The 131,379-nt window shown below is 45.4% G+C and overlaps 1 protein-coding gene across 1 annotated transcript; it reads right to left on the bottom strand.

The window, feature by feature from the left end:
• Positions 1-42,877: 42,877 nt before the first annotated feature.
• LOC138670792 (transmembrane protein 198) lies at positions 42,878-123,977 on the bottom strand. The gene is made up of 5 exons (XM_069758440.1): positions 123,721-123,977; positions 64,380-64,619; positions 57,966-58,541; positions 51,639-51,787; positions 42,878-46,780 (listed from the first exon to the last, which is right to left on the bottom strand). The coding sequence occupies exons 2-5, from the start codon at positions 64,567-64,569 to the stop codon at positions 46,631-46,633; spliced, it is 1,065 nt and encodes a 354-aa protein (XP_069614541.1). The 5' UTR covers positions 64,570-64,619; positions 123,721-123,977; the 3' UTR covers positions 42,878-46,630.
• Positions 123,978-131,379: the final 7,402 nt, after the last annotated feature.

The following is a 131,379-nucleotide window of genomic DNA, read 5'->3' as shown; positions in this document are numbered from 1 at the left end:
CTGTATTGAGTCTGGCCGTCAAAATAGATGTGTATATTTTAAGGTCTACATTCAATAAGGAAATGGGCCTATAATTTTTAGGGTAGAGATGGTCTTTTTTAGGTTTAGGGATTATTGTCACATGTGCAGTGTAAAATTCGGGTGGCATTTGGTGTCCGTTGAGGAGAGAATTGCAAAATTGTTGGATGTAGGGAGTAAGTATGTCTCCAAATTTTTTATAGTAAAGTGCCGTGAGGCCATCAGGACCAGGGGCTTTGCTTTTTTTAAGATTCTTAATTGTTGACATTATCTCTTCGGTAGTAATGGGCGTTTGGAGGTGATCGATTGCGGAGGCAGACATCCTAGGGAGATTCAGCCTTTCCAAAAAGGTCTGAAGGCGCTGCGGGGGTGGGGGGGGGGGGGAGGCTGGGGGGTGGCGTAGAGTGATTGGTAATATTTGTGGAATGTGCTATAGATAGCCTCCGGGTTAGCTGTAGTTTGACCTGTTGGGTCTCTAATGGATGAGACATTGTTTAATAGCTCTTTATGTCTAAGTTTACGGGCTAGCATAGAACTAGGTTTGTTGGCGTGTTTGTAGAAGGATGATTTGGTCCATGTTAGTGCTTTTTCGGCTTTGTTTGTGAGGAGTGCATCTAATTTTAGTTTAGTATCATGGATCTGTTTGGTTAAATAGAGAGATGTAGTTGATTGATTTGCCTGCTCTAACCTAAGCAATTTGCTTTCTAGTTGCAACTGCTGCTCCGATCTTTGCCTCTTTTTGGTGGAGGCTATTTTAATCAGTGTTCCAGTTATGAATTTTTTATGTGCCATCCATACTGACCCAGGTGATATATCACCTGTCGAGTTAGCTTCGAAGTATACGTTTAGATCTTTTTTAACATCGATTAGGGTGGAGGGGTCAGTGAGTAAGGATTCGTTTATTCTCCATTTGAATAATCTAGAAGAGACAGTATTAAATTTGAATAGTGATAAGACTACATCATGGTCTGACCATGGAGATGGGATATGTCGGGAATAGAGGACTGATGGGAGTGTTGAGGCAGAGGTTAAGTGAAGGTCTATTCTCGAGTAGGATTTTTGTGCTGGGGAGTAATATGTGTACCCTCTAATGCCTCCGTTCATCTCTCTCCACACGTCCGCAATGTGACTCTCTTTCATCAGCTGGAGTATTTTCTTCCTGTCAGTTTTTGTTATGTCTGTCCTTTTCAGTGAGCTACTATCAATTGATGGATTCATAGTGAAGTTAAAGTCTCCACACCACACAAGGTGGTGGTATTTAAGTGGAATCAACTTAGTTAGGATTAGTTGGAAGGTGCGGGTCTGGGCAGTTGCGGGGGAATAACTATTGACGATGCAGATGTCTAAGCCCTGCAAAGAACCAAGTAGTATGATGAATCTACCCTCGGGGTCCAGATATGTGCTGGAGTGGTGGAATGGGAAATTATTTTTAATAAAGATGGCTACTCCTCTTCTCTTACGGTCCCAAGATGAAAGGAAGTGTTGTGAGTAGTGAGAGTTAAAACATTTAGGATATGAAGAGGTGGTAAAGTGGGTCTCCTGTAGACAGATTATGTCAGGCTTATGTTTTTGGTAGTCAAGGAAGGCCTTTCTGCGCCTTGATGGTGAATTGAATCCCCGGACATTGTGAGACAGAACTTTACACATAGTTATGCATGATATTATTGCTTATATTTGTGAGGCTAAGTGTTGTGGTCAATACTAAGTTCACTCTATCTTTGCATTTGGTTAACTTGAGGACATAGTATCTGTTGCTGTGTGGAGACAGTGGGTGAGGGTCAAACATGGGGAAGACAACGACAAACAAATCCAATAACAATTTCAAAAGGACTATAAGTCCAACAAGTATGGCGATCTGGGTTCCCATATTAGTTAGTAAACCAGGGGTCGCCAGTTTTGGGCAGCATGCCATAATCCCAGTAGGTCCAACCCTTAATGTATTAGGAAAAATAATAATAAAAAAAAAAAAAAAAAAAAAAAGGGGGGGGTTGGATGAAATATAGGAAAAGGGAGGTGAGAGGTAAAAGAATGAGAAAGATGGGGGAGGGTGGGAAGGGATAGGTGGGGGTCAGATGGGTTTAGTAAACCTGATAGAGGTAGGTCAGGCACAACATGGCTAATTACTCGTCCAAGTTCGGGGTATTTTTCATATGGAGGAGAGTTCAACCAAGATGGAGGTTCCCATTCTCAGTAGAGGTGGCCTTTAGAAGATTCAGTTCTCTTTCTTTCACGTGACTGCAAGTCCACATCAGGAGATCCGTGAGTTTTGACTCCTCGTTCTGGGGGAGTCTTTCCACTCTCTTGCTAGTCTGGATTTTTGCTGAGGAAGCGAGGGTGCGTCTATGCTGATCGGTATTCCTGCTTTAACCAAGGCTTGTTTTCCTTCCTCCAGAGATTTGCAGATAAATGATTGGGAGTTGGCTGTGAAGTTCAGGGTGAAGGGGAATCCCCAGCGGTATTTAATTTGGGCCTTCTGAAGGGAGGCCGTAATGGGTTTGAGGGATCTTCTCCTGGCCAATGTAGCCGTGGCTATATCCGCATATATATGCACAGTATTTGGTAAATTAGGCAAGGAAGAGCGGTCTCTGGTTGCTATTAGGATCATATCTCTTGTTTCTTCGTAGTGCAATTTCAGAAAAACGTCTCTAGGCATGTCAGGCGAACGAGGCTTGCCCAGTGCCCTGTGGATCCTGGTAATATGTAGGAGGGATGGGTCTATATCAGGCAGGAGCACAGCAAAAAGTGTGGTCATTGTTTCTTTAAGGGCAGTAATATGTTCCGGGAGGCCTCTTATTCTCAAATTACTCCTGCGGGACCTGTTTTCATAATCCTCGCAGCGAAGTTCCAGCTCATTAATGCGGTCTGTGTGATTTTTGGATGTCTCATGATCCTCCTCCAGGGCATCTATCATAGACTCCATTTTTTCCTCTAAGTTATTTGTACGTTGCATAATGTCCTGTAATTGAGACGCAATGCCCTGCATGGCTGCAGAGAGTTCTGCTCTAAAAGTCTCCTGCAGCGATTTTGTGAGCGCTGCTGTGGAGATTATAGTCTCCATGCCTGGGGCAGTTCCCCCCTGGTCTGTGTTCTCCTCTACCTGCGGTGCTGTGGCCGGGGACGGAGCTGCTGCGGCGGCCATCTTGGATGTGTTGCCGCTCAGGAGAAGGTCCGTAATGAGGCGGCCTGTGGGTTGTGCCACGCTCCCCTTCTTCGGCATTACCGGTGGTGCCGATCCCGGGGGTGTAGGTGCCTCGGCTCCGGTGAGTTAGATGTGCTCTGACGGCTAATTAGGGCTGCGTTGGATCAGTTTGGGAGCGGAGCTCAGCACGACATGACCGTCGGCATCAAGGTCCGCGCATGCGCCCGGATTTTGTAGTTTTTTATACTGACCGCACAGTATCCTTTTCTCTCTGTCTATCTAGTTTAGTATTGGCCTCCTTTGCTGAATTCTGATTTCATTTCTGAGTACGTCATTTCCCTCTCCATTCACAGTCAATATTTGTGGGGGGCTATCTTTCCTTTTGGGGGTTCTCTCTGAGGCAAGATAGCTTTCTATTTCCTTCTTTAGGGGTAGTTATTTCTTAGGCTGTGAAGAGGTGTCTAGGGAGAGTCAGGAACATCCCACGGCTATTTCTAGTGTTGTTGTTAGGATTAGGGACTGCGGTCAGTAGAGATACCACCTTCTCAGAGCTCGCTCCATGTTGCGTTTTAGCCACCAGGTCATATCAGTGTGGCCTCTTAACCACCAGGTCATAACAGTACAGCAGGCCAAAAATGAATTAAATGCATCTCAAAAGAAGGAAAAGAAAGTTCTGAACCATTTTTTTTCTGTGCTCTGTTCTGTCTTTTTTTCCCTCTTGATATCTGGGTGGTGCTGGATATATGCTCTGGTATGGAGGTTCAGAGTTTGTTTTCTCGTGTGGATCAACTTGTTGCAAGAGTCCAGAGTGTCCAAGATTATATTGTCCAGACTCCGGCTCTAGAGCCTAGAATTCCTACTCCTGATTTGTTTTTTTGGGGACAGATCCAAGTTTTTGAACTTTAAAAATAGCTGCAAATTGTTTTTTGCTTTGAAACCCTGTTCTTCTGGTGATCCCATTCAGCAAGTAAAAATCATCATATCCTTACTGCGTGGTGATCCTCAAGACTGGGCTTTTGCTCTTGAAACAGGGGATCCGGCATTGTTGAGTGTGGATGCATTTTTTCAAGGGCTCGGATTGTTGTATGACAAACCTAACTCAGTAGAGCATGCTGAGAAAACACTGTTGGCCCTATGTCAGGGTCAAGAAGCGGCAGAGTTATACTGCCAGAAATTTAGAAAATGGTCTGTGCTCACTAAGTGGAATGAAGAGGCTCTGGCTGCTATTTTCAGAAAAGGTCTTTCTGAAACCCTTAAAGATGTTATGGTGGGCTTTCCTACGCCTACCGGTTTGAGCGAATCTATGTCTCTAGCCTTTCAGATTGATTGGCGCTTGCGTGAGCGCAAGGTGGTGCACCATATGGCAGTGTCCTCTGAGCAAAGTCCTGACTCTATGCAATGTGATAGGATTTTGACTAGAGCAGAAAGACAGAAATGCAGACGTCAGAATGGCCTGTGTTTTTACTGTGGTGATTCTGCTCATGCTATTCCTGATTGCCCTAAGCGTACTAGGAGGGTTCCTGGGTCTGTTACCATTAGTACTGTACAGCCTAAATTTCTCTTGTCTGTTACCCTGATTTGCTCATTGTCGTCCTTCTCTGTTATGGCATTTGTGGATTCTGGCGCTGCCCTGAACTTAATGGTCTTAGAGTTTGCCAAGCGCTGTGGTTTTTCCTTGGAGCCTTTGCAGAGTCCTATTCCCTTAAGGGGGATTGATGCTACGCCATTGGCCAAGAATAAACCTCAGTATTGGACTCAGTTAACCATGTACATGGCTCCAGCACATCAGGAAAATATTTGCTTTTTGGTGTTGCATAATTTGCATGATGTTGTTGTGCTGGGTTTTCCATGGTTACAGGTACATAACCCAGTGCTGGATTGGAGATCTATGTCTGTAACTGGTTGGGGTTGTCAGGGGATACATAGTGATATTCCTTTGATGTCCATTTCCTCGTCCCCTTCTTCTGAAGTTCCTGAGTTTTTGTCGGATTTCCAGGATGTATTTGATGAGCCCAAGTCCAGTTCTCTGCCTCCTCATAGGGACTGCGATTGTGCCATTAATTTGATTCCTGGCTGTAAGTTCCCTAAGGGCCGACTTTTCAATCTGTCTGTGCCAGAGCATGCCGCTATGCGGAGTTATGTAAAGGATTCCTTGGAGAAGGGGCATATTCGCCCGCCTTCGTCACCGTTGGGAGCGGGATTTTTTTTTGTTGCCAAGAAGGATGGCTCCTTGAGACCCTGTATAGATTATCGCCTTCTCAATAAGATCACTGTCAAATTCCACTACCCTTTACCTTTACTTTCTGATTTGTTTGCTCGGATTAAGGGTGCCAGTTGGTTTACTAAAATCGACCTTCGAGGGGCGTATAATCTCGTGCGTATTAAACAAGGCGATGAATGGAAAACAGCATTTAATATGCCCGAAGGCCATTTTGAATATCTTGTGATGCCATTCGGGCTCTCTAATGCTCCATCGGTATTTCAGTCCTTTATGCATGATATCTTCCGGAATTATCTTGATAAATTCATGATTGTGTATTTGGATGATATTTTGGTTTTCTCCGATGATTGGGAGTCTCATGTAAAGCAGGTTAGGATAGTATTTCAGGTCCTTCGTGCTAATGCGTTGTTTGTGAAGGGGTCTAAGTGCCTCTTTGGAGTTCAGAAGGTTTCTTTTTTGGGTTTCATTTTTTCCCCCTCGGCTATTGAAATGGACCCTGTTAAAGTCCAGGCCATTCATGATTGGACTCAACCTACATCTGTAAAGAGCCTTCAAAAATTTTTGGGCTTTGCCAATTTTTATCGCCGCTTTATTGCTAATTTTTCTAGTGTGGTGAAGCCTCTGACCAATTTGACGAGGAAGGGCGCTGATGTGGTGAATTGGTCCTCTGCGGCTGTTGAGGCCTTTCAGGAGCTTAAACGTCGTTTTACTTCTGCCCCTGTGTTGCGTCAGCCAGATGTTTCTCTCCCTTTTCAGGTTGAGGTTGATGCTTCTGAGATTGGGGCAGGGGCCGTTTTGTCTCAGAGAAATTCTGATGGCTCTTTGATGAAACCGTGTGCTTTCTTCTCCAGAAAGTTTTCGCCTGCTGAGCGTAATTATGATGTCGGCAATCGGGAGTTGTTGGCTATGAAGTGGGCATTTGAGGAGTGGCGACATTGGCTTGAGGGAGCCAAGCATCGCGTGGTGGTCTTGACTGATCACAAGAATCTGATTTACCTCGAGTCTGCTAAGTGGTTGAATCCTAGACAGGCTCGGTGGTCTCTGTTTTTCTCACGTTTTGATTTTGTGGTCTCGTATATTCCGGGTTCTAAGAATGTGAAGGCTGATGCCCTTTCTAGGAGTTTTTTGCCTGATTCTCCGGGAGTTCTTGAGCCGCCTGGGATCCTCAAGGAGGGGGTGATTCTTTCTGCCATCTCCCCTGATTTGCGGCGGGTACTTCAGGAGTTTCAGGCTGATAAACCTGACCGCTGTCCTGTGGAGAAATTGTTTGTTCCTGATAGATGGACTAGTAGGGTAATTTCTGAGGTTCATTGTTCGGTGTTGGCTGGTCACCCTGGGATTTTCGGTACCAGAGATTTGGTGGCTAGGTCCTTTTGGTGGCCTTCCTTGTCGCGGGATGTGCGTTCGTTTGTGCAGTCCTGTGGGACCTGTGCTCGGGCTAAGCCTTGCTGTTCCCGTGCCAGCGGGTTGCTTTTGCCTTTGCCTATTCCTGAGAGGCCCTGGACGCATATTTCCATGGATTTTATTTCTGATCTTCCTGTCTCTCAGAAGATGTCTGTCATCTGGGTGGTTTGTGACCGGTTTTCTAAGATGCTCCATTTGGTGCCGTTGCCTAAGTTGCCTTCCTCCTCTGATTTGGTTCCATTATTTTTTCAGCATGTGGTTCATTTGCATGGTATTCCGGAGAATATTGTGTCTGACAGAGGTTCCCAGTTCGTTTCTAGGTTTTGGCGGTCCTTTTGTGCTAGAATGGGCATTGATTTGTCTTTTTCTTCAGCATTCCATCCTCAGACAAATGGCCGAACGGAGCGAACTAATTAGACCTTGGAGACCTATTTGAGATGCTTCGTGTCTGCTGATCAGGATGATTGGGTGACCTTTTTGCCGTTGGCCGAGTTTGCCCTTAATAATCGGGCTAGTTCTGCTACCTTGGTTTCGCCTTTCTTTTGTAACTTTGGTTTTCATCCTCGTTTTTCTTCAGGGCAGCTTGAGCCTTCTGACTGTCCTGGTGTGGATTCCGTGGTGGACAGGTTGCAGCAAATTTGGACTCATGTGGTGGACAATTTGACGTTGTCTCAGGAAAAGGCTCAGTGTTTTGCTAACCGTCATCGGTGTGTTGGTCCCCGGCTTTGTGTTGGTGATTTAGTCTGGTTGTCTTCTCGTCATGTTCCTATGAAGGTTTCCTCCCCTAAGTTCAAGCCTCGCTTTATTGGGCCTTATAAGATTTCTGAAATTATCAATCAAGTGTCTTTTCGTTTGGTCCTTCCAGCTTCCTTTTCCATTCATAATGTGTTCCATAGATCCTTGTTGCGGAGATATGTGGTACCTATGGTTCCCTCCGTTGATCCTCCTGCTCCGGTGTTGGTTGAGGGGGAATTGGAATATGTGGTGGAGAAGATTTTGGATTCTCGTTTTTCGAGGCGGAAGCTTCAGTATCTGGTCAAGTGGAAGGGTTATGGCCAGGAGGATAATTCTTGGGTTGTTGCCTCCAATGTTCATGCTGCCGATTTGGTTCGTGCTTTCCATTTGGCTCGTCCTGATCGGCCTGGGAGCTCTGGTGAGGGTTCGGTGACCCCTCCTCAAGGGGAGGTACTGTTGTGAATTCCGTTCTGGAGCTCCCTCCTGTGGTTGCTAATGGTATTTTTGTGAGTTCTGCCCTTGGGCTCCCTCTGGTGGTTTCGAGTGGAACTGCTGCTCCTTTAGGTAGCTGTAGCAGCTGCCTTCACTAATTGCCTTGCCTGGGTTTGTTATTTAAACCTGCTCTGGGCTTTAGTCCATGCCTGCTGTCAATGTTCTTGGTTGGATTTGGTTCTCTCCTTGGAATTTTCATATGGCCAGTCCTTGTCTGCAAAAGATAAGCTTTTGCTAGTTTTTGTTTGTCCATTTGTTTGGACTCTATTGCTTTGCAAATATGTCTCTTTTTGTCCAGCTTGTCACTATGTCTCATTCGGGCTAGCTGGAAGCTCTGGGAAAGCAGATTTGCCCCTCCACACCGTGAGTCGGTGTGGAGTTCATTTTTGTAAACTCTGCGTGGATTTTGTAGTTTTTTTATACTGGCCGCACAGTATCCTTTTCTCTCTGTCTATTTAGTTTAGTATTGGCCTCCTTTGCTGAATTCTGATTTCATTTCTGAGTACGTCATTTCCCTCTCCATTCACAGTCAATATTTGTGGGGGGCTATCTTTCCTTTTGGGGGTTCTCTCTGAGGCAAGATAGCTTTCGGTGGCTCAGTGGTTAGCACAGCAGCCTTGCAGCGCTGGAGTCCTGGGTTCTAATCCCACCCAGGACAACATCTGCAAAGAGTTTGTATGTTCTCTCCGTGTTTGCGTGGGTTTCCTCCGGGTACTCCGGTTTCCTCCCACATTCCAAAGACATACTGATAGGATATTTAGATTGTGAGCCCCATCGGGGACAGTGATGATAATGTGTGCAAACTGTAAAGCGCTGCGGAATATGTTAGCGCTATATAAAAATAAAGATTATTATTATTATTATTATTTCCTTCTTTAGGGGTAGTTAGGCTGTGAAGAGGTGTCTAGGGAGAGTCAGGAACATCCCACGGCTATTTCTAGTGTTGTTGTTAGGATTAGGGACTGCGGTCAGTAGAGATACCACCTTCTCAGAGCTCGCTCCATGTTGCGTTTTAGCCACCAGGTCATATCAGTGTGGCCTCTTAACCACCAAGTCATAACAGTGCTCCCTCCCTTCCGAGCCCTGACGTACGCCCAAACAGTGGTTTACCCCCACATATGGGGTGCCAGCATAATCAGGACAAACTGGGCAAGAACTATTGGGGTCCAATTTCTCCTGTTACCCTTGAAAAAATAAAAAATTGCTTGCTAAAACATAATTTTTGAGGAATGAAAAATTATTTTTTATTTTCACGGCTCTGTGTTATAAACTTCTGTGAAGCACTTGGGGGTTCAAAGTGCTCACCACACATCTAAATAAGTTACTTGGGGGGTCTAGTTTCCAAAATAGGGTCACTTGTGGGGGGTATCTACTGTTCAGGCACATCAGGGGCTCTGCAAACGCAACATGATGCCCGCAGACTATTCCATCAAAGTCTGTATTTCAAAACGTAACTACTTCCCTTCCTGTTATAAACTTCTGTGAAGCACTTCGGGGTTTAACCCCTTAGTGACAGAGCCAATTTGGTACTTAATGACCGAGCCAATTTTTGCAATTCTGACCACTGTCAGTTTATGAGGTTATAACTCTGGAACGCTTCAACGGATCCCGCTGATTCTGAGAATGTTTTTTCGTGACATATTGTACTTCATGTTAGTGGTAACATTTCTTCGATATTACTTGCGATTATTTATGAAAAAAACGGAAATATGGCGAAAATTTGTAAAATGTTGCAATTTTCAAACTTTTTATTTTTATGCCCTTAAATCAGAGAGATATGTCACGAAAAATAGTTAATAAATAACATTTCCCACATGTCTACTTTACATCAGCACAATTTTGGAAACAAAATTTTTTTTTCGTTAGGGAGTTATAAGGGTTAAAAGTTGACCAGCAATTTCTCATTTTTACAACACCATTTTTTTTTAGGGACCACATCACATTTGAAGTCATTTTGAGGGGTCTATATGATAGAAAATACCCAAGTGTGACACCATTCTAAAAACTGCAGCCCTCAAGGTGCTCAAAACCACATTCAAGAAGTTTATTAACCCTTTACGTGCTTCACAGGAACTGAAGCAATGTGGAAGGAAAAAATGAACATTTAACTTTTTTTTGCAAACATCTTAATTCAGAACCATTTTTTTTATTTTCACAAGTGTAAAAACAGAAATGTAACCATAAATTTTGTTATGCAATTTCTCCTGAATACGCCAATACCCCATATGTGGGGGTAAACCACTTTTTGGGCGCACCGCAGAACTTAGAAGTGAAGGAGCGCCGTTTGACTTTTTCAATGCAGAATTGGCTGGAATTGAGATCGGACGCCATGTCACGTTTAGAGAGCCCCTGATGTGCCTAAACAGTGGAAACCCCCCACAAGTGACACCATTTTGGAAACTAGACCCCTTAAGGAACTTATCTAGATGTGTGGTGAGCACTTTGAACCCCCAAGTGCTTCACAGAAGTTTATAACGTAGAGCCGTGAAAATAAAAAATCGCTTTTGTTTACACAAAAATGATCTTTTCGCCCACAAATTCTTATTTTCACAAGGGTAACAGGAGAAATTAGACCACAAAAATTATTGTGCAATTTCTCCTGAGTACGCTGATACTCAATATGTGGGGGTAAACCACTGTTTGGGCGCACCGCAGAGCTTGGAAGTAAAGGAACGCCGTTTTACTTTTTCAATGTAGAATTGGCTGGAATTGAGATTGGACGCCATGTCGCGTTTGGAGAGCCCCTGATGTGCCTAAACAGTGGAAACCCCCCACAAGTGACCCCATTTTGGAAACTAGACCCCGTAAGGAACTTATCTAGATGTGTGGAGAGCACTTTGAACCCCCATGTGCTTCACAGAAGTTTATAATGTAGAGCCGTGAAAAAAAAAATTGAATTTTTTCTACAAAAATGATTTTTTGCCCACAAATTTTTATTTTCCCAAGGGTAACAGGAGAAATTAGACCACTAAAGTCGTTGTGCAATTTCTCCTCAGTACGTCGATACCCAATATGTGGGGGTAAACCACTGTTTGGGCGCACCGCAGAGCTTGGAAGAGAAAGAGTGCCGTTTTACTTTTTCAAAGTAGAATTGGCTGGAATTGAGATCGGACGCCATGTCGCGTTTGGAGAGCCCCTGATGTACCTAAACAGTAGAAATCCCCCACAAGTGACCCCATTTTGGAAACTAGACCCCCCATGGAACTTATCTAGATGTGTGGTGAGAACTTTGAATGCCCAAGTGCTTCACAGAAGTTTAGAATGCAGAGTCGTGAAAATAAAAAATATTTTTTTTTCCACAAAAAAGATATTGTAGCCCCCAAGTTTTTATTTTCACAAGGGTAACAGGAGAAATTGGACTGCAATAGTTGTTGTCCAATTTATCCCGAGTACGCTGATGCGCCATATGTGGGGGTAAACCACTGTTTGGGCGCACGGCAGGGCTCGGAAGGGAAGGAGCGCCTTTTTGGAATGCAGACTTTGATAGAATGGTCTGTGGGCATTATGTTGCGATTGCAGAGCCCCTGATGTACCTAAACTGTAGTAACCCTCCACAAGTGACCCCATTTTGGAAACTAGACCCCCCAAGGAACTTATCTAGATGTGTGGTGAGAACTTTGAATGCCCAAGTGCTTCACAGAAGTTTAGAATGCAGAGTCGTGAAAATAAAAAATATTTTTTTTTTCACAAAAAAGATATTGTAGCCCCCAAGTTTTTATTTTCATAAGGGTAAGAGGAGAAATTGGACCACTAAAGTTGTTGTCCAATTTATCCTGCGTATGCTGATGCCCCATATGTGGGGGTAAACCACTGTTTGGGCGCACGGCAGAGCTCGGAAGGGAAGGAGCGCCGTTTTGGAATGCAGACTTAGATAGAATGGTCTGTGGGCGTTATGTTGCGTTTGCAGAGCTCCTGATGTACCTAAACAGTAGTAACCCCCCACAAGTGACCCCGTTTTGGAAACTAGACCCCCCAAGGAACTTATATAGATGTGTGGTGAGAACTTTGAATGCCCAAGTGCTTCACAGAAATTTATAATGCAGAGTCATAAAAAAAATATATATATATTTTTCCACAAAAAAGATTTTGTAGCCCCCAAGCTTTTATTTTCACAAGGGTAACGAGAGAAATTGGAGCGCAGAAGTTGTTGTCCAATTTATCCCGAGTACGCTGATGCCCCATATGTGGGGGTAACCCACTGTTTGGGCGCACGGCAGAGCTCAGAAGGGAGGGAGCACCATTTGACTTTTTGAGCGCAAAATTGGCTGTCGTGTTTGGAGACCCCCTGATGTAACTAAACAGTGGAAACCCCCCAATTCTAGCTCCAACCCTAACCCCAACACACCCCTAACCCTAATCCCAACCTGAGCCATAATCCTAATCACTAACCCTAACCATAATCACAACCCTTACCCCAAAACAACCCTAATGTCAACCCTAACCATAACCCTAATCAAAACCCTAAATCCAACACACCCCTAATCCTAATCTCAACCCTAACCTCACACCGAACCCTAATCCCAATACACCCCTAATCACAACCCTAACCACAACCCTAACCTTAACCCTAATCCCAAACCTAACTCTAATCCCAAGCGTAACCCTAATGCCAACCTTAACCCTAATACCAACCGTAATCCAAACCCTAACCCTAATCCCAACTCTAACCCTAACTTTAGCCCCAACCCTAGCCCTAACTTTAGCCCCAACCCTAACCCTAAGGCTACTTTCACACTTGCGTCGTTTGGCATCCGTCGCAATCCGTCGTTTTGGACAAGAAACGGATCCTGCAAATGTGCCCGCAGGATGCGTTTTTTGCCCATAGACTTGTATTGTCGACGGATCGTGACGGATGGCCACACGTCGCGTCCGTCGTGCACTGGATCAGTTGTGTTTTGGCGGACCGTCGGCACAAAAAAAGTTCAATGAAAGATTTTTTTGTACGTTGCATCCGCCATTTCTGACCGCACATGCGTGGCCGTAACTCCGCCCCCTCCTCCCCAGGACATAGATTGGGCAGCGGATGCGTTGAAAAACTACAGCCGCTGCCCACGTGCACAATTTTCACAACGTGCGTCGGTATGTTGGGCCGACACATTGCGACGGCCCCGTACCGACGTAAGTGTGAAAGAAGCCTAACCCTAAATTTAGCCCCAACCCTAACCCTAAATTTAGCCCCAACCCTAACCCTAAATTTGGCCCCAACCCTAGCCCTAACCCTAGCCCTATCCCTAACCCTACCCCTACCCCTAGCCCTAACTCTACCCCTACCCCCAACCCTAGCCCTAACCCTAGCCCTAACCCTAACCCTAGCCCTAACCCTACCCCTAACCCTAGCCCTAACCCTAGCCCTACCCCTAATTTTAGCCCCAACTGCTGTTCTCCTGCCGGCCAGCAGATGGAGACAGATGGTGGGCGCACTGCGCATGCGCCCGCCATTTTCTTTTGCCGGTGGCCAGGTGGAGCAGCAGGAGGATCCAGGGACGCAGGTGAGTATTGTAGGGTCCAAGAAACCCCCTATTTCTCTGTCCTCTGATGTGCGATCACATCAGAGGACAGAGAATTACACTTTACTTATTTTTTTTTTTTGCGGTCGCCGGTAAACAGTTAATTACCGGCGATCGCAAAACAGGGGTTGGTAAAACCGACCCCGATCATGCTCTTTGGGGTCTTGGCTACCCCCGGCAGCCAAGACCCCAAAGATTCTCGCGGGGCCGGCCGGCGGGCGCACTGCGCATGCGCCCGCCATTTTTAAGATGGCGGCGCCCACCGGGAGCCACGAGGAGCACCGGGGGAGATAGGTAAGTATTGGGGGGCCACCTGGGACCCCTTTTCTCTGTCCTCCGATGTGCGATCACATCGGAGGACAGAGAAATTAAAAAGAGATCGCTTTTTTTTTTTTTTTTTTTGCGATCGCCGGTAAACGGTTAATTACCGGCGATCGCAAATGCGGGGAGGGTAAAAAAAACCCCGAATCATGTTCTCTGGGGTCTCGGCTTCCCCCGGCAGCCGAGACCCCGGAGAAAATCCGACTCTGGGGGGCGCTATTTACTTTTTCCACAGCGCCGTTAATTAACGGCGCTGTGGTTTAAGTACCCTTAGCGGCCGCCGTTAAAAGGCATATCGGCGGTCGCTAAGGGGTTAAAGTGGTCACCGCACATCTAGATTAGTTCCATGGGAGGTCTAGTTTCCAAAATGGGGTCACATGTGGGGGAGCTCCAATGTTTAGGCACAGGAGCTCTCCAAACGTGACATGGTGTCCGCTAACGATTGGAGCTAATTTTTCATTCAAAAAGTCAAATGGCGCTCCTTCCCTTCTGAGCACTGCCGTGTGCCCAAACAGTGGTTTACCCCCACATGTGAGGTATCATTGTACTCAGGAGAAATTGCCCAATAAATTTTAGGATCCATTTTATCCTGTTGCCCATGTGGAAATGAACAAATTGAGGCTAAAATAATTTTTTTGTGAAAAAAAAGCACTTTTAATTTTTACGGCTCAATTTGTGAAGCACCTAGGGGTTCAAAGTGCTCACTATGCATCTAGATAAGTTCCTCGGGGGGGGGGGGGGTCTAGTTTCCAAAATGGGGTCACATGTGGGGGAGCTCCAATGTTTAGGCACACAGGGGCTCTCCAAACGCGACATGGTGTCCGCTAACGATTGGAGCTAATTTTTCATTCAAAAGTAAAATGGCGCTCCTTCCCTTCCGAGTCTTGCCGTGTGCACAAACAGTAGTTTGTGACCACATATGAGGTATCGGCGTACTCAGAATAAATTGCCCAACACATTTTAGGATCTATTTTATCCTGTTGCCCATGTGAAAATGAAAAAATTGAGGCTAAAATAATTTGTTTGTGAAAAAAAGTACTTTTTCATTTTTTTACAGATCAATTTGTGAAGCACCTGGGGGTTTAAAGTTCTCACTATGCATCTAGATAAGCTCCTTGGGGGTCTAGTTTCCAAAATGTGGTCACATGTGGGGGAGCTCTAATGTTTAGGCACACAGGGCCTCTCCAAACGCGACATGGTGCTCGCTAAAGATTGGAGCCAATTTTTCATTGAAAAAGTCAAATGGCACTCCTTCCCTTCCGAGCCCTGTCGTGCGCCCAAACAGTGGTTACCCCTCACATATGGGGTATCGGCGTACTCAGGACAAATTGTAAAAAAAGTTTTGGGGTCCAGTTTCTCTTTTTATCCTTGAGAAAAAAAAATTGTTGCTAAAAGATCATTTTTGTGACTAAAAAGTTAAATGTTCATTTTCTCCTTCAATGTTGCTTCTGCTGCTGTGAAGCACCTGAACATAGTAACATAGTAACATAGTTAGTAAGGCCGAAAAAAGACATTTGTCCATCCAGTTCAGCCTATATTCCATCATAATAAATCCCCAGATTTATGTCCTTCTACAGAACCTAATAATTGTATGATACAATATTGTTCTGCTCCAGGAAGACATCCAGGCCTCTCTTGAACCCCTCGACTGAGTTCGCCATCACCAGCTCCTCAGGCAAGCAATTCCAGATTCTCACTGCCCTAACAGTAAAGAATCCTCTTCTATGTTGGTGGAAAAACCTTTTCTCCTCCAGACGCAAAGAATGCCCCCTTGTGCCCGTCACCTTCCTTGGTATAAACAAATCCTCAGCGAGATATTTGTATTGTCCCCTTATATACTTATACATGGTTATTAGATCACCCCTCAGTCATCTTTTTTCTAGACTAAATAATCCTAATTTCACTAATCTATCTAGGTATTGTAGTTCTCCCATCCCCTTTATTAATTTTGTTGCCCTCCTTTGTACTCTCTCTAGTTCCATTATATCCTTCCTGAGCAGCGGTGCCCAAAACTGGACACAGTACTCCATGTGCGGTCTAACTAGGGATTTGTACAGAGGCAGTATAATGCTCTCATCATGTGTATCCAGACCTCTCTTAATGCACCCCATGATCCTGTTTGCCTTGGTAGCTGCTGCCTGGCACTGGCTGCTCCAGGTAAGTTTATCATTAACTAGGATCCCCAAGTCCTTCTCCCTGTCAGATTTACCCAGTGGTTTCCCATTCAGTGTGTAATGGTGACATTGATTCCTTCTTCCCATGTGTATAACCTTACATTTATCATTGTTAAACCTCATTTGCCACCTTTCAGCCCAAGTTTCCAACCTATCCAGATCCATCTGTAGCAGAATACTATCTTCTCTTGTATTAACTGCTTTACATAGTTTTGTATCATCTGCAAATATCGATATTTTACTGTGTAAACCTTCTACCAGATCATTAATGAATATGTTGAAGAGAACAGGTCCCAATACCGACCCCTGCGGTACCCCACTGGTCACAGCGACCCAGTTAGAGACTATACCATTTATAACCACCCTCTGCTTTCTATCACTAAGCCAGTTACTAACCCATTGTGATGAGGGAACAGCCGCCATCTTGGAACAGGCATGCTATCAGATTGGCGTGACTCCATTTTGTCTCCTGGACACAGGAGTGCTCCTGGCCCCCACCTTTGCTAATGAATAGAGTTCCTATTAATATGCTAACGGGCTGAGCTCAGTGTAAACTGTAGACGGTAGTTCAAAGCCCCATGAGGAAACCACGCCACCAGGGGGCTTGGAAATGCTTGGGGGCTTAATTAAAACACGCATGCCAAGTGGCCACTGGATACACATCTATTATGGCAGCCCAGCCAAACCGTCTCCAACATGGAATTGTGAATTATGGACGCATCGTCCGAGGTACAGGCTCATAAAAAATATTCTCCTTACCCTAAAGAAATTGTGCATCCAACAGTGTGACTCCCGTGACGGTGGAAGGTCTGAAACCCGAGATATAGGGATCAGCCTCCCACAGGGACCGAATGGGTCCAGGTTTGATCCCAGTACGACCGGCAGAACAAACCACAGGCGCTGGTACTGCCCGTGTGCTGATCCGATCATCCTGAGAGAAGTTATCCCATTTATTAGATATTGGAATAAATCTTGCAGGGAGACAGAGGGGGTGGAGATTGCTAAGCCCACCCAGCTGCAGGCAGGGGGGCTCAGCCAGGTATAAGAAGACGCTGAGGTCACTGGGAGGGACTCACTCCACAGAAGAAGATGATGATGATGACATCTTAAGGAACAGGGTATGCCAGCCAGAGGGGAGCAAGCACATGCTTTCTGGGGGCTGCCCGGCAACTAAGTTTTTGGACCTGCGGAATGCTATGCCCCCCGGCTTCCACAAGCGACCTTCGACCTGGTAAATTGACCTCCAGCTTTATACCTTTAAGCCTTGTATTATTGTTGTTATATTGTACTCTGACTGTAACTCTTGATATATTGTGATTGTATATTTCTTGTAATTATCTAGTGCGCCCTTAAGGCAATTAAATCATAAATTAATTTTGGGCTGATCCTTTTACTCTGATTGCGAATCTTAGAATACCCAGGGTGGGTAACAGGGCAGTCTCCCCGGCGGCCATTTGCTCTAGGTGCAGTCCCTTTACTGACCTGAGAGACAAAGGGGGCGCCAGAGAGCTGGACCTGTGTAGTGACGTCACGGATTGGTGACGTGGGAGGAAGGGGTAATCCTTCACAGTGGTGGCAGCGTACGTGGGATCAGAGTAATAGTGTGCGTGGGACCCCTACTCCCAGACACTAAAGACTACCAGTGGTAACTTTCACTGCTGGGGTCTTAAGGTCAGCCCAGCACTAGACGGTCAGAGTGTAGATATAATAAGTTGTGTGCAAGGTCAGGGGTACAGCTGTGTCAGTAACCAGAGGTTCCAAAGATGGCGGAGGGCACCAGGAGTGCAGTGAGGGCGCAGGCCAGTGCTATGGCTTATGAGGAGGTGGTGGTGGACGGTACTGTTCCAGGCGAGGGGGAGCTCAGCCCAGACTCCCCAAGGAGCCAGCCACCCGTGCTTAGTCCGGCAAGGGACTACCCACCACCTACCCGCCCCAGCCTGTCCACATCAGCGGCCCTTGTTGCAGCGGCAGTGGCACGTCTCGAGGCGGGTAATGAAGACGCCTATGTGAGACTCATGGCAGCTGCAGAGAAAGCAGCGGAGGCCGAGCGTGCAGAACGCCGTGAAGCAGAGGAGCGGGAGAGGGCAGAACGCCGTGAGGCGGCAGAGCGAGCAGAGAGAGCGGCAGAGCGAGAGCGTGCAGAACGCCGAGAGGCGGCAGAGCGGGCAGCGGAGCAAGCAGCGGCAGAGAGAGCAGCGGAGCGCCAGCACCGTCTGGAGATGGCTCAACACGGGCTCCCGCTGGACGCCCCAGCACCACCAGAGTCCAGGGCTTCCAAAGTCCGGGCCGAGGACTTCCCTCTGCTTGAGAAGGATGGAGACCTGGATTCCTTCTTGCTGGCTTTTGAAAGGACCTGCCTTCAACACCATCTGGCCCCGGATCAGTGGGCAAGATACCTGACCCCCCGTTTGAGGGGTAAGTCCCTGGAAGTTTTGGGGGACTTACCTGCCGGGGCGGAGCAGGACTACAGCAGCATCAAGCGGGCCCTGATCCAGCACTACAACCTCACCCCAGAGTCTTACCGCAAGAAGTTCCGGAGCCTGCAGTGGGGCCCAAAGGACACCTGGACCGACCACATGCGGGCGTTGCTGAGAGCTGCAGAGCACTGGACCTCGGGTCTAGCGCTCACCACCCGCCAGGAGGTCCAGGAACTGTTCGTCATGGAGCAGTTCTTGTGGAACTGCCCAGAGGACCTCCAGCAGTTCCTCCGTGACCGGAAACCGAAGGGGGCTTCTGCTACAGCCGCCCTGGCAGATGAGTATGCCAATAACAGGGCGCCTGAGCCGAAGAAGCCTGCCAGCAGCACCTGGAGAGGGGGTAAGCCCAATCCTGCCCCTGTTTCCCCAGCCCCCAGAGTGCAAGGGGTGTACCCCCCTGCTGCCCTCTCCAGGCCAGGCGCAGACCCCAGACGTTGTCATCACTGCAACCAGCTGGGGCACTTCAAGACAGCATGTCCCCAGCGTCTTAAGGCCCCATCCATGTCCCCGAAACCGTCCACTGTTTTATGTGTGGGAGGGGGTGGTGGGAGGTCCCTGGACAATTACCAACCCGTCACTATCGGCCGCTCAGCGGTCATGGGACTGCGGGACACAGGCGCTGAACGAACCCTAGTACGTCCTGAGGTGGTGTCCCCTCAAGACTTGGTGCCAGGGAGAACCCTGTCCGTCTCCGGAATTGGAGGCGTGGAACCGGCGCTGCCTGTCGCAAAGGTGTTTTTGGACTGGGGCGCCGGGAGGGGAATGCGGGAGGTGGGAGTAACGTCAAATATTCCTGCTAATGTATTACTTGGGACCGATTTGGGGCGGCTAGTGTCTCAGTATGTGGCCACTGAATCCCCAAGTTCGGCTCCCCAAGAATGTCATGACTCTACGGTGAATGTTGATGTGTTGAATGTGCCTCCAACAGTGGGGGAGGGAGTGAAACCTGAGGGTACTCCATACACTGACACCACACACACGGGGCTCACGGGGAGGACAGGTGAGGAGACTGTAGGGGAGAGCTCAGAGGTGGAGGGAGGGGCTGCTACGGGCAGTGTAGGGCCCCTAGGTGAATCCAGCCTGCTGAGTCTAGGGCCCCTGCAGGAAGAGGAACAGGCCATGGGGGGAGGAGGCGTCCCGGGAGAGGAGCCACCAGGTAAGACCCCAGGGCGGGAGTTCCCCACACCCGGGATGTCAGGAGGGCCGGGAAGTCTGCCTGACCCGGCGACTTGGTCAGGAGCCGGGGGGAAGCAGGCGCTACCCATGGACACAGTGGTCGTGGCCGCTGTCACCAGGAATGGGAGCGCCGGAGCCCAAGGAGCCTTGCAGAGGTCCGACGGCTTCCCCCTCTCTGACCAAGTGGCTGCCGAGTCAGACAGCGGCCAGGAGACAGATCCCGGGGAGCTGACGGTGGATGTGGCGGTGTTGTCCATTCTCGCCACATCGAGTCAGGGATGTCCGGAAGCGCTGGAAGCTGACGCTAGCCTGAAAGCTCTTAAGGAGCAGGCGGCACAGCCTCCCGGGGAGTCAGACCGCAAGCAGGTGGTCGGGGACCAGGGACGGCTGTACCGGGTATCGGTCCAGCAGGGTTCACCGGAGGCGTGGCCCAGGGACCGACAGTTAGAGGCAGCCTCTGAGAGAGAGAGAGAAGGAGGAGGAGGCAGAGGCAGCCTCAGAGAGAGAGGGGAGGGGGCAGAGACAGCCTCAGACAGAGAGAGGAGGAGGCAGAGACAGCCTCAGGAAGAGGAGGAGGGGGCAGAGACAGCCTCAGAGAGAGAGAGGAGGAGGCAGAAACAGCCTCAGAGAAAGAAGGAGGAGGGGGCAGAGACAGCCTCAGAGAGAGAGAGGAGGGGGCGGAGACAGCCTCAGAGAGAGACAGAGGAGGAGGCGGAGACAGCCTCAGGAAGAGAGGGGAGGAGGCAGAGACAGCCTCAGGAAGAGGAGGAGGGGGCAGAGACAGCCTCAGAGAGAGAGGGAGGAGGAGGCAGAGACAGCCTCAGAGAGAGAGAGGAGGGGGCAGAAACAGCCTCAGAGAAAGAAGGAGGAGGGGGCAGAGACAGCCTCAGAGAGAGAGAGGAGGGGGCGGAGACAGCCTCAGAGAGAGACAAAGGAGGAGGCGGAGACAGCCTCAGGAAGAGAGGGGAGGAGGCAGAGACAGCCTCAGGAAGAGGAGGAGGGGGCAGAGACAGCCTCAGAGAGAGAGAGGAGGAGGCAGAGACAGCCTCAGAGAGAGGAGGAGGGGGCAGAGACAGCCTCAGAGAGAGAAAGGATGAGGCAGAGACAGCCTCAGAGAGAGACAGGGGAGGAGACAGCCTCAGAGAGAGAAAGGAGGAGGCAGGGACAGCCTCAGAGAGAGAAGGAGGAGGGGGCAGAGACAGCCTCAGAGAGAGAAAGGATGAGGCAGAGACAGCCTCAGAGAGAGACAGAGGAGGAGGCGGAGACAGCCTCAGGAAGAGAGGGGAGGAGGCAGAGCCAGCCTCAGAGAGAGACAGGGGAGGAGACAGCCTCAGAGAGAGAAAGGAGGAGGCAGGGACAGCCTCAGAGAGAGAAGGAGGAGGGGGCAGAGACAGCCTCAGAGAGAGAGAGGAGGGGGCAGAGACAGCCTCAGAGAAAGAAGGAGGAGGGGACAGAGTCTGCCTCAGAGAGGAGGAGGCAGGGACAGGCTCAGGGAGAGAGAGGCCGAGACCCTAGTAATGCTGATGGGTTGCCCCGGCAAGGAGAAGGTCTGGAAGGGCGCATGGGGGAACACAGGAATGTGATGCCCCCTAGCGCCCTCTGAAGCAGGGAGATGTGATGAGGGAACAGCCGCCATCTTGGAACAGGCATGCTATCAGATTGGCGTGACTCCATTTTGTCTCCTGGACACAGGAGTGCTCCTGGCCCCCACCTTTGCTAATGAATAGAGTTCCTATTAGTATGCTAACGGGCTGAGCTCAGTGTAAACTGTAGACGGTAGTTCAAAGCCCCATGAGGAAACCACGCCACCAGGGGGCTTGGAAATGCTTGGGGGCTTAATTAAAACACGCATGCCAAGTGGCCACTGGATACACATCTATTATGGCAGCCCAGCCAAACCGTCTCCAACATGGAATTGTGAATTATGGACGCATCGTCCGAGGTACAGGCTCATAAAAAATATTCTCCTTACCCTAAAGAAATTGTGCATCCAACAGTGTGACTCCCATGACGGTGGAAGGTCTGAAACCCGAGATATAGGGATCAGCCTCCCACAGGGACCGAATGGGTCCAGGTTTGATCCCAGTACGACCGGCAGAACAAACCACAGGCGCTGGTACTGCCCGTGTGCTGATCCGATCATCCTGAGAGAAGTTATCCCATTTATTAGATATTGGAATAAATCTTGCAGGGAGACAGAGGGGGTGGAGATTGCTAAGCCCACCCAGCTGCAGGCAGGGGGGCTCAGCCAGGTATAAGAAGACGCTGAGGTCACTGGGAGGGACTCACTCCACAGAAGAAGATGATGATGATGACATCTTAAGGAACAGGGTATGCCAGCCAGAGGGGAGCAAGCACATGCTTTCTGGGGGCTGCCCGGCAACTAAGTTTTTGGACCTGCGGAATGCTATGCCCCCCGGCTTCCACAAGCGACCTTCGACCTGGTAAATTGACCTCCAGCTTTATACCTTTAAGCCTTGTATTATTGTTGTTATATTGTACTCTGACTGTAACTCTTGATATATTGTGATTGTATATTTCTTGTAATTATCTAGTGCGCCCTTAAGGCAATTAAATCATAAATTAATTTTGGGCTGATCCTTTTACTCTGATTGCGAATCTTAGAATACCCAGGGTGGGTAACAGGGCAGTCTCCCCGGCGGCCATTTGCTCTAGGTGCAGTCCCTTTACTGACCTGAGAGACAAAGGGGGCGCCAGAGAGCTGGACCTGTGTAGTGACGTCACGGATTGGTGACGTGGGAGGAAGGGGTAATCCTTCACACCCATTTACACACATTTTCCCCCAGGCCAAGCATTCTCATGTTGTGTACCAACCTCTTGTGCGGCACGGTATCAAACGCTTTGGAAAAATCGAGATATACCATGTCCAATGACTCACCGTGGTCCAGCCTACAGCTTACCTCTTCATAAAAACTGATTAGATTGGTTTGACAGGAGCGATTTCTCATAAACCCATGCTGATATGGAGTGAAACAGTTATTCTCATTGAGATAATCCAGAATAACATCCCTCAGAAACCCTTCAAATATTTTACCAACAACAGAGGTTAGACTTACTGGCCTATAATTTCCAGGTTCACTTTTAGAGCCCTTTTTGAATATTGGCACCACATTTGCTATGCGCCAGTCCTGCGGAACAGACCCCGTCGCTATAGAGTCCCTAAAAATAAGAAATAATGGTTTATCTATTACATTACTTAGTTCTCTTAGTACTCGTGGGTGTATGCCATCCGGACCCGGAGATTTATCTATTTTGATCTTATTTAGCTGGTTTCGCACCTCTTCTTGGGTTAGATTGGTGACCCTTAATATAGGGTTTTCATTGTTTCTTGGGATTTCACCTAGCATTTCATTTTCCACCGTGAATACCGTGGAGAAGAAGGTGTTTAATATGTTAGCTTTTTCCTCGTCATCTACAACCATTCTTTCCTCACTATTTTTTAAGGGGCCTACATTTTCAGTTTTTATTCTTTTACTATTGATATAGTTGAAGAACAGTTTGGGATTAGTTTTACTCTCCTTAGCAATGTGCTTCTCTGTTTCCTTTTTGGCAGCTTTAATTAATTTTTTAGATAAAGTATTTTTCTCCCTATAGTTTTTTAGAGCTTCAATGGTGCCATCCTGCTTTAGTAGTGCAAATGCTTTCTTTTTACTGTTAATTGCCTGAAGGGTTAATAAACTTCTTGAATGTGGTTTTGAGCATCTTGAGGGGTGCAGTTTTTAAAATGGTGTCACTTCTGGGTATTTTCAGCCATATAGACCCCTCAAACTGACTTCAAATGTGATGTGGTCCCTAAAAAAATGGTTTTGTAAATTATGTTGTAAAAATGAGAAATCGCTGGTCAAATTTTAACCCTCATAACTTCCTGGAAAAAAAATATTGTTTCTAAAATTGTGCTGATGTAAAGTGTGGTAATGTTATTTATTAACTATTTTGTGTCACATATTTTGTGTCATTTAACAGAATAAAAATTCAAAATTTGAAAATTGTGAAATTTTCAAAATTTTAGCCAAATTTCCATTTTTTTCACAAATAAACGCAAAAATTAGCAACCAAAATTTACCACTAACATGAAGCCCAATATGTCACGAAAAAACAATCTCAGAACCGCTGGGATCCGTTGAAGCGTTCCTGAGTTATTACCTCATAAAGGGACACTGGTCAGAATTGCATAAAACTGCCAGGTCGTTAAGGTCAAAATAGGCTGGGTCATGAAGGGGTTAATTAAAAAAAAAAGGATTTATATAGCGCCAACATATTCCGCAGCGCTTTAAAAATTATAGACGGGATTTGTACAGACAATAGACAGTACAGCATAACAAAAATCACAGTTCAAAATAGATACCAAGAGGAGTGAGGGCCCTGCTTGCAAGCTTACAAACTATGAGGAAAAAGGGGAGACACAAGAGGTGGATGGTAACAATTGCTTTTGTTGTTCAGACCAGCCATAGTATAAGGATCGAGTCTTCATGTAAAGCTGCATGAACCAGTTAACAGCCTAAGTATGTAGCAGAACAGACACAGAGGGCTATTAACTACATAAATTGTATGAGAACATGATGCGCCGAACCTGATTTTAGCTTAGTGGGCCACACAGGGATAATTAGGTTAATGTGTTGAGGCGGTAGGCCAGTCTGAACAAATGCATTTTTAGGGCACCCTTAAAACTGTGGGGATTGATTGTATTAACCTGGGTAGTGCATTCCAAAGAATTGGCGAAGCACGTGAAAAATCTTGGAGACGGGAGTGGGAGGTTCTGATTATTGAGGATGCTAACATAGTAACATAGTTAGTAAGGCCGAAAAAAGACATTTGTCCATCCAGTTCAGCCTATATTCCATCATAATTAATCCCCAGATCTACGTCCTTCTACAGAACCTAATAATTGTATGATACAATATTGTTCTGCTCCAGGAAGACATCCAGGCCTCTCTTGAACCCCTCGACTGAGTTCGCCATCACCACCTCCTCAGGCAAGCAATTCCAGATTCTCACTGCCCTAACAGTAAAGAATCCTCTTCTATGTTGGTGGAAAAACCTTTTCTCCTCCAGACGCAAAGAATGCTCCCTTGTGCCCGTCACCTTCCTTGGTATAAACAGATCCTCAGCGAGATATTTGTATTGTCCCCTTATATACTTATACATGGTTATTAGATCGACCCTCAGTCGTCTTTTTTCTAGACTAAATAATCCTAATTTCGCTAATCTATCTGGGTATTGTAGTTCTCCCATCCCCTTTATTAATTTTGTTGCCCTCCTTTGTACTCTCTCTAGTTCCATTGTATCCTTCCTGAGCACCGATGCCCAAAACTGGACACAGTACTCCATGTGCGGTCTAACTAGGGATTTGGACAGAGGCAGTATAATGCTCTCATCATGTGTATCCAGACCTCTTTTAATGCACCCCATGATCCGGTTTGCCTTGGCAGCTGCTGCCTGGCACTGGCTGCTCCAGGTAAGTTTATCATTAACTAGGATCCCCAAGTCCTTCTCCCTGTCAGATTTACCCAGTGGTTTCCCATTCAGTGCATAATGGTGATATTGATTCCTTCTTCCCATGTGTATAACCTTACATTTATCATTGTTAAACCTCATCTGCCACCTTTCAGCCCAAGTTTCCAACTTATCCAGATCCATCTGTAGCAGAATACTATCTTCTCTTGTATTAACTGCTTTACATAGTTTTGTATCATCTGCAAATATTGATATTTTACTGTGTAAACCTTCTACCAGATCATTAATGAATATGTTGAAGAGAACAGGTCCCAATACTGACCCCTGCGGTACCCCACTGGTCACAGCGACCCAGTTAGAGACTATACCATTTATAACCACCCTCTGCTTTCTATCACTAAGCCAGTTACTAACCCATTTACACACATTTTCCCCCAGACCAAGCATTCTCATTTTGTGTACCAACCTCTTGTGCGGCACGGTATCAAACGCTTTGGAAAAATCGAGATATACCATGTCCAGTGACTCACCGTGGTCCAGCCTATAGCTTACCTCTTCATAAAAACTGATTAGATTGGTTTGACAGGAGCGATTTCTCATAAACCCATGCTGATATGGAGTGAAACAGTTATTCTCATTGAGATAATCCAGAATAACATCCCTCAGAAACCCTTCAAATATTTTACCAACAACAGAGGTTAGACTTACTGGCCTATAATTTCCAGGTTCACTTTTAGAGCCCTTTTTGAATATTGGCACCACATTTGCTATGCGCCAGTCCTGCGGAACAGACCCCGTCGCTATAGAGTCCCTAAAAATAAGAAATAATGGTTTATCTATTACATTACTTAGTTCTCTTAGTACTCGTGGGTGTATGCCATCCGGACCCGGAGATTTATCTATTTTGATCTTATTTAGCTGGTTTCGCACCTCTTCTTGGGTTAGATTGGTGACCCTTAATATAGGGTTTTCATTGTTTCTTGGGATTTCACCTAGCATTTCATTTTCCACCGTGAATACCGTGGAGAAGAAGGTGTTTAATATGTTAGCTTTTTCCTCGTCATCTACAACCATTCTTTCCTCACTATTTTTTAAGGGGCCTACATTTTCAGTTTTTATTCTTTTACTATTGATATAGTTGAAGAACAGTTTGGGATTAGTTTTACTCTCCTTAGCAATGTGCTTCTCTGTTTCCTTTTTGGCAGCTTTAATTAATTTTTTAGATAAAGTATTTTTCTCCCTATAGTTTTTTAGAGCTTCAATGGTGCCATCCTGCTTTAGTAGTGCAAATGCTTTATTTTTACTGTTAATTGCCTGAAGGGTTAATAAACTTCTTGAATGTGGTTTTGAGCATCTTGAGGGGTGCAGTTTTTAAAATGGTGTCACTTCTGGGTATTTTCAGCCATATAGACCCCTCAAACTGACTTCAAATGTGATGTGGTCCCTAAAAAAATGGTTTTGTAAATTATGTTGTAAAAATGAGAAATCGCTGGTCAAATTTTAACCCTCATAACTTCCTGGAAAAAAAATATTGTTTCTAAAATTGTGCTGATGTAAAGTGTGGTAATGTTATTTATTAACTATTTTGTGTCACATATTTTGTGTCATTTAACAGAATAAAAATTCAAAATTTGAAAATTGTGAAATTTTCAAAATTTTAGCCAAATTTCCATTTTTTTTCACAAATAAACGCAAAAATTAGCAACCAAAATTTACCACTAACATGAAGCCCAATATGTCACGAAAAAACAATCTCAGAACCGCTGGGATCCGTTGAAGCGTTCCTGAGTTATTACCTCATAAAGGGACACTGGTCAGAATTGCATAAAACTGCCAGGTCGTTAAGGTCAAAATAGGCTGGGTCATGAAGGGGTTAATTAAAAAAAAAAGGATTTATATAGCGCCAACATATTCCGCAGCGCTTTAAAAATTATAGACGGGATTTGTACAGACAATAGACAGTACAGCATAACAAAAATCACAGTTCAAAATAGATACCAAGAGGAGTGAGGGCCCTGCTTGCAAGCTTACAAACTATGAGGAAAAAGGGGAGACACAAGAGGTGGATGGTAACAATTGCTTTTGTTGTTCAGACCAGCCATAGTATAAGGATCGAGTCTTCATGTAAAGCTGCATGAACCAGTTAACAGCCTAAGTATGTAGCAGAACAGACACAGAGGGCTATTAACTACATAAATTGTATGAGAACATGATGCGCCGAACCTGATTTTAGCTTAGTGGGCCACACAGGGATAATTAGGTTAATGTGTTGAGGCGGTAGGCCAGTCTGAACAAATGCATTTTTAGGGCACCCTTAAAACTGTGGGGATTGATTGTATTAACCTGGGTAGTGCATTCCAAAGAATTGGCGAAGCACGTGAAAAATCTTGGAGACGGGAGTGGGAGGTTCTGATTATTGAGGATGCTAACATAGTAACATAGTTAGTAAGGCCGAAAAAAGACATTTGTCCATCCAGTTCAGCCTATATTCCATCATAATTAATCCCCAGATCTACGTCCTTCTACAGAACCTAATAATTGTATGATACAATATTGTTCTGCTCCAGGAAGACATCCAGGCCTCTCTTGAACCCCTCGACTGAGTTCGCCATCACCACCTCCTCAGGCAAGCAATTCCAGATTCTCACTGCCCTAACAGTAAAGAATCCTCTTCTATGTTGGTGGAAAAACCTTTTCTCCTCCAGACGCAAAGAATGCTCCCTTGTGCCCGTCACCTTCCTTGGTATAAACAGATCCTCAGCGAGATATTTGTATTGTCCCCTTATATACTTATACATGGTTATTAGATCGACCCTCAGTCGTCTTTTTTCTAGACTAAATAATCCTAATTTCGCTAATCTATCTGGGTATTGTAGTTCTCCCATCCCCTTTATTAATTTTGTTGCCCTCCTTTGTACTCTCTCTAGTTCCATTGTATCCTTCCTGAGCACCGATGCCCAAAACTGGACACAGTACTCCATGTGCGGTCTAACTAGGGATTTGGACAGAGGCAGTATAATGCTCTCATCATGTGTATCCAGACCTCTTTTAATGCACCCCATGATCCGGTTTGCCTTGGCAGCTGCTGCCTGGCACTGGCTGCTCCAGGTAAGTTTATCATTAACTAGGATCCCCAAGTCCTTCTCCCTGTCAGATTTACCCAGTGGTTTCCCATTCAGTGCATAATGGTGATATTGATTCCTTCTTCCCATGTGTATAACCTTACATTTATCATTGTTAAACCTCATCTGCCACCTTTCAGCCCAAGTTTCCAACTTATCCAGATCCATCTGTAGCAGAATACTATCTTCTCTTGTATTAACTGCTTTACATAGTTTTGTATCATCTGCAAATATTGATATTTTACTGTGTAAACCTTCTACCAGATCATTAATGAATATGTTGAAGAGAACAGGTCCCAATACTGACCCCTGCGGTACCCCACTGGTCACAGCGACCCAGTTAGAGACTATACCATTTATAACCACCCTCTGCTTTCTATCACTAAGCCAGTTACTAACCCATTTACACACATTTTCCCCCAGACCAAGCATTCTCATTTTGTGTACCAACCTCTTGTGCGGCACGGTATCAAACGCTTTGGAAAAAATCGAGATATACCATGTCCAGTGACTCACCGTGGTCCAGCCTATAGCTTACCTCTTCATAAAAACTGATTAGATTGGTTTGACAGGAGCGATTTCTCATAAACCCATGCTGATATGGAGTTAAACAATTATTCTCATTGAGATAATCCAGAATAACATCCCTCAGAAACCCTTCAAATATTTTACCAACAATAGAGGTTAGACTTACTAGCCTATAATTTCCAGGTTCACTTTTAGAGCCCTTTTTGAATATTGGCACCACATTTGCTATGCGCCAGTCCTGCGGAACAGACCCTGTCGCTATAGAGTCCCTAAAAATAAGAAATAATGGTTTATCTATTACATTACTTAGTTCTCTTAGTGGGTGTATGCCATCCGGACCCGGAGATTTATCTATTTTAATCTTATTTAGCCGGTTTCGCACCTCTTCTTGGGTTAGTGTTGTGAATTCTGCTCTTGGGCCCCCTCCGGTGGTTATGAGTGGTAGTGCTGCGGTAGTTGGATCGCAGCATTTATCAGGTGTATCCATTTTTTGTAATTTGGGCTGGGCTATTTAAGTCCTGCTTTATCCTTTTTCAGTGCCAGTTGTCCATTGTTTTTGTAGGATTCACATCCATTCTTGGTCTCTCCTGGTCTGCTGTTTATTTCTTCAAAGATAAGTTCTGGCCTTGTTTTTGCTGTCCACCTGCTGTGGACCTTATAGTCTGTGCATTTTCTTGTTTTGTTTTGTCCAGCTTTGTCTGTGAAGGATTTTTTGCAGCCTTGCTGTGTCTCTGGAGATGCAGATATACCCTCCATGTCTTTAGTCAGATGTGGTGTTTTGTATTTTCTGTGGTGGATATTTTCTAGTGTTTTTATACTGACCACATAGTACTCTGTCCTCTTCTTCCTTTTTAGCTAGTATGGCCTCCTATGCTAAATCCTGATTTCATGTCTGCGTATGTTATTTCCCTCTCCTTTCACAGTCAATATTTGTGGGCGGCTGTCTATCCTTTGGGGATTTTCTCTGAGGCAAGATAGTTTTCCCGTTTCTGTCTTTAGGGGTAGTTAGTTCTTAGGCGGTGTCGAGGGGTCTAGGGAGTGTTAAGTACCCCCCACGGCTACTTCTAGTTGCGCTGCTAGTTCAGGGTTTGCGGTCAGTAAAGGTACCACCTTCTCCAGAGTACGTCTCATGCTGCTCCTAGGCCACCAGATCATAACAGTACAACTGGCCAACAATGAGTTAAATGCATCTCAGAAGAAGGGAAGGAAGCTCTTGAGCCATTTTTTTTTCTTCAGTCTATTCTGTGTTCTCTTCCCTCTTAATCTCTGGGTGGCTACGGAACCTAGTATTAACATGAATGTTCAGGAGTTAGTTTCTCGGTGGATCGGCTTGCTGCTAGGGTACAGGGTATTTCAAATTTTATTATTCAGACTCCTGCCTTAGAACCTAAGATTCCCACTCCTGATTTATTTTTAGTTGACAGATACAAATTTTTGAGTTTCAAAAATAATTGTAAACTGTTTTTTTGCATTGAGACCCCGTTCTTCTGGTGATCCCATTCAGCAGGTTAAAATCATCATATCCTTGCTGCGTGGTGACCCACAGGATTGGGCATTTTCCCTGGAATCTGGCAATCCTGCTTTGCTTAATATTGATTCTTTCTTTCAAGCATTGGGGTTATTGTATGATGAGCCTAATTCTGTGGATCAAGCTGAGAAGATCTTGTTGGCCCTGTGTCGGGGTCAAGAAGCGGCAGAATCGTATTGCCAGTAATTTAGAAAATGGTCTGTACTGACTAAATGGAATGAGGATGCCTTGGCGGCAATTTTCAGAAAGGGTCTTTCTGAATCCGTTAAAGATGTTATGGTGGGGTTCCCCACGCCTGCTGGTCTGAGTGATTCTATGTCTCTGGCCATTCAGATTGATCGGCGCTTGGGCGAGCGCAGAGTTGTGCACACTGTGGCGTTGTCATCCGAGAGGAGCCCTGAGCCTATGCAGTGTGATAGGATTTTGTCTAGAGCTGAACGACAAGGATTTAGGCGTCAGAATAGGTTGTGTTTTTACTGCGGCGATTCTGCTCATGTTATTTCTGATTGCCCTAAGCGTACAAAGAGAATCGCTAGTTCTGTTACCATCAGTACCATACAACCAAAATTTCTGTTATCTGTGACCTTGATCTGCTCATTATCATCATTTTCTGTCATGGCATTTGTGGATTCAGGCGCCGCTCTGAATTTAATGGACTTGGAATTTGCCAGACGTTGTGGTTTCCCCTTGCAGCCTTTGCAGAACCCTATTCCTTTAAGGGGGATTGATGCTACACCGTTGGCTATAAATAAACCTCAGTTTTGGACACAGCTGACCATGCGCATGGCACCAGCCCATCAGGAAGATTGTCGTTTTCTGGTGTTGCATAATTTGCATGACGATATTGTGCTGGGTTTTCCTTGGTTACAGCTACATAATCCGGTGTTAGATTGGAAATCCATGTCTGTGACTAGTTGGGGTTGTCAGGGGGTTCATGATCATGTTCCTTTGATGTCAATTTCCTCTTCCCCCTCTTCTGAAATTCCTGAGTTTTTGTCAGATTTCCAGGATGTATTCATTGAGCCTAAGTCTAGTTCCCTTCCACCACATAGGGACTATGATTGTGCTATTGACTTAATTCCAGGTTGTAAGTTCCCTAAGGGTCGACTTTTCAACCTGTCTGTGCCAGAACATGCCGCCATGCGGAGTCTTTGGAGAAGGGGCATAATATTCGGCCATCTTCTTCACCATTGGGAGCAGGTTTTTTTTTTTGTTGCCAAGAAGGATGGCTCCTTGAGACCGTGTATTGATTATCGCCTCTTGAATAAGATCACGGTCAAATTTCAATACCCTTTGCCCTTGCTTACTGATGTTTGCTAGGATTAAGGGGGCTAGCTGGTTTACTAAGATTGACTTTCGAGGGGCATATAATCTTATTCGTATTAAACAGGGTGACGAATGGAAAACTGCATTTAATACATTTAGTCAGATGTGGTGTTTTGTATTTTCTGTGGTGGATATTTTCTACTGTTTTTATACTGACCGCATAGTACTCTGTCCTATTCTTCCTTTTTAGCTAGTATGGCCTCCTATGCTAAATCCTGATTTCATGTCTGCGTATGTTATTTCCCTCTCCTTTCACAGTCAATATTTGTGGGCGGCTGTCTATCCTTTGGGGATTTTCTCTGGGGCAAGATAGTTTTCCCGTTTCTGTCTTTAGGGGTAGTTAGTTCTTAGGCAGTGTCGAGGGGTCTAGGGAGTGTTAGGTACCCCCCACGGCTACTTCTAGTTGCGCTGCTAGTTCAGGGTTTACGGTCAGTAAAGGTACCACTTACTCCAGAGTACGTCTCATGCTGCTCCTAGGCCACCAGATCATAACAGGTTAGATTGGTGACCCTTAATATAGGGTTTTCATTGTTTCTTGGGATTTCACCTAGCATTTCATTTTCCACCGTGAATACCGTGGAGAAGGTGTTTAATATGTTAGCTTTTTCCTCGTCATCTACAACCATTCTTTCCTCACTATTTTTTAAGGGGCCTACATTTTCAGTTTTTATTCTTTTACTATTGATATAGTTGAAGAACAGTTTGGGATTAGTTTTACTCTCCTTAGCAATGTGCTTCTCTGTTTCCTTTTTGGCAGCTTTAATTAATTTTTTAGATAAAGTATTTTTCTCCCTATAGTTTTTTAGAGCTTCAATGGTGCCATCCTGCTTTAGTAGTGCAAATGCTTTCTTTTTACTGTTAATTGCCTGTCTTACTTCTTTGTTTAGCCACATTGGGTTTTTCCTATTTCTAGTCCTTTTATTCCCACAAGGTATAAACCGCTTACAGTGCCTATTTAGGATGTAACCTCAGGTCATTACGCAGAACGGCAAGCATGGGTAGGGTGGTAGGCTGAGACCAGGGAGGAGATGTAGGGTGGTACTGAGCCATGGAGCGCTTTGTGAATGAGGGTAATAGTTTTGTACTGGATTCTGGAGTGGATGGGAAACCAGTGTAATGACTGGCACAGGGTAGAGGCATCGGTGTAACGGTTGGTGAGGAATATAATCCTGGCATCAGCATTCAGGACAAATTGGAGGGCGAGTTTGGTAAGAGGGAGGCCGTTTAGGAGAGAATTACAATAGTCCAGACGAGAATGAATGAGTGAAACAGTAAGAGTTTTTGCAGAGTCGAAAGTAAGAAAAGGGCGAATTCTAGAAATGTTTTTGAGATGCAGATAAGAAGAGCGAGTCAGTGATCGGATGTGGGGGGATGAATGAAAGCTCGGAATCAAGTATGACCCCAAGGCAGCGGGCATGTTGCTTGGGAGTAATGGTGGAGCCACACACGGAGATGCAATGTCAGACAAAGATAGGTTAGTAGACGGAGAGAACACGAGGAGTTCAGTTTTTGACAGGTTTAGTTTCAGACAGAGGGAGGACATGATGTTAGAGACAGCGGTAAGACAATCACTGGTGTTTTCTAAAAAGGCAGGCGTGAGATTAGGAGAAGTGTATAATTGGGTGTCATCAGCATAGAGATGGTACTGGAACCCAAATCTACTGATTGTTTGTCCAATACGGGCAGTATACAAAGAGAAGAGGAGGGGCCCTAGGACTGATCTTTGAGGAACCCCAACAGTAAGGGGAAGGTGAGAGGAGGAGGAACCAGCAAAAGATACAGTGAAGGAGTGATCAGAGAGATAGGAGAACCAGGAGAGAACGGTGTCCTTGATGCCGATGAAGCGGAGCATAGTGAGGAGGAGCTGATGATCCACAGTATTGAATGCTGTGGAGAGATCCAAGAGAATTAGCATGGAGTAGTGACCAATAGATTTAGCTGTTAGTAGATCATTAGAGACTTTAGTGAGGGCAGTTTCAGTAGAGTGTAAAGAGCGGAAACAAGATTGAAGAGGGTCGAGAAGAGAGTTATCTGAGGGATAGCGGTTAAGACGGGAGTGGACCAGGTGTTTGAGAAGTTTAGAGATGAAGGGAAGACTAGAGACAGGTCTATAATTAGCGGCACAGTTTTGATCAAGGGATGGTTTTTAAGTAGTGGATGTATGATGGCATGCTTAAATGAGGAGGGAAAGATACCGGAAGAGAGAGAAAGGTTGAATATTTTTGTTAAAAGAGGTGACAGCTGGGGAAAGGGACTGTAGGAGATGTGACGGAATGGGGTCACTGGTGCAAGTGGTCGGGCGAGAAGATGCAAGGAGCCTGATTACTTCTTCTTCTGTAACTGGTTCAAAGTCAGAGAGTGAACTAGATGCAGTGGGGGAGGGAGGACAGTGCATGGTATGAAGGGATTGGGAGATAATTTCCTGCCGGATGTGGTCAATTTTTTCTTTGAAGTAATTGGCCAGATTGTCAGCGGAGATCTAGCCAATTATCTTTGAACAAATTATTAAACAGCATGTATGTAAGTACTTGGATAAGAATACAGTAAATAACCAGAGCCAGCATGCGTTTGTAGCAAACAAGTCATGCCAAACTATTCTAATTTTCTTCTATGGTGGAATCACTGACTGGGTGGATCAGAGAAATGCAGTAGATATAGAATATCTCGACTTCAGCAAAGCATTTGCTAAAGTATCTTATACAGTCCTTATTCAAAAAAAATGACCAAGTATGGGATTGACAAGACTATGGTTATGTTGATTCATAACTGACTCAGTGATCGTACTCAAAGAGTGGTGATAAAAGTGCACATCTATTTGGAAAAGTGTTTCAAGTGGGGTACCACAACGCTGTGTCCTGGCTTCAGTGTTGTTCAACATTTTTATAAATGATGTAGATAAGGGAACTGAAGTTAAACAAATCATATTTGCAGACAATGAAAAGCAAGGAGCGATAGCTAACACTAGAGAAGACGAAGGTTTCAGACGGATCCAGATAAGCTTGAACAATGGGCAGCGACTAAAGGCCCCATCTCACTTAGCGATGCTAAAGCGATCCCGACAATGATACGACCTGTCAGGGATCGTTGCTGCGTCGCTATGTGGTCGCTGGTGAGATGTCAAACAGTGAGATCTTCCCAACGACGCAGCAGCGATGCGGCGACCTGCACAACGATGTCATTGGTCGTTGTGACCCTGTGACATGGCAGCTATTATGACGATTCAGACCTCGATGAGGGACGTCCTGTGTGACGTTGTAGTCACAGAGGCGTGCATTTGCGTTGCCTTTTCCGCGCCCATTCAGTTCCGATTGGTGGTCGCTACTGCTTTCTGATTGGTGGCGGCCTTGCCTTATGAGGCGACACAATAGCCCTTCGGTGGAAACGCATTTGAGACCCCAAATGATACCTACCGTGCGCAAAAGGTGTCAGAAGAACCGTTGAAGAATAGATAAATCGAAGAGGAGTCGCAGGCTGGAGAACTCTACAACGATCTGCAAACCACCACGCGGTTAGGAACAAAGGATGGAAGTGCTACTATGTCGCCTTCTGTTGACCGCCAATCAGAACGCAGAAGCGACCACCAATCGGAGCGGAGGGGTGCGGAAAAGGCAACGCAAATGCACGCCTATGTGGCGGTGTCTGAGTCGTCAACGAGGTCGTTGGTAAGGTGTCAAACACAGCGATGTGTGCTACCCAGCGGGACCTCAAAGATCAAAAAAAGGTCCAGGCCATTCTGACACGACCAGCGATCTCACAGCAGGGGCCTGGTCACTGCTACGTGTCAAACATAGCGAGATCGCTACTGAGGTCGCTGTTGCGTCACAAAACTTGTGACTCAGCAGCGATCTCGCTAGCGACCTCGCTTAGTGTGAAGGTACCTTTAGAGAACGGCATTTAGCAGTAAGAAATGCAAGATTCTACATCTGGGCAAGAAAAATGAAAATTACATCTACAGAATGGGAGGAATAGAACTAAGCAACAGCACGTGTGAAAAAGACTTGGGTATACTAATAGATCACAGGATGCACATCAGTCAAAAGTGTGCTGCAGCCACAAAAAAGGCAAACACAGTTCTGGAATGTATTAAGAGAAGCATATAGTATATATCGCAGGAAGTAATTATCGCCCTCTACTTCCCATTGGTCAGGTCACATCTGGAATATTGTGTCCAGTCCGGGGCACCACATTTAAAAAAAAGACATTGAAAAACTGGAGCAAGTTCAGAGAAGAGCTACCAGGATGGTAAGCTGAGTGCCAACTGTGTCTTACGAGGAACAGTTAAATGATCTGGGAATGTTTAGCTTGCAAAAAAGGCTAAGAGGAGAGTAAATAGTGGTCTACAAATATCTAAAGCGATGTCAGTGTAGCGGGATCATCCTTATTCTCACTTCCACATTGTCATAGAAAATATTAAAAATCCTCGAGGTTCCTCATATCCCCCTCCCTTTTTTATCTACCATTTGTCTTGAGGAGACAAATGGGGATGCCTTTATGTAAAATGGCAGTGACAGAGATGTGAAGCAGATTAATTAAATTGCGAGTATTTCTCTTTATTTCCAGGTGACTGAAGAGGATGTGTATTGTCCATAGAGAGAGACAGGAAAAGGTAATTAGGATCTAAGTGGATCAAAGAAGGTCCAACACCCTTTTCAAATAGCCATGGTCAATGCAGTTACAATAAATCAGAAAACAGTATGGCTCCAGGAGAAAATATAGAATATTGGAATTTCTATCCATCCGATATTAATGAGACGTACATTTTCAGCACCGGGATGACTAATCAAAAATACACATATATTCTCTTAATTATAAACCCTGCCAAAGGGCCCCAAATCCATAGGGGCAATATAACCACCAGCAGCTAGGCCTTGTTTGGTCTCTAAGCGTAGATAAAATCCCAATACAAAAGATGACATCAGTCTCGACCTTCTGTGTTCACACTATGAGGAGCTACTGCATAAAGAGATTTCCTAAAATAATGAAGGACTGATACCAGCCGACAACCGGGACCTTGTGAAGTCATCACAGGGGGTGTGTGGGTTGGATTTCAGGGTCTGATAAAAGATTCATCTCAATTATCATCAGCATTCGTGCAGAGAGCTACATATTGTGTATGCAGGGGCCCTGTTTATCTACAGCCAAATCAAACCGCTCTCCTTTGGCTAAATTGAATTGTCTCTGCGATCGGTGTAGTAAGTTCTCCTGTTAATCACTTTTATTTTCTATAACTGTTTATGTTGTATTGTTGTGTCCCCCTTGTAAAATATTTTGTATATTTTTCATATAACCTGCCTCCCTTTGGATTAAATGTAAAATGTAATAGTTCTGTTCCTTAGGTGCTGTAAACTATGCCTTGAAGCCATAAGCTACCATACTGTGTCCATTCGACAGAAACAGTGGTGGTGGCGAGTAGTCTGAGGCTATCGGAGAATTAGCTATGACCGTACTAGGGTGTGTACACATATTCCATGTGTGGGAGGTGTATATGCCGTATGCTCACCGTTCATTTTTCAACAGCCGGCCTAGTGGTGCGAACAGGCCGCGATCTTCTCCGTTGATCATCGGCCAATCGTATAATTATCCGGACGATAGGGGGCAGCAGAGAGTGGTTCGCTACAAAGATCACAGCGGGTGGTACACGTGACCTTCCTGGCATGTGATATCAGGGATTTGTAGGATTAAGAAAGTCCAGACAAATATTGTATCCCTGACACACATGGAAACACAAGAAGCAATGGAATGAAACTGAAATGTGGAAGATACAGATTAGATATTAGAATAAAAACTTTTTGATCATGAAGGTGATAAATGAGTGGAAAATGCTGCCATGAGAGGTGTCGGGTAGGGTTGATCGAATAGCTTCGGATAAGTGCTTATCCGAATAGCTGCCTCAGGAACCTGGATCACTCCTGATAATCAGGTGTTTGGCACTGCAGCTGCATGTGTCGCGGCTGTGTGACTGTCACAACAAACAGGCTCTCCATGCATGTTGTGACTGTCACGATACATGCAGCTGCGGTGCCGAACAGCTGATTATCGGGAGCGCTCCAGGTATCCAGGTTACTGAGGCAGCTATTCGGGAAGCGCTATAGCTATTAGGATAAGCACTTCTCCGAAGCTATTAAGTCAACCCTAGTGATGAGTTCTTGTTCAATGGAAGTCTTCAGAGGCTGGACAGACTGTCTGAGATGGTTAAGTGAATCCTGTATTGAGCAGGAGGTTGGACACGATGACCCTGGAGGTCCCTTCCTACTCTAATATTCTATGACATCATTAGTAAAATTCTTCTTTGTGCCAGCATATAATAGTACTGCCTGTCTATGTACCCTAACAGTAGCACTGCCCTCTCTCCAATGGCAGCCATAAAGTAGTAACATACACCATTTTTGCCATATCAGAAATATCGCCCACCTGTTATGCCACGTTACAACTGTAATGCCCACATTTTGGCCCCATTGAGTTTAAGGCCAAATGGGGACATTAATAAAGTAATGGGCCACAACAGAGGAAATTATTCATACTTAGGGCCACAGTGGATTACATTACTAGGCTATGCTCAGATGTTAAGTATTTGACCTCGGTATTTATAATCAGGAGTGGAACAATCAGAAGTACTGTATAATAGAACAACATCACCACTTCTGTATTTATCACCCACTCCTGGATTTGCCTTACAAATACTGATGTAAAATACGAAACGTGTGAACATGGGCTTAATGTTCCCCTGTCTTAACATATCTTAAAGGGAACCTGTCATCCCCAAAATCACGGGTGAGCTAAGCCCACCTGCATCAGTGGCTTATCTACAGCATTCTGGAATGCTGTAGATAAGCCCCGGTGTATCCAAAAAGATGAGAAAAAGACGTTAGATTATACTCACCCAGGGGAGGTCCCGCTGTTGGTCTGGGTCCGGCGCCTCCCATCTTCATCAGATGACGTCCTCTTCTGGTCTTCACGCTGCGGCTCCAGCGCAGGCGTACTTTGTCTGCCCTATTGAGGGCAGAGCAAAGTACTGCAGTGCGCAGGCGTCGGGCCTCTCTGACCTTTCCCAGCACCTGCGTAATTGTTATTTCTAAAAACATGTAATTACATATTTTTTAAATTCCATCTCTATATTTACCGTCAAGTTGGCGGTGCTGTGCAATGAGGGACAGCTCTCCCTACATAACTGTTCATATAGTGGAAGCTATCACCATATAGGACACTGGACTCCAAAGGACAATAAGAGCAGGAGATTAAAGGGGATTTCAGGGAAAATTGAATAAAAAAACAAAAAAAGGAAGAAAAAAAAATCAGCAGAATAGGGCATTTTTATTTTTGTTGCAAAGTGGAGAGGCAGGCTGGAGGCCAGACTTCTGCAGCATTCATTCTCTATGGCAGGCGTGGGGAATCTTTTTTCTGCATGGGTATTTTGGATATTTATACGATCCTTCGAGGGTTGTACAAAGTTATTAACTTGAAAATTTCCCTGTCGCATTTAGTCAAACATTTAATTAACTTACTCCTCATGTGACAGCTGGAACTTCTTCTCTTTCGTGAGGTGGTATGGATGATGTTGCTACTCCTAACAGCTTTTCCAGATTTGGTTCAGTCTGGAGTGTAGGCAACTCTGCAATGATAAGTTTTATAAAGAACTTGCAGCAGTAAGTACTGAACATATCGCAGATCAAGTCACATTTATAGAACTCAAGCAGTGAGAGATCTGCAGTATACATCACATAGGAGACACCGAGACTGCTGTATACATCACATAGGATACACTATGACTGCTTTACATGCATCACAGGAGACAAGGGGCTGCGGCATGTACATCACAGGAGACCTGGGGCTGCATGGGGCATAGACATCACAAGAGACATGGCGCTACAGTGGAAATCACAGGAGACATGGGGCTGCGGGTATAGGCATCACAGGAGACGCTGCAGCTGTGGTCTTCTGTGGGACGAGATCGCATCACGTGTTAACTCTATCGACAAAGTATGTCCTGGACCTGGCACTAGTCACCTTGAGGAAGTAGTCTTTCATTACACGTGTTACATTGTTTAGTAGTGATTGCTGCATGATGGCAGAGTAAGTAGCAACTAAAGGGCCAACAAATTGCAGGGACAACCCGAGCAGTGTAGTCCCTAACAATCTGCCAGGGGGCCAGAGATAAGGTGATCACGGGCCATAAACAGCTCATGGGCTTGAGGTTCCCCACCCCTGCTCGCTGGGGCTTCCAGAAAAAGCTGACTGCTGCACTCGGCCACTCCATAGGGAATGAATGGAGCAGCAGTGAAAACAGATAAAAGTGACCCAGTCTCCTGTTTGGTGCAGGTCCCAGTGGTCAGATAGCCACCAATCAATCAATTAATCAATGTATTGTCCGATGACAACAAGGGTTGAATTTCGAGTATATGCAGTGAAGTCGTGTCTTGGGTTCACTTCAATCTGTCAGTGAAGTCAGTACAGTTTTCTTGTGCTTCTATGTAAATTTACCATCTATATATATAATTGCCTAAGGGTTTTTCCGTCTGTCTGTCTGTCTTTCTGCCTGTCTGTCTGTCCTGGAAATCCCGGCTCTCTGATTGGTTGAGGCCGCCAGGCCTCGACCAATCAGAGACCGGCACAGCATCGACGTAGAAATCCCGCGTCTCTGAGACCAATCAGCGACGGGCACAGTGTGCCGCGAATTCTGGAATCATCATTGTCCATATACTACGGGGACATGCATATTCTAGAATACCCGATGCATTAGAATCGGGCCACAATCTAGTTATCTATATATATATAATTGTCTAAGGGTTTTTCCGTCTGTCTGTCTTTCTGTCTGTCTGTCTTTCTGTCTGTCTGTCCTGGAAATACCGCGTCTCTGATTGGTCGAGGCCGCTATAAATGGCCACGAGGAGGCAAAAGTCTAGAAATAGCACTGTTTTACATGAACATATACCTGCAGCATAGTCTCTGACTTCTGCTAAAGCATGAATACACTCCACATTCAAATCACAACATCAAGAAGGAAAAGTGTAATTATGGAAATCACAGGATCGAAAGAAATGTTATGGATGTGCAAATGATGAAGAAATGGAAACTTATAATATTGAGCCCCATGTCATGGTTATCCGAGTAATGTTCTGCAATGATGATTGCACTTGAACAAATCATCAAGATCTGCTGTTGGCAGCTCCCTTTCTGACAAATTATTTTCCATATGTGCTCGATTGGAAACAAGTCTGGAGACACCGTAGGCCATGGTTGCACGTTTTGGGCAAGTAGGCTGCTCACAGTAGCTGAAATGACACGTGGCCTGGCATTAATTTCATTGAAAAACATCAGATTTGGGAGTTATTGGTTGACAATTGGAAAGGGAGCTGCCAGCAGTGAAGCTGTGTGCATTCAGTATAGCAGATCATCCCTCAGACAGCCATTAAAGGGACACCGTCACCCCCTCCAGCCGTTATAAACTAAAAGAGCCACTTTGTGCAGCAGTAATGCTGCATTCTAACAAGGTGACTCTTTTAGTTTTTGCTGCTGTTATTCCTCCAATAAAGCGTTTTATAATTTTCCCCAAATACCTATCTTTATACCTGGAGGCGGGTCTGAAGCCTCCTCTATGAAGCGCCCAACTGCCGTCGGTCATCTCTTCTGAGGCGCTTGTCGCCGCCCCCTCAGTGCAGTTTTTGTCTGAAATCCGGCGCCTGCGCTGTGCTCGCCTGCCTGGGGCAGGCGTATTGAGCATTGGCTGTCATAGTTCCTGACTGCGTCTGTGCGGGAAGTGCGGCCACCCTGTTACTGAATCCCCGCACTGTGTTATGCAGGAATATACAAGTATCCTTGCCGGCGATTGGAAGGAGGATGGATCAGCTGCACAGACAGACGCTGGAAGGCGGGGGACCTGGGGGAGCGTCTGACAAGCGCAGTGCGCATGCCCTGGAATCCCAGCCCCGCACTGTGCATAATGCATAACACAGTGCGGGGCGGGGATTCAGTAACAGGGTGGCCGCAGTGCCCGGCGCAGTCAGGAACTATGATGGCCAATGCTCAATACGCCTGCCCCAGGCAGGCGAGCACAATGCAGGCGCCAGATTTCAGACGAAAACAGCGCTCAGGGGGCGGCGACCAGCGCCCCAGAAGAGATGACTGACGGCAGTTGGGCGCTTCATAGAGGAGGCTTCAGACCCGCCTCCAGGTATAAAGATAGGTATTTGGGGAAAATTATAAAACGCTTTATTGAGGGAATAACAGCAGCAAAAACTAAAAGAGTCACCTTATTAGAATTTAGCATTACTGCTGCACAAGGTGGCTCTTTTAGTTTATAACGGCTGGAGGGGGTGACAGTGTCCCTTTAATAAAGGCCTTGCAATTCGATAACTTCATTTAAGTGTGGGTATTTCTGTGTGTGATACACTCCATAATGGGAAAAAAAGTTTTCATTTCACGACTTTCTCTCCTTGGTGTGGCAATTTCAAGGTTTTAAGAGTGTATATTCAGTGTCTAATGGCACCTCATAAGATGCTTATATGCATGTATGCTAGGCTCAGCCAAGTATTCACTTGCTTTTAATGGTAAGAAGATAGCTGGCCGTATCTTATAAGTCCCGAGAACAATACAATGGGGCGTTTATATTCAAACTACCCAATCCTAGTCTCACACAACATTGTCCGAGGAGAGTGGAGAGACCACCCAAAACTAACATTCAAACAAATGTGACCTAATGCACAGTGCTCAGCATAAATGAATACACCCTCTTTGAAAAGTAAAATTTTAATATCTCACTGAACACAAGACAAATTTCCAAAATTTTGACAAGACTGAGTTTCATAGAACATTTTTTAACCCATAACCTGAAAAGTTAATAATGTAACTTATTACAAAACCTTCAGTTTTAATCAAATTAGTTGATGAAATAATGAATACATCCCACATCAAAAATAACTACATCTAGTATTTTGTATGACCTCCATGATTTTTAAAGGACAGCACCAAGTCTTCTAGGCATGGAGTAAACAAGTTGACAATAGATATTGTAATCTATCTTTTCCATTCTTCAAGAATGACGACTTCTTCTAGAGCCGGGATGTGGATGTGGAGTGGTGCTTAACTTGACTCTTCTGAATTCCGCACAGGTGTTTGATGGGGGTTCAGATCAGGAGACACACTTGGCCACTTATTCGCTTTCACTCAGTTCTTTGGAAATGCAACCAATGTGTGTTTTGGGTCACTGTCATGTTGAAAAGTGCACGTCTACCAAGGGCACGGAGTGATGGTAGCATCTACTCTTGCAATATAGAGTAATACATCTGTGAATTCATGATCCCATCACTAACATGTAGCTCCACCACACCAACACCCCTCATGTAACCCCACATAAGGTGAATGCTGCCACCATCTTTCATTGTAGGCACCATGCATTTAGGAAAATTGTTTGCTGAAGCTTTGTTCTCCACTGTCACCATTTTGATAGCTCTATGCGACTTCCTGCATCTGAGTTGTGAGGGGGAAAACCGTGTGCAGCATATGAACATGGGAGAGATCTGTGCGGTTATCTTTATGATGAAAGGTATAATAGTTGTAGCAATGCAAGATACATTTTTGTATATTATTGAGCAGAAGGTAAACCCAAAAGGCATCTCTGTGTGGTTTGGCTACTGCTTACTCTATAAAGTATGTAGTAAGAAAATCAGATTAACTCTTTGAAAGCAGCTGTGTCCTCCTGTTAGCAGATTTCCTTTACAGACACTGTCAACATGATCCACATCACCAAATTGTTTATTTTTTTAGGCTGCCATCTAACCATATAATGTCCTCCTATAACTTTATTTATGCAATCAATCATACTAACAAAAAAATTTAAATAAATTCAGTTTTAATGTAAAAATGAAGCAGAAGTGACCTTGGTATGACTGAAAATGTCCTGATCCTCGGCTCTAGTCCTTCACCTTCTACTTGACTGATTAGGTCTGATAATGCCACCTTCTTTTATTATTACTTATTCTTTTGATTGACTATTGGCTCTCAGCAGAAGTTGGTGGTGTGAGGCAGGGAGCCCAATTCTCTATGCCTACTAATTGTTTTGACACACCCAGCATACTATAGCCCTATTTGTATACAAATTTAAGACTGTTTTTTTTTTTCTTTTCAGTCAAGCAACAAATGATTGCATAAAGTATAAGATATGAATTACACGATCTTTCAGAGTGGGAACATGCTGAGAGATGCTTTTTAGGAAACAGTGGTGCCATCTTCCCTTTCGCGAGCTGTGTGACGCAGGGGAGATTTTATCACATGGCTAATACTGACATCCTGCCTGGTGCAGAATTCCGGCACCTGGGCGCAGGGGAGAACACATTTGTTGCCCGGTTTGCATTTCACTAATTTGCTGCTCATTGGGATGCATTAGTTTATTAAGGTCCCATGCTTGTTAATCTGTTTTTAGACGATTTGAGAAATTAGGCAAATTGATTTTTCCATTGTAATCTGTGCAGCAGACTCATGCCTTCAATGGCTTTTGGCGTCTTGTAGAGTCCATCCTGACTCCTGCCACATCTATGCACAAGGCTCTATTTATCATTCAGATACAGAAAGTCAGTGCGCCCTCCCTGTCCAGAGAAGAAATACTCATTAGATCTGGAGTCCCTGTAATGCAGAAGGAAGTCATCGGATTTATTAATGATATGCATTTCAGAAAAGTCTTACTTAAATCTACTGTCAGAACTGATCTGTGCTCTTTAAATCCCAAACTTTATAAATGAGACTTTGAAAGACAGCCTTTGGGAAGGTTTCCTTTAGCTGAAATCCATTCATATTTGTTCTAGCAAAAACCTAAGGCCAAATTCATCAAGAATGAAAACCACATTGTGCAAAAAGTGGGTCACATCTATAAAGTGTCCGGAAAAGTTGAAATGTGTACTTTTTTTTTTTTTAAACTTCACATGCACCAATTATAAGAAAAAGAAATCTAAACACATTATACTTTAGAGTAACAAATGTGAAAACATTTTGAAAAATAATCATCTCAGCCATGTGACCCTTTACAAAACCAGGTCTACAAAGTACTAACATATGCCTAGTCTGATCTGGCTTCTAGGACAGGTTTTAGGAGCAGAAAGTATGACATATGCATGGGTCTCTCTTCATGTGTTGTGGGACCATAAAACCCGCACCCGTGCATGTTGACTTTGCTGCACAGAAGGCAACTCATGGACACCATAAACATTGAAATTGGTGAGGACTGGACCGCAGCGGGATATCGAACATATGGACAGTTACAAACAGCGCTAGGTTTGTGTTTAACAGGTTCAATGACAGCTAGAATAAATTAAAAAGGAACACTCCTGCCATAAATGACATACCCAGTCATATAGACTAAGAGATGGCCCCAGCCAGATGTTGATGTCTGAAGACCACCGGGGGACACTGTATGGAATGAGCAGGAGGAGCAGTGGACCGGAAGAAGGGTATAGATTTTATATTGTTACATCCTCCTGTGAACGCATAGTGGAGAACCCTTATAAATTGTTGCTTTAGTGGTCCTTATGAGGACGTGCTGTTCTTTTTTATTATTGATGCTTAAATGTTGGAGGGTGTCAGGTCACATAAAATACATAAAGTAAAAGGTATGGCTGATAACGTTGTCTCAGTGGGTTACATACAGTACACACATCTTCATATTAAAGTGCTATAGAACAGTAATAATAATTTGCAGTGGTTTCATTCATTTGCCCTTTTCAAATATATAATGTTACGGGTTCCATATATCTAAATTTCACATAAAAATATCTGAATAACAATATATAACATTTGTGATCGTAGAAGTAAATCTCACACCGGAAGAGTATCACAGAGGAGGATGAAAGGAGCAATAATCAGAGTAGCACATCAATAAACATAAAACTTCGAAAATGAGCTGCTAAATTTATATTACTAAGCCTTCCCTGGTCTCTGTGTACTGGTTGCAGCGGGGAAGCCATTATCACTAGTATCACTACCCCAGTAAGCACACAGCGCAGTCGTGGACAGGCCTCATTGGCTACAGTGATAATGTGCGCTGTAGTCATGACCTCTCTGCTGCACCAGTACGCAGAGACCAGCACAGCGGCAGTACTGGATTAGAGGAGCATAAACCAGAAGCGGAAAATCTTTCACCAACTATAACAAATCAGCTTTCATTTAAATTCTTTAAAGCTGAATTCACATGACCATGAGCAGGATTCAGATCTATCCGGCAAAAGTAGGTTTTTCCATTCCCCTTACTGCAATGCACCAGTTACTAATTTGGCATGATTTACGCCGTCTGACTTGTCTAGGAAAGAATCCGATGATGCATTCTGCAATCTGTTCCACATGCCGTCTGTAGTAGACCAGAATTGAAACTACCGTCGTATGAATTCAGCTTAAAGCACATTCAAAAGTGTAGAAAGGAATGCAAGATATGACAATGGCCAACTGCACCCCTTTTCATTTGCACCAGTTTTTCTACACATCTCCCCATCCGGTTGCGAGACCAATGGGCACTTAGTGGATATACACTGTTACAGCATGTACCTTACCAACAAAATAGGGCAGATATTATATTTACAAAGTAAAAGCCTCTGGTATATTATGCACATAAAAGGCACAAATTGAGCACTAAGGTTAAAGGCTACTTCAGCTGGACGAGCTGTCATGTGTAGAGGTTTAGTACTCTTCTGTCTTCCGTATGTTACAGCTAGGTAGTGGGCCTGAGCCTGAAGACTCTGATGTTTGCCCTTCCACGGGGAAGAATTACATTTAAAATTATCTAGTAAAATACATTCATCCAATATATGTCTACCAGTCTTCGGTAAAACTGTCCAAAACGCCTTTATTTTCTCTGCTCCGTCTATTTTTGGAGTCCACACAATGAAGGAAAGGAGGTCATTGACTCTGGCTAATGAGAAAGTGAGATGTACCAAGAGCCATTACATAAGGCACAACACCTTGGCCTATGATCTTCAATCAAATGTGAGTTTATACCCTGAGAGCACACCTCAGACACGAATCACCGGAGTGGTGGCAGTGAGGGGCACAGTAGAGCCACATTCATAGTCCATGTCAACGACAGTCTGCATGTTGGTGTTTAGGCTGCTCATAGATGTGCCAGTGCCAGTCTGCCGCTCTCTGAGGCTTTGTAAGTAACTCTGCAAGACAGAAATCAATAAGAATCAGGATGAGAAGAGTAATCTCAGCTTTTCTTCCCCTCTGAACCCTGCACTGACTAAGGGAATAGCCTTCTGACATTAAAGCGTACTGTATGGAAGTGAAATCCCATCGTCGGTGCCAGCCGTGATGAATCCTCCTACAAAGCAGGAGCCCATAGTCGCTCGTCTCCAGACCATATTCAGTAGGTTTAAGAAACACCGAATACAGCAGTTCTGTCCATGATGAAATCTACCCACTCCTTTACAAATGCTCTACCTTTAACATATGCCAACTCAATATTACACAATTACATTCTATAGTATTAACCCCTTTACCCCCAAGGGTGGTTTGCACGTTAATGACCGGGCCAATTTTTACAATTCTGACCACTGTCCCTTTATGACGTTATAACTCTGGAACGCTTCAACGGATCCTGGTGATTCTGACAATGTTTTCTCGTGACATATTGCACTTCATGATAGTGGTAAAATTTATTTGATATTACTTGCGTTTATTTGTGAAAAAAAAACGGGAATTTTGGCAAAAATTTTGAAAATTTCGCAAATTTCCAACTTTGAATTTTTATGCAATTAAATCACAGAGATATGTCACACAAAATACTTAATAAGTAACATTTCCCACATATCTACTTTACATCAGCACAATTTTGGAACCAAAATTTTTTTTTTGTTAGGGAGTAATAAGGGTTAAAATTTGACCGGCAGTTTCTCATTTTTTCAACACCATTTTTTTTTTTTTTTTTTTTAGGGACCACATCTCATTTGAAGTCCTTTTGAGGGGTCTAAATGATAGAAAATACCCAAGTGTGACACCATTCTAAAAACTGCACCCCTCAAGGTGCTCAAAACCACATTCAAGAAGTTTATTAACCCTTCAGCTGTTTCACAGGAATTTGTGGAATGTTTAAATAAAAATGAACATTTAACTTTTTTCACAAATTTACTTCAGCTCCAATTTGTTTTATTTTACCAAGGGTAACAGGAGAAAATGGACCCCAAAAGTTGTTGTACAATTTGTCCTGAGTACGCCGATACCCCATATGTGGGGGTAAACCACTGTTTGGGCGCATAGCAGTGCTCGGAAGGGAAGGAGCACCGTTTGATTTTTCAATGCAAAATTGACAGGAATTGAGATGGGACACCATGTTGCGTTTGGAGAGCCACTGATGTGCCTAAACATTGAAACCCCCCACAAGTGACACCATTTTGGAAAGTAGACCCCCTAAGGAACTTATCTAGAGGTGTGGTGAGCACTTTGACCCACCAAGGGCTCCACAGAAGTTTAAAATGCAGAGCCGTAAAAATAAAACAAAAATTTTTTCCCACAAAAATTATTTTTTAGCCCCCAGTTTTGTATTTTCCCGAGGGTAACAAGAGAAATTGGACCCCAAAAGTTGCTGTCCAATTTGTCCTGAGTACGCCGATACCCCATATGTGGGGGGGGGGAAACCACCGTTTGGGTGAATGGGAGGGCTCGGAAGGGAAGGAGCGCCATTTGGAATGCAGACTTAGATGGAATGGTCTGCAGGCGTCACATTGCATTTGCAGAGCCCCCAATGTACCTAAACAGTAAAAAAAAAAACACAAGTGACCCCATATTGGAAACTAGACCCCCCAAGGAACTTATCTTGATGTGTTGTGAGAACTTTGAACCCCCAAGTGTTTCACTACAGTTTATAACGCAGAGCCGTGAAAATAAAAAATCTTTTTCTTTCCCACAAAAATTATTTTTTAGCCCCCAGTTTTGTATTTTCCCAAGGGTAACAGGAGAAATTGGACCCGAAAGTTGTTGTCCTATTTGTCCTGATTACGCTGATACCCCATATGTTGGGGTAAACCCCTGTTTGGGCACACAGGAGAGCTCGGAAGGGAAGGAGCACTGTTTTACTTTTTCAACGCAGAATTGGCTGGAATTGAGATCGGACGCCATGTCGCGTTTGGAGAGCCCCTGATGTGCCTAAACAGTGGAAACCCCCCAATTATAACTGAAACCCTAATCCAAACACACCCCTAACCCTAATCCCCACCCTATTCCCAACCGTAAATGTAATCCAAACCCTAACCCTAACTTTAGCCCCAACCCTAACTGTAGCCTTAACCCTAGCCCCAACCCTAACCCTAACGGGAAAATGGAAATAAATACATTTTTTAATTTTTCCCTAACTAAGGGGGTGATGAAGGGGGGTTTGATTTACTTTTATAGCGGGTTATTTAGCGGATTTTTATGATTGGCAGCCGTCACACACTGAAAGACGCTTTTTATTACAAAAAATATTTTTTGCGTTACCACATTTTGAGAGCTATTTTTCCATATTTTGGTCCACAGAGTCATGTGAGGTCTTGTTTTTTGCGAGACGAGTTGACGTTTTTATTGGTAACATTTTCGGGCACGTGACTTTTTTGATCGCTTTTTATTCCGATTTTTGTGAGGCAGAATGATCAAAAGCCAGCTATTCATGAATTTCTTTTGGGGGAGGCGTTTATACCGTTCTGCGTTTGGTAAAATTGATAAAGCAGTTTCATTCTTTGGGTCAGTACGATTACAGAGACACCTCATTTATATCAATTTTTTATGTTTTGGCGCTTTTATATGATAAAAACTATTTTATAGAAAAAATAATTATTTTGGCATCGCTTTATTCTCAGGACTATAACTTTTTATTTTTTTGCTGATGATGCTGTATGGCGGCTCGTTTTTTGCGGGACAAGATGACCTTTTCAGCGGTACCATGGTTATTTATATCTGTCTTTTTGATCGCGTGTTATTCCACTTTTTGTTCGGCGGTATGATAATAAAGCGTTGTTTTTTGCCTCTTTTCTTACGGTGTTTACTGAAGGGGTTAACTAGTGAGGCAGTTTTATAGGTCGGGTCGTTACGGACGCGGCGATACTAAATATGTGTACTTTTATTGTTTTTTTTTTTTTAAATTTAGATAAAGAAATGTATTTATGGGAATAATTTTTTTTTTTTTTTATTTAGGAATTTATTTATTTTTTTTGTTTTTTACACATGTGGAAATTTTTTTTTTTTTAACTTTTTTACTTTGTCCCAGTGGGGGACATCACAGATTGCTGATCTGACAGTTTGTACAGCACTCTATCAGATCAGCGATCTGACTTCAGAGCAGGCACTTGGTAAGCCACCTCCCTCCCTGCAGGACCTGGATGCCGTGGCCATTTTGGATCCGGGCCTGCAGCGAGGAAGGAGGTAGGAGACCCTCGGAGCAACGCGATCACATCGCGTTGCTGCGGGGGTCTCAGGGAAGCCTGCAGGGAGCCCCCTCCCTGCGTGATGCTTCCCTATACCGCCGGCACACCGCGATCATGTTTAATCGCCGTGTGCGGAGGGTTAATGTGCCGCTCCTGGCACATAGTGCTGGATGTCAGCTGCGATAGGCAGCTGACACCCGGCCACGCTCCCCCCGTGAGCGCGGCCGATCGCGTAGGACGTACTATCCCGTCGGTGGGCATACAGGCCCACCCCACCTCGACGGGATAATACGTCATATGTCAGAAAGGGGTTAAAGGGAACCTATCAGCAGGATTGTGCACAGTAACCTGCAGTGTCAGGTCGGCGCCGTTATACTGATTACATGGATACCTGGGTGATGAAATCCGTCTTGTGGGTTGTTATTTAATCTTTATTTTCAGTTTTTAGTAATGATATGCCCGTGCTCCGGGGCAGCCTATGGGGGGCTTCATGTGGTGCTCTCATTAGGGTTTTATGTGTATGGCTTCTGAAAGGTCACTGATCCCTCACTGACCTGCCACCTAGTTTACATACTGAATATATGTATTTTGGGGGGGGGGGGGGGGGGGGGAATCACACTTAGCAGGCACCGCAGCATGATTACATCTATAATATGCATGAAATTGTTTTAATTTGCCGATATAAATTTATTCATAAAAAAAAAAAAAATTCTCAAAATGGTGTTTGTTGCGCCTGTGCAGTAGATGCTATCTTGCTGCCGGCGCCATCTTGCTGGAGAAAAAATAAATAAAATAAAAAAATAGTATCCACAAACATGGCACCGGCGCTGTAGCATCTATCGGATCGCCAGGTGCGGCCGACGCAATTTTGAGAACTCTTTTTTCTGAATATATTTACATTAGCAAATAAGACAACTTAATGCATATTATACATGCGATCATGCCTGGTGAATGCGATTTTTTTTTTCTTTCAATATACATATATTCAATATGTAAACTAGGGGGCAGGTCAGTGAGGGATCAGAGACCTGTCAGAAGCCCACACTGGTGAATATCTAATCAGAGCACCACATGTAGACCCCCGCCCCCACAAGCCGCCCTGAAGCATCTCATTATTTGCAGTTTTGAGGTAAAGATTAAACAACCACAAGATTTCATCAGTCCAGGTATCATTGTGATCAGTATTACGGCGCCGACGTGACAGTGTGTGCAGGTGACTGAACAATCCTGTGGACAGGTTCCCTTTAAACCTAGAAAGGAACACTGCTGTAATAATAAATACGGTAATAATTAAATTCTTTCATCTCTGCTTCAACAGGACTTTATGTCTGGAGACTTTGCAGAAAAAAACTCACAAAATAAACTAGTCCTAATTAGGGATGAGCAGACCTGAACCCCGTAGAATTAAAGGGGGGTAGCCGAACCTTGGAGCTGGAAAATCTGTCTGATCTTCCAGGAGAAGTGAGTGTCCTGAGTTCAGCACCGGGATAAGGTTTGCTCATCTTCTACTTCTCATCATACAAGGCCCAAAACACATTTTATCACCAGTGTAAATGTCAAGTCTTAAACGCAAAAATGTCATTTATTTACATTAGCTTTCCATGACTAGAGTTTGTAACGGGCTCACCGGTGCAAGGATGTCCCCAGTGTATCTCTTTATAGGGTTAGCCTTTCGACGATAAGTCCCCTCTTGAGAAGTTACACTCTGACGTTTTTTGGCCTCTTTCTGGCGGATTCTGAGGAGCTGGAGGCGCTTCTGGCGTCTGCTTATAATCACTGTCACATTAAGAAAGAACCGTACACGGACTAAGTTTTTAAAAGGTAAAATGTTAAAAAGTTACAGAAATTAATGTCTCCAACAGGACGGATTACCATGCAGACAATACCAAGCTGGTTTGGAATTAGATCAGTCCAGAAGAAACAAACAGATCTCTCTAATAAGACACGGTATAGTATAATGTTTCTTATTTTCATGTATACTATTGATTTACTAAAACATAAAAATGACCATTACCCGTTAGACTCCTGCCCTAAATAATAGCAACTGGGGTGAAACCGGGCGCATCACTTGTCCCTAATAAAGCGGGCTCTGCTGGCCCTGATGGCCTGTGACTTCGAGCTTGGACCCTGGATACAATATTTGGTGTCAGCATGACAACTAGATAGCAAGAAACTAAAAATCCTGGATAATGAAAAGGATGCGTTAAGTCAGCGTTTTGGTCACTTAACATGTTGATGTCATGCCAAGTTGTTCACTGCATTCCTATTTGGGCAGTACATGATACCAAATAAAGAGGGCTTAAAAGGGGAACCTGTTATTAGATTTATCAGCACAAAATCAAAGGTTGGATGCACGACTGCAGCCCGGTAAGTTTTACTGTGAACCCCATCCCACCCCACTGTAACAGAGACCCATCAATTACACAGTACAGGGAGAAGCAGACTGAGGATGGCACTGGACTAGTCAGATCTCTCCTTATAGTCCCCAGATGACTACTCAAAATACGCCTTCTCAGAAACCTCGAAAACCATGCCAGACTACAATTGTGCATCCAAGCTCTGATCCATGCTGCCCACGAACATTATTCAATCCAATATTATACAGTTGTGGCCAAAAGTATTGACACCCCTGCAATTCTGTCAGATAATACTCAGTTTCTTCCTGAAAATGATTGCAAATTCTTTGGTATTATTATCTTCATTTAATTTGTCTTAAATGAAAAAACACAAAAGAGAATGAAGCAAAAAGCAAAACATTGATCATTTCACACAAAACTCCAAAAATGGGCCAGACAAAAGTATTGGCACTTGGTTGCACAACCTTTAACCAAAATAACTGCGACCACCCGCTTTCGGTAACCATCAATGAGTTTCTTACAATGCTCTGCTGGAATTTTAGACCATTCTTCTTTGGCAAACTGCTCCAGGTCCCTGATATTTGAAGGGTGCCTTCTCCAAACTGCCATTTTTAGATCTCTCCTAGGTGTTCTATGGGATTCAGGTCTGGACTCATTGCTGGCCACCTTAGAAGTCTCCAGTGCTTTCTCTCAAACCATTTTCTAGTGCTTTTTGAAGTGTGTTTTGGGTCATTGTCCTGCTGGAAGACCCATGACCTCTGAGGGAGACCAAGCTTTCTCACACTGGGCCCTACATTATGCTGCAAAATTTGTTGGTAGTCTTCAGACTTCATAATGCCATGCACACGGTCAAGCAGTCCAGTGCCAGAGGCAGCAAAGCAACCCCAAAACATCAGGGATTTCTTTGAATGCCTCTTTTTTTCTCCTGTAAACTCTGTTGATGCCTTTGCCCAAAAAGCTCTACTTTTGTCTCATCTGACCAGAGAACATTCTTCCAAAACGTTTTAGGCTTTTTCAGGTAAGTTTTGGCAAACTCCAGCCTGGCTTTTTTATGTCTCGGGGTAAGAAGTGGGGTCTTCCTGGGTCTCCTACCATACAGTCCCTTTTCATTCAGACGCCGACGGATAGTACGGGTTGACACTGTTGTACCCTCGGACTGCAGGGCAGCTTGAACTTGTTTGGATGTTAGTTGAGGTTCTTTATCCAACATCCGCACAATCTTGCATTGAAATCTATGGCCAATTTTTTTTTTACGTCCACATCTAGGGAGGTTAGCCACAGTGCCATGGGCTTTAAACTTCTTGATGACACTGCGCACGGAAGATACACAGGAACATTCAGGCCTTTGGAGATGGACTTGTAGCCTTGAGATTGCTCATGCTTCCTCACAATTTGGTTTCTCAAGTCCTCAGACAGTTCTTTGGTCTTCTTTCTTTTCTCCATGCTCAATGTGGTACACACAAGGACACAGGACAGAGGTTGGGTCAACTTTAATCCATGTCAACTGGCTGCAAGTGTGATTTAGTTATTGCCAACACCTGTTAGGTGCCACAGGTAAGTTAGAGGTGCTGTTAATTACACAAATTAGAGAAGTATCACATGATTTTTCCAACAGTGCCAATACTTTTGTCCACCCCCATTTTTATGTTTGGTGTGGAATTATATCCAATTTGGCTTTAGGGCAATTCTTTTTGTCTTTTTTTCATTTAAGACAAATTAAATGAAGAGAATTATAAAGAATGTGTTTGCAATCATTTTCAGGAAGATACTGAGTATTATCTGACAGAATTGCAGGGGTGTCAATACTTTGGGCCACAACTATGCGCGTGTGTGCGTTCCCCAACTACACTGTACCTGTACAGGGCCCCTAAATTATACTTGTGTCTCTTCTACTATAGAATTGTCTAAGGGTCAATATTCTACGTGGGTGGGCAATATTCTACGTTGCTGGGCAATACAGTACGTGGCTGGGCAATACAGTATATGGCTGGGCAATACAGTACGTGGCTGGGCAATACAGTACGTGGCTGGGCAATACAGTACGAGGACATGCATATTCTAGAATACCCGATGCGTTAGAATCGGGCCACCATCTAGTTTTTAATAACCAGGTTTGAGATACAGACATGTACGTGTTGAATATTGAACAGGGTTTTGGCTTACCTCAAATTGGACACAGGATAAAAAAAAAAATAAAATAAAAATAATGGCAACACAGACACCACAATAAGCTAGATAGTAATACAGCAATGTATTTCGGATCCCTGCATTTTGACGACCCAATAAAAAGGAATTGGGTCACATTGGATGCGGTCACCACCTTCGCCTCTTGTTTCAGTGACACATGCTTTGGGAAGCCTGGAGCAGATCTCCAAGTAACAGCTGCATTCTGTCCATGAGGAGGATGGCGGCGGCAGACCCAGAACGTGTGGGGTCTTCAGTCCTCAGTAACCTTAGAGCCGGAAGTCACAATATATTATCAACCTTTCCCATTAACCTTTAACCCTTGTTAACCTGAATACACACTGCAGAGCATCCACAGATGGTAGCGGTCAAGTACATGAGTTCAATGACTTGCAACAGACTACAGTATATGGTCTACTCTACATATTTCCATATGGAATAGCAATTTATTAAAAAAGGTTCTCTGTAGGTGCACATATACATTTAAGACATTATAAAACTAAGGGCTAGGTTCACATGATGGCTTAAAACACGATTTGCGTCTGATGTGTTGGGGTAGAGAGTTCCAGAGTATGGGGGGGAAGCACGGGAGAAGTCTTGGATGCGGTTGTGGGAAGAAGAGATGAGAGGGGAGTAGAGAAGGAGGTCTTGAGAGGATCGGAGGTGGCGTGTAGGTAGGTACTGGGAGACCATGTCACAGATGTATGGAGGAGACAGGTTGTGGATGGCTTTGTATGTCATTGTGAGGGTTTTGAACTGGAGTCTCTAGGCGATAGGAAGCCAATGAAGGGCTTGACATAGGGGAGAGGCTGGGGAATAGCGGGGAGACAGGTAGATTAGTCGGGCAGCAGAGTGTAGGATGGATTGGAGTGGTGTCAGAGTGCTAGAGGGGAGTCCAAAGAGTAGGAGGTTGCAGTAGTCGAGGTGGGAGATAAGGGCATGCACTAGCGGTTTTGTGGTGTCGCGGTCAAGGAAAGCACGGATCCGGGAAATATTTTTGAGTTTGAGACAGCAGGAAGAGCTTGGATATGTGGCTTGAAAGAGAGGGCAGAGTCGAGGATCACCCCGAGGCACCAGGCGTGTGGGACTGGGGAAAGTGAACAGCCATTGACATTGATGGATAGGTCTGTTGGAGGGGTAGAGTGAGATGGGGGAAAGATGATGAATTCTATTTTGTCCATGTTCAGTTGTAGAAAGCGAGCAGAAAAGAAGGCCGAGATAGCAGACAGACAGTGTGGGATTTTGGTAAGTAAGGAGGTGAGGTCAGGTCCGGATAGGTAGATCTGCGCGTCATCAGCGTAGAGATGGTACTGCATACCGTGGAATTCTATGAGCTGTCTCCCTGATCGTTGGTCGCTGTCACGCTTAACGATTTTGTTAACGATATCGTTGCTACGTCACAAAAAGCAACGATATCGTTAACAAAATTGTTATGGGTGAAGGTACCTTATGTCTGTAAGAGGGAGAAGGGACTCAGAGAGTGATTGTAAGTTGAGATGTTTGAGATTTCTGCGAGGGAGTTTGTGGAGTGGGGGTTGTACGTTAGGAGAGGAGAGGGCATAAAATGTCAGTAGGTTGTGGTCAGACAGGGGGAGGGGTGAGTTAGTGAGATTAGTAAGGGAGCAGAGACGGGTGAAGATGAGGTCCAGCGTGTGGCCATCTTTGTGAGTGGCCTCAGAGGACCATTGAGTGAGGCCAAAGGAGGCAGTCAGTGATAAAAGTTAGATAAAAGGGTCTTTCATTTTTTGTGGGTTTTTTTCCAATTTTTTTACATTGCATACTTAGTGCATGTGTACTGGTACCATTCGCAGGAACATTCTGTTTTTGTCATGTATGTGTATCACATTTATATCATTTTTTTGTAATTATATCTTAATAAAATGTTATAATTTACGAGACCCATTTTTACACTCTTTCTCGTGGTGGTTTACAGATTTATCTTAGAGTGTGTCTTTTGTACGTTTTTTCATTGTCGTTCATGTTTTGTTAGTATCCAGTGTAAAAGACATCCCAGAAAAAGAAAGAGCCTTACCAACAAGTCAGATTAGCAATGCATTTGCAGGATGCAGTAGACCCCCACGTGGATTGCATATTTTGCCAAAATATCAATCAATACCTCATTTTTCATCTTTTTATTGCACATTTTTCTGCAGGATGCAGCCCAGCCTAGTAGTCTGTTTTATGGGTGTGCACTTATATACTGCAGGACAGCCCGCCTGATCTAATAGTATGGGCGTCATCAATAGGCTGGAAGGCGGACACTGGGGATCACACGTACCTGTGTGCCTGGCGTCCTATGCAAGCCTCTTCTGTGTGCATTTTTACTAATAGGCAACCACCCCCTCCATTAACTGGTAGATTTAGGAGTGGTTGCTCAATCAGTACTTTGCACCTGTGCTGCCCCCCACATTATTTATGGGGTCTGCTGCATCCTGTTCGTGCATTGGTAATCTGACCAGTTTCTTTTGCTAGGAGGTTCCCTGATGTTAAGCCCTTCTGTGAGCCACAATTTGCAGGGTGGCAGAACCACATTACAATTAGCCTCACTGCCTTGACCTAAACCACAGGCTTTCCCAGTGCAGCATCTGCAGCAATAAGTAGCTTGCAATTTTATTTTTTTCAAAACTTGCACATTTCCTGATTCATGTAAATGAGGTTACTAGAACCCCAGTCACATCCATGGAACACAAACTTAGATTTCACCATGAAACACGTCAACCGCCATGTGAAACTGCTATTGATCATTTATTCCTAGTCATAAACTAAAGTTTGATGTTGAAGTCCATGCAGATCACAGACTCTCCAGCCCTCTGTATAAGGGGCTATTCTCTCTTTGCTCCGCTGCAGACCTCAGACACATGGGGGGCTGTATAACAGAAAGCAACTGTCCTGAGGCTGTGTGCTAGGGAGGTATGCTGCAATACAATGCTCCAGCAGGCCTAGGGCAGGCAATGGAGCAGGCCCCAATTTCTTTTAGATGCACTCAAATAATCCAAATTACAGCTCAGATGAATCAGAAGACACAAGTGTTGCGTTGTAGATTGTGAGCCCTTGCGGGCTGGGTCTGCTTTCCTCCTGTACCAGTTGTGACTTGTATTGTTCAAGATTATTGTACTTGTTTTTATTATGTATACCCCTCCTCACATGTAAAGCGCCATGGAATAAATGGCGCTATAATAATAAATAATAATTAGTAACCTTGTTTGCGATCACAATAAGCATTTTCTTGGCCACTTCCTCTGGTTAGTGCAAACATGTTAGAGACATCTTGCAAGCTCCACAGCACCATGCTGGAGAACAATTATTACAACTGAAACCTTGCCTATATCATAACCTTCGATAAAGTAAAATTATGTTAATTTTAGCAAAGGCCAACACTTACCACAAAATACCGAGAACACAACTGTACTCACCATCTGTATGCGAGAAGCCTTCAGCTGTCAGCTTCCACTGGACTACAATTCCCAGAATGCTCAACACTGGCCAGATGCCAAGAACCACCCAACTGAACCAGCAGAGGGGAAACGACACCTCGAGGCGGAGACAGTCGTAGACGTACTGCACCAGCAGCATCAATTCAATGAAATAATCTGTGCACACAGTCAATATAGCAGCGCCAAAGGTGGCGGTGGAAATCACAGTGAAGAGCTTTTGAAACTGCAGAGTCAATACAGCAAAGAGCATAGCGGAGCCCATCATGGCGCCTATAGGAATCCAGGCGGTGGGTGGATGGAAGAACTGCTCCAAGCCCACAAGACAAGCGGTGGCCAGAAGAAGTCCAAGAATCAGGCCGTTCATGAACAGGCCCACGCTGTGCACAAGCATAGTGACCAGTCCACAAAGCAGGCCAATGCCCAAGGCGATGCCCGCACTTAGCTCCAGGCTCAGCTGGGTTTCCAGGATTCTCTCTTTGTAACAAAGTAAAAAAATAACTGCTGAACCAGCCAGCAGACCGGACAGAAACATGATGGCTTTGAAGCACCGGTAACCTGCAAAGAAGGACAGCAGAAACTTGGGTTAGAGTATATACAGGAGGCAATGCATTGGCTTACAATGGTGACCCTACAGCACACAGTGGTCTTTTTGGGTGATAGGATGCCTTCCTTCCAGCATACTTGGATTACATCCAACCTTTAGTTAGTCTCTGGACACACAAAAGTTATTAGAAATATTGTCTGTTTCTAACAACATTAGAATATTGTAGATAGATAATTTCTATGGCCAGTCTCCTCTGCCATCATACAATTCCTCTCCTGTCCTGCAAGTTTACAGCCAGTTTCTCTCACATATGTCTTTCACGGTCCAAGTTGAGATCGTGATATCCAGACCAGCTACAGAGTTCAGGTCAGAGGACCTTTGGCCGGTCTGCACATGGTGGTCTGGTCTGTATTCAGACCATCAAACCAGCCTAAAATTAATGAAAAGAAATGTATTTTTATAAATACTTTTATTTTTTTCAACGCAATTATTACGATTACCAAAATATTTTCCACGACTGTGTGGTTAGCATAGTGCAAACCCAGATGGAGCCTTAACAGCTGAATCAAGGTTATTCAGGATCATTTAATTTAATTTTACTTTTTTTGGTGCGTTTTTTGATGCGTTTTTTTGATGCAGTTTTCTATGCAGAGTCTGTGTGTTTTCTAGGAAGTTTTTTAGGGTTAAAATGGCTGAAAATACCCTAACCCTACCCCTAACCCTATTCTAACCTTCGTGGAAAAAAAAAAAAAAAAAAAAATCTTAATTTTTTTATTGTCCCTACCTATGGGGGTGACAAAGGGGGGGGGGGTGTCATTTACTATTTTTTTTATTTTGATCACTGAGATATAACCTATCTCAGTGATCAAAATGCACTTTGGAACGAATCTGCCGGCCAGCAGATTCGGCGGGCGCACTGCGCATGCGCCCGCCATTTTGCAAGATGGCGGCGCCCAGGGAGAAGACAGCCGGACGGACACCGGGAGGCCGGGTAAGTATAAGGGGAGGAGATTAGGGCACGGGGGGGCATCGGAGCACGGGGGGGGGGGGGCATCGGAGCATGGGGGGTGGGATCGGGGCAGCCACACTTCGCCCACGCACTTCCGCCCGCTTCCCCGCACTTCCTGCTGCAGCGGTTCGGCACCACAAACCGCAATAAAACCCGCAGATATATTTTTGATCTGCGGGTTTGACCTCACAATGGAGGTCTATGGGTGCAGAACCGCTGCGGCTCCGAAAAAAGTAGTGACATGGTACTTCTTTTTTACCGCGGCTATTCAGCGCGGCTTTTTTTCCCCGATTCCCGCATCATGTGCACAGTGGTTCCTGTTTTCCATAGGGTACATTGTACTGTACCCTGCATGGAAAACAGCTGCGGAACCGCAGCGGCAAAAACGCTGCGGTTCCGCAGAAAAAAAACGCACTGTGTGAACATGGCCTAAACCTAAGACTAACAGGCAGGTTGTTGCTAACTTCCTGCCTGCTGTCATCTCTGCTGGTACAGAGCAGTCGCAGATGACTTTCGACAGTGGTTTAGTGGCTTCTGCCGAAGTCATCAGAACAGCAGCTTCTCTTCTGCTCCGTTGAAGGGGCATGACTGCCAATGTCATGGTGATTGACAGCCGGCTATCTGCTGCCTACCTGTGGAAACCAGCTGTCAAGTCCCATGGACATAGCAGCCTAGAAGAAGAAAAGCTGCTCTGGTGACAAGGAGCAGTGAAATCGCCAGCGGGAACGGTCCATGACCTCTCCGAGGCAGCACCGCATAGAGCAAGCAGCAACTTGGCTCTGTCAACTACCTGCCTTTTAGTTTTTAGGCCCACAGTAAAAAAAAAATAAAAAAAATACTCCTGGACAACCCCTTTAACCGTTTATTTGACCATCAGGCTTACACTGCCTAAATGCCATCGTTGGTCCTGCCAGGCAGCATGTTCCTCAGTGTTGGGCTATTAAGGTTTTCAGCTCAAAGAAGAACGGTCAGAAATGTGACAACACAGGTTCCCCCAACTCAATATTACATATCTAATATATAATTGCCTAGAATACTACTTCCTGCAATTTGTGCCAACTTCCTGTCCGGAGCTAATGTCCGGAGCTAATGTCCGGAGCTAATGTCCGGAGCTAATGTCCGGAGCTAATGTCCGGAGCTAATGTCCGGAGCTAATGTCCGGAGCTAAGTGACGTCAACAGTGTCCAGTGTCTGATTGGTTGCCGCCTGCTGAGAGCGACCAATCAGAAACGTGCCGTACTGTGACACACTCTGCCCGCCATTTTGGTGTGATTTTTGAATTTTTACCTCACAGCAAGTTTCTACTGCGTGGAGGCGGGCCCAGTGACGTTGCTCTTTAAGCTCCAGCCGAATTTCGTCAAAAAAATGATAATACCATTTACCAAAACTATATATATTTAGTTGTAAAGTGGTTCAGTGACATTTTCACACCAATTTTGAACTTTTGTTTGGTGTTTTCTCCATATACTGCCTATTATTCACTGACTGTTATACTGAGAGACTGCCGTTTATTAACCTCTTCTTTGCCACATTGGGTATATTGCTCTATTATTTGCCACATAAGGACATTGTCCATTATTGCCCAGCAATTTCTCTGCAATATAAACTGCCTATTTAATACCTGATGGGCACACAAGTATGCGCCAGTATGGGTACTAAGAGCCTTTCCACATAATAATGAAATATTTTAAAATGTCATAGAACATACCAATATACATAGTTATTGATACATATTATTTTTTACATTATTGTTCTTAAGCAAAGAACCGTTGTTGTGGCATTTGCCACAACACGCAAAGTTGTCGTCTGATGTCTTTCATCCCTCCCCTCATAAGCATGTTCATGGATCCTGTGTAACTGTACCTTAAATAACAAGAATTGTCAAGAGCTGGTGAGTGCAGCCATTTTTTGTTCTTTCTTACTATTATTTATTAATTGTATTATTCTTACATTTTGAATAAATAAAGTATATATGGATTCTAGACTCCCGATTCTTTAGAATCGGGCTGCCATCTAGTATATAATAACTGTCTAACTGTCTGTTTGTCTGTAACAGAAATCCTGCGTCGCTGATTTGTAGTGGGTGACTGGCCTCAACCAATCAGCGAAGCGTGGTTCAAATCCCGCATCAATTCGTGGCCGAACTGCGCCTGTTGCTGATTTGTAGTGGGTGACTGGCAAGACCAATCAGCAACAGGCGCAGTTCGGCCACGAATTGATGCGGGACTTGAACCACGCTTCGCTGATTGGTTGAGGCCGGCCGCAACCAATCAGCGATATTGGCTCGGAATTTAACCCCTACTCACAGCGCGACGTAGTTCACTCACATTTACTGAATAAGTTCTGTCAGTCACAGTGTATTCATTGCATTATTCTTAAAATCTTCATAAATAAACTACATACATAGTCTAGAATACCCGATGCGATAGAATCGGGCCACCATCTAGTATAAATATATGAACAGTAACTGCATTACAATGGTCCCGAATCTAAGGCTGGCTGTGCACATAGGAGAGGAGAGAAAAGAGAAAGAGAGAAAAGAGAGAGAGAGAGACAAAATCCTTCCGGGCATGCTCAGAATGAAAAAACGAGATAAGTCGCTGGTTTTGTGTGTGACGGTCAGCGACTGATCCTGTGCCCATAGGCTTCCATTATAGCTGACAACGGACAGCGCAGGACCCGTCTCTGACCGATTTTCTGACGTGCAAAAAAAATAAAAACACGTTCATCTGAACGTTTTCTCCGCCCGACGGACCGCTATTTTCCGACGGATCCAGTGCACAACGGATGATGAAACGGATGGCCATCCATCACTAATACAAGTCTATGGGAAAAAACAGGGTCCTGCAGAAAAATTTGCAGGATCTTTTTTTTTTTTTTGTTGAAAAAACAGGACGGATTTCGACGGGAGGAAAAAGACGGAAGTGTGAAAGAGGCCTTACCTGGCTGTAGCAGTCAGACTATTTTTGTACATTTTCCACTACTAAATGTAAACCCTGCCATTTTCCTCCAATACAAGGTTCTCAAAGATTTTAAAGTTAAACAATAGGAAAGAAAGTTTGAGAAAATATTTCTGTATATTGGAGAAATCTGCCTTTAAAGCTACCTCTACCCATTATAGGGGTTATCCGCTACTAGGACCAACCTCTTCTTTATCTAAAGGTTTGGTGCCGATAATCTAGAAAAGCCAATAGTCAGCTCCCGTACCGGCCCAGTTCCCACGGTGTCGGCACTCGCTCTCCCAGGGCTCTCGTGCGGTGTTGTGACCCAGACGCCCAAAATGAAGAGGAAGTCCGGGCTGCAGCTCCTTCTCACTTCCTCTTCATGTTCAATCCGCAAGCACGCGGACACAGGAACGCCAGTGCTGATTTGGCGCCGGGGTCACGTGTCACAACACCGCACGGCACGAGAACGAGTGCTGATACTGTGGGAAAGGTGCCAGCATGACAGGAGAGTATAGTATTTTAATAGGGGCCAAACATTTAGTGCAAGAAGGGGTTGTCCTAGTAGTGGACAACCCCTTTAAGGTCATAGGAAGCTGAATAAAATGATAACTTGATATCTGCAATCCAAATCCACATTTGTGTTAATATGTAAATCAGCTGTTAAGATCTATATGCTGGATTCCGATCTCCCCGAGAATCTGCCTCCAGAGATTACTTTACATGAAGGGGAGGTACCAGTGTGATGTGTGATTATACCTGACACATCTGCAGGGTCCGCTCAGCTTCCAGCTCACAGGCCATCCCGGACCGCACAGCCGTTTGTAAGGAGACAAAGTTCACTTCTGTTCTGTGATAGTTACATGCCTTACACTAGTAACACCTCCTTTCATTTAAAATAAGTCTTAAGGAAGATTGTCAGGTATATTTGTGTCTGGTACAGAGATCTTAACAGCTCATTTACATTTAAAACAAAATAAACCATGGATTTCTTTGGAAGAAAACATCGGATCACAAATATCAGGGTACCATTTTATTCAACGTTCTATGACCTACGTGCTTGTATAGTCAGCTTAGGATGGATGATCCTACTACGATTCCCATTAAAAGCACAATCTATAGCCACGCTTTTATGTAGCGGCTGAGACCCAGATTCCAGTGATGTATCACTTATTGGTTGCTTGCTGCAGTCTTGATAAAATCTATGTTTTATCTGTTGCAGATCTGTCAATTCTCTGAATGCGGAGGTTTATATAATCCACTCACAGCACTGATTGGCAGATTTCTATGTACACTGTGTAGTAGCCAGAAAACTGCCAATCCGTGATGGGAACGGGGTTATACAACGCTCATGATTATAGAGGATTACATGGAAGTACGTTTAGTCCGCTAGTTCCCGTTTCAGGAAACACATATACATAGCCATAATGGTTAGACCCAGACTATCTTTTGTATTGAAGTGTCTGAGTGTGTGAAAAGGTCATTGTGAAGGAAGGGGAGTAGCGTCCGCTGTGACATCGCCTATTGCGATTGGTGGATCCTGTGTCATCAGCTGTGTATAGAGGCGTTACCCATCATTGTAATCCTGCCGCAAATAAGAAAACTGTAAACTCTTCCTGAGCGGACACGAAATACAAGTCTAAAAAAGCCCCAGAGGCCAATGTGAACATTGCAAGATTACTAGTTTTATATAATAAAGAGGGAAAAATAGCATTGCCAATATTTAAGCAAAAATCCATTAAAAAACACAAAAACTTGTTTTAATCGATAGGCCATTTTCTGATGGTAGTTTCTCCTTATAAGGCAGGCTTCTCCATTCAATTTCAATTGCGTGAGGAGTACCTTAATGTGTTCTATTTCTTCTCCAAATCACATTAAAATGCCATCATTTTACTTACCAAAAAATATATACACAAGTCCAAAAAGGCAACACAAGGAACACACCACAGTTGGAACCACATCATAATGCCGTCCATTTTCCAGGCTACATAAGTCCTCAAAAGGATTTTCTTGCCCGGTGTCAACAGTCTGAATATTGAAGTGCTGTGAAACACGCGGCACAACATAAGGGGACGAATCTAACGCCATTGCGGAATATTGTGCAGAAGTTTAGGTAAGGGTGCCCATCAAGGACCGGCCTGCAAGACAGAAACATCACATTTTTACTTTTATAAAATGAAAATCAGAAAAGGCTGAACTTGGCATTTAGTTATATTTAGGATGTACGTCAACTTTTAGTGCACATATACAGGTCCTTCTCAAAAAATTAGCATATAGTGTTAAATTTCATTATTTACCATAATGTAATGATTACAATTAAACTTTCATATATTATAGATTCATTATCCACCAACTGAAATTTGTCAGGTCTTTTATTGTTTTAATACTGATGATTTTGGCATACAACTCCTGATAACCCAAAAAACCTGTCTCAATAAATTAGCATATCAAGAAAAGGTTCTCTAAACGACCTATTACCCTAATCTTCTGAATCAACTAATTAACTCTAAACACATGCAAAAGATACCTGAGGCTTTTATAAACTCCCTGCCTGGTTCATTACTCAAAACCCCCATCATGGGTAAAGGCCCCTTCACATTTAGCGACGCTGCAGCGATACCGACAACGATCCGGATCGCTGCAGCGTCGCTGTTTGGTCGCTGGAGAGCTGTCACACAGACCGCTCTCCAGCGACCAACGATGCCGGTAACCAGGGTAAACATCGGGTAACTAAGCGCAGGGCCGCGCTTAGTAACCCGATGTTTACCCTGGTTACCATGCTAAAAGTAAAAAAAAAAAAACAAACACTAGATACTTACCTACAGCCATCTGTCCTCCAGCGCTGCGCTCTGCTTCTCTGCTCTCCTCCTGTACTGGCTGTGAGCCGGAAAGCAGAGCGGTGACGTCACCGCTCTGCTTTCCGGCTCACAGCCAGTACAGGAGGAGTGCAGAGCGCAGCGCTGGAGGACAGACAGCTGTAGGTAAGTATGTACTGTTTTTTTTTTTTTACTTTTAGCATGGTAACCAGGGTAAACATCGGGTTACTAAGCGCGGCCCTGCGCTTAGTTACCCGATGTTTACCCTGGTTACCAGTGAAGACATCGCTGGATCGGTGTCACACACGCCGATCCAGCGATGTCAGCAGGAGTCCAGCGACGAAATAAAGTTCTGGACTTTATTCAGCGACCAACGATCTCCCAGCAGGGGCCTGATCGTTGGTCGCTGTCACACATAACGATTTCATTAACGATATCGTTGCTACGTCACAAATAGCAACGATATCGTTAACAATATCGTTATGTGTGAAGGTACCTTTAGACTAGCGACCTGACAGATGTCAAGAAGGCCATCATTGACACCCTCAAGCAAGAGGGTAAGACCCAGAAAGAAATTTCTCAACAAATAGAAGTGCATTTGAACAGCAAGGTTGATTGCTATTGAGGGGAACTAGAGAAAAAAAAAAAAATCTATAAATCTTCAGCATAGCGAGTGTGAGCGAGCTGAGTGTGGCCTGAGCGTAAGTGTGGACGGCGGTAAGTGTGACTTGTGATTCAGTGAAGAGGTATTTGGAAAGCCTTTAACAAATACCTGTGTGAATTGGTGTGAGTTGCTGAATTGGGGATAGCTATATTCATAAGGGTTAACTTAGGGTGGGGGCTCATAGTTAAGGGTTTATAAGGGGCAGCTGTTTGGGGCTCAAGTCCTTTTTGGAAGTGCATTTGAACAGCAAGGTTGATTGCTGTTGAGGGGAACTAGAGAAAAAAAAAATCTATAAATCTTCAGCATAGCGAGTGTGAGCGAGCTGAGTGTGACCTGAGCGTAAGTGTGGACGGCGGTAAGTGTGACTTGTGATTCAGTGACTTTGGATTCAGGGAGGAATTACTGAATTGTGGTCTGATTTTTATTAATACTTTGTATTTATTTTTTTATTGAACTGTTCTGTCTGGTGCAATCCCCATTAGGAAATGTGCTCCACGATTGTTAATGCCATCCAGTGCACATCTTGCCACATGTATGCAGTCCTTGAGCAGCCGATCGAGGGTGCATACTGCTGTGCGAGATGTGAGCACGTTGTGCATTTGGAAACCCAGATTCTGACTCTAAATGTGCAGCTGGCAACACTAAGATCCATAGACAATATGGAGAGGAGTCTTCTGCTCACGGAGCAGACGCTCAATGGGACAGATGGGGGGGGGGATGGTGGGATGGAGCTGCAGGACAATGAAGTAGCAAGCTGGGTGACAGTTAGGAAGCGGGGTAGAGGGAAGAGTGCCAGGGAGGCTAGTCCTGATCTGGAACACCCCAATAAGTTTGCTAAGTTGGCAGATGAGGGGGGTGCCAGTACAGGGGTAGCACTGCTGCAGCCAGGCATGTCCTCTGAAAGCCGGAGGAGTGACTGCTCCAGTAAGGAGGGAAATAGGAGAGCAGGGCAGGCCAGACAGGTGCTGGTAGTGGGCGATTCAATTATTAGGAGAACAGATAGGGCAATCTGTCACAAAGACAGGGATCGTCGAACGGTGTGCTGCCTACCTGGCGCTCGAGTCCGACACATCGCTGATCGGGTGGACAGATTATTGGGAGGGGCTGGTGAGGACCCAGCGGTCATGGTGCACATTGGCACAAATGACAAAGTTAGAGGTAGGTGGAAGGTCCTTAAAGATGATTTCAGGGAATTAGGCTGCAAGCTGAAAGCAAGGACCTCCAACGTGGTATTTTCCGAAATACTGCCGGTACCACGTGCCACGCCAGAGAGGCAACGGGAGATTAGGGAGGTTAATAAGTGGCTCAAGAATTGGTGTAGGAAAGAGGGGTTTGGGTTCCGGCAGAACTGGGCCGACTTCTCAGTTGGCTACAGGTTCTACGCTAGGGACGGGCTGCACCTCAATGGGGAGGGTGCAGCTGTGCTGGGGGAGAAAATGGCTAGAAGGTTGGAGGAGTGTTTAAACTAGGAATTGGGGGGGAGGGTATTCATTTTATAGGAGGGGAAGATAGTGCAGACAGAGACCTGGGCACAAATAAGGAAGTTGGGGGTGGCGGTGGCATGGGGGGTGGGGTCAGAACAGTTAATAATTTAAGAAATAGAAGTACAGAGAGGAACATAAAGTGCATGTATACTAATGCCAGAAGCCTCGCCAACAAAATGGACGAATTAGAACTAATGTTGTTGGAGCATAATTATGACATGGTGGGGATATCTGAAACGTGGCTGGATGAGAGCCATGACTGGGCTGTTAACTTGCAGGGCTATAGCCTGTTCAGAAATGACCGTACAGATAAGCGAGGGGGAGGGGTGTGTCTATATGTAAAATCATCCTTAAAACCCATCCTGCGCGATAATATAGGTGAATTTAATGAAAATGTAGAATCCCTGTGGGTGGAGATAAGGGGAGGGGGAAAAAATAATAAATTACTGATAGGGGTTTGTTATAAATCTCCAAAAGTAATGGAAGCAATGGAGAATATCCTCGTAAAGCAAATAGATGAAGCTGCGACTCAAGGAGAAGTCATTATTATGGGGGACTTCAACTACCCTGAAATAGATTGGGGAACAGAAACCTGCAGTTCCAGCAAAGGTAATCGGTTTTTGACAATTATGAGAGACAATTACCTTTCACAACTGGTTCAGGACCCAACAAGAAGGGGGGCACTGCTAGACCTAATATTAACCAACAGGCCAGACCACATATCAAATATAAGGGTTGGGGGTCACTTGGGAAATAGCGATCACAAAATAATAAGTTTTCATGTATCCTTTAATAAGATTTGTAGTAGAGGGCTTACAAGGACACTAAATTTCAGGAGGGCAAATTTCCAACGGATGAGAGAGGATCTTGGTGCAATTAACTGGGACGATATCCTGAGACACAAAAATACACAAAGAAAATGGGAGACGTTTATTAGCATCCTGGATAGGACCTGTGCACAGTATATACCATATGGGAATAAACATACTAGAAATAGGAGGAAACCAATATGGCTAAATAGAGCTGTAAGGGGCGCAATAAGTGACAAAAAGAAAGCATTTAGAGAATTAAAGGAAGTAGGTAGTGATGAGGCATTAAATAAATACAAAAAATTAAATAAATTCTGTAAAAAGCAAATCAAGGCAGCAAAGATTGAGACAGAGAGACTCATTGCCAGAGAGAGTAAAAATAATCCTAAAATATTCTTTAACTACATAAATAGTAAGAAACTAAAAAATGATAGTGTTGGCCCCCTTAAAAATAGTCTGGGTGAGATGGTGGATGAGGATGAGGAAAAAGCCAATATGCTAAATGACTTTTTTTCATCAGTATTTACACAAGAAAATCCCATGGCAGACAAAATGTCTAGTGATAAAAATTCCCAATTAAATGTCACCTGCTTAACCCAGCAGGAAGTGCGGCGGCGTCTAAAAATCACTAAAATTGACAAATCTCCGGGCCCGGATGGGATACACCCTCGAGTACTGCAGGAATTAAGTACAGTCATTGATAGACCATTATTTTTAATCTTTAAAGACTCCATAATAACAGGGTCTGTGCCGCAGGACTGGCGTATAGCAAATGTGGTGCCAATATTCAAAAAGGGAACAAAAACTGAACTCGGAAACTATAGGCCAGTAAGCTTAACCTCTACTGTGGGTAAAATCCTGGAGGGCATTCTAAGGGACGCTATACTGGAGTATCTGAAGAGGAATAACCTCATGACCCAGTATCAGCACGGGTTTACTAGGGACCGTTCATGTCAGACTAATTTGATCAGTTTCTATGAAGAGGTAAGTTCCGGATTGGACCAAGGGAACCCAGTGGATGTAGTGTATATGGACTTTTCAAAAGCTTTTGATACGGTGCCACACAAAAGGTTGATACATAAAATGAGAATAATGGGGATAGGGGAAAATATGTGCAAGTGGGTTGAGAGCTGGCTCAGGGATAGGAAACAAAGGGTGGTAATTAATGGAGCACACTCGGACTGGGTAGCGGTTAGCAGTGGGGTACCACAGGGGTCAGTATTGGGCCCTCTACTTTTTAACATATTTATTAATGACCTTGTAGGGGGCATTCAGAGTAGAATTTCAATATTTGCAGATGACACTAAACTCTGCAGGGTAATCAATACAGAGGAGGACAATTTTATATTACAGGATGATTTATGTAAACTAGAAGCTTGGGCTGATAAATGGCAAATGAGCTTTAATGGGGATAAATGTAAGGTCATGCACTTGGGTAGAAGTAATAAGATGTATAATTATGTGCTTAATTCTAAAACTCTGGGCAAAACCGTCAATGAAAAAGACCTGGGTGTATGGGTGGATGACAAACTTAAATTCAGTGGCCAGTGTCAGGCAGCTGCTACAAAGGCAAATAAAATAATGGGATGCATTAAAAGAGGCATAGATGCTCATGAGGAGAACATAATTTTACCTCTATACAAGTCACTAGTTCGACCACACTTAGAATACTGTGCACAGTTCTGGTCTCCGGTGTATAAGAAAGACATAGCTGAACTGGAGCGGGTGCAGAGAAGAGCGACCAAGGTTATTAGAGGACTGGAGGGTCTGCAATACCAAGATAGGTTATTACACTTGGGGCTATTTAGTTTGGAAAAACGAAGACTAAGGGGTGATCTTATGTTAATGTATAAATATATGAGGGGACAGCACAAAGACCTTTCTGATGATCTTTTTAATCATAGACCTGAAACAGGGACAAGGGGGCATCCTCTGCGGTTGGAGGAAAAAAGGTTTAAGCATAATAACAGACGCGGATTCTTTACTGTAAGAGCAGTGAGACTATGGAACTCTCTGCCGTATGATGTTGTAATGAGTGATTCATTACTTAAATTTAAGAGGAGACTGGATACCTTTCTGGAAAAGTATAATGTTACAGGGTATATACACTAGATTCCTTGATAGGGCGTTGATCCAGGGAACTAGTCTGATTGCCGTATGTGGAGTCGGGAAGGAATTTTTTTCCCCAATGTGGAGCTTACTCTTTGCCACATGGGTTTTTTTTGCCTTCCTCTGGATCAACATGTTAGGGCATGTTAGGTTAGGCTATGGGTTGAACTAGATGGACATATAGTCTTCCTTCAACCTTAATAACTATGTAACTATGTAAATAGGCTGTTCCCAGAGTGCTGTATCAAGGCACCTCAATGGTAAGTCTGTTGGAAGGAAACAATGTGGCAGCAAACGCTGTACAACGAGAAGAGGAGACCGGACCCTGAGGAAGATTGTGGAGAAGGACCGATTCCAGACCTTGGGGAACCTGAGGAAGCAGTGGACTGAGTCTGGTGTGGAAACATCCAGAGCCACCGTGCACAGGCGTGTGCAGGAAATGGGCTACAGGTGCCGCATTCCCCAGGTAAAGCCACTTTTGAACCATAGACAGCGGCAGAGGCGCCTGACCTGGGCTACAGAGAAGCAGCACTGGACTGTTGCTAAGTGGTCCCAAGTACTTTTTTCTGATGAAAGCAAATTTTGCATGTCATTCGGAAATCAAGGTGCCAGAGTCTGGAGGAAGACTGGGGAGAAGGAAATGCCAAAATGCCTGAAGTCCAGTGTCAAGTACCCACAGTCAGTGATGGTGTGGGGTGCCATGTCAGCTGCTGGTGTTGGTCCACTGTGTTTCATCAAGGGCAGGGTCAATGCAGCTAGCTATCAGGAGATTTTGGAGCACTTCATGCTTCCATCGGCTGAAATGCTTTATGGAGATGAAGATTTCATTTTTCAGCACGACCTGGCACCTGCTCACAGTGCCAAAACCACTGGTAAATGGTTTACTGACCATGGTATTACTGTGCTCAATTGGCCTGCCAACTCTCCTGACCTGAACCCCATAGAGAATCTGTGGGATATTGTGAAGAGAAAGTTGAGAGACGCAAGACCCAACACTCGGATGAGCTTAAGGCCGCTATTGAAGCATCCTGGGCCTCCATAACATCTCAGCAGTGTCACAGGCTGATTGCCTCCATGCCACGCCGCATTGAAGCAGTCATTTCTGCCAAAGGATTCCCGACCAAGTATTGAGTGCATAACTGAACATTATTATTTGATGGTTTTTTTGTTTGTTATTAAAAAACACTTTTATTTGATTGGATGGGTGAAATATGCTAATTTATTGAGACAGGTTTTTTGGGTTATCAGGAGTTGTATGTCAAAATCATCAGTATTAAAACAATAAAAGACCTGACAAATTTCAGTTGGTGGATAATGAATCTATAATATATGAAAGTTTAATTGTAATCATTACATTATGGTAAATAATGAAATTTAAAACTATATGCTAATTTTTTGAGAAGGACCTGTAGTACAGTTCGTGTGAGACGGCTGTCGCCTTCCCTGTAATGGGGTCCACCTCACTGTACCGTTTACATTGAAGCAAACAACGGGAACGCATGCCTGGGCTCCTCGGGTGAGGGCCTCTTCATATTCATGGACAGGCTGAATGGTGGCACAGTATGATGCCCCACGATGGAACCGTCAGCACAGGAGGACTGCTCAACCTAAGCAGAGGCGCTCCATGGTGGCGCCAATCATTTATATACACCTTCCCCCATCTATCTACACACCAGAGCTGTCAATCAAATAAGGAGAGGTGGAGACGGAGGGAAAACATGCAGGTGGGAAGGTGGACATAAATGATTGACCCCAGCATGATGAAACGAGCGGGGCGACTGTCAGCACCGAATTACTATACGAGCCAAGTCCTTTTTTCGAATGGACCGCCGTGAAACACCAGTGTTTCCTTATGGTAAGATTTAGGCTTAATAATGTTTGTGTTTATACCGATACTCAAACACAGGACCAAATATTCAAATTACATAGCACAGATATGACAAAATTGGTACACCTGTCCAGCCACGGACAAGAAAAGCTTACAAAAAGAAGTAAATTTAATATGCAAATTGCCTCTTCAGACAGGAAGAGGACTTGTACTCTACAGCGCCTCCTGTTGGAAGCAGCGATCCTACAAGACACTAAAGGAGTCAAGAAATTTAAGAGGACGCACACACACTTCTCATACTTTCCATATAAAAGCATTAGATGTGAATGCATGTTCCTCCCAGTAGGTCACACAACAAAAGGCACACAGCAGGAATCTCCATTAGCAGGAAACACACCCTGTGGACAATCAGGCGGCCATGTCTGTATTCTAGATGTGAAACAGGAGAGCAAGGTAACAGCTGGGAATCCCAACCATTTGTGAGCCTGCCCTGCTGAGCCCTTCCTATCCCAACATCTGGTGAACACACAGCACTAGTGGGCTTCCCCCAGCAGGAAACATGAGACAGACATGAAACATTATACAAGCCCTAGAGAACGAAGGACTTCTGCAACCCAGGGCAAGCATACGTGTTCTCACCCATCTCGCCTTTTCCAGAATGGAAAGGAAAACCTAATATGAAAGCAAAAATGTTCTCATTTAACAGGGATTTGGATTTCACATGTAAAATAAAAAGAATCCGGCTCAGAGATGCCATAACAGCGCTTCCATCAGAAACTAAGGGTCATACGTGAACTCATCAGAAGCTCACTAGCAGGAAGAGCCAGCACAAGGAGCATAGGCCGCTGTGACAGAAAGGTGGATGTGTTCAATATCCTACTAGTATAATTGGAAGTCCTAAGCGTTGCAGATGTCCCAACGTGTGAGCAGTGACCACCACGGGAGATTGACCAGCCCTAGAGCCAGGGGTATTCGTATGGGATCATTCACAGGTCTGGTTAGAAAAGATGGATCAAGTCAGGTAGCAACTCTGACTGGGAACTAAGGCTTCATGCACACTGACCGCAAAGACTGCGTAAGCCTGTATGGAGGCGGAGTATGGCACCCACGCCGCCTATTGGGGTGCACTTCTGTGTGCTCTGCAGTATGGAAAACACAGGGCGTTTGGGCTTTGATCGCTTCTTGTGATTAAGGGTACCAATAAACTCCATGCATTACCACAAAACGATGGGGCTGTCATGTCTCAGAAGAAATGCTAGCAGTCATATTTCCCTGTATTACCGATGCAGCTAGGCCAGAGCTGGGCAACCTGTGGCCAACACGCGGTCCTCTGGTCGTTCTCCGAACAGCAGAAACAGTGGCCCACGGGCCGCACCATGCTCTCGCCACCACCCTATTCGCATCCTCAGAATGCAGACAGTGGTGAATACATTGGCTGAGGAGAGGCCGCTAGCTCCTTCTTCCACCAGTCAGTGTGTGAGACAGCAGACGCGATGATATCACTTCACATGTGGAGAATTGGAGACCGGAGCTTGGATTTTTCTTTCATACGCGTGCTGGTATACAGGAGGCTATGTGTGGGCCCATACTGTATATAGGAGGCTATGTGTGGGCCCATACTGTATATAGGAGGCTATGTGTGGGCCCATACTGTATATAGGAGGCTATGTGTGGGCCCATACTGTATATAGGAGGCTATGTGTGGGCCCATACTGTATATAGGAGGCTATGTGTGGGCCCATACTGTATATAGGAGGCTATGTGTGGGCCCATACTGTATATAGGAGGCTATGTGTGGGCCCATACTGTATATAGGAGGCTATGTGTGGGCCCATACTGTATATAGGAGGCTATGTGTGGGCCCATACTGTATATAGGAGGCTATGTGTGGGCCCATACTGTATATAGGAGGCTATGTGTGGGCCCATACTGTATATAGGAGGCTATGTGTGGGCCCATACTGTATATAGGAGGCTATGTGTGGGCCCATACTGTATATAGGAGGCTATGTGTGGGCCCATACTGTATATAGGAGGCTATGTGTGGGCCCATACTGTATATAGGAGGCTATGTGTGGGCCCATACTGTATATAGGAGGCTATGTGTGGGCCCATACTGTATATAGGAGGCTATGTGGGGGCCCATACTGTGTATATATAGAGGCTATGTGTGGGTTCATGCTGTATATATATAGAGGCTATGTGTGGGTTCATGCTGTATATAGGAGGCTATGTGGGGGCCCATACTGTGTATATATAGAGGCTGTGTGGGTTCATGCTGTATATATGAGGCTATGTGGGGGCTCATACTGTATATAGGAGGCTATGTGTGGGCTCATACTGTATATAGGATGCTATGTGGGGGCTCATACTGTATATAGGAGGCTATGTGGGGGCTCATACTGTATATAGGAGGCTATGTGGGGGCTCATACTGTATATAGGAGGCTATGTGGGGGCTCATACTGTATATAGGAGGCTATGTGGGGGCCCATACTGTGTATATATAGAGGCTGTGTGGGTTCATGCTGTATATAGGAGGCTATGTGGGGGCTCATACTGTATATAGGAGACTGTGTGGGCTCATACTGTATATAGGAGGCTATGTGGGGGCTCATACTGTATATAGGAGGCTATGTGGGGGCTCATACTGTATATAGGAGGCTATGTGGGGGCTCATACTGTATATAGGAGGCTATATGGGGGCTCACTGTATATAGGAGGCTATGTGGGGGCTCACTGTATATAGGAGGCTATGTGGGGGCTCATACTGTACACAGGAGGCTATGTGTGGGCTTATACTGTACACAGGAGGCTATGTGTGGGCTCATACTGTATATATGAGGCTATGTGGGGGCTCATACTGTATATATGAGGCTATGTGGGGGCTCATACTGTATATTGGAGGCTATGTGGGGGCCCATACTGTGTATATATAGAGGCTATGTGTGGGTTCATGCTGTATATAGGAGGCTATGTGGGGGCTCATACTGTATATAGGAGGCTATGTGTGGGCTCATCTATCTATATAATTGTCTAAGGGTTTTTCCGTCTGTCTGTCTGTCTTGGAAATCCCGGCTCTCTGATTGGTCGAGGCCGCCAGGCCTCGACCAATCAGCAACGGGCACAGCGACGATGTCATAATGGTTGCCATGGCGACGATGATGTCATAAAGGTTGCCTCGACCAATCAGCGACGGGCACAGTCTGCCGCGAATTCTGGAATCATCATTGTCCATATACTACGGGGACATGCATATTCTAGAATACCCGATGCGTTAGAATTGGGCCACAATCTAGTACTGTATATAGGAGGCTATGTGGGGGCTCATACTGTATATAGGAGGCTATGTGGGGGCCCATACTGTGTATATATAGAGGCTATGTGTGGGTTCATGCTGTATATAGGAGGCTATGTGAGGGCTCATACTGTATATAGGAGGCTATGTGTGGGCTCATACTGTATATAGGAGGCTATGTGGGGGCTCATACTGTATATAGGAGGCTATGTGAGGGCTCATACTGTATATATGAGGCTATGTGGGGGCTCATACTGTATATAGGAGGCTATGTGGGGGCTCATACTGTATATAGGAGGCTATGTGTGGGTTCATGCTGTATATAGGAGGCTATGTGTGGGCTCATCAATATATATATAATTGTCTAAGGGTTTTTCCGTCTGTCTGTCTGTCTGTCTGTCCTGGAAATCCCGGCTCTCTGATTGGTCGAGGCCGCCAGACCAATCAGCAACGGGCACAGCGACGATGATGTCATAAAGGACGTAGACATCTCACGTTTCTGATTCAGCGACGGGCACAGTATCGACGATGATGTCATAATGGTTGCCATGGCGACAATGATGTCATAAAGGTTGCCTCGACCAAGCAGCGACGGGCACAGTCTGCCGCGAATTCTGGAATCATCATTGTCCATATACTACGGGGACATGCATATTCTAGAATACCCGATGTGTTAGAATCGGGCCACAATCTAGTACTGTATATAGGAGGCTATGTGGGGGCTCATACTGTACACAGGAGGCTATGTGGGCTCATACTGTACACAGGAGGCTATGTGTGGGCTCATACTGTATATAGGAGGTTATGTGTGGGCTCATACTGTATACAGAAGGCTATGTGAGGGTCCATACTGTGTATATATAGAGGCTATGTGGAGGTCTCATACAGTATATAGAGGACCTATGTGGGGGCTTACACTGTATAAACTGACTATTTGGGGGCTTGTACTGTATATAGAGGGGCAAAGTGAGGGCTCTTACAGCCTATAGGGGGCCAAGTGTGGGCTCATAGAATATATAGGGACTATGTATGGGTTCATACAGTATTTAGGGGAATGGCAGCATACTTAATTGTGCTCAACATTAAGTGATAATATAATTTTATATTAATTGTAATATTAAGAATTAATTTCAGCCTATTGGTCCAGCCCTCCACAACAGTCACTGTCTCTCATCTGGCCCATCGGGAAAGTTAATGGTCCACCTCTGGTTTAGGAGGTCATGTGACCACATGATGCAACTGGTTTAGGAGGTCATGTGACCACATGATGCAACTTGTTCATGACCAAGTGGTCACTTACCTACATGAGGAATACTGGGAAATGCAAATATAAAAGAAATGGGACATCACTGTAAAACAGAACAGGATACATAAAGTATGCAAGAAGTACAGGCGCTCGGTGCACCCATGGCATGGCCAAACAGTTCAGTGCACCTTCCCACCTACTTGTTTTTAGCAGTCAGGATGCACTGGAGTGGTTTTTCATTGTGAATGATTAGGTCAGCAACCATGATGCTTCTTTTCCTATTGTAGGAAGTTCATTGCTTTTTCATGATTCAAGCTGTTGTTGCCATAGTCTCCTGTGACCGCTGCATTTATTCTACTATTTAAATGGGAAACTACCACCACCAAGGATCACTCTACTAAAGCAAGTTGAAGATGAAATGATCTCTAAAAGGCCTAAAGTTAAAGAGGACACATTTCCTTTGTACTTTAGGCAGAAAAATAGATTTTTTTCATCTTTTACATTTTAAAAGTTACAAAAAAGAAAATGGATAGATTAACCCCTTTCTGACATTAGACGTACTAATCCCGTTGAGTTACCACCGAAGGGATAGTACGTCATATGCGATCGGCCGTGCTCACGGGGAAGCACGGCCCATCGCAGCTGGGTGTCAGCTATCACTGCTGACATCTGGCACTATGTGCCAGGAGCGGTCACGGACCGCTCCTGGCACGTTAACCCCCGGAACACCGCAATCAAAGATGATCGCAGCGTTCCGGCGGCACAGGGAAGCATCGAGAAGGAAGGGGGCTCCCTGCGTGCTTCCCCGAGACCCTCGGAGCAACGCGATGTGATCGCGTCGCTGCGAGGGTCTCTTACCTCCTCCCTGCAGGCCCCGGGGCTGCATCCGGGTCCTGCAGGGAGGTGGCTTACAAGCACCATGCTCAGAGGCGCTGGTAAACCAGGAGCACTGCCTGTCAGATCGCTGATATGACACAGAGCTGTGCAAAGTGTCAGATCAGCGATCTGACACTATAGTGTGATGTCCCTCCCTGGGGCATTATAAATTATATATTATATACACACTAGATGGTGGCCCGATTCTAACGCATCGAGTATTCTAGAATATGTATTTATGTATGTATATAGCAGCCACATGGTATATAGCACAGGCCACGTAGTATATACTATGCGGCTGCTATACATATTGTAGAATACCCGATGCGTTAATACAGGCCACACAATATATAACAGTGGCCACGCAGTATATAACACAGCCACGTACTATACAGCAGCCACGCAGTATAGAACACAGGCGACGTAGTATATAACACAGGCCACGCAGTATATCACACTGGCCACGTAATATATAGCACAGCCCACACAGTATATAGCCGCCACGTAGTATATAACAGCCCACGCAGTATATAGCAGCCACGTAGTATATAACACTGCTCACGCAGTATATAACCGTGGCCACGTAAAATATAGCACAGCCCACGCAGTATATAACACTGCCTATGTAGTATATAGCAGCCACGCGGTATCCAACACAGCCCACGTAGTATACAGCAGTGTGGGCACCATATCCCTGTTAAAAAAAAATAATTAAAATAAAAAATAGTTATATACTCACCCCCTAGGATCCACCGTAGCTCCGGCGATATGCGCGCGGCTACCGCCATCTTCCGTTCCCAGAATGCATTGCGAAATTACCCAGATGACTTGGCGGTCTTGCGAGACCGCTAAGTCTTCTGGGTAATTTTGCAATGCATCGCCGGGAACGTGAGATGGCGGCTGGTGCGAGCGGCTCGGCGGACTATGGCGGGTGAGAATAGCAGGTTTTTTGTTTTTTTATTATTTTTAACATTACATTTTTTTTTTACCATTGATGCCGCATAGGCAGCATCAATAGTAAAAAGTTGGGGACACACAGGGTTAATAGCAGTGGCTACGGAGTGCGTTACCCGCGGCATAACGCGGTCCGTTACCGCCGGCATTAACCCTGTGTGAGCAGTGACTGGAGGGAAGTATGCGGGCGCCGGGCACTGACTGCGGGCAGTAAAGAGCGGCCATTTTCTTCCGGACTGTGCCCGTCGCGGATTGGTCGTGGCTGTTTTGCCGCGACTAATCAGCGACTTGGATTTCCATGACTGGCCGCGGCCTCTGTCTATGAATATCCGTGACAGAAAGACAGACAGAAGGACAGACAGAAAGATGGAAGTGACCCTTAGACAAATATATATATCTATAATATAACACTGGAAGCGTCACTCTGTCCGAAGCCTTTATAGACTGCGCAAGCGCCGGCGCAGTCTGGCCCCCACAGAGTGACGCTCCCAGGAGATCGTGGTATGCGTAAACACTGAACGCACACCGCGATCTCCACCGGAGAGTCAGGGACCGCCAGGAGGGCAAGTATATTCACCTTTCCCCGTTCCAGCGCTGCGTGCTGCTCCATCTCCCGGGTCCTCTGCTGTGACCGTTCAGAGGGCGCGATGGCGCGCTTAATGCGCGCCGGCGCCGCCCTCTGACTTACCAGTCACAGGCAGAGGAGCCGGAGTGTGTCTTCAAGAAAATGGCGCCGGAAAGCGCAGGCGCCGATTCCGGCAGCAGGAGGACGAAGAAAATGGGCGGAAAGGAATGGCGTAAGTAACAAATTGCTGTGGCATGAAGCTGTGGCACTTCATGCCACAGCAATTTGTTATTTACGCCACCTGATTCCTTTCCGCCGCCATTTTCTTGGTCCTGCTGCCGGAATCGCCGCCTGCGCAGTGCGCGCTTTCCGGCGCCATTTTCTTTAAGACACACTGCAGTGTGTCTTCAAGAAAATGGCGCCGGAAAGCGCGGACTGCGCAAGCGCCGATTCCGCCAGCAGGAGGACCAAGAAAATGGCGGCGGAAAGGAATCAGGTGGCGTATATCTTTTTGGTTGAGCCAGGGGCGGACACAGACTGCAGAGGGCCCCTGTGCAAGAAATCTTCCTGGGCCCCCCCCCATACCACAACATATAATGCTCCATACAATTCATTATTGAATATCGCCCCATAGATGCTCCCTATAAAGCTGTGCCACCACATATAATGCTCCATACAATTCATTATTGAATATTGCCCCATAGATGCTCCATATAAAGCTGTACCGCCACACATAATGCTCCATACAATTCATTATGGCCCCATAGATGTTCCATATAACGCTGTGCCACATATAAATGCTGCTGCTGCAATAAAATAAAAAAAATGACATACTCACCTCTCGTCTCTGCCCGCTGGTCCTCACCGTCCCGTCTCTCTGTACTGACTGTTCAGGCAGAGGGCGGCGCGCACACTATATGCGTCATCGCGCCCTCTGACCTGCACAGTCACAGCAGAGGACGCGGAAGATGGAGCGGCGCCCGGCGTGTGGATCGTGGACAGGTAAATATGATACTCACCTGCTCCTTCTCCCGGACTGTGGACAGATGGTCTCCGCAGACTCCGGGCACGGCAGCTTCTTCACCAGCGGTCACTGGGTACCGCGGCGCTCATTACAGGATTACAGGTATCACAACAATGCCGTGTATGTCCGTCGCCGTCGGGGCCCCCTCTCCCGCTCTGGGCCCCGATGCGGTTGCACCGGTTGAACTGGCGGTATGTCCGCCCCTGGGTTGAGCACCCCTTATGCCCATGCATTGAGTAGGTGGTATAGGGGCTGGTACAGCACATTGTAGCACGCCGATAGGTGATCGCGAATGACAGCAGCGCGGGTATACTTTGTTTCTTTTTTTGGACTAAAAATAACCCTGCCTAGCAGCGGAGGTTGGCACCCTATATCCTGTGCAATGGCGGCCCTCTCAACATCGGCTCGCCCTTCTAGTCCCTGTACACCCTATAGGAAACAGGGAGAAAGCACCTTATTAAAGCGTGAAAATCTTAGGGAGGGGGACAGAAAAAGTGATTGATAACGGGCCGTAGTCTACAAAGACCCTGCTCGGGCCCTGCCTGGCAGCGGAGGTTGGCACCCTATTACATACGTCAATGGGGCCCCCGCTCCTCCTCATCTGTCCCAGACACAACCCTAACAAATTGATTATGGCAAGGTTATTAATAGAGTGTGAAAAGCAGGGTGTGATTATTTAGTTAAAAATTAACTTTTAATAAACTCATTTAAAATAAGATGCCAAAATTTTTTTTTTTTTTTTTTTTTTTTTTTTTTAGACAAACATACATGTAGGACAAACAGTATATCACCTTTCAGGAAGAGAAAAGCCAAAATACAAAAATACCAATAAATCGGACTGCTACAGACCTCCCAATCATGAGATTCCTGTAAACGGACCTGCCGCAGGCCTCAAAATGTATGGTCCTAGACCTCTTAGCAGTTCGGAAAAATATAAACTTTCACCTCAAAAGTCATTTACATTAAACCACATATGTCCTATGGATAAACAAATATTGCTGGCTTAGGTAAAAAAAAAAAAAAAATGACCACTTAGACGATGCGTGAAAGAAAAACAGAGGACTGCACAATCTCACCCTGTTGTCATAATGGGTAAGATAATAACCATTTTTTCATCTGGTGTTATAATTGGGGAGATGGCACATGCCTGTCCATACTAATCCCCCATTGCTAAATATCACCAGTATCTATACTAGACCCCACAAAAGTAGATACGAAAAAGGTATACTTCCCTACGCGTTTCGTGTCCTTATACTCATCAGGGGAAGGTTCCTGTATCCCTCCATCTGTGTGGGAGGTTCATCCGACAAGACGGGGTGGGTTAAAATGCTTACCACACATCTAGATAAGTTCCTTAGGGGGTCTACTTTACAAAATGGTGTCACTTGTGGGTGGTTTCAATGTTTAGGCACATCAGAGGCTCTCCAAACGCAACATGGCGTCCTATCTCAATTCCAGTCAATTTTGCTTTTGAATGTGAAACGGCGCTCATTCCCTTTCCAGCTGTGCTGTGCGCCCAAACCGTGGTTTACCCCCACATATGGGCGATCAGCGTACTCAGGACAAATTGCACAACAACTTTTGGGGTCCAAATTCTCCTGTTACCCTTGGTAAAAAAAACAAAAACAAATTGGAGCTGAAGTAAATTTTTTGTGAAAAAAAAAGTTTTTTTTTTTTTTTTAAACATTTTAAAAATTCCTGTGAAACACCTGAAGGGTTAGTAATCTTCTTGAATGTGGTTTTGAGCACCTTGAGGGGTGCAGTTTTTAGAATGGTGTCACACTCGGGTATTTTTTTTATCATATAGACCCCTCAAAGTGACTTCAAATGTGATGTAGTCCCTAAAAAAAAAAAAAAAAAAAAATGGTGTTGTAAAAATGAGAAATTGCTGGTCAACTTTTAACCCTTGTAACTCCCTAACAAACAAAAATGTTGTGCTGATGTAAAGTAGACATGTGGGAAATGTTACTTATTAAATATTTTGTGTGACATATCTGTGATTTAAGGGCATAAAAATTCAAAGTTGGATAATTGCAAAATTTTCAAAATTATCGCCAAATTTCCATTTTTTTTTCACAAATAAACGCAGGTAATATCAAAGAAATTTTATCACCATCATGAAGTACAGTATGTCACGAGAAAACAATGTCAGAATCATCAGGATCCGTTGAAGCGTTCCAGAGTTATAACCTCATAAAGGACAGTGGTCAGAATTGTAAAATTTGGCCTGGTCATTGACGAGCAAACCACCCTTGGGGGTAAAGGGGTTAAGAAGTTTGGGCACCCTTGGAGAGGTGTGTGCTCATATAACTTTGACCAAGGTTTCAGATCTTAGCTTGTTAGGGTTATGGCTTGTTTACTATCAATGTTAGGAAACGCCAGGTAATGCAAATTTTCTAGCTTAAAAAAAAAAAAGAAAAAAAAGCCAGCCTCGTCTAACCTGGTGCCAAAAAATAACTGTAAAAAACTGTAGGCATGGGTTCTTCTAAGCAGCTGCCTAGAACTCTGAAAATGGAAATGGTGGAGGCCCACAAAGAAGGAGAAGGCTATAAGAAGATAGCAAAGTTATCAAGCTGCCCTTTCCTCAGTTTGAAATGTAATTACAAAATAACAGTAAACAGGAACATTGGAGGTCAAAATAAGGTCTGGAAGACTAAGCAAAATTTCAGTGAGCTGCTCATAGGATTGGTAGATTGACAAATCAGAACCTTGACTGCAAAGACCTTCAGAAAGATTTAGCAGACTCTGCAGTGTGATACACTGTTCAGAGACACCTGCACAAATATGGCCTTCATGGAAGAGTCATTAGAAGAAAACCTCTCCTGCACCCTCATTATAAAATTCAGCGTCAAGTATGCAAATTAACCAAGAAGAAAGAGAAAAGACTAGAATAACAACGGTATGCACATCCACAATAGAGTAAAATATAAATAAAACCTTTATTGCACCTCAAGACAATATAAAAACCATAAAAAAAAACAAAAAAAAAAACAAACATGACCAATACAACCACACCTCCAAGAACAACTGGGCCCAATGGGCCATGCAAAGATGTTACTAGAGTGGTCAAATAGTTAGTACTTCAAAAAATGTCAAACAAGAAAAATAATAAACTCAAAACAAATCAGAATGGATAAATGCATACATATAGTACGACATATGCTGAGAGCAACCCACAAAACAGAACATAATATTATTAATAATAATAATAAATGATAATTAGTGATGAGCGAGTGTACTCGTTGCTCGGGTTTTCCCAAGCACGCTCGGGTGACGTCCGAGTTTTTGACTGCTCGGAGATTTAGTTTTCATCGTGGCAGCTGAATGATTTACAGCTACTAGCCAGGCTGAGTACATGTGGGGGTTGCCTGGTTGCTTGGGAATTCCCACATGCAATCAAGCAGGCTAGTAGTTGTTAGGCTATGTTCACACTTTGCGGATTTTGCTGCCGATTAGCAGCTGATTTGACCGCTGCGGATCCGCAGCAGTTTCCCATGAGTTTACAGTACAACGTAAACCTATGGGAAACAAAAAACGCTGTGCACATGCTGCCAAAAAAACCGCGCGGAAACGCAGCGGATTACATTCCACAGCATGTCACTTCTTTACTGCGGATTTTCACCTGCTCCAATAGGAAAATGCAGATGAAAATCCTCATAAGAAACCGCAGTAAAAAACCGCGATGGGTTTTCACTGCGGATTTTGGAATTCCGCTGCGGAAAATTCCGCAGTGGAATCCGCAAAGTGTGCACATAGCCTAAATCATTCAACTGCCGCGATGAACACAATCTCCGAGCAGTCAAATACTCGGAGGTCACCCGAGCAACATCACATAATAATAATAATAATAATAATAAATAATAATATGACCACCACAATGTAAGCAATAGGTACAATACACCTCAAGTGAGATGTGGAGGGATAACCATTAATTGCAATATACCAATGGATACCTCTGCCCTAATATAAAGGACATGTAACTGTCCTCAATCGTAATTCCCCACTATGTTCGTCATAAGTAGGAATATCATCCCACAATAATAAGACCCATAAATGGGAGAGAGGAAAAGAGAGAGCCCCAAAATATGGGGTATGTAGCAACACTGGTGAAAAAAGACGTTAGGTATACAACCTGATAGGTGGTCACTGGCAATGAGATATCAAGATATGAAAAGGCTATAATAGCATGTGAGGTTTTAGTGGGTAAAGCCACAACACCAGCTCAAGAGAGGCCATAAGGTAAAGTCATATAAGCATAAAGACCTAATGGTCGGTTGAAGGGGGGTGGGGTGAAGGCCCAAAGGCCTTCTATAAATTAATAATTATTAGTGGTCAGCAAACGTGCTTGCCTACAGTGATATCCGAGTATCTTGGGTGGGCTCGGATAATATTATTTTCGAGTCCCGGCGGCTGCATGTTCTGTGGCAGTAGACAGCCGAAACACATGGAGGGGTTGCCTGTTCGTTAGGTAATCCCAACAGGAAATATATTTAGTGCACAGATCAGAGGAAATTAGCATTTCTTCCACACACAAAAAAAAAAAAAAATCAAGTGAAAAGTTATGGCAATTATGTTGCTTCTTGGTGTTAAAAGCGTCTAGCAATGTGCACGTGAAGCTTAATGAGATTAGTGCTACTGGGCAAGTAAGAAGGGACTATGTCGTGAGCTGTCCAGAGACCGCAGATGAGCAGAAACAAAAAATGATTGACAAATTATATGTTTTATGCTACAGTATTTATGAGCTTTTGGTATAGAGCGATTCATGAGACGAAAGCTCTAATACCATTTCGTTACACAGCCAAAATGAATAAACTGTGTTACCGACCAAAATAAGCTCCGGCAGATAAATAGTCTTCAAAAGAATGAAGAGAAAACTCTGGATGATGGAAAAAGTGACAAGTCTATCCATGCGCTCTGAACGGAAAGTATCTTGTTCTCCTCCAAAATATCTGGCATTGGGTGTGCAAATACAAGTTGAAATTGCTGAAACAAGCAAAAAATACACAACGACTAAGTAACTTTCACAATTCGCATTGTACACTTGTAAGTATGAAATTATTTGGTGCCCAGGGAGCGTCAGTCATCTTTTTGCAGAAATGTGGGCAGCTCTTACTATGGGAATTCTTATTTTATTCACACCGAGTAAATGATCTGCATATATGAGGGGCGGTCATTAAAGATTTCCCCTGACACACTTCTATTTATCACAGGACTCAAACTCCACATGTGTAATGATATAAGTCTCTATAGGTTATGTGCCTTTTTGTGATTCAGAACTGATAACGGTCTTGATTTTACAGGTGTGAAGTGGTGGGAGGTTCGATAATGGACCCAGCGGAATATAGAGCAGTCATCAAGTTCCTTTACTTAAAAGGCCACACACCAAAGGAGACGTTCGATGAGAAGAAAAAGGTTTGTGGTGATGATTCCCCATCATATGATGTAGTCAAGAACTGGCATCGTCATTTCACATGTGGTCAGACTTCAGTGCTAACAGCTCCAATTCCAGGGAGACCCCACTCTTGTTATTGATGAACACCATCCAGCATGTGGAGGTCGCCATTTTGGAAAATCACTGCATAACCATTCCCCACCTAGCCCAAAATGTCAAGATTAGTGTAGGGTCCGTGGAAAAAAATCATCCAAGACCATCTTCACATACATTTGGGTAGGTACACACTGTCAGTAATTGGCAGCACTTTGGACGTAGCACATTTCTGCTGAGTCCAAAGCGCTGACGGCTTTTGAACGCAGGCGATTCCGTATGTGTTCATTGAACTGTGCGGAAAAACCAGGTCCAATACATTGTACGGGTGAAGTTGATCTTGTGGAGGCACGCATCACCGCAAGATAGACCTGCTGCAGTCTGGAAAGACCCGCCACAAGTCCGTCTCCACAGGTAAACCGCAGGCATCTGTAGACGCATAGTGGACATGAGATTTCTTGAAATCCCATCCACTATGCTGTAACATCTGAACGCTGCGGAGGTACGCAGCGTCCAAACCGCAGTGGTTACTGACCATGCGCACCTACCCTAAGGTATCTGCTCGCTGGGTTCCCCGGCTGCTCACACCTTTCCAGAAGCAGGAACGAGTCGAATGCTCTCAGGCTCTATTGATGATGTGCCATGGAAACCAGGAGGACTTTTTCAACAGAGATCACACAGAATGAAAGCTGGGTCCATCACTATGATACTGAGACTAAAGTAAAGTCGATGCAATGGAAGCATCATGACTCACCACCTCCAAAGAAGGCACGTGCCGACCCTCGGCAGGCAAGGTCATGCTCACAGTATTTTGTGACCAGCACGGAGTAGTATTGACGGATTTCCTAGCAACGGGTACCATGATCATTGGGGCATATTATGCTTCACTACTGCGGAAGTTGCAGGAGGCCATCAAAACAAAGATGTGCGCATGCTCTCCAAAGGTGTCCACCTTCTGCAAGACAATGCACCAGTTCACAACTCACATGTTGCCCAAATGGAGGCATGCTTATTCACCCAACCTCACACCATCAGACTTCCAACGCTTTCTATCAATGAAATTATTTTTGATGGGCAAACATTTTTCACAAGAGACTCTGATCTCTGAAGTCACAACGTGGCTTTTGGAGCAAGCTGTCAACTTCTACAAGTGAGGCGTTTACAGTTGATTAAAGGGATGTGAGAAGTGTGTGTCCCTAGGTGGCACCTATGTAGAGAAGGACTAATAAGTGTGCCAGATTTCATTGCTATCAGTCCACAGGAAGTGGATCAGGGAAAATCTTTAATGAATGCCCCTTGTAACTGTGAAGAAAGGATCTACAGCCCACTGATGAGCCAATCTCCTAAACTTAGTTTAATCATAGTTATGGCCAACCATTAGCTGCAGTGGTGAACCACTACAGTGATTAGCTGCAGTGGTCCCATGTCCAAGTCAAGAAGTCCCTGTTAGAAGTACAGATCAGTAGTGGAGCAGCGAGGGATAGAAAAAGTTGGTATGATTTTGTTAACAGCAGGGCTGTGGAGTCAGTAGGCCAAACCACGGACTCAGACTCCTCAATTTCACCAACTTCACTACCTTCACCACTCTGACCCTACAGCATTACCTCACTTCTGAGAATTACATAAAGTGCAGCACAGATTCATCTCAACTAAAATCCCAGATCAGGAACAGACATTTATAAGACATTTCATAACTTTCCCAGGTTCTTATGAGAACATTTACAGCACATCCTGCATTGTACTACTGAACCAAATGTATTTTAGGAGTCCGAGTCGGTCCATTTTATAAACGACTCCGACTCCACAGCCCTGGTTAACAGATTCGCCAACAAGGCTCTAGTGTTGTGAATTTAATTCCCTTTGAAATGTGTTTTCATATATTTTAAATACCAGGAAAATATATCTCTATACCTGCCACCAAATAAGTCCCCCTCCACAAAATATTACATTACACTCATCTGGCAAAATTTGAGTAGGAATCAGAATGGTTGCCATTAAGGCTCTCCTTGTGCATTGACTTGCAAGCCTACTTCATTACACCATGCAGCATATTCCTACTCAACTACGGTAGGTATATTCACACTTAGGACTTTGGGAGGGTTTTCCACCCACACAGCTTTCCTAAACAGGGGCGTAACGATCGAAGTCGCAGAGGTTGCAACCGGGGCACATGACGGGGGCCAGACGGCAATTTCACCTAAAGGTGCGTCCTCGGACACACATTCAGATGAAAAGTGTTGCAGTGCAGAGACCTGCTGGCTCCCTGCACTGCAGTACACACCACTGGTCAGAGGCCGGCAGCTGACATCGGCTTGCCAGTCACATCGTGCACTGCCCGTGCCAGCACATTGAAGTCGGCTTCCTGCTCCTGTACTGGCTACTGAAGAGGATACCATGTGGTGTAGGAGCTTAGGAAGGCGAGTAGAAGTGTTTCTTTTTAAAATGTGCTGGAGAAAAGCGGAAGGGGCCCAGGATGTGGGACATGGTACCAGAATGGGGGCCATTATACCAGGGTGGAGGAGATTATTACAAGAAGGAGCCAGGATGGGGGACAACACATGTGTTTAAAGGATACATATGAAAAACATGCGGAGGGGGTCCACATTTTACACCAGGGCTCATCGGACTCCAGTTATGCCACTGATCCTAAAGTTTGAAACTTGTGATGTGAATCTTATTTCAGCACACTGATATGAAAGAAGAATGGAGAAGATGAACAAGACTGATGACTCCATGCATGAGAAAAGACTGATGTTTATTCATAACCGCGTCATACTCACCCCTTACATTCCAGAAGAACAGAGAGAGGGCTATTGTGTCGCCCTCCGCCGCCTTTACTCCCCTTTTCTGCTGTCCACCCAGAACCCCAACTCTTTTCTCCAGTCCGCCTACTAGTGCTCAGCTCTGACCTGCTAGCCTTGGCTGAATGTCAGAACTGTACAGAGAAACACAGCAGATCCATTAGCTATTCACATGGAGGACAGTTAACCCCATCTTACCGGCAAGAACGGTCAGGCTTTGCTGTGATGGGAGGCTCTAACAAACACCCGCATCTTTTAAACAGTGGTTAGCCAACGCACCCAGCATCTGTCCTCCCCAGCGTCCCCAGGCACAAGCTGCTATTGTTTTATACATTTATCTCATGGTCTTTCACAGACCTGCTGTCAGAGCACAGTTGTCCCAGTGAACAGCCATTTACATAGACATGCTAATCAGTGTGCAACAGAGGAAGAAAGAAAAAAGGACTACGGTAATAAAATTAAGATCTGCAAAAGCAAAAAAACTTGTTAATTAAATGGCTTGTATAGTAAGTCTCCGGCCACGTGTTTTGTATTCTAGCAACTAGTGACAGGTATAAAAAAAAAAAAAAAAAGGGAAATTAATTTACTTGGCCATCAATTAAGGATCATTCAGATGTCTGTTTATATGTACATGGAGATCACTCTTCACGTTCCCCACAAAATAAAAAAGGATTTTCAGGGACCCATTACACATGCATGTGTTATTTTTATTCATTGATCAAAAGCGGACATGTCTCCCTGATTTTCTTAAGGGAACACAGAGCATAAAACAGTGACAAATGAACGGCTCCATAGACTATAATGGGTGAGAGGTCTGTTCACACCATGGTTTTTTCTGATAGGTTTGGCGCGGTGCTGCTCTGAAAAACGCACAGGAGAATCTGCCTATTCATTTGTACGAAAAACAACCTTCTATGCAGGCTTTACAGCTTAAACGTTTTCGGCTTTCAAAAGATGCCAAGCATATAAATAGTGACATATACATTCTTCAGACGTTTTCCACTAAGACAACACTTAATACAAGTCAATACAAAGGTTAAAGAAAAACACCAGGAAGAAGCCTGTGCATCTTTTTTAGCTCGTCTGTGTTTTTTTCTTCTTTTTTGCGATTATTACTTAAACATCCAAAAATCAAAAAGGTATTTCAATGTGTGAACATGGCCTTGCGGAGCTACATAAGGTAACGTTCACACTAGCGTTATGCTAGTTTGCGTCAGGCGACGCAGCGGCGACACATGCGTCATGCGCCCCTATATTTAACATGGGGACGCATGCGTTTTTTTGTTGTTGCGTTGTGCGACGCATGCGTCTTTTTTGCCGCTAGCGTCGGACCAAGAAAACGCAACAAGTTGCATTTTTCTTGCGTCCAAATTTCGGCAAAAACCGACGCATGCGTCGCAAAACGCAGCTTTTTTGCGTGCGTTGCGTCGCCGACGCAGCGGCGCACAACGCTAGTGTGAACGTAGCCTTACAAAGCCATGCAGTGAATTGTATGCAATCCTATACAGCGCTAACTTACCAAATATTTCATGTACTCTGTTCAAGCCTAGGACTTGCGATATTCAAAAAATGAAACCCCTTAAATGGATTAATTTGGCAAAAATTATACAATTTAGGCAGGGGATGTGTGTCAGATCTTGCCTGTCGATGTTGAATTTTGTTAAATTGTGACTTATACTTTGTTAAAATTAAGGTTCAAATATAAAAAGATATGGCACAAATACATTTAAAGGGAATCTGTCAGGAGTGTTTGTTATTGAAACAGAGAACAGAATAATGTAGAGGCAGAGAGCCTGACTATAGGGATGTGCCACTTATTTGGCTGCGTGCTGTAGTTTCAATGCAATCAGTGTTTTATCAGCATGAAATTATCAATGCCGGACTAGGCCCCATGTGCAGACCAGTCAGGCTAATCTGTGTATCCCCGCCCCATCACCAATTGGCAGCTTTCTGATAACGTACAGTGTACAATAGAAGCTGCCAATCACGGGTGTAGGCGGGGTTATACACAGGCATAGAAAACTTAGCTCTGCTACATCTACATCAAAGTAGGGATTCTATCAAAACTACATCAAGCAGTCCTGTACGTGACATCCCTGGAATCAGGGTCTCTATCACTACATCATGCTGCTCTCAGATTTGATGGCAAAAACCTGCTTAGAGTCCCTTTAAGTTCATTTTGACCAGCCAGGACAGAGTTTCCCAAATTCCAGTCCGGTTTTCAGGATTTCCTTAGTATTGCACAGGTGGTGGCATTATTAAGGCATCAGAAACTGCCACAGGCGTGCAATACTGAGGAAATCCTGAAAGCCTGATGTGTTGGGGGATACGAGGATGGGGTTTGGGAACGCTGGTCTAGAATATGCAACTTTATTCAAAACATTTGTACTTTATGGCACAATATAAACCATATCCCCTTGTCTTTGCCAAGTCTTTTTCCATGAATCTACTGCAGAACAGATCTATTAAATGGCAAATTATTGACAAGTCTGGTGCACACATTTATGACAAGGAAATATTGCAAACAGACTTGCGTTCCCCAACTGATTGGTCAGATTGTACTTCAGCACGGTCCATAGAAGCACTGGTTAATATCCCCATTGAGACATCCGGATGTTGTTATTTGTCCTTTTAAAGCGTACGTGCCTACAATGAGAAATCCCGGCAGCGAATTTGATACAAGCAGATTAAGGACAACCGTCAATTTAGGCTACTTTCACACATCAGGCTTTTTGTTTCAGGCACAATCCGGCAATTTTTGAAAAAAAAAAAGGATCCGTTTTTTTTTTTTTTTTTTTTTTTACACCGGATCTGTTTTTTTCCCATAAAGTTGTATTAGTGTTGGATTGTGCCTGATAGCCAGACGTTTCATCCGGGTTTTTTTCCGGATCCATCCAAATAGTCGTTTCCGGCGGACGGAGAAAACGTCCACTGCAACTTTTTTTGTCCGGCGGAAAAAAACGCACAGTGACGGAATCGGGCAGAAATGGAGGTGTGAAAAAATGAATCCAGCGCCTGGATCCAGTTTTCAAAGCATTTTCCATACAAATCATGCAGATTTTCCGTTCTTCAATTTGTCTCAACAGGAATCCATGCGCATTAAAGGACTGACCCAGCGCATCAGTTTTTCACAATTTGCGCCAGATCCGTTTTTTTACAAACTGGCCGGCTTTAGCCTGAAAACAAAAAACTGATGTGTGAAACTAGCCTTATTCACCCGTTTCCTGGTGGAATTACAGAGAAAGGACTATGTGGAAATTTAGAAGAGCGTTCTCCAGCATGGACCCATCACAGGAAATACAGCCATTTTTTCAGCAGACGTGTCAGATCCTTGCTGTTCTCTCCCTCACTGACCAGTGCGCTTTTCCTTCTTGTGCGGTGACGGTTTAGTGTACACATTTGGATATGGCTGGAATAACCTAAATCAATACTCAATAGTATTGTTCCTCTACCTCAATACTGGAGGGGAACAAAATGTTTTCTTTTTTTCATTCTGCGGCATTTCACTCTTTTCAATGACAAAGCCTTATTACATCTGCATCAAAAGCTGTTACAAATGTGGATTTGCTATGCATTATTGGCAAACTTTGTATATGCCAATGTACCCTAATGGGGAGTACAAATGTCCAACAAATGCTTCATTGAAGGCCATCGCTGGGAATGCAGAAAGCATTTGAGGTCACTTTCTATAGCCAACCAATGTATTGTGGAATTCTTGGAAGCCATAGTTCAGATATCTATCATCCCCTCAATTCCTTCCAGTGTAGGCTTCAAGGGGCTCAGAAGTAAAATGCTCTATGTGTGGGAGGTCAAAATACGATACAGTAAGATTTCTGAGGGAAACTGATATGCGGGAAATAAATAGGACAGTGGGTGCAGCAAACTGAATGGTAGAAGGAAGGATGGTGAGGGAGGAGGAATGACAGCCGACATGACAATCAATGACATACACACATCACATCCTAGCTCAAGTGTAGACGTGTTCATAGATTAGGAGACGCAAGCACCAAGTATGAGAGCAATGCAGAAGTGGCGTCACAATGTGGAGTCCAGACAGCGCAGAACGGACGGACGTGGGACAGAGTGCTCGCCACGAAAAGCCAGCCTCCTCACCAGCTGCTGCCATTCCCACGCTAACACGGGGATCAGAGGAAGCAAAACCAAGTCTGGCACAACTTAGTCATTTCATGGCCAAAAAATTACCAGCCTGACATGGGAAACGCATTTGTGTGCCAGGTGGGACAGGATCCCCCGCTCCAAGAATACCAGAGGACTTAACCCCACTGAGCAACAACGGTTACCTAATGCCAAGACTGACCACTGTTCAGTCACACCACACAGGGGCAGATTAAGAGTGGCCAGGACCCCAGCCAGTTTAGAAGGTGTGCCACCCCACCCCAATGTATCACTGACATGTCACATGATCCCTTTTGATAATCTCATGATTTATCACATGATCCAACACAGATACTCTGGGGCACATCTGTAGATGCAAAACGAGTGGTAGAAGCATGCCACGTGTGTCGCGCAAATTTTTTTCCCCTCATGTACAGCGCTATATATGTAACAGAAAAGTGGTGGGCAATTAATTTCCCCAAGGGGAAACTGTTGGGTGGCTGATCCTCTGCAATATGAATATCAACATAATTATATTAGATTAATTTAATCTCTTAAAGGGAACCTGTCACCCCCAAAATCGAAGGGGAGGTAAGCCCACCAGCATCCAGGGGCTTATCTACAGCATTCTGGAATGCATTCTGGAATGCTGTAGATAAGCCCCCGATGTAACCTGAAAGATGAGAAAAACAGGTTATATCATACTCACCCAGGGGCGGTCCCGGTCCGATGGGCGTCGCGGTCCGGGGTCTCCTAACTTCTTGTCCATACGCTGCGGCTCCGGCGCAGGCGTACTTTGTCTGCCCTGTTGAGGGCAGAGCAAAGTACTGCAGTGCGCAGGCGCTGGGCCTCTCTGAACCTTTCCCGGCACCGGCGCACTGCAGTACTTTGCTCTGCCCTCAACAGGCCAGACAAAGTACGCCTATGCAGGAGCCGCGGCGTGAAGACAAGAAGACGTCATCCTATGAAGATGGGAGGCCCCAGACCGGAAGGCCCCTGGGTGAGTATAATCTAATCTCTTTTTCTCATCTTTCAGGTTACATTGGGGGCTTATCTACAGCATTACAGAATGCTGTAGAAAAGCCTGTGATGCTGGTGGGCTCAGCTCACCTTCGATTTTGGTGGTGACAGGTTCCCTTTAATATTGAGCAGAATTAAGTATGCCAACATTCCCCTATATACAGTACGAGCCCCCACACAGCCCCCTTATATACAGTACAAGCCCCTACATAGCTCCCTGTATAAAAAGGAACAAAACCCATGAAAAAGTATTTTAAAAACAAAACAAAAAAAAAGGAACACACCTCCAGCACTCTGCTCCGGTCCCCAGAGTGCCACTTGTTGTGGCCAGCGCGTACATGCTGGCATGATAAGGTCATTACTCCAGCACATTACTGAAGAGGCGATGGGAGCTCCCCTGGAGCTGTGCTGCCATTATGTATTGCCAGCAGTGGAGCTTTAGGAAAGCTCCTTGCCTGAAGATATGGGACACCCAAAACATTATAAAAGGGGGAATCTGGCCATGGGCCCCCCAGAGCCTTGAGCATTAAGCCCAGATGGCCCTCATTATAATTCACCTATGATAACAAGTACGGTATTTTCCTGAAAGCTCTGTGACAGGAATGCTACTTATATCACCATCTCTTACAAAAAGGTTGAAATTCAACGCAGCCAATCACCATCACCATTTATTGTGTGATTATATGCCACAGTCTCGATGTACAATAAGTGATCTTGTGGTAGCGTGTTAGCCAAAAAAAAAACAAAAAACAAAACAATGTGAATACTTTTCTTCCCAATGATGACAAAAGTATTCTCGGAGTGATACCTTTATTGGCTAACCAGAAAATAATATGTTTGCAACTTTCAGAGAACAGTGGCTCCTTCTTCAGGGTCTCCTACCTCCTTCCTCACTGCAGGCCCGGATCCAAAATGGCCACGGCATCCGGGTCCTGCAGGGAGGGAGGTGGCTTACCAAGTGCCTGCTCAGAGCCTGCAGCGCTGTAAGTCAGATCGCTGAGCTGACAGAGTGCTGTGCAAACTGTCATATCAGCGATCTGTGATGTCCCCCCCTGGGACAAAGTAAAAAAAAAAAAATTTCACATGTGTAAAAAAAATAACAAAAAATAATTCCTAAATAAAGAAAAAATATATATATTATTCCCATAAATACATTTCTTTATCTAAATTAAAAAAAAAAAAACAATAAAAGTACACATATTTAGTATCGCCGCGTCCGTAACGACCCAATCTATAAAACTGTCCCACTAGTTAACCCCTTCAGTAAACACCGTAAGAGAAAAAAAAAAAGGCAAAAAGCAACGCTTTGTTATCATACCGCCGAACAAAAAGTGGAATAACACGCGATCAAAAAGACTGATATAAATAACCATGGTACCGCTGAAAACATCATCTTGTCCCGCAAAAAAACGAGCCGCCATACAGCATCATCAGCAAAAAAATAAAAAAAAGTTATAGTCCTCAGAATAAAGCGATGCAAAAATAATTATTTTTTCTATAAAATAGTTTTTATCGTATAAAAGCGCCAAAACATAAAAAAAGATATAAATGAGATATCGCTGTAATCGTACTGACCCGAAGAATAAAACTGCTTTATCCATTTTACCAAACGCGGAATGGTGTAAACGCCTCCCCCAAAAGAAATTCATGAATAGCTGGTTTTTGGTCATTCTTCCTCACAAAAATCGGAATAAAAAGCGATCAAAAAATGTCACGTGCCCGAAAAGGTTACCAATAAAAACGTCAACTCGTCCCGCAAAAAACAAGACCTCACATGACTCAACTCAAATATGGAAAAATTATAGCTCTCAAAATGTGGTAACGCAAAAAATATTTTTTGCAATAAAAAGCGTATTTCAGTGTGTGACGGCTGCCAATCATAAAAATCCGCTAAATAACCCGCTATAAAAGTAAATCAAACCCCCCCTTCATCACCCCCTTAGTTAGGGAAAAATAAAAAATAAAAAAAATGTATTTATTTCCATTTTCCCATTAGGGTTAGGGCTAGGGCTACGGTCAGGGTTGGGGCTAAAGTTAGGGTTACGGTTGGGAATGGGGTTGGGAATAGGGTTAGGGGTGTGTCAGGGTTAGGGGTGTGGTTAGGGTTATCGTTGGGATTAGGGTTAGGGGTGTGTTTGGATTAGGGTTTCAGTTATAATTGGGGGGTTTCCACTGTTTCGGCACATCAGGGGCTCTCCAAGCGCGACATGGCGTCCGATCTCAATTCCAGCCAATTCTGCGTTGAAAAAGTAAAACAGTGCTCCTTCCCTTCCGAGCACTCCCGTGTGCCCAAACAGGGGTTTATCCCAACATATGGGGTATCAGCGTACTTAGGACAAATTGGACAACAACTTTTGGGGTCCAATTTCTCCTGTTACCCTTGGGAAAATACAAAACTGGGGGCTAAAAAATAATTTTTGTGGGAAAAAAAGTTTGTTTTATTTTTACGGCTCTGCATTATAAACTTCTGTGAAGCCCTTGGTGGGTCAAAGTGCTCACCACACCTCTAGATAAGTTCCTTAGGGGGTTCTACTTTCCAAAATGGTGTCACTTGTGGGGGGTTTCAATGTTTAGGCACATCAGTGGCTCTCCAAATGCAACATGGTGTCCCATCTCAATGCCTGTCAATTTTGCTCTCCCATGCGCCCAAACAGTGGTTTACCCCCACATATGGGGTATCAGCGTACTCAGGACAAATTGTACAACAACCTTGGGGTCCATTTTCTCATGTTACCCTTGGCAAAATAAAACAAATTGGAGCTGAAGTAATTTTTTTGTGAAAAAAAGTTAAATGTTCATTTTTATTTAAACATTCCAAAAATTCCTGTGAAACACCTGAAGGGTTAATAAACTTTTTGAATGTGGTTTTGAGCACCTTGAGGGGTGCAGTTTTTAGAATGGTGTCACACTTGGGTATTTTCTATCATTTAGACCCCTCAAAATGACTTCGAAAGAGATGTGGTCCCTAAAAAAAAAAAAAAATGGTGTTGTAAAAATGAGAAATTGCTGGTCAACTTTTAACCCTTATAACTCCCTAACAAAAAATTTTGGTTCCAAAATTGTGCTGATGTAAAGTAGACATGTGGGAAATGTTACTTATTAAGTATTTTGTGTGACATATCTCTGTGATTTAATTGCATAAAAATTCAAAGTTGGAAAATTGCGAAATTTTCAAAATTTTCACCAAATTTCCGTTTTTTTTTCACAAATAAACGCAGGTAATATCAAATAAATTTTACCACCATCATGAAGTACAATATGTCACGAGAAAACAATGTCAGAATCACCAGGATCAGTTGAAGCGTTCCAGAGTTATAACCTCATAAATGGACAGTGGTCAGAATTGTAAAAATTGGCCTCGTCATTAACGTGCAAACCACCCTTGGGGGTAAAGGGGTTAAAATGACCTTTTAGTATTAAGGCTATGCGCATACGTTGCGGATTTGATGTTGCGGATTTGCAGCAGTTTTCCATGTGTTGTACAGTACCGTGTAAACCTATGGAAAACCAAATCCGCAGTGCTCATGCTGTGGAAAATACCGCGCGGAAACACTGCGGTTTATTTTCTGCACCATGTCAATTCTTTGTGCAGATTCCGCAGCGTTTTACACCTGCTCCTCAATAGGAATCCGCAGATGTAAAAACGCAGGTGAAAGCCGCACAAAAAAAATGCAGGAAATCCGCAGGTAAAACGCAGTGCATTTTACCTGTGCATTTTTCAAAAACTGTGCGGAAAAATCCGAACACGAATCCATAACGTGGGCACATAAAAGTCTCAGGCTAAGGCCGGCGTCACACTCAGCGTATAAAAATACGGTCCATAATTTACGGCCGTCATACGCAGAAAAGTCCCCAAAATATCAGCGTATTTTGCACATGGCATCCTCTGTATGTAATGTGTATGGCATCCGTACTGCGAGATTTCAAAAAATCGTAATATATATATATATATATATATATATATATATATATATATATATATATATATATATATATATATATATATATATATATATATATATATATATATATATCTGAAGGGGTTAAAAAATTTTACAGGCAGGAGCCCTGCTATAATGCAGCTGTGCTCCTGGCTGTACAACTCCAGCGAATGAATGGAAAGTAGGTCAATGACCTGTAGTTACCTTCATTCGCAGTGATGCGCCCTCTGCTGGATGTCCTTCGAGCGTGGGGGGGGGGGGGGAAGAGAAAAAAAAAAAAAAAAAAAAAAATCAGAAAAGTTCCCAGGCTCGAGTTCATATGAGGACAACCAGCAGAGGGCGCATCACTGCGACTGAAGGTAACTACAGGTCATTGACCTACTTTCCATTCATTCGCTGGAGTTGTACAGGCAGGAGCACAGCTGCATTAGCAGAGCTCCTGCCTGTAAAAAAATTTAACCCGTTCAGATGGATTTACATTGTGGGACGTGACAGATCATCTGAAGGTATGAGATAGTTGTTTTTTTTATTTTTTTTGTTACAGAGCGAGGGTCTTCAGGTGGATTACCAGGATAATAAAATATTCCGACAACCTGTGTTTTTATTTCATTAAAAGACTTTGTAATAATGTGTTTGTGTTTTTTTTAACCATTTCATACTATTGGATTAATAATTGACAGGTGTCATAATTGACGCCTCTCCATTATTAATCTGGCTTAATGTTACCTGTTGTGAATTCTGTGGCAGAGTTCACTCCTGTGGTCACAAGTGGTACTTCGGCTGATTCTCTCTGGGAGCTTCAGTTTGCGGAGGAAAGTGGTACTGCAGCTTCTGAGTTTCCTCCCTCAGGTGATCTGGTGAGGTCGTTAGCTGCTTCTCTACTTAACTCCACCTGATGCTTTGATCCATGCTTCCTGTCAATGTTCCAGTGTTGGACTTGTGTTTCTCTGGATCATTCCTGTGGCCTGCTGCTCTGCATAGCTAAGTGCTTCTTTGCTATTTGTTGCTATTTTTTCTGTCCAGCTTGTCTATTTGTTTTGCTGGAAGCTCTGGGACGCAAAGGGTGTACCTCCGTGCCGTTAGTTCGGTACGGAGGGTCTTTTTGCCCCCTTTGCGTGGTTTTCTTTAGGGTTTTGTGTAGACCGCAAAGTTATCTTTCCTATCCTCGTTCTGTCTAGAATATCGGGCCTCACTTTGCTGAATCTATTTCATCCCTACGTTTGTCTTTTCATCTTACTCACCGTCATTATATGTGGGGGGCTGCCTTTTCCTTTGGGGTATTTCTCTGAGGCAAGGTAGGCTTATTTTTCTATCTTCAGGCTAGTTAGTTTCTCAGGCTGTGCCGAGTTGCATAGGGAGCGTTAGGCGCAATCCACAGCTGCCTCTAGTTGTGTTTGGAGAGGATCAGGAATTGCGGTCTACAGAGTTTCCACGTCTCAGAGCTCGTTCTATTATTTTGGGTTATTGTCAGATCACTGTATGTGCTCTGATCGCTATGTACATTGTGTTACTGAATTGCCTATCATAACAGTTACCCTACAATAGCAAGGTGACATTAACCCTTCATTACCCCATATCCCACAGCTACACGGGAATAGGAAAAGAGTGGCCAAGTGCCAGAATAGGCGCATCTTCCAGATGTGCCTTTTCTGGGGTGGCTGGGGGCAGATGTTTTTAGCCAGGGGTGGGGGGGCAATAACCATGGACCCTCTCCAGGCTATTAATATCTGCCCTCAGTCACAGGCTTCACCACTCTGGCGGAGAAAATTGCGCGGGAGCCCATGCCAATTTTTTCCGCCATTTAACCCTTTAATTTAATAGCTAGAGCGCCCAAATTTTGCACATACACACTACCAACATTAGTAGTGTGGAATATGCAAAAAAAAAAAATGGGGATATGACATGGTTTACTGTATGTAAACCATGTCTCATATCATGTCGGGTTTAGGAAGGAGATAGCAAAGCTGGCAATTGAATTACCGGCTTTTAAGCTATCTAGCGCTGTATGAAAAAAAAAATTTATATATATATATATATATATATATATATATATATATACCTATTCTATGTTTCCACATTTATTCCACCTATTCTATTGTAAGCCGTCAGTGTGATTTTACTGTACACCGCACTGAATTGCCGGCTTTTCTCTCTAACACCGCTGCGTATTTCTCGCAAGTCACACTGCTGGTCCGTGTGTAATCTGTATTTTTCTGGCCCCCATAGACTTTCATTGGCATTTTTCTGCGCAATACGGTGACAAACGCAGCATGCTGCAATTTTCTACGGCCGTAGAAGACCGTATAATACGGATCAGTAAAATACAGCTGATAGAAGCTGGAGCATAGAGAAGCATTGTACCGTATGCAATCCGTATTTTCAGCACTTCTCTTACGTCCGTAAAACACGGTAGTGTGACGGCGGCCTAAGTCTTTCATGCAATGTCCAGGTGTAGAGAAGTGATTTCCCACAGGCATGTCCACTTCATTCCTGATTGTGTGTCTTTATGACTCTCTACATGGGCACAATTCACACCTCCACCAGATGGACTCCAGATCACTAAGAACATCATTCCCACTCCTCTCTATTTGTAAGGCTTGGTTCACATTGCGTCAAGGTAGTCCGTAAGACGGACTACGTTACACTGCGGCATAAACGCGGTGCAATGTAGTCCGTTACGGCCGCAATTGACTGCAATGTTGGACGCATCGCTAGCGCACGCCCACAATGGGCGTAAGCTAGGGATGTGCCGTCATTGAGTGACGGAACTGGAGACGCGGGCTGCAGCGTTTCCGGGTCCGTCACTGCTAGCGCAGATAGAACTAGCAGATGCTCCATCTGCACTAGTGCCATTGAACGCCGGCACTTGCGCTAGCAGCAGCCCGTTAGCGTATGTGCTGAACAGGCTGCTGCTAGCGCAGTGTGAATCCAGCCTAAGAAAATGCCTAATTTCATTTCCTTGGCTTATCTTTATGAGGCATCACCCCTCCCACCTCACAAAGAAATGTCCTACTGTAGTATTCCTGAAATGTTGTGGCTTTTTCTTATTAATTTATTTGTAAGGCTAGGGTCACATTGCGTTAGGGGAGTCCATTTAGCGCATAGCGCTACGGACTGCGCTAATGCAATGTCCCAAAAGGGATCGCGTTTGCCCCCGATCTGCGCTAGCGAGGAACGGACCGCAAACTGTCCTAGAAAGCTCCCAGGCTCGAGTTCATAAGAGGCGCCCTCTGCTGGTTGTCCTCATATGAACTCGAGCCAGGGAGCTTTCTAGGAAAGTTCCCACGATCTAGGAACAGCCAGCAGAGGGCGCCTCACCGCAAATGCAGGTAAATATAGGTCATTGACCTACTTTACCTACATTCTCCAGGGTTTTGCAGACATGAGCAACGTTGCATTAGCAAAGCTCGTGCCTGCAAAATATTTTAACCCCTTCACATGGATTTACATCGTTGGACTTTACAGATCTGCGGAAGGTAAGGATATTGTTGGTTTATTATGTTTTTTTTGTTACAGAACGAGGGTCTTCAGTGATTGGATTGGGTGTTCAATAAAATATTAAAACAACCTTTGTTTTTATTTCATTAAAATAATTTTTAATAATGTTCGTGTATTTTTTTAACCCTTTACTACTATTGGATTAATAATGGATAGGTGTCATAATTGACGCCTCTCCATTATTAATCTGGCTTAATGTCACCTTGCAATAGCAAGGTGGCATTAACCCTTCATTACCCCATATCCCACCGCTGCACGGGAATGGGAAGAGAGTGGCCAAGTGCCAGAATAGGCGCATCTTCCAGATGTGCCTTTTCTGGGGTGGCTGGGGGCAGATGTTTTTAGCCGGGGGGGGGGGGGGGCAATAACCATGGACCCTCTCCAGGCTATTAATATCTGCCCTCAGTCACTGACTTTACTACTTTGGCGGAGAAAATTGTGCGGGAGCCCACGCCAATTTTTTCCGCCATCTAACCCCTTAATTTACTAGCTTGAACGGCCAAATTTTGCATACACACTACTAACATTAGTAGTGTGGAATATGCAAAAAAATGGGGATATGAGATGGTTTACTGTATGTACAGTCATGGCCAAAAGTTTTGAGAATGACACCAAAATTATATTTTCACATGATCTGCTGCCCTCTGGTTTTTAATAGTGTTTGTCTGATGTTTATATCTCATACAGAAATATAATTGCAATCATATTAGGAGTACCAATAGGTTATATTGACAGTTAGAATGAGTTAATGCAGCAAGTCAATATTTGCAGTGTTGACCCTTCTTCAAGACCTCTGCAATTCTCCCTGGCATGCTCTCAATCAACTTCTGGACCAAATCCTGACTGATAGCAGTCCATTCTTGCATAATCAATGCTTGCATTTTGCCAGAATTTGTTGGTTTTTGTTTGTCCACCCGTCTCTTGATGATTGACCACAAGTTCTCAATGGGATTAAGATCTGGGGAGTTTCCAGGCCATGGACCCAAAATCTCTATGTTTTGTTCCATGAGCCATTTAGTTATATCATCTTTGCTTTATGGCAAGGTGCTCCATCATGCTGGAAAAGGCATTGTTGGGCGCCAAACTGCTCTTGGACGGTTGGGAGAAGTTGCTCTTGGAGGACATTCTGGTACCATTCTTTATTCATGGCTGTGTTTTTAGGCAAGACTGTGAGTGAGCCGATTCCCTTGGCTGAGAAGCAACCCCACACATGAATGGTTTCAGGATGCTTTACAGTTGGCATGAGACAAGACTGGTGGTATCTCTCACCTCTTCTTCTCCAAATAAGCTGTTTTCCAGATGTCCCAAACAATCGAAAAGGGGATTCATCAGAGAAAATGACTTTTGCAGAATATCAGTCGGTCCCTGATGTTTTTTCTGGAGAGAAGTGGCTTCTTTGCTGCCCTCCTTGAAACCAGGTCTTGCTCAAAGAGTCTCCGCCTCACAGTGCGTGCAGAAGCACTCACACCAGCCTGCTGCCATTCCTGAGCAAGCTCGGCACTGCTGGTAGTCTGATCCCGCAGCTGAAACAGTTTTAAGATACGGTCCTGGCGCTTGCTGGTCTTTCTTGGGCACCCTGGAGCCTTTTTGACAACACTGGAAGCTCTCTCCTTGAAGTTCTTGATGATGCGATAGATTGTTGACTGAGGTGCAATCTTTGTAGCTGCGATACTCTTCCGTGTTAGGCCATTTTTGTGCAGTGCAATGATGGCTGCACGTGTTAACCATGGTTAACTGAAGAGAAACAATGATACCAAGCACCAGCCTCCTTTTAAAGTGTCCAGTGATGTCATTCTTACTTAATCATGACTGATTGATCGCCAGCCCTGTCCTCATCAACACCCACACCTCTGTTAATGGATCAATCACTAAAATGATGTTAGCTGCTCCTTTTAAGGCAGGACTGCAATTATGTTGAAATGTGTTTTGGGGGTTAAAGTTCATTTTCTGGGCAAATATTGACTTTGCAAGTACAGTAATTGCTGTTAAGCTGATCACTCTGACATTCAGGAGTATATGCAAATTGCCATTAGAAAAAATGAAGCAGTAGACTTTGGAAAAATTTATATTTGTCTCATTCTCAAAACTTTTGGCCATGTCTTTAAACCAGGTCTCATATCATGTCGGGTTTAGGAAGGAGATAGCAAAAGCCGGTAGTTTAATTACCGGCTTTCTGCTATATCACGCTGGATGAAATATTAATATATATACATATGTGTCTACTGATATATATATATATATATATTTTTTTTTTTTTGTTTACACATGGATCCCTTGTATATCCGTATGTCGGTTTTGCAAGCCTGCGATAAAAACACGCAGTACGGATGACATATGGATTACATACGGAGGATACCATGCGCAAAAAAAACGCTGAAACACCCTGCCTACGGAGGAGCTACAGACCACTATTTTCGTGACTTTTCAGCGTATTACGGCCAAAATATACGGACCGTATTTTCATACGCTGAGTGTGAAGCCGGCCTAAGGCTGTAGTTCCCTGCACAGCAGATGGGTCACTGCACAAGGAAAGAAATAAAAATCGGTGCTGTGACCCCTTAGGTTTCCACACTAGTAAAGTGATAGCATACCATACATCAGTCATGCAGCAAAAATACCTGCCAGCCTGGAGGCCCCCAAATACAACAGAAATTGTCAATCTTAAAGGGAATCAGTCAGTAGGATCAACACTCCTAAAGTCATCTACATGTGGTCATAGGAAGCGGAATACAATGATACCTTGATATCTGTGAGCTGAAGTCTAATTCAAGAGACATCCACATTTTTCTTATATGCAAATGAGCCATTAATAAATATGGGCCAGACAATGTCTGCATGAGAATCAGCCTCCAGAAATTATTTTAAATAAAAGGTGAATTACCAGTGTGATGTGTAATTGTTACCAGTGTGATGTGTAAGGCCGGCCTCACACTAGCGAGTTTTACGGACGTATGAGAGGTGCAGAAAATACTGATTGCATACGGTACAATGCTTCTCTATGGCCCAGCTCCTATCAGCCGTATTTTACTGATCCATATTATACGGTCTTCTACGGCCGTAGAAAAACACAGCATGCTGCGTTTGTCACCGTATTGCGCAAAAAAATCCGCCAATGAAAGTCAATGGGGTCGAGAAAAATACGGATTACACACGGACCAACAGTCTGAATTGCGAGAAATACGCAGTGGTGATCTATAGAAAAGCCGGCAATTCAGTGCGGTGTACAGTAAAATCACACTGACAGGTTAGAATGGAATAGATCAAATAAATGTGTACACATAGAATAGGGGTGTAATATATATATATATATATATATATATATATATATATATATATATATATATATATATATATATATATTGTCTAAGGGTCACTTCCGTCTGTCTGCCTTTCTGTCACGGTTATTCATGCGCTGATTGGTCTCGGCAGCTGCCTGTCATGGCCGATTAGTCCCTCCCCTACACTCACTGCCCGGCGCCCGCTCCGTAATCCCCTCCACTCACACAGGGTTAATGACAGCGGTAAGGGCCCGCGGTGTAACGCACTCAGTTACCGCTGCTATTAACCCTGTGTCTCCCCAACTATTTACTATTGATGCTGCCTATGCAGCATCAATAGTAAAAATGTCATGTTAAAAATTAAAAAAAAAATAAAAAACCTGATATACTCACCCTCCGCCGCCTTTGCCGCTCTTCGCCATGCTCCCGGGACCGCTCCATTGCAAGCGGCAGCTTCCGGTCCCAGGGCCGGTGTGCGACAAGGACCTGTCGTGACATCACGGTCAAGTGACCGTGATGTCATCATAGGTCCTGCTCATACCAGCCCTGGGACCGGAAGCTGACGCTTGCAATGGAGCAGTGCCGGGAGCGTGGCGAGGAGCGGCAAACGGTGAGTATAGCAGGACTTCCAATGGGCCAACGGAAGGTGAGTATATGTTTATTTTTTTCTCTATACTACGTGGCTCTGTGCTGGGCAATATACTACGTGACTGGGCAATATACTACGTGGGGTCCCCCTATTTTATTAGCCAGTAAAGGCTAAATATACAGCTGCGGGCTGATATTCATAGCCTGTGATCATGGGTACTAACCCCATCCCAGGCTATAAACATCTGTCCCTAGTTGCTGGCTTTCCCTCTCTGGCGCACAAAGTTGCGCGGGAGCCCACGCCATTTTTTTGTTCAATTTTTTTTATAAATTAAATAGTTATTGCATTTAAGGCCGGGGGTCACACTCTCGGGAATGGACCGTTCAGCTGCATAGAAATACATGAAGCTGCACGATCCGGTCCCGAGTGCCGGCTTTAGTGCCGAGTATTGATACGAGAGACTCGGTCGAGTTTCTCACAAGTGTCACCCCGGCCTAACTCTTTACGTACCATTTTATTATGTTTATTACTAAACATCGGGCTTGGTATTATCAATCTATAGATCTATTATCTATCCATCTTTCTGTGTGTAAACATTCTTCTAACATTCTTCAATGGAGTATGTATGGTAAATGAAGAGGTTAGACAAGAAATTACATTACATCATTTTTTCTTTCAATAACACTGGGGAACAATTTGAAAAAAAAATTCTGTTGAGTTAGGTTTTTGAGCTGATTTATACTAAAATTCGCATGCTGATTCCAAAAATGTAGTCAGTTTTTTTTCTAGCACGTCAAGTTTTTCCTCCACAACTTACCTGCCAGAGAAGCACAATTGCACTGATATCTGTAATAAGACTTGTTATCTGATTACAATTCGACTCATATAGAGCTACGTGGCAACTTGTAAGAGTAGTCACAACTGAGACAGTGTGGTGAGAGGTGTGTGCAGCTCCCAATACGTCATAATTATCAATATCTTTACACAAAAAATTTGTGATAGCTTTTCTCTTTACATTGGGCGCTTAGTTGTAATTTATATATCTTTTATGATTTTTTTCTTTGTTAGTTTTCAAAGCTTGTAACTTTCCATCTCAGTGCTTTATTTACATATGTACAAATTTCCTTTGTTTCAGATCATGTCTGCTCCTTCTTCCTCTCGTCGTAAATGCCTATTTGTACTATTTAAAAAAAAAAAAAAAAAAAAAAAACACTTTTTAGGTACAGTAGTTCACATATTTTTGAGAAGACAAAAATCCTATAGTTCAAAAACTTGACTGTATAGAGAAAAACTGAGATCATTTCTGGATTCGGCATCCAAAAATTAGTTAAGAACAGTTATCTGACCTAACTCCTAAAAAATTGTGTTCCCCAGTGTAATAGATCTTTATTTTGTTTTCAAAACCGCATACAAATCCGCATGAAAATCCGCGCAGATTTTTATCTGCGTTTTCTGTCAAGAGATGCAGTATCTGTGCAGAAAATTTCACAAGCAAATTTGCAACGTGTGCACATGCCTTTGCAGTTGTACAATAACAGAGACAAGCACAGTCAGCTGTCAGACACAGCCAGACTCCCCATAAAGAAGCAGAAATAGTTTACTAGTGTCTCTGCCTTCCCTATGGCTGCATACACAATGCTAAACCAGTGCTGTGTATACTGCGAGTAGGAAGCTTTAATATAGTGTCCTCCTCCGGACACAGTCAGCTCTGCTATGTAGCCAGTATTCCTGTATTTAACACCAATAAACAAAAAATAAATAAACACATCACAAAAAAGATTAAAAAATGATTTACAGCTCTCTAAACCATATGTACAAGATAAATCTGAAAATGTGTCTGTATGGACTACAGTGCCTAAATGACAAACAAACGTCATGACTAGTGATTAGCGGAAGTGCTTGTTACTCGAATTTGCCTAGGGTGCTGAGGTACGCACCTAGTATTGCTGGTTCGAGCGAGATGTTCAAGTCACCGTGGCCGCATGTTTCGCAGCTATTAGAAAGCCACAAAACATGCAGGGATTGCTTGTGCTTGTCAGGCAACCCCCACACGTTCTGTAACTAACAGCCGTGAAATATGTGGGTGCAGGAACTCAAACATGTCACTTGAGCACTGCGACACTCTGTGCATACCTGGGCACCCTAGGCAGACGCTAGTAACAAGCACATGTGCTCATCACTAGTCATGACATCATGGGCTTAATGCAGAACTGTGGCACCGGCCCATTTCTACGTAATGTATGCACGTATGTATGTTTGTTTGCATGCATGTTATGCTGCATTCAAACAGGATTGCCCATTGGTGGGAAATCCTTTTCAGGCTAGGTGTGATGGCACTGAAACTAGAAAACGGCTTTTTTACCCACATAACCACTCGGTCAATAGATTCGGCTGCATCAGCTGTTTTTTTTTTCCCCAAATCATAAAATAATTACAATAAATAGTTGTATTTTTTTTTTTAAGCTGCAGCAGCTGTGTGCTGCCATGGTCTTCATCTGCATCGCGGCTATTTGAGTATGGCCGCCTCTCTAACGGTCCTGTAACAAGCCACCGTGTAATTACAAAACCCATGACAGATTTTTCCTTTATGAAGGCTCCTACTGAATCACTGCAAGCCAAGGAAGACATGAGGATTATTAGTACAGTAAGTGAATGGGAAAAAGGTATTACTTATCCAATGAACCATACTGCTGCGGTTTCAGCAGAGGGGGACGACTGACAATTAACCTGAACTGGAAAGATATTTTTGAGTAAGGATATTTATTTAAACAGATTACAATTTATTTATTTGCTGTATAGACAAAATCAAAAGCAGGAATTACGCCTCACTGTTCACAAGAGACGGTCTAGATACTCAAGTAAACAAAGCAGCTTCAAAAAACAGCCCGACACACTGCAGAGAAGGAAGCACTTGCCTCAATGACCGGATCTATTTCTACACTTTTCAGTACTCTACAGTATTGCTATGCACTATCTGCACTTGTCCATAGGGACGCCCACTTGTGAAGACATGTACAGACAAGACCCCCTGGACTGGGCGAGTTACAAGGTCAAAAAGCAGACAGCTTCTGGGGACATAAATAATGAAGAAAATAAATAAAAAATAGAATTATTCTTACCGTTAATTCGGTTTCTAGGAACCTTCCACGACAGCCACTTCGGAGGATGTCTTCCCCGCCCTAATAGGGGACAGGAACACAAGGGGTTAAATACCTCCCCTTCCTGCACCGCCAGTGTTTTCCTGGACACAGTAGCATGTATAGTTACCACAAAAGTGCAGGAATCATCCAATAAGAATATCAGGTAGGGAGGGAAATTAGTGCGGTCGTGGAAGGTTCCTAGAAACCGAATTAACGGTAAGAATAATTCTATTTTCTCTAGTCACCTTCCACGACAGCCACTTCGGAGTAGTACCAACAGCTAATTTCTCTAGGGAGGGACTACAGCCTGCAGAACACGTCTGCCAAACGTTAAATCCCTATTGAAATTTAGCCGGTAATGTCTGGTGAACGTATGGATGGACGACCAGGTGGCGGCTCTGCATATCTGCTCTGCTGAGACATTCCCCCTCTCTGCCCACGATGTTGCCATTGCTTGGGTAGAGTGTGCTTTCAGAGAGGCAGGTGGATCCAGTCCCTGCGATGAATAAGCCAAGCAAATAGACTGTTTGATCCAGTTTGCGATGGTGTTTTTTGCCGCCTTCTTTCCCTTATTTCGTCCAGAGAACTGAATGAATAAATTTTGATCAATTCGCCAGGCTTCAGTTTGTTGTAAGTAAAATAGAACCACCCTGCGAACATCCAAGGTGTGGAAGGCCTGTTCTTTAGGGTTGGAGGGGTTTGGGCAAAAAGAAGGAAGTAGAATGTCCTGATCTCTGTGGAAATTTGAGACCACTTTAGGTAAAAAGGACCGGTCTAGTTTTAGTACAATGCTATCCGCAGTGACCGTTAAATAGGGTTCCTGTATTGACAGGGCCTGTAATTCACCAATACGTCTAGCCGTAGTGATTGCGACTAGAAAGACTGTTTTTAAAGTTAAGTTTTTTATGGATATGGCATCCAGGGGTTCGAATGGATCCTGGGTTAGTGCGTTAAGTACAGTATTGAGGTCCCAGGAGGGTACCCTAGTACGGAGTGTAGGACGAATTCTGGATGCGGCTGTCAGAAATCGCTTGATCCAGCGGTGATTGGCTAAATTTGAGTCAAAAAAGCTACTAAGGGCCGATACTTGCACTTTGAGTGTGCTAGAGGTAAGGCCTATATCCAAGCCCTTCTGTAAAAATTGTAAGATCCTTGCTATATCAGGATTGAAGGGGTCTGGAACTTCTGGGAAGCACCAGGACGTAAATTTTTTCCAGACCTTAGTGTAGATGGCATTGGTTACTGCCCTTCTGCTTTTTTGAAGGGTCTGGATTACGTCATCTGAGAGTCCTTTAGCTTTTAAGATTGTGGCTTCAGTAGCCATGCAGCCAAGTTCAGTCTGTTTAGGTCCGGATGTAGTAGAGGACCCTGGTGTAGGAGATCGGTCTTTTGAGGTAGAAGGCAGGGACCTTCCAGGGCCATATCTAATAGGGCGCCGTACCAACTCCTCCCGGGCCACAATGGGGCAATCAAGATTGTGGTTACTTCGTCTGTCCTGATTTTTTGCAGAGTTTTCGCCAGCATGGGAATGGGAGGAAAGGCATATGCAAGGTTGAATCTCCACTGGTGTGAAAAGGCATCTATTCCTTGTGCCTTGTCTTTGTGATGAAGGGAGAAAAATGTTTCTATCTTCGTATTTTGCCTGTTGGCGAATAAATCCACCTCTGGAGTACCCCATTTTTCGGTTAGGGACTGGAACACTGCTTGGTCTAGGGACCACTCTCCCGGATGAACGTCCTTCCTGCTGAGGAAATCCGCCTGAGTGTTGTCCAATCCCCTCAAATGTACTGCTGTGACCGATAGAAGGTTCCTCTCTGCCCAGAAAAATATTCTTGCGGCCACTTCTTTTAGAGAGGCATACTTTGTCCCCCCCTGGTGTCATAGATAGGCCACTGTGGTCATATTGTCCGAGTAAATACGAACGTGATGATTTTTGATCAGTGCAGATGATGCCTTTAGGGCCTCCTCCACAGCTTTCAACTCTCTTAGATTCGAGGAGCTGCTGCTGATGTTCGATGTCCATTGTCCCTGAAAGTGGAAACCCTCTACCACCGCACCCCAGCCTCTTTTGCTGGCATCTGAGCGGAGTGTTTTTAGGGGAAGGTGGTCCCAGCTGACCCCTCTCTGGAGATTTTGATAATCTAGCCACCATTTTAGCGCCGATTTCACATGGCCAGGGAGAAGAATCTTCTGATTCAATGGAGTCTGTCGTCTCCTGGAATGTAGGAGAACATAAGTCTGGAGAGTTCGTGTGTGAGCCTGGGCCCAGGAAACCGATTGTATACATGCGGTCAGGGACCCTAGTACAGACATCGATTCTCTGAGGGTCGGTGCACGCTGGCCTCTGAATTTGGTTACCTTGCGGACAAGGTTGATTTGATGATCTTTGGGTAGAAAAGATGTTCTTACATCCGAGTCCAGTAGCACCCCCAGGAATTTTCTTCTTGTGGAGGGATGGACCTCCGATTTCTCCAGATTTGGGATCCAACCCAGGGTTTGTAATATTTCTAGGGACTTTGATACGTCTGTTTCCAGACGGGAGGCAGATGGAGCCATGATAAGCAGGTCGTCTAGATACGGGACTATGCATATTCCCTGCTGACGGATGAAGATTATCGCTTCCGCCATAATCTTTGTGAAAACCCAAGGGGCCGAAGAGATGCCGAAGGGGAGAACATTGAACTGAAAATGTTTGATTTGGTGACCCTTGGAGACTGCGAACCTGAGGAATTTCCTGTGCTCTGGATGGATTGGCACATGGTAATACGCATCCCTCAGGTCCACAGTCGCCATAATCCAACCCTGACCGATGAGGGGAATTACGGATTTGACTGTCTCCATTTTGAATCTCCTGTATCGGACAGAATCGTTTAAGGGTTTCAAATTTATGATAATTCTGTTCTTCCCCGACGGCTTGGTTATTAGAAAAAGGCGTGAATAATGACCACGTCCTTCCTCGAACTTCGGCACCTGAGAAATCACATTTGATTGTATTAATTTTTGTAGATCTTGTAACAAGGAGTTTTGGAGATCTGGGTTTTGGAGGGAGGTTATCTTTACGCAATGTGGGGGTGGTCTCACGAATTCTATTTTTAATCCTTCTTGAATGGTACGAAGGACCCACTGATTTGTGGAGATGTTTTGCCACTCGGTGAAAAATCGTGAGAGTCGACCCCCGACCGGAGTACAGTCATTGTTTATCTGGGGTTTGCTGGGCCTGAGGGGCCAGGATATTTTTTCCCCTGCCTCCCTTAGGATAACTCCATCTTCCCGTTTTGCCTTTTCCTCTCTGTGAGGTTTGATCACGGGAGGGACGAAAAAAGCGTTTTTTGGGGGTCTTTTGCTCAGGGAGAGATTTCTTCTTATCTGCCGCCTTATCCAAAATATCGTCCAGGACGGGTCCAAATACATTATGACCCTGAAAGGGTATGCTACATAATTTGGACTTGGAGACAAAATCGCCTCCCCAGGATTTTATCCAGAGTGCTCTCCTGGACGAGTTAGAGAGAACGGCAGCTTTCGCGGCTACTCGAACCGATTCAGCAGATGCATCGGCTAGGAACCCTGTAGCTTTCTGTAGTAAGGGTAGGGAGTCTAAAATCTCCTCTCTTGGGGTGCCTTGAGTCAAGTGATCCTCAAGTTTGCGTAACCAGATAAATAGAGATCTGGCTACGCAAGTAGAGGCTATATTAGATTTTAGCAGATTTGTGGAGGTGTCCCAGGACTTTTTTAATAAACTCTCTATTTTACGATCCATCGGATCCTTGAGTTGCGAAGAGTCCTCAAAGGGGAGGGCAGTTTTTTTAGTTACCCTAGACACCTGAACATCTACTTTCGGGGTCTCCCATAAGGAGTTATCCCCATCTAATGGGTACCGGTTTTTTAGTTCCGATGGTATAGTCAGACCTTTTTCAGGGAGGTCCCATTCATGCAGAATTAGATCTCGTAAGTTCTTATGCACCGGGAACCCTTTTTGGTCTTTGGGTTTCAGACCCTCAAACATCTCATCATGTACTGTGAGTGTAACTTCTTCATCCTCTACCCCCATGGTGCTTCTTACTAAACCGATTAGTTCACTCATGTCCTCAGAACTAAAATAATATTTTTTGTTTTCTGATCTACAGGTGGGGGTAGAAGTGGAGCCTTCGTTTTCCCAGTTATCCTCTGAACCTGAGGACTGGATTTCTCCCGAGTCCGGGTCGGATTCTACTGGGGCTTTTTTCCTCTTTTTTTGGAGGGGGTGGCTGAGGCACCGACATCTGAGAGAAGGTAGCCATAGAAGAATGGACCTCATCTTTAATGAGGGATCTAATGCTATCCAACAGCGAGGGTTGTTCGGCGCGCAGGACCTCATCCGTACAGGATTGGCAGAGCTTTTTCCCGTATGTTGATGGGAGTCTGGCCGTACACACTTTGCATTTGCGGCTTGACTTTTTAGGGTCGGAAACCTTTTCTCCCTAAGAGAGAGAGAGAGAGAGAGAGGGTTTGCTAAGCCACTTAGAGGAATATATCTATATATACATAAAAGCACATATGTATATAGGGGATAGCTGGGCCCAACACCTGCTACTTACTTTGGTAGGAGGGGGAACGCTGGCATCTGCAGATGCAGAGCAAGGGGGTCTGTCACTGTCCATGTCCGTCAGGTTGCTAACAGTCAGCTTACCTTGCTACCCTGATCTTTTTATAAGGATCGGTGGTCCAGCGTGCAGTGCTCCTCCCCCAACGTGTGGCCCGATTGGGGTAGGTCCTAGAACGCCCCCGCCGCTGTTTGTATGGCGTGCTTCTGGTGCTGGACGCCATTGCCGGCCGGCGTGCGCTCCATGGCACGCTTCCTGGTTGAACCGGAAGTGGCGCGCTTTAACCCGGAAGTCATCAGGCTCTCCGGCCCCAGCCCGGGACGCGCGCCACCTCCAGCGCTGCAGCTGTGGAGGAGGGAACCGGGGGGCTGCAGGAGGCCCCCGGCAAGCACATCACCGCCCCGCATTGCCCCCAAAAGGAGCGCCGGAGGGGCGGGAAGGTCCCGAGTCGCTCCGAAGAGAGGAGACGGGAGCGGCATTATCAAGGAGGGAAACCCGACCTTCATGCCGCCTGGCTTCTGGGTAAGTGGAGCTCCGTCGCCGGCCACGGCAGCCCCTTCAGAAACTCTTCATGCCCCATAGGGGACAGGAAAACACTGGCGGTGCAGGAAGGGGAGGGGTATTTAACCTCTTGTGTTCCTGTCCCCTATTAGGGCGGGGAAGACAACCTCCGAAGTGGCTGTCGTGGAAGGTGACTAGAGAAATTAACATTATACCTTGATACTCCAATATGGAGAGGTATAATAGGTTTCTTAGGCATCAGACATGTAGATAATAGAGGAATGAACACATCCAATATAAATACGGTAGGTGTATATTACATTCCTTGTGCTTGTTAAGTGGGGAATGAACACACAATATAACTTTATATGGGATATGTGTTCATTCCCCTATATTCCATGCTCACACCCCACCTAACAAGCCCAGGAAATATCCCATATAAACAGGTGTATATTCTAAGTGTTCCTTCCCTTAGCTGCATATCTTCCATGTCTAAAACGCCCAAGAAACCTATTATACCTCTCCATATTTTTGGACCAATAAGTTATGTTCACTCTCTTTATACATTCATTTTCTTCATTCTAATACGTCCCCAGTTTCTGCTCTTATTTTAGTCCGCCCGGCTCGTCTGAGTATTACACTTTTTTTTTTCTTTTCTTTTATAAAGACGCCATACGATTCCAGAGATCTGGACCTTTTTATTGCATGCTAAATGTACAGTCTTTACCAAGGGGGTGTGACTCACAATATCCTCTGGGGGCGTCTTTATGTTGCTTTGCATTATCCTATGGGCAATGCCCCCTTAGTAAAGAGTGAATATCTTCGGCTCCCTCCTTATTCGGCAAGCTATAGCGCTTAGTGAATACGGTAAGCTGTCTTGGGAACCCGGCTAACTGGAGCGCTCCTGACAAACATGTAGCCACAAAAACACCACCCGCATATTACACCCATGTAAGAGCACTGTTTCAATGCAACAGAGGTATTGCCATAAATAGAAACACTGTACGATTATAAGCAATCCTTATAAGAGTAAAGTTTATGGTAGCATGATGTCAATACGCAAAAAAAAATAAAAAATTAGGTCACTGCAAATTCATAACTTGTAAACCCCGCCAGTGTTATAGCCAATCAGAAAAATGTACAGCAAATCCATAAAATGTAGACAGCACCGACACTGCAGTGGTGTCCGCCACAGTCTGGGCTTACCTCCCTGCAGCGATAGCCTCGTGCACATCCACGTCACTGCTGCAGACAGTCCCTGGCCACCATGGTCCTGTGCTGTACGGAAGCAGAGACCAGTGGGGACCACCAGTCAGTGGTGCAGCTGACATACCGGACAACCCACTTTAACTGTTCTTTCACATCGAGTTCATGTTACACTATTTTTTTGCATAATTATGGCTAACCCAGTGTACAAAACAGAGCCATAATTAAGGATGTGCATCGGTTCTAAGTAAAGCCAGAGCTCTGATTGGCACCCAGAAGTATCTCCCAGTGAAGTTATATACCAGTCAAATGCTTGATAACAATTCTAACAAACAGAAAATAAAGTGATCTTATCTGCTTACACCTCAGGAGATCCTTCTATCACAGGTATTGCCCGAATTATGTGCTGACAAAATGGTCCAAAGTATGGCACTGTAAAGGGCATACGTCATCTACAGACTTCAGTGGAAGAGTCCAACAGAGGATTTTTTGCAATCTGCCAGGATTGATCCCCATAGACACATTTGGGGTATATATATATTGGGAAATTTGCATGACCTATATAACAAACACAGGGGTCTAAAGATGTGAATACAGCCTTAAAGGGGATGTCCAGCCTCTGAGCAAAAGTCTGCAGCCACTGATTGCCGAAACATGACAGTGTGGGGTGCGCATAATGTGACGATTCCACTGTATTCCCAATGCAAGTGGGCTGTCACATGACCACATCTGATTTGTGGTCACATGATACCGGTTTTTACGTACTGGTAATAGGATTTTACAGAGTCCACGACAGCACCCACAACGAGAGAGGGGATCCGCCCACCTTCCGGACAGGAACCTACAGGTTAAAAAGGGGCGGTCCCCCTCGCCCTCCAGTTTGTGTTCCAGAGTACAAGGGATACTGCCAATGAATCAGTACATGACAATATTATCTTAAACACTACTAAATACCACCACCTCTATAGAGTGATCTCTAAGGCACACCTTCCAACAGAGTGCAGGAATAAGTAACTAAATACGGGGGGGAATGTATGGGTGCTGTCGTGGACTCTGTAAAATCCTATTACCGGTACGTAAAAACCGGTTTTCCTATCGCCACGACAGCACCCACAACGAGAGACTTTCAAAGACTATTTAACTGGGAGGGACCACAGCACAAAGTACTGAACGGCCAAACTGTAAACTGGAATTAGCAGATAGATCAAGGCGATAGTGCTTATAAAAGGTGGAAGGTGATGACCAAGTTGCCGCCTTACATATCATTTCAATGGGGACATCTGCCTTCTCCGCCCAGGATGATGCCATGGCCCGAGTGGAGTGCGCCCTGATGTCTTCTGGTGGTGTTACTCCCTTGGCAGAATAGGCAAGACATATCGCTTCTCTAATCCATCTAGCGATAGAGTTCTTCGTGACACCAGAACCTTTTTTCCGATTCTGGAAAGAAACAAACAGAGCCCTACTCTGTCTCCAGCTTTGTGTCCTATCCAGGTATTCTAATATCGCCCTCTTTACATCTAGGGTATGATATTTTTTTCTCCTCTTCTGAACCTGGATTTTCATAGAAAGATGGTAAATAAATCTCCTGACTTCTATGAAATTTAGTTGCTACTTTCGGTAAGTATGCGGGATCAGGTTGTAAGACAATCTTATCCTGGAGAATTATCAGATAGGGAGGATCTACCGATAACGCATGTATATCACTGACCCTCCTGGCAGATGTTAATGCTAAGAGTAGAGCTGTTTTTAAGGTTACATTTTTCATTGAAATAGAGTCTAATGGCTCGAACGGAGGTTCAGTCAATGCCTCAAGCACCAAATTTAAATCCCAAGGGGGTATTCTTACAATATGGATTGGGTTAGAACGCTGACAAGCCTTAATAAACCTAGCAACCCATCTATTACCAGCTATATCACTGTTATATAGAGCTCCCAAGGCTGAAACATGAACTCTTAGAGTGTTGACTGCTAAACCCAATTCCCAGCCTTTCTGAAGGAATTCTAAAATCGCTGAAATCGGAGCCTTATCTCCTAATGGTTGCTGATAAAACAAAAGGAATTTTTTCCAAATTTTCGTAGATTTTTGTAGTGACCTCCTTTCTGCTTTTCAATAAGGTGGCTATTAAAGCATTAGAGAACCCCCTCTCCTTCAGAAGCTCCCTCTCAAGTTCCAAGCCGTTAAGTGAAGAGTCTCCAAATTTGGATGACGAAATGGACCTTGAGAAAGGAGTTCCGGAACCACTGGCAACACCCAGGGATCGGTCACAGACATTGTCCTGAGGAGAGAGAACCAAGGTCTCCTGGGCCAGAAGGGGGCGATTAAGATCACTCTGGCTCTTTCCTCCCGGATCTTCCTGAGAACTATCGGAATCAGACACATAGGGGGAAAGGCATATGCTAGCTGGAAGTCCCAACGGACACGAAGGGAATCCACTATGAATGGTTGGTCTGCTATGTGTAAAGATGCGAACCTTCTGACCTTCCTCGTAGCAAAGAGATCTATTGTCGGCAACCCCCACAGATTGACTATCTTATCGAATATCTGTTGGTTTAGGGACCACTCTCCCTGACGAAGGGAATGGCGACTGAGGTAGTCCGCCTCTATATTGAGTTCCCCTTTTATATGAACTGCCGACAGGGATTGTAAGTGTTTCTCGGCCAGAGACAATATCTGTGCTGTAGTGGTCATCAGGGATCGAGACCTTGTCCCCCCCTGATGATTGATGTAGGCTACCACAGTCATATTGTCTGTTTGTATCTGTACATGCATATTCCTCAGGAATGGTAGTAAGGAAAGAAGAGCCTGATTGACTGCCGTAAGCTCCCTTAGATTTGAGGAATTCTGGGACTCTTGAATCGACTATCGCCCTTGGGTTAGAATGTCTCCCATATGGGCCCCCCAACCGAACGGACTGGCATCTGTTGTAATTATGTTGTCCGGAGTGATGGTCCAGAGAACTCCTTTTGACAAATGTGCTGGATTGAGCCACCATCTCAGATCGTGAAGAGTGGCGGGTGATAATCTGAACCTTCTGCTCAGAGCACCATGAAGATCTTTTTCTGCTTGAAGAACTTCGTATTGAAGCATTCGGGTATGAGCCTGAGCCCATTTTACCGCCGATATACACGCAGTCAAAGATCCTAGTAGAGACATTGCGTCTCTTAGACTTAAGTTTGGAGCTTTCCTTACAGCCGAGATCCTTTGAATGATCTTCCGCTTCTTCTCTTCTGGTAGGAAGGATGACTGATCTTCTGAGTCTAGAAGAACTCCTAGGAACATTTGACGTCTTGTGGGTTCCAGTTTTGACTTTTCCCAGTTGATAATCCATCCGAGCTCCTGTAGGGATGATATTATGGCATTTACCCTAGACGTACACTGATCAATTGAATTTCCTACTATCAAAAAATCGTCTAGATAGGGCACCACAAGGGTTTCTCTCTCTCTGATATGGGCCATTACTTCCGAAACAACCTTAGTAAAAACTCTAGGTGCCATGGACAGGCCAAAGGGCATTGCCAAAAAATTGAAAATGCTTAATCTGATGGTTTACCCATACTGCCATCCTGAGGAATTGCTGGTGATTTCTGTGAACTGGAAGATGGTAGTACGCATCTTTTAGATCCAAGACCGACATGTAGCACCTAGGAAACAAAAGCTTAGTTGTTGACTTAATGGATTCCATCTTAAAAGCGTGGTACTGAAGATATCTATTCAATTTACGTAAATTTATGATAGTCCTAAAGGACCCATCAGGTTTAGCGATTAAGAATAGCCGAGAATAAAAACCCGTCTTCTCCTGATGTTTTGGTACTTCTTCAATAACTCGCTTTGTAAGCAATTGTTGAATCTCTAATTCTAAGGCCTGTTGTTGGGCCAGAGTGTCCAGTGATGTTATCACAAAATGATCTGGGGGAGTTCTCAAGAATTCTCATTTTAATCCGGACTCAACCACCCCCATTATCCAGGCACTAGAAGTAATCTTTTTCCATTTATCTGAGAAGAACTTTAGCCTTCCCCCTACTGGTAGATCTGCTTTATCTGTAATTACGCCTACGTCTTGAGAAAGATGGAGGGTTCTTATAGTATCCACCTTTCTTCTTTTGATCTGATGGTTCCCAGTCGCGATTATATCCTTGCTGGTCTGCCTGGAATCTCCTGAAGGGCATGCGTCTTCGGAAGGCGTTCCTAAAAGTGGGATTAAACGTTTTAGGAAATCCCTTCTTCCTATCTTCTGCCTTTGCAAGGAAGTCATCCAGCACCGGGCCGAATAGGTACTCACCCCTACATGGAATGGAGCATAATTTGGCTTTAGCCTGAGCATCCCCCTTCCAGGTCTTAAGCCATAGTGCCCGTCTGGCTGCGTTCGAAAGACCTGCCGATCTTGCGGCCAATTTCAGAGAATCAATTGAGGCATCTGCTAGATAAGCCGCTCCTTCTCTGACCTGAGACAGGGAATTCAACAACTTATCCCTGGGTACCTTCGCTTTAAGCTGCTCCTCCAGCTGAGTCACCCAGACCATGATTGATCTGGCCGTACAGGTGCCTGCGATAGCAGGCTTAAAGGCTCCAGATGATGACTCCCATAGTTTTTAAAGGAGCATGTCAGCCTTTCTGTCTGAAGGATCTTTGAGGAGCCCTACATCTTCTAACGGAAGTGAGGCTGTTTTCGAAGTAGAGGCTACTGCCGCATCTATTTTCGGAACCTTCATCCACTGGGATAAAGTGTCATCTTCAAAGGGGTACCTTCTTTTTGCCGCTGAAGGTAAAAACCCTTTATCCAGCTTGTCCCACTCCCGTTTGACCAGATCTTTAACGGAATCCACCACTGGGAAAGCTTTCCGACTTCTCTGGCTCAGCCCTGCGAACATGATCTCCTGGGTTGTTTTCGGTTCTTTACTCTCTGCAACCCCCATAGTTGCACGGACTGCCTTAATTAAGGTTTCCATACCATCCGTGGAAAAGCAAGGTCTTCCCTCCTCATCTGAAGAGGATGCCGAAGAACTTTCCGAACATTCGCCCTCTTGTACCGAAGGGCTGGAATCGGACACCAACTCCACACTGCTTTTTTCATGCCGTCTGGTTTTAAGGGATGATTTTATTTCTTCCCTAATTACCTCCCTCAAATCCGATACCCGGAGAGGGGCCTCTTCTTCTAACATACGACATATGCATGATTGGCATAATTTCTTTACATATGTGTCAGGTAGAGGCTCTGTGCATACAGCACACTGCTTATGCTTAGATTTGGAGACCTTTTTCCCCTACAATAAAGCATAGTGTAGAAAAAACAGCTGTATCAGGCAATGGTCTACATATTACACTCACCACTGCTGGAAAATGTAGAGTACTGGTTTTTGAGGGGGTGAGGTGCGACGTGACGCTGGTTTGCCAGGGTCCTGCTGCCCACGTTCGCCGCTATGAGACCTGTGCTCTCCTGCCTGTCGGTGTTCGGCGTCTCCTGCCGAAGACATGTTGCTGCACACACATCTCACCTGAGCGCTGCTCCTTTTCAAAAAGTCCCGCGCTCCTCCTCCCGGTCTCCTCCGGAAGTTGTTCACTCTACTTCCGGGTCATAAGCGCCGACCTGCTCCTGCAGCGTCGCGCGCGCGTGTGAACGACCCAGGGCGGCGTGCCTTCCCCCGGGAACGTCACCGCTCCTTGCCAGACGAGGGGGGAAGCTGGACACAGGACTTCCCCCGACGCTGCTTCCGGGCCCCCGACTCTGCCGTTCTCCCCGGACACCGCACAGAGGCTTGGCGGACCCGGGTAAGAGGAAACGACCTGTAGGCTCCCGCCGTCCGGACAGGAACCCAAACTGGAGGGCGAGGGGGACCGCCCCTTTCTAACCTGTAGGTTCCTGTCCGGAAGGTGGGCGGATCCCCTCTCTCGTTGTGGGTGCTGTCGTGGCGATAGGAAAAAGTAGACGCATTTTGCTTCCCTCAAAAGAAGAGAATTCAGTCAAGCTGGATGAGACTAGTCGGCACCTGACAGCAAGTCTGCAAATCAAATACATGTGGTCATGTGACCACCTGCACATTGCCGAATCGTGACTGTAGGCTTTTGCTCTGAGCCTGAACAACTACTGCAATGCCGTTATTCCAACTCTTGGAAAGGCTAGATTTTCCTAGTCTCCAGTATCGCAGAGCCAGAGAGCCATCCGTTGAAGACCCTTGCTTTTTGGGAGTTGCCCCCTTTGATAGGGTTAAAGGGACTGTCAGCACAGGCAGCTCGGTGCTTCATGGCAGGGCCAATCATTTATATACACCTTTTCCCTGCATATCCGCCCTTCGCTGGCCCTATGAAGATAGAGATGTCAATCAAATAAAAGGGAAAGGTGGAGATGGAGGGACAACAAGCAGGTGGGAAGGTGCATATAAATGGTTGGCCCCGCCATGATGCACTGAGCGCCTGCACTTGGTTTGAACGGTCATTCTGTAGAGTCTCTTAAAATGAGACATCATCTTGGTAAAATGTCTGGAGCCTGGAGGCCCCGGGGATCTGTGTATAGCAGCATAAGACAGGCAGTATAGAGTTTCATGTACTGTAGAGTGTCTAGAGTTCAGCAGAGGAGAGAAACGGCTTCTCTGCCAAATAAACACGTCTTCCACTATCACAGGCAAATGGTAGGACGCCGAAGCTGCTGCTCCAGTCAATGCAAAGCATATTCAGAAAGAGCATCAACATTTGCAAATATGCAAAGAGCAGGCGGCCAAGAAGAAGACATTGCCGCATTTCTAGATATAACTACACAGACAATGCGATTCTGCCAAGCACTGCAAGAGCCACTGACACATAAAAACAAAATGTATATCTATAATAGACAGAGATGTGCCACTATATGCAAGCTATCTCTTAGGGTATGTGCACACGTTGCGGATTCTCTGCCGATCTGCAGCGCTTTTTGCAGTGCAGAAATGCTGCAGATCCGCAATTCATTTACAGTACAATGTAAATCAATGAGAAAAAAAAAAAAAAGCTGTGCACACTTTGCGGAAAATCCGGTGCGGAAATGCTGCAGATTAAAAGAAGTAGCATGTCACTTCTTTTTTGCGGATCTGCAGCGTTTTTGTACCCATTCCATTATAGAAATCTGCAGGGGTAAAAACCGCAGCAAATCCGCAAAAAAACCGCAGCAAAAACGCACAAAAAACGCGACAAATCCACAGCTGTGTTTTCTGCCAGGAGAGGCAGAAACCGCACCAGAAATTCCTAAGTCTAATCCGCAACGTGTGCACATAGCCTAACCCACACTCTGCACGGGCGTCTCATGAGCATTCCGTTTGTCCAAGCCAAGCAGAAGAAACACAGTGTCCTGGGGATAAGCACCTCGCTGCACCCACTAATAAAAGGGGTTGTCTAGTGGTGGACAATCCCTTTAACCCAATTAAAGGGGTATTCCCATCTCCAAAATTCTATAATCGTACCCTAATATGCATTAGTAATATTAGCCAATACCTCCAGTTAGAAATGCAGAATAGTTGTTCTGATTAGCTACGTCGCTTACTCCATGTAGGGCATTTCGGTAGCTTAGGTATCCAGGATTATGACCACTAAGAGCCATCTGTCACTGTATGAATGGTTGTAACCAATGTATACCAAAACTACTGAAATGCCCTACATGGGGTAAGAGACATGGCTAAAGAACTATACTACATTTTTAATTAGAAGCATTTGCTATTATTACTACTAGCACACATTCTACGTGTTGGGATAGGAATACCCCTTTAAGGCCACCATACAGCACACATTAAATTCAATCAATAATTCACCAGCACAGTATTCTCTGAAATTCCATCTCTGACTATATAGAATTGTGCTGTTGGCTGTTGTAATCCGTCCTGACACATTCCTCTCACCCACCAACCCAACCCCCCCCCCCCCCCCCCAAAAAAAAAAAATAGTGTATCCCAATTTTTGCACTCCTCGCCTCTGTTCACTTAAGTGATCCAGCTGCTTCATCAGTTATGTAAATAGAAGCAGGAAAGTCACATTTTTATTATGGAGTTCATCCTTGTTTTCAGATCTAAAAAAAAAAAAAAAAAAAGGCCCCTGATCGTCACTGGGACGCCTCTGCTGTTATAACTGATGCTATGGATCACTTATAGGGAACCAGTCACCAGTTTTTTAGGATCCCAACAAACGCCACCACCTGTTTCTTTTACGCATTTCACAACCCACTACATTGCCTCCTGACTCCCTCCTGTACAGCTCAACAATACCATTTGATTTGGTCCCGCGCTGCATTTCAATGAGGCAGCTCCCATCCAATGGGCGTCCTCCCTGCACCGTCTGTATTTTTGAGGTGTACAGGGGGAGTCTGGAGGCAATGTAATCAATTGTGGAATGCGTAACTGCAAAAAAAGGTGGTGGCACTTGTTGGGGTGCAAAAAACTGCTGACAGATCACCTTTAAGTTTCCCTTCTCCTAAAGCAGGGGTGGGGAATCTTTTTTCTGCCAAGGGCCATTTGGATATTTCTACCATCCTTCGGGGGCCGTACAAGCTCCGCCCACACAGTGCATCCTGACAGGCACTGGTGTCAGGACGTAATCTTTCATTGCATGCCCTTCAGTGTTCAGTAGTGAGCACTGCATGTGTGTGCCAACAGAGCAAGAAGAATTAATGAGCGGGTTGTAATCAAAATACAGCTCTCTGCCCAAAAATGCGGTCCCTGAGAATCTGATCGGGGGCTTGATGAAAGGTCATCGGGGGCCGTAAACGGCCCTGGGGCCTGAGGTTCCCCACCCCTGTCCTAAAGTGTAAGAGACCATCAGAATACCAGCACGGACATGTGAACGGAGCCCTACATGGTGGCCGTACTGGACGGATCCTATGTCCCCAATCCTACCGATACTCCATGTATGACAGAGACCCCATTAATAATATACAGCACACATTCCAGGCCTCACTCATATCTGCGTTTCCGTTTTTCCTGTTCCAAAGCTATAAAAACCCTAAAACGACAGATGCCGGATTGATGACAGGACAGATGCTAACAGCCCACTGGCAGCGGTGTCCAGCAGGTTCTGCAAGGGAGGAACACAGCGGCACGGCGCACTACTCCTCCCATGCAGAAGTGCGTACATCAGGAGCTGCCATGTACAATCACCCCAGCAGGTAAGTTACATTAACTCTTCAGTCCCTGGACTTCACACAGGAACAGCCCAGAAACAGAACAGGAGGATGGAAGAAAACTGCTAAGGAAAAGTGGAGAAGTTGCAGCAACCAATCAGGCTGCAGCTCTTATGTATACAACTGCCTTGTCAATTTGAAAGCTGGAATCTAATTGGTTGCCAAGTACAACTACTGTGAATAAACCTCCTCCAGTGCTGCCCCTGGAGCAGAGGGAGCGGGACCCTGTGGAGGTGAGCAGCGATCCCGAGATCCCAGTGCAGACGCCGGAGATTCCTTTACCAGATCACTGCAGGCACAAAGTTGTCACTTCCTCCGTCCGCAGCCAGCGGTCCTGGAGAGAGCGGAGATGATGCTGCTGCTGCTGCCGGCGGCTTCTTAGAAGCGTTCAGTGTTCCAGGTCCCTCATTCTTGGCAATGGCCGCTCACCAGCTCGGTATCCCGCCAGCACGGCCGCCTGCTCCCCGCGCAGCCCTCACAGCAGCCATGTCCACTGACTGGCCACATTCAAACTCCACACAAGCCTTTCTCCTCAGAACAGCTGAAAGGTGACGTCACCGCTCCGGACCGCACCATTCTAGTGGCCGCGGGGAGGGAGAAGGGACATTAGCAGTTGTTTGGCGTTTTTAATATTCCGTGAGGTACACTGTGAATTAATTGTGGGAATGATGAGAACAGATTCGTCTTTGGTCACGTTAATCTTTCTGAGAACTAAAAGCCCCCCCCCCCCGATGTATAAATGGTCGGGTCTGTAGTGACTGTAACGTGGTGGGAGAATGAGGAGCCTCAGCCTTCAGAGGATGTGACCGGCACTGAGCGCGGGGGGCGGACGGTCCAGGGAACCTGCCACTCAGCGCCGGGGGCGGACGGTCCAGGGAACGTGCCACTCAGCGCGGGGGGCGGACGGTCCAGGGAACCTGCCACTCAGCGCGGGGGGCGGACGGTCCAGGGAACCTGCCACTCAGCACCGTGGGCGGACGGTCCAGGGAACCTGCCACTCAGCGCCTGGGGCGGACGGTCCAGGGAACCCCGCCACTCAGCGCCGGGGGCGGACGGTCCAGGGAACCTGCCACTCAGCACCAGGGGCGGACGGTCCAGGGAACCTGCCACTCAGCGCGGGGGGTGGACGATCCAGGGAACCTGCCACTCTGAGCGCCGGGGCGGACAGTCCAGGGAACCTGCCACTCAGCTCCGGGGGTGGACGGTCCAGGGAACCTGCCACTCAGCTTCGGGGGCGGACGGTCCAGGAAACCTGCCACTCAGCGTCGGGGGCGGACGGTCCAGGGAACCTGCCACTCAGCACCGAGGGCGGACGGTCCAGGGAACCTGCCACTCAGCGCCGGGGGCGGACGGTCCAGGGAACCTGCCACTCAGCGCCGGGGGCGGACGGTCCAGGGAACCTGCCACTCAGCGCGGGGGGCGGACGGTCCAGGGAACCTGCCACTCAGCGCCGGGGGCGGACGGTCCAGGGAACCTGCCACTCAGCGCGGGGGGTGGACGATCCAGGGAACCTGCCACTCTGAGCGCCGGGGCGGACGGTCCAGGGAACCTGCCACTCAGCGCCGGGGGGGCGGATGGTCCAGGGAACCTGCCACTCAGCGCCGGGGGCGGACGGTCCAGGGAACCTGCCACTCAGCGCCGGGGGCGGATGGTCCAGGGAACCTGCCACTCAGCGCCGGGGGCGGATGGTCCAGGGAACCTGCCACTCAGCGCCGGGGGCGGATGGTCCAGGGAACCTGCCACTCAGCGTCGGGGGCAGACGGTCCAGGAAACCTGCCACTCAGCGCGGGGGGCGGACGGTCCAGGGAACCTGCCACTCAGCACCGAGGGCGGACGGTCCAGGGAACCTGCCACTCAGCGCGGGGGGCGGACGGTCCAGGGAACCTGCCACTCAGCTCCGGGGGCGGACGGTCCAGGGAACCTGCCACTCAGCGCCGGGGGCGGACGGTCCAGGGAACCTGCCACTCAGCACCGGGGGCGGACGGTCCAGGGAACCTGCCACTCAGCGCGGGGGGTGGACGATCCAGGGAACCTGCCACTCTGAGCGCCGGGGCGGACGGTCCAGGGAACCTGCCACTCTGCTCCGGGGGTGGACGGTCCAGGGAACCTGCCACTCAGCTTCGGGGGCGGACGGTCCAGGGAACCTGCCACTCAGCGCCGGGGGGGGGGCGGATGGTCCAGGGAACCTGCCACTCAGCACCTGGGGCAGACGGTCCAGGGAACCTGCCACTCAGCGCCTGGGGCGGACGGTCCAGGGAACCTGCCACTCAGCGCCGGGGGCGGACGGTCCAGGGAACCTGCCACTCAGCACCGGGGGCGGACGGTCCAGGGAACCTGCCACTCAGCGCCGGGGGCGGACGGTCCAGGGAACCTGCCACTCAGCGTCGGGGGCGGACGGTCCAGGGAACCTGCCACTCAGTGCCGGGGCGGATGGTCGAGGGAACCTGCCACTCAGCGCGGGGGGCGGACGGTCCAGGAAACCTGCCACTCAGCGTCGGGGGCGGACGGTCCAAGGAACCTGCCACTCAGCACCGAGGGCGGACGGTCCAGGGAACCTGCCACTCAGCGCGGGGGGCGGACGGTCCAGGGAACCTGCCACTCAGCGTCGGGGGCGGACGGTCCAGGGAACCTGCCACTCAGCGCGGGGGGTGGACGATCCAGGGAACCTGCCACTCTGAGCGCCGGGGCGGACGGTCCAGGGAACCTGCCACTCAGCGCCGGGGGGGCGGATGGTCCAGGGAACCTGCCACTCAGCGCCGGGGGCGGACGGTCCAGGGAACCTGCCACTCAGCGCCGGGGGCGGATGGTCCAGGGAACCTGCCACTCAGCGCCGGGGGCGGATGGTCCAGGGAACCTGCCACTCAGCGTCGGGGGCAGACGGTCCAGGAAACCTGCCACTCAGCGCGGGGGGCGGACGGTCCAGGGAACCTGCCACTCAGCACCGAGGGCGGACGGTCCAGGGAACCTGCCACTCAGCGCGGGGGGCGGACGGTCCAGGGAACCTGCCACTCAGCTCCGGGGGCGGACGGTCCAGGGAACCTGCCACTCAGCGCCGGGGGCGGACGGTCCAGGGAACCTGCCACTCAGCACCGGGGGCGGACGGTCCAGGGAACCTGCCACTCAGCGCGGGGGGTGGACGATCCAGGGAACCTGCCACTCTGAGCGCCGGGGCGGACGGTCCAGGGAACCTGCCACTCTGCTCCGGGGGCGGACGGTCCAGGGAACCTGCCACTCAGCTTCGGGGGCGGACGGTCCAGGGAACCTGCCACTCAGCGCCGGGGGGGGGCGGATGGTCCAGGGAACCTGCCACTCAGCACCTGGGGCAGACGGTCCAGGGAACCTGCCACTCAGCGCCTGGGGCGGACGGTCCAGGGAACCTGCCACTCAGCGCCGGGGGCGGACGGTCCAGGGAACCTGCCACTCAGCACCGGGGGCGGATGGTCCAGGGAACCTGCCACTCAGCGCCGGGGGCGGACGGTCCAGGGAACCTGCCACTCAGCGCCGGGGCGGATGGTCGAGGGAACCTGCCACTCAGCGCCCGGGGCGGACGGTCGACGGAACCTGCCACTCAGCGCTGGGGGCGGACGGTCCAGGGAACCTTCCTTGTGGCCCGTGCACAGATAGGCCAGACTATCAGCCGTATCCTTATGTATTTTTTTTTATAATAATTTTTCACACTACAAAATGAATCATTAATATTAAGGACCATTTACACTTCACCATGGGCAGCGTTAGAGCGGAACTGAAATCTCATTATTTAATCATTATGTCCTGCATCAAAAGTTATAAACTTTGCAAATCACTTTTTTATGGGATCTGACTTCATTCCTGTGAGAAAAATTGCATGTAATTGGGTTATCAGCCCCCGCTCCTCCCAAATGGGACCCCTGTTATGAATAGGTAATTCAGAACCACAATGGACCTTGAAGTTCAGAGCACACAAGTGACCTGACAAAAACCACAAAACATAGGACGAGCTCTGAGACGTGGAAACTCTGCTGACCGCAATCCCTAAACCTATCAAACCACACTAGAGGTAGCCGTGGATTACGCCTAACGCTCCCTATGCAACTCGGCACAGCCTGAGAAACTAGCTAGACCTGAAGATAGAAAAATAAGCCTACCTTGCCTCAGAGAAATTCCCCAAAGGAAAAGGCAGCCCCCCACATATAATGACTGTGAGTAAGATGAAAATACAAACACAGAGATGAAATAGATTTAGCAAAGTGAGGCCCGACTTACTGAATAGACCGAGGATAGGAAAGATAGCTTTGCGGTCAACACAAAAACCTACAAACAACCACGCAGAGGGGCAAAAAGACCCTCCGCACCGACTAACGGTACGGAGGTGCTCCCTCTGCGTCTCAGAGCTTCCAGCAAGCAAGCAAAACCAAAAAAGCAAGCTGGACAGAAAATATAGCAAAAAGTAACACAAGCAGACTTAACTTATGCTGAGCAGACAGGCCACAGGAACGATCCAGGAGGAAGCAAGACCAATACTAGAACATTGACTGGAGGCCAGGATCAAAGCACTAGGTGGAGTTAAATAGAGCAGCACCTAACGACTTAACCTCATCACTTGAGGAAGGAAACTCAGAAGCCGCAGTACCACTCGTGACCACAGGAGGGAGCTTGATCACAGAATTCACAACAGTACCCCCCCCCTTGAGGAGGGGTCACCGAACCCTCACCAGAGCCCCCAGGCCGACCAGGATGAGCCATATGGAAGGCACGAACAAGATCGGCAGCATGGACATCAGAGGCAAAGACCCAGGAATTATCTTCCTGACCATAACCCTTCCACTTAACCAGATACTGGAGTTTCCGTCTCGAAACACGAGAATCCAAAATCTTCTCCACTATATACTCCAACTCCCCCTCCACCAAAACCGGGGCAGGAGGATCAACAGATGGAACCACAGGCGCCACGTATCTCCGCAACAATGACCTATGGAATACGTTATGGATGGAAAAAGAATCTGGAAGGGTCAAACGAAAAGACACAGGATTAAGAACCTCAGAAATCCTATACGGACCAATGAACCGAGGCTTAAACTTAGGAGAGGAAACCTTCATAGAAATATAACGAGATGACAACCAAACCAAATCCCCAACACGAAGTCAGGGACCCACACAGCGTCTGCGATTAGCGAAACGTTGAGCCTTCTCCTGGGACAAGGTCAAATTGTCCACTACATGAGTCCAAATCCGCTGCAACCTGTCCACCAGGACAGTCCGAAGACTCAACCTGCCCTGAAGAGAAACGAGGATGGAACCCAGAATTGCAGAAAAACGGTGAAACCAAGGTAGCCGAGCTGGCCCGATTATTAAGAGCGAACTCAGCCAACGGCAAAAAGGACACACAATCATCCTGATCAGCAGAAACAAAACATCTCAGATATGTTTCCAAGGTCTGATTGGTTCGTTCAGTCTGGCCATTTGTCTGAGGATGGAAAGCCGAGGAAAAAGACAAATCAATGCCCATCCTAGCACAAAAGGCTCGCCAAAACCTCGAAACAAACTGGGAACCTCTGTCAGAAACGATGTTCTCTGGAATGCCATGTAAACGAACCACATGCTGGAAGAACAATGGCACCAAATCAGAGGAGGAAGGCAATTTAGACAAGGGTACCAAATGGATCATCTTAGAGAAGCGATCACAAACTACCCAAATGACCGACATTTTTTGAGAGACGGGGAGATCCGAAATAAAATCCATAGAGATATGTGTCCAAGGCCTCTTCGGGATCGGCAAGGGCAAAAGCAACCCACTGGCACGAGAACAGCAGGGCTTAGCCCGAGCACAAATCCCACAGGACTGCACAAAAGAACGCACATCCCGCGACAGAGACGGCCACCAAAAGGATCTAGCCACCGAATCTCTGGTACCAAAGATTCCAGGATGACCAGCCAACACCGAACAATGAACCTCAGAGATAACTCTACTAGTCCATCTATCAGGGACAAACAGTTTCTCTGCTGGGCAACGATCAGGTTTATTAGCCTGAAATTTTTGCAGCACCCGCCGCAAATCAGGGGAGATGGCAGACACAATTACTCCCTCTTTGAGAATACCCACCGGCTCAGGCAAATCCGGAGAGTCGGGCACAAAACTCCTATACAGGGCATCCGCCTTCACATTTTTAGAGCCCGGAAGGTACGAAACCACAAAGTCAAAACGGGAGAAAAACAGCGACCAACGAGCCTGTCTAGGATTCAACCGTTTGGCAGACTCGAGATAAGTCAAGTTCTTGTGATCAGTCAAAACCACCACGCGATGCTTAGCTCCTTCAAGCCAATGACGCCACTCCTCGAATGCCCACTTCATGGCCAGCAACTCTCGATTGCCAACATCATAATTTCGCTCAGCAGGCAAAAACTTCCTGGAAAAGAAGGCGCATGGCTTCATCACCGAGCAATCAGCACCTCTTTGCGACAAAACAGCCCCCGCTCCAATTTCTGAAGCATCAACCTCAACCTGGAACGGAAGCGAAACATCTGGTTGACACAACACAGGGGCAGAAGAAAAACGACGCTTTAACTCTTGAAAAGCTTCCACAGCAGCAGAAGACCAATTGACCACATCAGCACCCTTCTTGGTCAAATCGGTCAATGGTTTAGCAATACTAGAAAAATTACAAATGAAGCGACGATAAAAATTAGCAAAGCCAAGGAACTTTTGCAGACTCTTCAGAGATGTCGGCTGAGTCCAATCATAAATGGCCTGGACCTTAACAGGGTCCATCTCGAAGGTAGAAGGGGAAAAAATGAACCCCAAAAATGAAACCTTCTGAACACCAAAGAGACACTTTGATCCCTTCACAAACAAAGAATTAGCACGCAGGACCTGGAACACCATTCTGACCTGCTTCACATGAGACTCCCAATCATCCGAGAAGACCAAAATATCATCCAAGTATACAATCAGGAATTTATCCAGGTACTCTCGGAAGATGTCATGCATAAAGGACTGAAATACTGATGGAGCATTGGCAAGTCCGAATGGCATAACTAGGTACTCAAAATGGCCCTCGGGCGTATTAAATTCAGTTTTCCATTCATCGCCCCGTTTAATACGCACAAGATTATATACACCACGAAGATCTATCTTGGTGAACCAACTAGCCCCCTTAATCCGAGCAAACAAATCAGATAGCAGCGGCAAGGGGTACTGAAATTTGACCGTGATTTTATTTAGAAGGCGGTAATCAATACAAGATCTCAGCGAACCATCCTTCTTGGCCACAAAAAAGAACCCTGCTCCCAATGGCGACGACGACGGCCGAATATGACCCTTCTCCAAGGATTCCTTTACGTAACTCCGCATAGCGGCATGCTCAGGTACAGATAAATTAAACAGTCGACCCTTAGGAAACTTACTACCAGGAATCAACTCTATAGCACAATCACAATCCCTATGCGGAGGTAGGCCATTGGACTTGGGCTCATCGAATACATCCCGGTAATCAGACAAGAACTCTGGGACCTCAGAAGGGGTGGATGATGAGATAGACAGAAATGGAACATCACCATGTACCCCCTGACAACCCCAGCTGGACACAGACATTGATTTCCAATCTAATACTGGGTTATGGGCTTGTAGCCATGGCAACCCCAACACGACCACATCATGCAGATTTTGCAACACCAGAAAGCGAATATCCTCCTGGTGCGCAGGAGCCATGCACATGGTCAGCTGGGTCCAATACTGAGGCTTATTCTTGGCCAAAGGCGTAGCATCAATTCCTCTCAATGGAATAAGACACTGCAAGGGCTCCAAGACAAACCCACAGCGCCTAGCAAACTCCAAGTCCATCAAATTCAGGGCAGCGCCTGAATCCACAAATGCCATGACAGAATAGGAAGACAAAGAGTAGATCAAAGTAACGGACAAAAGAAATTTCGACTGTACCGTACCAATGGTGGCAGACTTAGCGAACC

This window comes from Ranitomeya imitator, chromosome 3 (assembly GCF_032444005.1).
Source record: "Ranitomeya imitator isolate aRanImi1 chromosome 3, aRanImi1.pri, whole genome shotgun sequence".
NCBI lineage: Eukaryota > Metazoa > Chordata > Amphibia > Anura > Dendrobatidae > Ranitomeya > Ranitomeya imitator.
The sequence above is the reverse complement of the archived record's forward strand: the minus strand, read 5'-3'. Positions and strand labels throughout refer to the sequence as shown.

Bases quoted from the DNA above. Each gene is read 5' to 3' on its own strand.
- LOC138670792 (XM_069758440.1), bottom strand. From the start codon at position 64,569: ATGGCGTTAGATTCGTCCCCTTATGTTGTGCCGCGTGTTTCACAGCAC. The intron at 58,542-64,379 runs GTAAGTAAAATG...CCTTCTTTGCAG, and splicing joins ACTTGTGTATATATTTTTTG to GTTACCGGTGCTTCAAAGCC. The intron at 51,788-57,965 runs GTGAGTACAGTT...TTAATGTGACAG, and splicing joins AGGCTTCTCGCATACAGATG to TGATTATAAGCAGACGCCAG.